Source organism: Indicator indicator, chromosome 2 (genome assembly GCF_027791375.1).
Source record: "Indicator indicator isolate 239-I01 chromosome 2, UM_Iind_1.1, whole genome shotgun sequence".
NCBI lineage: Eukaryota > Metazoa > Chordata > Aves > Piciformes > Indicatoridae > Indicator > Indicator indicator.
This window is the reverse complement of record NC_072011.1, coordinates 48,959,154-49,103,332: the sequence shown is the minus strand read 5'-3', so window position 1 is coordinate 49,103,332 and position 144,179 is coordinate 48,959,154. Positions and strand designations below refer to the sequence as shown.

Genomic DNA, 144,179 nt, shown 5'->3' with positions numbered 1-144,179 from the left:
GGTATTGTAGCCACCTTATTGCATGCTTCATTTGCCTTTGCATATCTAAACAATGTGTCTGAATGGGTACATATACCTTTGAAAGTGCAGGGTTCATATATAGATGCAAAAAAAAAAAATCCCAAACCAAAGACAACAACAAAAAAGCTACACCTATTTAAAGAGACTCCTTCAAGAGATGAAAATTAGATTCAACAAGAAAAACAGAACATTTGTTTGTCTCTCAAAACATTGTTATGACAATAGAACTACTTCAATATTGTGTTTGCATCTCTACATTACTTCTGATTTTTGTTTACTAAATTAAAAGTGTGCTTCTGGATTTTGGATACAATATGGCATCATGGACACATCTGATTTGGATACAATACAGCACTACGACCCAGCATTTCAAGGAATAGGAGTATGAGGGAATATTTGGTTAACGTTTATAGTCTTTTTCCCACAGGTAAAACCTGGGGCAACTCCAGTGGCCTCAGAGCTTTGAATCGCTTAATTTAATTTAGTATGTATTCAGCTAATGCTTTCTATGATTTCCTGGAACATTACAGTTTCAGCTGAAATCTGAGATGCTCAATCTTGGAGTCTACTCAGCACAAACACTACTGTTGCCACTACAGAAAGAAAGCAATACATCCAGAGGGTGTTACATATGGTGGAAAAGGAGACCTGCCTTCTTAAACTGGTTCTGTCCATCTACTGCTTACAGAGGAAATCTACCATGACTTAATTCTTGATACAGAGACCCTAGCTAAATTGTTGATAGTATGTAGGGTGAATAAGAGTGTAGATGTTACTACCTCTGAAGTCCCAGTCTCAGAGAGACTCCATTTTCATTTAATGAGTGTAAAATTATTTTTAGATGAGCTAAGCACACTAAAAAAGTAAAATTCTGGCCAGCGTACCACCATAGGTACTGGAAATCTATCCAGTTGTCTCAGTCCTAAATACTTTTCAATCTTTCTCTGACAAATATAGACCCAGAAAATTAAATCTGTTTCTTAGGGCACCAATGAGACTTTTGTGATTACATTCAATGCATTCAGAATTTCATTTAGGAAACAGAAGTATGAGATGAAAACCAAGGTATAATAGGTTTTGAGAAGCACTTTCGATAATGTAGTTTACGAGTTTGACATAAGAAAGGAAAGGCCTCAAAAGAGTCACTGAAATATGAAACAGATGACAGAATAATTGTGCTGGGTTAATCCCAGTCCAGGAGGGGTGGGCAGGAAGAAATCTGACCCCAGGTGGGCAGAGAGATCTGTCCCCCTCCCAGGAGGGGCCTGAGAGTAAAAGTTTACTCCCACTTCCTGTCCACAACCCTATTTAAGAGGGGTAATTTCCTGCCTCATTCTCTTGTTCCTGCCCTCGGCTCTACAACACTTTTCTGCTGTTGCTGCGAGCAACGTGGTCAATCCTGTTCCATGTGGTCCCAGACACCTAAAGGGCTGTATCCAAAGAGAATCCAGCTTCCATCTAGAGAATCCTTTGCCATCTGTGTCTGGTTTTATATATATTTTTATTTATTCCTTTTCCTTATACCTTTGTTACCTTTCTTTTGATTAAATATTGTGATGGTTTGAAACTGTCTTTTTAATTTTTCCTTGCAAAGTTCAGAACAGAGAAAGTGAAAGAATGTAAATAAGTCACTATTGGGTATAAGAAAGCAAAATAACGATTGTTCTAAACACTTCCATTGGATAGATAGAAATGTTTAAGAACTATTACCCAAAACAAAGTAGGCATTCGGCACATTCTGCGTTCGGCAGTGGGGGCAGTTGCTGGGCTGTCTGGCTGCTGTTTCTTCTTCTCTTCTGGCTGAAGATAACACACTGACCTTGGCAGCTAAGTTAACAACTTTCTGCTTAACTAACTCTGCTTCTCTGTCCAGGGGGGTCTGGGGGGGAAGCTCCTGGGAGAGGGAGGCCCCTTTGGGAGGGTCCCCTTGGGGGGAAGCAAAGGGAGATCGATTGTGCTTTTTCTGTTGATTATATATATTTATGAATGTTGTGAATTTTGTATATTTGTACATATTCATTGCATTTCATTGTAGATTTTAGACTCTGCTTGTAAATACAGCTTTTCATTTGCTTCCAGACTGGGCTAGCCTGGTTATTGTTGGTGGGGGGGGAATTTCAGCTCACACCGACACACTTTTTATTTTTGGCGCCCAACGTGGGGCTCGATTGCTTGTTTGATTTATTTCTGCTCAGATTAGGAAGCAAAATGAAGCTGTTTTGGATTCTGAGTCATTCTATTTCATCTATTATCAGTGTGATTGTTTACAGATGGGCCATTTCTTGCATGATAGACAAGATTGTGAGATATGTGGCATATAAGTCATTTCTTTGGGTTAAGAACAAGTTACTGAATGTTGGTGAATTCTGTTGTGGTCTTATTGGGCTAAGAAGCTATGGTAACTCAACTATGGATCTGCTAGCAGACACATATGAGTTTGTTACTCCTCTCACAACTACAGAGGGTTCTTGGTACCAGTGGTACCCTAGATATCTTGTGCTTGCCTTAATTTTGTTGCTTCTTGGAATAATCATATGGCTACTGATAGCACTGTATCAAGAAAGACATAAGGCTACTTGCTCTTCCAACTCTGCTGTGAATGTGAAAACCAAGCCAGTAAATTTGGTGGCCACTGTAACCAGAAAGCGTAAAGGAGCTGCAGGAGGAGATGCAGATGCTGCAGGAGATGGTGCAGATGGAGATGAGGGTCCTTCTACTCAGGGTCCCTCTGTTAAGAAAGATCCTTCTGATGAGGAAGAGAGGGTTAGCCTTAAAACTCTGGTAGACCTCTTGAGACCCCACATGGATGATGGAGATGTAGGTCAGGATGTAGACCCTGGTAGATTAGCAACTGCTGGTAGTGCCTCTGAACTCAAAGAAATTCAACGGAGGATTAAAATAGGATTATGGGGACAGCGACCTCAGGATGATGATGATGATGATGATGAGGATGACATACAGTCAGCTAATGCACCCAGACAGGAAATTAGACATGTGAGGAAGGATTATATCAGAGGAGATAATGAGCCAGTCCTGTCTTGGCTAGCCAGGTGTTTTGATATGGGAGCCCCAGCATTGGTGGTAGGTGACAAGTCAGCCTCTCAGTTGGGGATGCTCTCAAAGGATACAGGCATAGACAGGCACCTAGGCAAGTGCATTGGTAAAGTTTCTCTGTGGGCACGCCTCCTACTGGCAGTCTCGCTGAGGTACCCCAGCAGAGATGATTTACCATGGAACCCTAAGCCTTGGACCACAATAGCTGAGGGAATCAAGCGTCTGAGAGAGTTTGCTGTGAGAGAAGTAATGTATGGAGATCATAAGACTCTGAATCCTGATGAAATTCCTGTTGGAACAGGCCTTGCCAAAAAGCTCATTAAGCTTGCTCCTCCTAATTATGCTACTATTCTGGCAAGCAGGATTGTGGCAAGAAATTATGGTGGAGCACCTCCTACTGTTGGCCATTTCACTGACCAAATGAGGCAGTTGGAGGATAGTCTTGCACGTACTTCTTTGGTTTCAGCCATTGAAACTTTGTCTGGAGAAATGAAGAATTGCATGAAAGAGCTGAAGGAGGAACTTAAAACCTCCATATCCAACTTGATGAAGGGGGATGATTCTAATTCCTCTTCCTCCAGATGGATACAAGTTTCAGCTATCAGAAACAGACGTGCTCCAAGAAGGCCATTCCAGAATAGGTCAAACCAAAGCAGACAGCAGAGGCAATCACGTGGCAGTATCTGGATAACTCTGCGTGATCAGTTTGGTGAGAACATGAACAGATGGGATGGTCAACCAACTTCTGATCTTTTCAAGAGGTTACGGGAGCTGCAGAGGGGCAGATCCCGAGGTAGCAATACCAGGAGGGTAGCTGTCGCTTCCTCAGTTTCCCAGAACAACTCTGATAGCTCCAACAGTGATCCTAATTCTGGTGCTGGACATTGTGCCGGCTGTACATGTGGAGGTAATCCCCACCATTAGGGGTGCCCTGCCTTCCGCCAGGGGGAGGTAAGGGATAATGGAGATAACAGAATCTATTGGGATGTGTACATCCAGTGGCCTGGCACTTCAAAATTTCAGAAGTACAGGGCCTTGGTTGACACAGGAGCTCAGTGCACCATAATACCATCAAATTATCAAGGGGGAGAATCTATAACTATTCAGGGAGTCACTGGTGGATCTCAAGAGTTGTTTAAGATAGAGGTTGATATAAGTTTAACTGGGAAGCAGTGGAAGAAACATACTATTGTAACAGGTCCTAATGCACCTTGTATTTTGGGAATTGACTTTCTGAGAGAAGGGCGTTTTAAAGACCCTAAGGGTTACAAATGGGCTTTTGGAATAGCAACTGTAGAAACTGATGGAGGAAAATTGAAGTTGTCCATTAGACCTGAGCTTTCAGATGAATCTGCAGTTGTGGGACAACATGAGATAGAGGATGTAAAGCTGCCGGTTGCTTCTCAAACTGTGCATCACAGACAATACAGAACCAACCGTGACTCTTTGGTGCCCATTCAAAACTTGATTCGTCAGTTGGAGAGTCAGAAGGTCATCAGCAAAACTCATTCACCTTTCAACAGTCCAATCTGGCCTGTGAGAAAGCAGAATGGAGAGTGGCGTCTGACAGTTGATTTCCGTGCCTTGAATGAAGTAACTCCACCCATGAGTGCAGCTGTACCAGACATGATGGAACTCCAATATGAGCTGGAATCCAAGCAGGCCAAATGGTATGCTACCATAGACATTGCTAATGCTTTCTTCTCTATTCCCATAGCAGAGGAATGCAGGCCTCAGTTTGCTTTCACCTGGAGAGGCATTCAGTACACATTCAATTGTTTGCCCCAGGGGTGGATTCACAGTTCAACCATCTGCCATGCAGTGATCCATGATGCTTTGGAGAAAGGTGGAGCTCCAGAACACATTCAGTTCATCGATGACATCATCGTCTGGGGTGAGACTGCTGAAGAAGTCTTCGAGAAAGGTAACAAAATCCTTGACATTCTCTTGCAAGCTGGTTTCGCTATCAAGCGAGACAAGGTGAAAGGACCTGCCAGAGAAATCCAGTTTCTGGGAGTGCGGTGGCAAGATGGTCGCCGTCACATCCCAATGGATGTGATAAACAGAGTCTCCACCATGGCAAATCCCATCAACAAGAAAGAAACTCTGCGTTTCTTAGGCATAGTGGGATTTTGGAGACTGCACATTCCTGGATACAGTCAGATTGTGAAACCTCTCTATGATGTGACTCGAAAGAGAAACAGTTTCCAATGGGGTCCTGAGCAACAAGCAGCCTTTGACCAGATCAAGCGAGAGGTAGTCCAAGCGATGGGTCTGGGACCTGTCCGAACTGGTCCAGACATTAAGAACATTCTGTACACGGCCGCGAGTGACAATGGTCCAACCTGGTGCTTATGGCAAAGAGCTCCAGGGGAGACACGAGGACGTCCTCTTGGTTTCTGGGGTCGTGGCTACAGAGGCTCAGAGGCAAACTACACTCCAACAGAGAAAGAGATTTTAGCTGCTTATGAAGGAGTGAAAGCTGCTTCTGAAGTGATTGGAACTGAGTCACAACTTCTTCTAGCTCCTAGATTGCCAGTTCTGAATTGGATGTTCAAAGGCAAAGGTTCTTCACCACATCATGCAACAGATGCTACCTGGTCTAAGTGGATGGCTCTGATAACACAGCGAGCTCGAATAGGAAATCTCGAAAGGCCTGGTTTGGTGGAGGTGATCACAAACTGGCCAGAAGGCACAAGCTGTGCTAAACCTCCAGAGGAGAGAGTAACTCGTGCAGAGGAAGCTCCTCCTTACAGTGATCTGTCTGATGATGAAAAGAGATATGCTTTGTTCACAGACGGTTCCTGTCGTCTTGTTGGGAACAAGCGGAGATGGAAATCTGCAGTGTGGAGCCCAACGCGCAGAGTTGCAGAAGCGAGAGATGGAGAAGGAGAATCCAGTCAATTCGCAGAGGTAAAAGCTGTCCAGCTAGCTCTTAACGTAGCTGAACGTGAGAGATGGCCAAAGCTTTATCTCTACACCGACTCGTGGATGGTAGCCAATGCCTTGTGGGGTTGGCTGAAAAACTGGAAAAAGAATGGCTGGCAGAGGAAAGGAAAGCCGATCTGGGCTGCAGATCTGTGGCAAGACATTGCTGCTCGCATTGAGAGAATCCCAGTGAAAGTGAGACACATCGATGCTCACATTCCTAAGAGCAAAGCTACTGAAGAACAACAACACAACCATCAGGCAGATCTAGCTGCAAGAGTTTCCCAGGTGGACACAAACTCTGATCCTGATCCTGATCTTGACTGGAAACACCGAGGTGAGCTGTTCTTAGCTCGGTGGGCCCATGACTCGTCAGGACATCAAGGCAGAGATGCAACCTACCAATGGGCTCGTGACAGATCCATTGACATTTCCATGGATGCTATCACACAAGTCATCCATGACTGTGACATTTGTGCTGCTATTAAGCAGGCAAAGCGGATCAAGCCCTTGTGGTACGGTGACCGATGGTCCAAGTACAAGTATGGTGAAGCCTGGCAGATTGACTACATCACTCTACCTCATTCTCCATCTGGTAAGCAGTATGTGCTGACTATGGTAGAGGCAAGCACTGGATGGCTGGAAACTTATCCAGTTCCTCATGCAACTGCACGTAACACCATTCTTGGTCTGGAAAGACAAATCCTGTGGAGACACGGAACTCCAGAGAGGATTGAGTCAGACAACGGAACTCACTTCAAGAACAATCTTGTAAAAAACTGGGCCAAAGAGCACGGCATCGAGTGGATATTCCACATTCCCTACTATGCACCAGCTGCAGGGAAGATCGAACGCTACAACGGTTTGCTGAAAACCACTCTCAAAGCCATGGGGGGTGGATCTTTGAAAAACTGGGAGAAACATTTAGCACAAGCAACCTGGTTGGTGAATAGTAGAGGTTCAGTGAATCGCGCTGGACCTGCCCAATCAGATTTGTTGCGAAAGGAAGAAGGTGATAGAGTTCCTGTTATCAGAGAAAAGAATCTGTTAGGCAAAACTGTTTGGGTATTTTCTCCTTCAGGAGAGGCCAAACCTGTCCGAGGGGTGGTTTCTGCTGAAGGTCCTGGTCACACCTATTGGGTGATGCAAGAAAATGGTGAAATTCAGTGTATTCCACAAGGAAATCTAACTTTGGCTGAGAGAGGTTAAATTCAGAGTGTTGTGCAGACACAGCATCGCACCCAAGAGGAGAGTTCATGAGATCTACGGTGCACGAACCCTGAGAGCCCTGAGTCACCTGAGAGTCCCTGTTCCTTTCTTTGCTCCATCTGCGAGGAAACAAACTGTTTGCTGTTTTTCCTGTGATTTGACTCTTTTGAATCATCTACATCTGAGATAGCCGGAATGGACTATGGTCTTTATTCACCTATTGTTGTAGATATTATTTTAGATTAGATAAATGATAGTAGCAGCCAATGGAATTGTTTAGAAGGGGTGGACTGTGATGGTTTGAAACTGTCTTTTTAATTTTTCCTTGCAAAGTTCAGAACAGAGAAAGTGAAAGAATGTAAATAAGTCACTATTGGGTATAAGAAAGCAAAATAACGATTGTTCTAAACACTTCCATTGGATAGATAGAAATGTTTAAGAACTATTACCCAAAACAAAGTAGGCATTCGGCACATTCTGCGTTCGGCAGTGGGGGCAGTTGCTGGGCTGTCTGGCTGCTGTTTCTTCTTCTCTTCTGGCTGAAGATAACACACTGACCTTGGCAGCTAAGTTAACAACTTTCTGCTTAACTAACTCTGCTTCTCTGTCCAGGGGGGTCTGGGGGGGAAGCTCCTGGGAGAGGGAGGCCCCTTTGGGAGGGTCCCCTTGGGGGGAAGCAAAGGGAGATCGATTGTGCTTTTTCTGTTGATTATATATATTTATGAATGTTGTGAATTTTGTATATTTGTACATATTCATTGCATTTCATTGTAGATTTTAGACTCTGCTTGTAAATACAGCTTTTCATTTGCTTCCAGACTGGGCTAGCCTGGTTATTGTTGGTGGGGGGGGAATTTCAGCTCACACCGACACAAATATATATATATATTTTTTTTTTTTAGTTAAACTTACCTTTTCACTTCCAAATTGATGCAAGACTGTTTTTTCATTGGTTTACCTCTCTCTTCTTCTCCTGCCTAATTTTCTTTCCCTACTGGGAAAATAAGAGAGGGGAGGCAACCTAAATCTGTTCCATCGGGCTTTTGGGCTTTGGGAAAACTTGAAATACAACAATAATAAAGTGAGAGAAGAGGTGAACAAATGGAACACTGGCAGAAAAAGGAGGAGCAAGGCTTTAAAGTTATGGGACCACTCCAGAGTGGCACTCAAGGACTAAGATCAGAAACTGTTTTCTCATAGCTTAAATTCTGCCTTGGTTAACAGAGAATAAAATAGAATCATTTTCTGAGGCTTGATTATCACAGTCTAGAATCAGGCCAAGTTTCTTAATCCAAATTTGCTTCTCTGTATCCAGTGCAGAAGGAATGATGCATGAACAATATAATAAGTAGCAGATTGCGAGAGGTCAGGCCCAAGTCTGCTTGCATTATTACCTAATCTGCAGAAAACAAGACCTTTTTCCCCTCAGAAACATTATCATGTTATGAGTTATCTTCTTTGAATCATGCAGAAAATAACTTGGGAGTATAATTTTATTGGTATTGCTAGATGATCCAGCTATAATTTCACAGTATTTTCCTAAAGCAGCAGTTCAGTTAGCATTGGTTAATCTGGTACTAACTCAGTACTAACTTGGTATTAAATCAGAATTCTCCTATGTCTTATATAAAGATCATAGTGATTAAATTTTTTATATGGCTGAACACTTCTTGCCTTCATAAACATTAGAAATCATATATCATCTCCTTCTTCAGTGACAGGTGACGTGGCAAAGTCAATGAAGGAATGTCAAACTATATCAGTTATAAACCCGGTCAAGGTTCAAAGTTGATTGAAAGTTTCTAAGCCATCATAGTTATGTTGCTGAAAGCATTACCACAAAAAATGCCAGCAGTAGAAATACAGACAAATTCACCTGCTTATTCCAGATCTCATTAAATAAATTTAATGGCTAGAAGTCATAGAATCATAGAATGCTAGGACTTGGAAGGCACCTCCAGAGATCATTGAGTCCAATCTCTCTGCAAAGCAGAACTGCTTAGGGCAGCTCACATAAGAACACATTCAGGTGGGTTTTGAAGATCTCTAGAGATGCACGCTCCACAACCTCTCCGGTTAGCCTGTTCTAGTGCTCCATCACCCTCATAGTGAAAAAAAAAATATATATTCTCACTCTGAGATGAAATTTCCTGTGATTATGTCCATTGCCCTTCATCCTATCACTGGGTATCTATCATTGCAGAGAGACTGGACTCATCCTCCTGACAGCCACTCTTCAGATATCTGTAGACAGTCATATGCTCCCCTCTCAGCATTCTCTTCTCCAGACTAAACAGCCCCGGGTCTTTCAATTTTTCCTTGTAAGAGAGATGCTGGTAAGAAGAACTTCAGATTTCTAGGTGTTCTTCAGTCATGTAAAAATAATGTAACACTGCTTTTCTTTCTTTTTTTTTCTTTTTCTTTTTTTAAACTGACAATGTCCCAAGAAATATTTTTAATTTGACCGTGTTTTGAATGGGGCTTGGACCAGATGCCCTCCAGAGGTCTTTTCCAATCACGTGCTTTTCCATGATCCTCTGAGATGATTTCTGTTCAACATGATCTGTTTGCTGTTGACTTTACCATTTACGTCTTTTCAATCAGAAAACCCCGAGGGAATCCTGAGGCAATTTGCATGTACCAATAAAACAGAAAAAGCCTCAGCTGGAACAGGCATCAGGAGAGATTTTCAACATTTCTCTTGAAGTACAGGGTAGAAGATGATTTTTGTAGAATGTGTTTTGAGGGCATCTATTCACTGTAATAACTGAAGGTGTTGTAGATAAGAAAAATATTGGGTCTTGCTACCGGCCTAACAACACCTTTTCTCTTTAGGTTTGCATTCAGGAACTGTAATATGTTTATTCAATATTGCAACAGGAAAAAAGCTGTGTTGATGTCATGTACAAACATTCATTGATCATTCTGACAACCAAAAAAAACTTGTCCTCTTTGATGTGGAAATAATGGCTGTTGCATTTGTTACTAAATCATGATGTTGCTATTCCACAGACAGTCTTTTATTGCTCAGCTTTGGGTATTGTTTTTTTTATCCTTTTCCACTGGCACGTATTTCCACCTTTCTCCCTTCAGACGCCATTATGAAAATTCCTTTACAGAGAAGGGCAACGAAGATGGTGAGGACCCTGGAACACAAGCCCTATGAGGAGAGCCTGAGGGAGCTGGGGTTGCTTAGCCCAGAGAAGAGGAGGCTCAGGGGTGAGGGGAGGTTGTAGCCAGCTAAGGGTTGGTCTCTTCTCCCAGGCAACCAGCAGCAGAATGAGGGGACACAGTCTCAAGTTGTGCCAGGGGAGGTATAGGCTGGATATTAGGAGGAAGTTCTCCACAGAGAAAGTGATTTGCCATTGGAATGGGCTATCCAGGGAGGTGGTGGAATTGCTGTCCCTGGAAATGTTCAAGAAGAGATTGGATGAGGCACTTAGTGCCATGGTCTAGTTGGTTGGTGTGTTGAAGGGACCATATGCCCAGAATTATGCTCCCAAATACCAGCAAACTTGTCCCAACATGTTTTGGTAAGCCCTTCCTTTCCACCCTCCTTTCAGGAGAAGAGGATAAAGGCCCAGGCGCCAACCTGTCTCCTTAAGAGGTAAACAACTACATGCACCCATCGCATGGCATGCTCGTGCTCTTTCCATCTAAGGGCATAATTCTAGCTTCACCCTTTCTATAGGTTGAAGCAGGTTGTTGACAGGTGTGCCCATTTGGCCAGATCCAGCCTCGAGAAATCTATAAGTATTCCCCTCTTGTTTACCAACTTGCTCTCTCCTTTTGTTTTCTTTCACTATGTAAGCTCACGCTGCATAAGCTGTAAGTCTTCTCACTCTCACTGCAATATGGAAAGAAGCCAGCTCACGGAGCTGCTCGAGGAACCAGCAAATAGGATGATCCCTTTGCTTGAGCTACAGGAAGCCAGCGTCATAAGCCCAGTTGAGAGGACTGAGGACACCCCGAGAGTAAGCTTTAGCCCAGAAGGGGAGGGACTAGCCCAAGCCTGGCAGTCCAGCACAGCTACAGCCATAAGCAGCTAATCAGGCAGCTGTGCAACTTGCGTGACCCCCGCTGTTTGCGGGAGGTAAGAGGAGCTGCCCACTGTTGCTGCTCCACAGCCCTCTGCCATTAGGGTAATGCAACCCGGGATTTCCCGAGAAAGAGAGAGAGAGAGAGAAAGAAAAGGATAACTTCTCCTTTGAAATAAGCCAAAGACTGCATTGTAACCTTAAATGGGAGCAGCTACCAAGAGATTCGGCATTGTCAGCTCACTTCGAGCCGAGGGGGAAGCGCCACTTTACCACACCCCTTCCCACCGGAAACCATCACCTCAATCGCGAGGGCCAACCCTGATGGACCCCACTCCGTCGCATAGGACCACTCCCCTTGACTGGCCCTGCCGCGCTGACCCCCTGCTCAGGGAAACCACTGACTGGCGGAAAGCCTCGCCCCTCCGCAGCCACAGGAGGAGAAAGAAAGCCTTTCTCCACACACGGAGGAGGGAGGAGAAAGAAAGGCACCACCCAGGACCAGCCCCAGACAGACAGGCAGCAGTGAGCAGCCAGTGTAACCCAGCAACTTGCCTTGCTACAAAGAAGACACAATGTATCTTTTCATGTGTGCAGCATTTAGTAACATTCAATTCAAAGCGCCCGCATGTAGTCCTGTGATATTTCCAGATAGACTTGCCTCTTGATAACATAAATATCTCTATACATAGTTGCAGCCACCAAGCGTCTTGTCGAGTCTCCATCTAGTGGACAAGTCGTGGAACTGCATACTTCATTCCCTTAATTAGAAACTATTCTGTAAATATTCTAATTGGATCAAATTGTATATACTGAACCAGTTATGGACTATATTTTTACAACTGTGCATCAGAATCAATATATAAAGGTGATTAATTGATTAATAATTGTAATAATTACTGAGCTATATTTTCATAATTCATATTTCATAATTCATAAATTAATAATCATCTCCTCCAGCCCTAATCACCACTTTTTTCCCTATAAAATAGCAATATTGGCTATTTAAAAAATAATTTTAAAAAATCAGCCCAAACACAAACAGCTAAATTGGTGAGGGAAATTATTTACCTATTTAACGTTGCATTCCAGGTGCTACAGTATTTCTATTTCCATTGTCAAAGCTGAATTTCACAGCACTATATTGCTCCAGCAGTACACTAGCAGAGAAAGAAGATATACCAGACATCTCTCAGAGTGACACACAGGCCAGCTGTTTATGTAAATACTATTTAGAAACAAGAAAAACATAAGCAGGGAACTTCAATAATAGAATAGTTACCTACTTGGAAAGGATCTTTTTCTATCACACTCCCACACAGAATTTCATTGATTTTTGTGAGATTAATTGGATTCATCTAGGTTACAAGAACAGCTGCCTAAACTTCAGTTCTGCATTCAAAGCTGGTTATGTCTCTGCTTGGTTACGGTTACACATTTGTAATGTGTTTGAACAACACTGTTCTTCTTAGTTCTGAAAGGTTTCTTATAATGGATCCAAATTACTAATTCAAAGTTTTGTCAAAAGTCAACCACAGAAAACAGCCCATTCCATAACTATGCATTTTGCAGAGGCTTAGTTTGGAGAAAAACAAAACAAAACAAAACAAAACAAAACCAACAAAAAGTAACTAGAAATGAGGCTTTTCATTGCTTCTTTTACTTTGCTTATCCACCTCTTTTCCCTTAACTATATTTTCCATTGTTGATCCAAAACTTCACAACTACTGTGCAGAAAGATAATGATCAGCACACTGTCAGTTCGCATGTCTTGATTACTAGCAAATAAATTTTTTATGCCTAGGTTCCCAGAGTTCCAGGATTATATGAAAAATTTAACAAACTTTTTGAAGTGAATGGAGAGAGTGGAGAAGCTTGAGAACATGTCTTACTCATTTCCTCATGTTTCAGAGCACTGAATGATTTTTTTTTTAAATAATTTTTACTGAGCCTGGAGGAGTGTTTAGAAGTGTAAGTCCATCTTGTTTGTTTTTTTTTTCTCCTTACAGTTTGATTTCCTGTTTTTCATGCAAAAGAAATCAGGTATTTAACAGGCTACATGGTGGGTTCTATAATGCAGTAAACAGAACTCTCACAGTGTTATGGGCTGGAAAGGCCACTTTCACTGTCACTGAATATTTTTCTGAAGTAACAGCCCTGCTTGACTGGCTGATAGTGGACTTTGGAGAGTGATTCATTATGGGCTAGGACATGAGGCAGGCATAAAATGCTGCCCACTTCCATTAGCAGCACACAGGAATGTATGAGGAATACTTTGCTGCAGGAATAGCCAGGCCAAAACTCTTACAGTGCACCAGATTTTTAAAACCTTTCCCCTGACACAGGGGGCCAGGGTAGGAAGGGCTACCAGTGTTACTGAAAAACTTGTAATAAATCACAAATACCCGTAGCACACCCAGAAAATGTCTGTCACCAGCTCTGGAGATTTTACAGGTTCAGAGATTGCATTGTGTTGGTGTGGTGAAGGAACCATATGCCCCGAATTATGCCCCCAAATACTGGAAAACTTGTCCCAACACATTGGGACAAGTTCCCCTCTTCCACCCTCCTTTCCCGGAGTGGGGGACAAAGGCCCAGGCACCAGTCTGCCTTCTAAGGGGTAAACAACTATATGCACCCATCGCATGGCATGCTCATGCTTCTTCCAAGTATGGGCATAATTCTAGCTTCACGCTTTCTATAGGCTAAAGCAGGTTGTTGATATGAGTGCCCATTGGTAAAAATCCAGCCTCAAGGAACTTGTATTACCCCACTTGTAAACAAGTTCCTCTCTCCTTTTGCTCTCCAGAGCTTTGCACACTCTTGCTTTGCTCAAGCTTTGTAAGCTTGCAGTGCTTAAGCCATTTCCTGTAAGTCTTCTTACTCCCACATGAAAGCATACTAGCGGCCTCTGCAACACGGGGAAGAAGCCAGTACCCCAGGAAAGCCGCTGTGCCTCAGTTTGCCTGAGGAACCTGCAAAGGAGATCCCTTCGCTGAAGCTACAAAAGCCAGCATTGAAAGCCCAGTCCCAGCAGATTGGAAGAAGAGGACTGGAACCCCAAGGGTAAGATTTAACCCAGAGGGGAGAGACTAGCCTAAGCCCAACAGTCCAACATCTGCTACAGCTATATGCAGCAGACCTAGCAGCCACGACCTCATGTGTACTGGCTCGCATAAGCAGGAACCTCGCTCAGCCGCCCTGTATGACCCCGCCATTCGCGGGAGACAAATGGGGTCGCCCGCTTTGCTGCTCCGCAGCCATGTGTGGTCAGGGCAACATAAAATCAGGACTTCCCAAGATAAAGAGTCTTGTCCTCTCCTTGGAGTTTAAGCAAAGAACTGCCTCATAACCTTAAACAGGGAAGCAGTTGCTGATGAGATTTGGCATTGTCAGCTAGTTCAAGCTGAGCCAAGGGGAACCACTGCTCCAAGTAGCTGTGCCCCTTCCCCGAAGTCTGTAGCCCCGCCTTGGGGTGTGGGCCAACTCTGCAAGGATCAACCCTGTCTGGGAGTCGAACTGGCCCTGCCAGCTCCCAGCTGCCGAAGTTGCACCATGGGACCACCCTGCCAAGAGAAGCTGCTGATCGGTGGAAAGTCTCGCCCCTCCCGCAGAGGTGGGAGGAGAAGGAAAGTCACTGACCCCATCCAGAGGGAGCCTCCCCTGCTCAGAACGGACCAGCCCCAGGCCAGCCCCAGGCAGACAGCAAGCAGGCAGCAGCCAGCTAGCATAACCTAGTAGCTTACTTCACTACAAAGACATAGTGTATCCTTTCATGTGTGTAGTACTTGCTAACATTCTGTTCAAAGCACCCATGCCTAGCCGCATGACATTCTAGCTTGAATTGCCTCTTCATAGCAGTATAAATCTTACTCTGTATACAGTTAAAGCTGCCAAGTGTCTTGTCAAGTCTCCATCTGGTGGACAAGCAATGGAACTGCACCCTTCATTCTCTTACTTAGGAATTAATTCTGTAAATATTCTAATTGGGTCAAACTGTACATACTAAACCAGTTTTGGGATATATTTTCACAACTGTGCACTAGCATCTGTATATAAAATAGTGAGTAGTCAATTATTAACAATTTTAATAATTAATAAAATATTTATAATAATTCATATTTCATAATTCATAAATTAATAACCTCTTCACCACAGTTGGAAGGAACCCTCAAAGGTCATCTTGTTCAACTCTCTTCAGTGTGCACATACACCTTTAAGTAGATCAGGCTGCCCCAGGACACACTGGCTCTGATCTTGAATGTCATTTTGCCATGGTACTGATTTGTTTTCTTCTCCTTGAGGGCTGTCTTGTTATAAGAGACCCACCTGTGGCATGTTCAGCCACTGGTCTCCACAGCACCTCATCTGGAGGGTGGCCATTTCAGGGTGGCCCTGTCTATGCAGTGATTCTGGGGCTCCCTGCCATCAGAGCCGTTGCCAAACTAGGGCAGAAGGTTGTGGTGAGAGGTCATATTTCCAGCTGCCTTGTCTTTCTGTTTTGATGTACTGGTGTGCCCTACAACGCAGTCAACCTGGACTTTAGCAAAGCCTTTGACACCGTCTGCCACAACAAGCTCCTGGCAAAGCTGGCAGCATGTGACTTGGACAGATTCACTCTGAAATAAGTCAAGAACTGGCTGGAGGGCCAGGCCCAGAGAGTGGTGGTGAATGGTGCCACATCCAGCTGGCAGCCAGTCACTAGTGGTGTCCCCCAGGGACCAATGCTGGGCCCCATCCTGTTCAATATCTTTATTGATGATGTGGATGAAGGAATTGAGTCCACCATCAGTAAGTTTGCAGATGACACCAAGTTAGGAGCAGGTGTTGATCTGTGGAGGGTAGAAGGGCTCTGCAGAGGGACCTGGACAGGCTGGATGGGTGGGCTGAGGCCAATGGGATGGGATTTAATAAGGCTAAGTGCAGGGTTCTACTTTTTGGCCACAACAACCCCAAGCAGCGCTACAGGCTGGGGACAGAGTGGCTGGAGAGCAGCCAGACAGAAAGGGACCTGGGAGTGCTGGTTGATAGTAGGCTGAACATGATTCAGTAGTGTGCTCAGGTGTCCAGGAAGACCAATGGCATCCTGGCCTGTATCAAGAATAGTGTAGCCAGCAGGACAAAGGAGGTTATTCTTCCCCTGTACTCAGCACTGGTCAGGCCACACCTTGAATACTGTGTCCAGTTCTGGGCCCCTCAATTCAAGAGAGATGTTGATGTACTGGAACATGTCCAGAGAAGGGCAACAAAGCTGGTGAGGGGCCTGGACTGCAAACCCTATGAGAGCCTGAGGGAGCTGGGGTTGCTTAGCCTGGAGAAGAGGAGGCTCGGGGTGACCTCATTGCTGTTTACAAGTACCTGAAGGGAGGATGCAACCAGGTGGGGGCCAGTCTCTTCTCCCAGGCAACCAGCAGCAGAACGAGGGGACACAGTCTCAAGTTGTGCCAGGGGAGGTATAGGCTGGATATTAGGAGAAAGTTCTTCACAGAGAGAGTGATTTGTCATTGGAATAGGCTACCCAGGGAGGTGGTGGAGTTTCTGTCCCTGGAGATGTTCAAGAGAAGACTGGATGAGGCACTTAGTGCCATGGTCTAGTTGATTGGACAGGGTTGGGTGATAGGTTGGACTGGATGACCTTGGAAGTCTCTTCCAACCTGTTTGATTCTACAATTCTATTCATGCCAATGCAGCTTTGAGGCCTGCATCCAGGTGATAAGCTTCTAGATACTTCATCGGATGAAGAGTCCAGTAACACACAATTCTCACCAAGCCTGTATTACTTTCAGCAACAAAATGCTTTCAATTTGTGCATTAACAACACCTTTAGATGGTGTACCTGTAGCTATAACTGTCATGTGATTATTTCAGGATAGAGGAGCATAGGAGGCTGAAAATACAGCATACACTTCCGAAAATCACCAGCATTTCAGCAATAACGCAGCTAAAAAACTGTTTCTCAAAATTGTAACACTTGCTACTTTATTCTACTTTTAATTAGAAGTGGGTTTCAATATTTTAAAAATAAAATTAAAAGCTATACTGGGATAATCCAAGTTGGAAGGCATCTCAAACAAAAAGCATAATGAACTGCCTGAGGATTTAAATTTTTGTTTGCAGTTGCAATACTAAAAGTTTTATTTTTCCTAGTATATGTCTTTAAAATTCTCATTTTCTTGCAGTAAGATAGAAAGTAGATACATAGAAGCTTACAAAAAAAATCCACAAAATGGGTTTTTTTGTACCAGCAGGAATGTAGCCTGCATTGTGCAACTCAGCACTTTGCTAGGACAAGTCATTCCTTGCTTCCCAAACAAACTCTGCTGAACAGAAGCTGTCTTTAAATAAAGCTCCTGTATTTATGTGAAGAAATAATGCCCTATTATTCAGCCAAAAGTGATCTCCTTCACATCATCAATGGACATGGAAAACACAAGACATGAATTTTCAAAGGGGGAAATACTCCTACTGTGGCAGAACCATTACCACACCTTTGTTATCATTATGTGAAACAATTGATTTGGACACAATACTAACATATGGTGTGGAGAAAGATCTCCTGCACAGAAAAGAAGTAGTCTTAAAATAACAGTAGTTATTCATGTTTTTATATTTCTGGTAGAAAACTGTTTCCTGTGGTTGAAATAGGAACATTTAGGAACACTTAGAAATACAAAACATTATCAGTTTAGCTTGAAATATTTAACCTCCAGGATAATATCATGTCCTGAAAAAACAATTTCATGTAAGAAAAATATCTGAAGTCATGCTTTTACCAACAGAATCTTGGTGCGGACTACAAGTTATTGATATTGATACTGATATTTTAATTTTAAAGCAAGTTTTTTACACCATTTTTCCTATGTTTCAGACATGCCTTAAATTAAATTCCTTTCCCCCCCCACCTACAGTTTGGTTTAGAAGTCTATTCTTTCATATTTGTGATACAGAAGTCTCATGAAATCAAGCAATAAATGTGGTTTGTTTCACATAGCTAGGAAAACAGCTGAATACCTCTAGGAGAACTTAGCCTGATTCCTTCCCTCCAAGATTTCCATGTAAAGTGTTGGAAGTGGAGGAGATGCTAAGCAGCTTGGTAATCACTGTATTTTGCTCCCTTGAAGTTACCGTGTTTGCTCTTACACATCTATGAACAAAGGACAATTTATTGCTGAAGGTGATTTCCTGAGTACCTATTAATTAATTCATTTCTGTGCTATCATCTCAGATACTGACCAGGAAAGAATTTTTTTCTTTTCCTGATGTGGATTGTACATAGCCTATGTGCATCTTTGTTTCTTTCTTCTCAGACTTGTTTGTTTGTTTTTAATGAAATAAGCTACATATTTAATTTTAAAATAGAAATCCAAATTAATTATAACAAACTCAGTCTCAGTGACAAACATAGCATGCAGTCTTGAGTGTGGCTATCCAGATCTGTGTGTTTATTCTAATTGTTTTAGGGTTTTTTGCTGCTGAGATGTTATTGAAAAAAATTCCCTTTAGACATTTCTTTTAATGTATCATATAATGGATTAATAACTGCTCTCTAATTTTATTTCATTTAAATCCTCAAGTTTTAAACAAAAGTAGAGGAAGAATACACTGAAAAAATATCAATTTATCCATTGGCTTTTATTACAGAATTTCTTAATTAGTTTGGGATCCATGTGACCTAAAATGTTAGTTACTGGAAAACATTGACAGAAGTTCATGAAAGCCTTTCACTGTGATTCATTGTATGCAATGGGTCTAGACATCAAGACTGCTCCAACTGCATGGAGTAGTCTGCAATACACACAACTTGACACCTTCATTTAAAAACCCACTTGAAAGTAAGCAGTTCTCACTTAAATGATACCAGCACAATTCCACTGGAATCCGCAATATTCTGGTATAAAAAAGCACAAAACTAAAGCGCAACTCTTGAGCAGCTGCCGAAGTCAGCTTTAATTGGAAGGCACAGCAGTTCTTTCTCAGAGGCAGCTCTCTCGGACTGCACAGGTGTGTCACCAGCAGATGGGCTATGGGATGAGCAGTTGCTCCATCCACCATGAATGGGCACTATGAAATTTCCTGACTGGACCTCCCTCTGACAGCTGAGACAGAAGTTTCTCTCTAGAACTTATATCAGCATTGGAAGGAGTGAAGCTTCTCTCTTTTCTAGTCCTTTGAAGGTCCAAGAAAGCAAACTGAAACACACGAGGTACCCTATGAACATTAGGAAACATGTTTTCACTGTGAGGATGAACTGAGAAGTGATATAGGTTGCCCAGAGAGGTGGTGGATTCTCTTTCCCTGAAGATATTCAAAAGCCATCTGGACATGGTCCTAGGTTACAGGCTGCAGGCAGCCCTGCTTGAGCAGAGGTTTGGTCAGGATGTCCTCCAGAAGTCTTTTCCAACCTCAGCTCTTCTGTGATCCTGTGTCACTGGTTTCACAGAAATGAATCATTATTCATCTTTGAATCTCATCAAAATTCTGATTTTGAAACTTAGAAAGAGCCTATTGAGAACAAGGATCTATTCCATTCATTGCAAATTTTGTACCAACTGTCATGAGATTGTGTTACACTGTGCTCTCACATCCAGCTATTTTAAAGCCCTTGAGTATGTTTCTGTCATGCAGTCTACATGGTGATGATGACTTTTTTAACAGTATGCTGATGCATTCTTCAAGATGATTGTCACTGGAAATGCTTGATTTCTTTCTGCTTATCCAAGGAGATATATGATTTCAGGAAGCATGATTTTCACAACACTGTAACAACTTCGTTTTAGATAGAAATTAATGGTTTGCTAAAAAGGATTGCTTTCAAGGAGCTGGACGTTCAGTCCTCTTTCTGTTCACTGGAATCAGAGTTCCCTTATTTCCTCTTCCGTGAGCATAACAATAAATCGATGACATTGCACATAACAGTGCACAGTGAGTATCATGACTCAGATATTGCCAGTGGTCACCTGTTTCCTTCAGAAGTTTGAAGTTTACTGTTAGCAAGTGAGATTTTTCCTGTCATGCTTTTGGGAAGGAGTTTGTCCTAAAGACAAAACAATAAAAGGAATAGAGTGAGATCTTTATGTTCCTTTCTTCACCACGCACAGCATCACAACTATTCTTGATGAAACACATGAAAATGTTTTACCCATCTTCCTCATAATCCATTCTTATTCCCTACTAGAACATTCCTATAGAAGTATCTCTAACCCAGTTTTGAAGGGAGCAGAGATCATTACCTGCAGCTACAGTAGTTATTTTAAGTAACAATTGTGATTTATTCATGGCAAGAGTGTATCTTGAATAAGCACTCCACAAGGGAAGACAAAGCCCTTTCCTGCTGTCACCCTCAACTGTGTCAGTGTGAGCTGAAATTCCCACCCCACCCCCCACCAACAATGACCAGGCTAGCTCAGTCTGGAAGCAAATGAAAGCTGTATTTACAAGCAGAATCTACGATGAAATGCAACGAATATGTACAAATATACAAAATTCACAACATTTACAAATATATACAATCAACAGAAAAGCACAACCAATCTCCTTCTGCTTCCCCCCAAAGGGGACCTTTCCCACAGGGGCCTCTCTCCCAGGAGCTTCCCCCCCAGACCCCCATGGCAGAAAGCAGAGTTAGTTAAAGCAGAAAGTTGTTAACTTAGCTGCCAAGGTCAGTGTGTTATCTTCTGCCAGAAGAGAAGAAGAAACAGCAGCCAGACAGCCCAGCAACTGCCCTGACTGCAGAATGCAGAATGTCAACTTTGTTTTGAGTAATAGTTCTTAAACATTTCTATCTATCCAATGGAAGTGTTTAGAACAATCATTATTTTGCTTTCTCACACCCAATAGTCACTTATTTCCACTCTTTCACTTTTTCTGTTTTAAACTTTGCAAGGAAAAATTAAAAAAACAGTTTCAAACTATCACAGTCCACTCCTTCTAAACAATTCCATTGGCTGCTACTACTATTTATCCAATCTAAAATAATATCTACAACAATGAGTGAAAAAAGATCATAGTCCATTCTGGCTATCTCAGATGTAGATGGTTCAAAGGAGTCAAATCACAGGAAAAAACAGCAAACAGCTTGTTTCCTCACAGATGGAGCAGAGAAAGGAACAGGGACTCTCAGGTGACTCAGGGCTCGTAGGGTTCCTGCACCACAGATCTCATGAATTCTCCTCTTGGGTGTAATGTCGCATCTCTACAACACTCTGAATTTAACCTCTGTCAGCCAAAGTTAGATTTCTTTGTGGAATACACTGAATTTCACCATTTTCTTGCATCATCCAATAGGTGTGACCAGGACCTTCAGCAGAAACCACCCCTCAGACAGGTTTGGCCTCTCCTGAAGGAGAAATTACCCAAACAGTGTTGCAAAAGAGATTCTTTTCTCTAATAACAGGAACTCTATCACCTTCCTCCTTTCGCAACAAATCTGATTGGGCAGGTCCAGCTCGATTCACTGAACCTCTGCTATTCACCAACCAGGTTGCTTGTGCCAAATGCTTCTCCTAGTTTTTCAAAGATCCACCCACCATGGCTTTGAGAGTGGTTTTCAGCAAACCGTTGTAGCGTTCGATCTTCCCTGCAGCTGGTGCATAGTAGGGAATGTGGAATATCCACTCGATGTCGTGCTCTTTGGCCCAGGTGTTTACAAGATTGTTCTTGAAATGATTTCCATTGTCTGACTCAATCCTGTCTGGAGTTCCGTGTCTCCACAGGATTTGTCTTTCCAGACCAAGAATGGTGTTATGTGCAGTTGCATGAGGAACTGGATAAGTTTCCAGCCATCCAGTGCTTGCCTCTACCATAGTCAGCACATATTGCTTACCAGATCGAGAACAAGGTAGAGTGATGTAGTCAATCTGCCAGGCTTCACCATACTTGTAGTTGGACCATCGGTCACCGTACCACAAGGGCTTGATCCGCTCTTCCTCCTTAATAGGAGCACAAATGTCACAGTCATGGATGACTTGCGTGATAGCATCCATGGAAATGTCAATGGATCTGTCACGAGCCCATTGGTAGGTTGCATCTCTGCCTTGATGTCCTGACGAGTCATGGGCCCACCGAGCTAAGAACAGCTCACCTCGGTGTTTCCAGTCAAGATCAGGATCAGGATCAGAGTTTGTGTCCACTTGGGAAACTCTTGCAGCTAAATTTGCCTGATGGTTGTGTTGTTGTTCCTCAGTAGCTTTGCTCTTAGGAATGTGAACATCGATGTGCCTCACTTTCACTGGGATTCTCTCAATGCGAGCAGCAATGTCTTGCCACAGATCTGCAGCCCAGATAGGCTTTCCTTTTCTCTGCCAGCCATTCTTCTTCCGGTCTTTTAGCCAACCCCACAAGGCATTGGCTAACATCCATGAGTCAGTATAGAGATAAAGCTTTGGCCATCTCTCACGTTCAGCTACATTGAGAGCTAGCTGGACAGCTTTTACCTCTGCAAATTGACTGGATTCTCCTTCGTCATCTCTCGCTTCTGCAACTCAGAGTGTTGGACTCCACACTGCAGATTTCCATCTTTGCTTGTTCCCAACAAGACGACAGGAACCGTCTGTGAACAAAGCAGATCACTGTAAGGAGGAGCTTTCTCAGCATGAGTTACTCTCTTCTCTGGAGGTATTGCACAGCTTGTGCCTTCTGGCCAGTTTGTGATCACTTCCACCAAACCAGGCCTTTCAAGATTTCCCATTCGAGCTCGCTGTGTTATCAGAGCCATCCACTTAGACCAGGTAGCATCTGTTGCATGATGTGGTGAAGAACCTTTGCATTTGAACATCCAATTCAGAACTGGCAATCTAGGAGCTAGAAGAAGTTGTGACTCAGTTCCAATCACTTCAGAAGCAGCTTTCACTCCTTCATAAGCAGCTAAAATCTTTCTCTGTTGGGGTGCAGTTAGCTTCTGAGCCTCTGTAGCCATGACTCCAGAAACCAAGAGGACGTCCTCGTGTCTCCCCTGGAGCTCTTTGCCATAAGCACCAGGTTGGACCATTGTCACTCACGGCCATGTACAGAATGTTCTTAATTTCTGGACCAGTTCGGACAGGTCCCAGACCCATTGCTTGGACTACCTCTCACTTTATCTGGTCAAAGGCTGCTTGTTGCTCAGGACTCCAGTGGAAACTGTTTCTCTTTTGAGTCACATCATAGAGAGGTTTCACAATCTGACTATATCCAGGAATGTGCAGTCTCCAAAATCCCACTATGCCTAAGAAACGCAGAGTTTCTTTCTTATTAATAGGATTTGTCATGTTGGAGGCTCTGTTTATCACATCCATTGGAATGTGACGGTGACCATCTTGCCACCACACTCCCAGAAACTGGATTTCTCTGGCAGGTCCTTTCACCTTGTCTCGCTTGATAGCGAAACCAGCTTGCAAGAGAATGTCAATGATTTTGTTAGCTTTCTCAAAGACTTCTTCAGCAGTCTCACCCCAGACGATGATGTCATAGATGAACTGAATGTGTTCTGGAGCTCCACCTTTCTCCAAACATCATGGATCACTGCATGACAGGTGGTTGAACTGTGAATCCACCCCTGGGCCAAACGATTGAATGTGTACTGAATGCCTCTCCAGGTGAAGGCAAATTGAGGCATGCATTCCTCTGCTATGGGAATAGAGAAGAAAGCATTAGCAATGTCTATGGTAGCATACCATTTGGCCTCCTTGCATTCCAGCTCATATTGGAGTTCCATCATGTCTGGTACAGCTGCACTCATGGGTGGAGTTACTTCATTCAAGGCACGGAAATCAACTGTCAGACGCCACTCTCCATTCTGCTTTCTCACAGGCCAGATTGGACTGTTGAAAGGTGAATGAGTTTTGCTGATGACTTTCTGACTCTCCAACTGATGAATCAAGTTTTGAATGGGCACCAATGAGTCACGGTTGGTTCTGTATTGTCTGTGATGCACAGTTTGAGAAGCAACTTACAACTTCACATCCTCTGTCTCATGATGTCCCACAACTGCAGATTCATCTGAAAGCTCAGGTCTGATAGACAACTTCCAATTTTCCTCCATCAATTTCTACAGTTGCTATTCCAAAAGCCCATTTGTAACCTTTAGGGTCTTTAAAACACCCTTCTCTCAGAAAATCAATTCCCAAAATACAAGGTGCATTAGGACCTGTTACAATAGTATATTTCTTCCACTGCTTCCCAGTTAAACTTATGTCAACCTCCATCTTAAACAGCTCTTGAGATCCACCAGTGACTCCCTGAATAGTTATAGATTCTCCCCCTTGATAATTTGATGGTATTATGGTGCACTGAGCTCCTGTGTCAACCAAGGCCCTGTACTGAAATTTTGAAGTGCCAGGCCACTGGATGTACACATCCCAATAGATTCTGTTATCTCCATTATCCCTTACCTCCCCCTGGTGGAAGGCAGGGCACCCCTAATTGTGGGGATTACCTCCACATGTGCAGCTGGCACAATATCCAGCACCAGAATTAGAATCACTGTAGGAGCCATTGGCGTTGTTCTGGGAAACTGAGGAAGTGACAGCTACCCTTCTGGTATTGTTACCTCGGGATCTGCCACTCTGCAGCTCCCGTAACCTCTTGAAAAGATCAGAAGTTGGTTGACCATCCCATCTGTTCATGTTCTCTTAACTGTGATCTCCTGGACACTGTACTCAGAATCAGAACAGAATTCTGAATCTCTCTGAGCTTTTCTATGCTTCCTCTTACGTCTACGCAGGTTGCAAGAGCAAGTAACCTTATATCTTTCTTGATACAGTGCTACCAATAGCTATATGATTATTACAAGAAGAACTAGAATCAAGATTAGCATAAAAATCACTTTGGGATTCCACTGATTCACATAATCCTCTGCAAGAGGAATAGCAAACTCAAATGCTTCTACTGGCAGATTTATAGTTGAGTTACCATATGTCCCTAGCCCAATAAGACCACAACAGAAATCAACAACATTTAGCAACTTGTTCTTAACCCAAAGAAACGACTTATATGCCACATATCTCACAATCTTGTCTATCATGCAGGAAACGGCCCACCTGTAGACAATCACACTGATAACAGAGGAAATAAAATTACTCAGAATCCAAAAGAGCTTCATTTTGGTTCCTAATCTGAGCAGGAATAAATCATACAAGCAATCGAGCCCCGAGTTGGAGCGCCAAAAATAAAAATGCGTCAGTGTAAGCTGAAATTCCCCCCCCCCCGACAATGACCAGGCTAGCTCAGTCTGGAAGCAAATGAAAGCTGTATTTGCAAGCAGAACCTACAATCTACGACGAAATGCAATGAGTATGTACAAATATACAAAATTCACAACATTTACAAATATATACAATCAACAGAAAAGCACAACCAATCTCCTTCTGCTTCCCCCCAAAGGGGACCTTTCCCAAAGGGGCCTCTCTCCCAGGAGCTTCCCCCCCAGACCCCCATGGCAGAAAGCAGAGTTAGTTAAAGCAGAAAGTTGTTAACTTAGCTGCCAAGGTCAGTATGTGTTATCTTCTGCCAGAAGAGAAGAAGAAACAGCAGCCAGACAGCCCAGCAACTGCCCCCACTGCAGAATGCAGAATACCCACTTTGTTTTGAGTAATAGTTCTTAAACATTTCTATCTATCCAATGGAAGTGTTTAGAACAATCATTATTTTGCTTTCTCACACCCAATAGTGACTTATTTACACTCTTTCACTTTTTCTGTTTTAAACTTTGCAAGGAAAAAAATTAAAAAGACAGTTTCAAACCATCACACCAACTCTGGAAGCTCTGAACCAAAGCAAGCAGTCTGATACACTTTTATTTCTGGATCAGATGAAAAATGAGGTGAGCCTTGTCAGAAGAGCTGTCTCTTCATATGGAGGGCTACACACACAATTGCTAAAAGGTAAGGGCACAAAGAGAACATTCACTGTTAGTAACACTTATAATGGTAGCTGCATATGCAAACATGAGATACTGATTTTGTAATATAAAATACAAGAAAATATAAATCTGAATATGATTCAAACACAGGGAAAAATATCTTTTAATCACAATTCCTGGATTAAAACAAACCAAACCAAAAAACAAACAAACCAACCAACCAACCAAACCAAACAAAACAAAAAACCCAACAGAACAAAACACCATGAAAACTTTTAAGAACATGAGATCCCAGAGAAGAAAAAAAAAAAAAAAGCACTATTTTTTTCTACAGGAAGTGATAAACCAGAGAACTTTAATTTAATACATTGCATTCTTTGCTTTTGTGGAAATACTAAGACATGTTCCAGATTTTTGGCTACACCTGTCAAAAGGAACCTAAATCACAGTTACACAGCCTCATGTACCACTCTTTCATCACTGTCTGGTAGAGTCTGAAAATGCTGGATGAAAAAAAAAAAAAAAAAAAAAGTTGACAGCCCAGAAAGGTTTCAATTAGTTATTGGCAATAATTCTGAAGACAGGACATTTTGTGATGGAGATTCCACATTTTCATTTTGTCATGAAAAGGTACTACTCTGTTTTCTGATTCAGTAAACTATTTTAAGATAACTTGCTAGATGGAGGAATGCATTAAAACACAGCTTTGATCTAGTAAATAAGCCAAGAGCAAAAGTTAAAGTCATAAGAATTACAGTTGCTCCAAGTATCTAACTAAAAATACAGAATATAACACAGATAAAAAGTTAGCCAGTAAATTCTTGGTCCGATCTCCAGTTGCTGAATAGGAAACATATTGACATTGAAATTAAAAAAGGTGTATTGATTTACAACTGCTGAGAGTCAGCTGTGGGTCTGACATGAGACAAGTTTGATGGTATAAAATTAAGTCAGAGCTCTGTGCTAATGAAGCTATAGAGACAGGAGGGTTTTTAAGTAGCAAAATCCAGACTGATTGTACATTGTCTCTGACAAAGGATCTATCACACGAATCATTTGAAATTGGACTGTGGAATTATCTGTTGAAACCTGGTAGCTACTAATTCCTGCATTTTCTTAGCTATTTTTTGATGTGTGTTTATAAACAGAAGTCTTTCAAGGGGAAATATTCTTAGTATACTTTGATTATGGATAAATTAATGTGGGTTCTGGAGAAGCCCCATTCCCAGGTAACAGCTCATACTGAGTCTTTTTGGTCTATTTGTCCTTGACAAGTCCCTTATTGATATGAGGAAGCACACATTCCTGATCCCCACTGTAATCACTGGGAGTTTTGCCTTGATCAAAGCCTACAATTTTCATGTGAGCTGTGTTGGTTGGAGACAGTCTGGGAGAGACTTTTGTACATGCATTAAATAACGACTCAAACTCCAAATACACACAGACCAAAGCAGTTATCTGTTTGGGCTGTCCTTAGACATCTTTCTCTGGCAGGTGATTCTTTCCAACATCTCTCTCCTGTTTTTCACATCCAGAAAACATCCTTAATGTCTGTGACATAGCATTTTAAGGGTTGCATTGCACTGATATAAAAAAAGTGATGAGATGAGGAAAATGAGACCTTGCATAAAGGCAATTTCTAGTTGTCCTGCTACCAGTTCCATTAATGTAAAGTTCAAGCAAAACAGTTGCTGCTGCATCACCTCTGCTGCAGGGCAGCTCCTGCTGCAGGAATAACTCAGCTGTTGATGCAGTAGATACTGAATCATGGCTATTAGTCAAAAATATTTAGAAGAGCAAGCACTAAAGTCAGATTAGTTTCATACACTGGGCTTAAAATTGTGATGATTTAGCAGCAAGCATTCAGAATAATAAATGCAGTCTCTAAAAGAAACTATTTATGCCATTTCAGAATCTTAAAACACACATAGAAGATCTCTAAATGAGCCTGTATCAGTCTGAAATCTCCTGCTAGGCTTGCAGGCAGGGGTCAAATGTTAGGGCTGGGCTGGGCACTAAACAAGTGACAGATACTCTCTATTAGCCTCTCCCCTCTCCAAAAGGGGAAAGAAAGAGAGGCTTATGCATTGGAAAACTAAAACTGCTTTAATGAAAATACTAACAAGAAAATGAAATATATACAAATATATACAAAAGAAATATTGAACCCAACATCCCTGATGGCAATTTTGTCACCATCACTGCCAATGCTGTGTACCAAGGAAGTCCAAGGCTTCACTTAGCAGAATATGAGAACCGGATTCAGGAGCTGGATTCTGGAACTGGATTGAGGAGCTCATGGATTGGGATCAAAAGCAGAACAGCCAGCCACTGAAGAAGAGAGTGTGACCTTCAGCTTTATGCTGAATATGATGTATTTGGAATACTTTGATGGTCAATTTAGGGTCACCTGTCTGGTCTGCTCCTCCCTGCAGGTGCAGCCTTTCACTTTCTCCATCCCTGATGTGGCACAAAAGATTTAGCAGTGACCTTGATCTGCATGCCCATCCTTGGTGCTAACTATAAACACTGACCATTCTCACTACTAGAAGCACGCACTGTCTGTGAAAATATGTCATTAACTGCAGAAAGTGCAGTTACATATGTGAGAAGTATGATTCCTGCTAGATAAATAAGACACCAGGATGTGTAGTTATTTGCTATATGTTATGTTAGTTGAAACCATGTGTATTCAGGTTATGAGTTATCTGCTATATGTTGGAACCATATATGGCTATAAGTTAACTTGGCACCTAAAACTTGCAAGATGTTATGCAACAAGGACTAAACACGCGTGCGCAGGATAATGAGGTCAAATAGAGGACAACCAAGGAAGACTATTGACTTCATCCTACGACCACCAGGAAGGGAAGGAGAAGACCCTCAGAGTGTAACCACGGCTGCGCAAGGCACCAAAACTAATGGGAGGAGTCTTCTTGTAACTGAAACACCTTTTCCCAGAAGCTATTTGAATATGTACGTAACTTAAGGTATAAAGGAGCTACAAGTTGTTATGTGTGGTGTGTGCTGCAGGTAGAGCCAAGACTCACTGCTGCACCCAGTGCTGTTTTATTTGTTGTTATTACAAATGTATTTCTATCAAGTATTTTAATAAAATTTTATATTTGCTCAGTGAATTGGCTACAAATTTTTATAACACATAGAAGAGACTTAGCTAAAAACTAATCAGAACTAGTTCTGTTCTAACTCAAACCAGGACAGCAGGTAAGATGCTATAAGGCACAATTCCACTATTGGGTTATGGAATTGATGATGGTAAAGACTCTAAGCAGACCAATGGACAACACATGCATTTGAACACGGTTTGTTGTCTGTTTCTGTTTTCTGTTCTCTCACTGACAGCTAAGGTGATTACGTTCAGGAATAACATATACAGACTAAGAAAACTGCCAATCATATTAATGACCAGACACAAACAGAGAAAGGATTAACATATTCTAATCCAATTACTCCTGAAAGTCCAATACGCAATATGATGAAAAATGAACAGTTAGAATTTTCCATAAAGGATGCTCATCAATATAACCACAGCCAAATGTTAATCTGCTTCTCATTTGGTTAGAGTCATTATGTAGCCCTGTCTCTTAATCTAACTAATTCTCCTAAGGCTGACTATTTTATTTTTATAAGATCAATAAGATATTAAGTATTCTTGGGAGCTGCTCACAGGAGTTAATTATAGGGTTAGGAAATGGGAAAATGCAGGTATATGGCCTTCAGACTCTGGCATGAAGAAATACTCAATTATGATAAAAAACACACACACCAGCAAAACCAAAGAAGTTTGAAGATTTCAGGTCTCTGGAATTAAAAAATATTAAAAACTATTTATGAAAATGAGAACTACAGATAATCCATTTTGTTCAGTCAGTCTGTCTTCTTTCATGAGACATCAACAAATAATGAACATCTGGTAAGACGGGAATTCTGTGAGCTCAGCCTATTCTTTAACTTCACAGTATCAGTAACACATAGACAGATGACTAGGTCAGAGAGTAGAAGTATGTGCTACTTTCTCCACAGAATGACATGACAGCAAAACGACATTTGGACAGAATTATACTGTACCACTCAGGACACCTCTTTCAAAGTCACTTCATTTATTCTGGTAGGAAGCTCAGAATGCCATCATTCAGATTTCTCCATCCACTGTCATCAGATCAGATTCCTCTTTATTCGCTGCATTTAATATTTAATTGTTCCAATTTTAGCATTTTGTATGAGACCTCCACAAGCACTCAAGCAGACACCCTCACCCCAGCACTGAAAGTATGTAGACTGTAAGCTGTGTGGTGTTAACTCTGTCTGGCTTCACTTCAGACTGCATTTCATGTGGTGATGTCAGATGCCCCCTTTTCATCCCATGCGATATGATCATCATATCACAAACACGAGGCAGCCTCATCGGACTGGGGACCTCTGCAAGCCCTATGGCTATGCAGGTTTTTTATTAGAGGAGATCAGGAGGTTCCTGGAGACAGGGAAGCCTGAAGAGAGAGGGGAGACATGACACTATCTGGTATCTCGCATGTGTGCTTGAGAAGGCAACATGGCTAGGGGCATTGCCAGAGCAATCACAGGAGATTAAAAGCAGTGAAACTGGAATCAGTACTCAGACAGTGAATGCAAGGCAGCTAGATATCTCACTGCAACGCAACAAGCAGTAAGTGCAGAGATGGGCTGCAGAGTGCAGCAGCCTCAATGGTAGCCTGACAAAAACATTGGCAGTATTCAGGCAGGCTGGATGCTGAGGAAAAAGAAATAATAATACTTTTTTTGAAATCACCATCTCAGTCAAAATACAATGGTCTTCACCCAGCAGAAGATCATGCTCCTGATGCCATCCAAAATGGAGGTGGGAACCCAGAGAGAGCTCTCACAGAAGGATGTGATGATGCAGGTCACAGGCTGCAGGGAATGCTACAGCCTCTCCCTGGAAGCAGGGGGTTGTGTGCAGTGTGAGAAGGTAGGTGATCTGTTCGACCAAGCAGCAGAGTTGCAAAGTAATGTTGAAAGGCTGCAAGACAAAGTGAAAAGGCTTAGGAGCATTAGAGAGGGTGAAATGGAGGTAGACTGGTGGAGCCAGGTTCTGCCCTGCCTGCAATGGAAATGGGAACACCTGCCACATAGCACCAAGGAATGAAGGGCCCCTGTACTATCCCTGAGGCAGGTACATTGGGAGACACATGAAGAAAAAGAGAATCTTCTGCCCTCCTGTCATCAGGCTAGCAATAACAAAAAAGACGATGAAGGAAGGTGGAAGCAGGTTCCTGTTTGGAGATGCAGGCATTCCCCTTCCCTTCCTACACCCCCTGCTCAGGTACATTTACATAGTAGGTATGAGACTCTGGAGGTAGAGGGAAATGAAGAATGAGACAAGGATCCATCCAGTAAGCAACCCAGGGCTTGTCATTCACCTCCACACTTTAGGACTACTTCAATGAGGAAGAAAATGAGGGTAGTTGCAGTAGGTGACTCTTGGCCTTGCAGAACAGGTATGAGGCTCTGCAGGAGGAAGTGGTTGTGACCAAAGATGAGGGAAGGCCTGAAGTGCCACCAAGGCTGACTTGCCCCAGGATGGCCATCAAAACTGACCCTCAAGAGAAAAATCGACACGTCATTGTAGTAGGAGACTCTGCTGAGCAGAGTAGAAGGCCTGATATGCAGACTGAACCCACTCCATAGGGAGGTCTGCTGTCGTAGGTGCTTAGGTAAAGGACATCATAGGAAAACTTCCCACCTTTGTGAGGCCTTCAGATTATTACCCGCTTCTGTTTTTTCAGGTGGATAGTGATGATATGGCAACGAGAGGCTTACAAAGAGATTTCAGAGCCTTGGGGCAACTGGTAAAAGGATCAGGAGCTCAAGTTGTGTTCTCCTCCATCCCGCTAACATCAGTGATGGATGAAAGAATATATAGGAAGAGCCGACATGTCAATTCCTGGCTCCAGGACTGGTGCTGTTGACAGGGCTTTGGGTTTTACAATCACAGATCAGTATACAGGGCTCCAGAGCTGCAAGCAACAAATGGGTTGCACTTGGTCCAGAGGGGGATAAGGAATCTGGGTCAGGAGTTGGCAGGGCTCATTGATAGGGCTTTAAACTAGATTTGAAGGGGAAAGGGCATAATAATCTCATGACTGCCTGTGACACACAGTGGGGCAGCACAGCGGGGGCAGAGGGATGGAGTACTAGCAAGGGCTCTCAACTTGTTGCCCTGAGGCAAGCCAGGAACAGTGCACCAAGACACCCCAAGGGAATCAAGGGGGATTCTCTTAAGAAGGTGGCACAGCCAGCCCAGCTGAAGTGCCTCTATGCAAATGCATGCAGCTTGAACAATAAACAGGATGAATTAAGGGTCACCGTGCTGCTGGAAAGCCATGACATAGTGGCTATTACTGAAACTTGGTGGGATGATTTCCCTGACCGAAACATAGGGATAGACAGGTACAAGCTCTTTAGGAAGGACAGGCAGGAGAGAAGGAGAGGAGGAGGTGTTACCCTCTACATCAATGACCAGCTGGAATTGGCAGAGCTCCACCTGGGGAAGGGTGATGAGCTGTTTGAGAGCACACGGGTTAAGATTAAAGGGAAGACAGGGGAAGGTAATGTTACAGTAGGGGTCTGTTACTGGCCACCTGACCAGCAGAAACAAGCAGATGAGGCCCTACATAAGCAGACAGAAGTGGTTTCGTGTTCACAGGCTGTCGTGGTGAGGGGGATTAGGGATGGAGGATGACGGTTATTAATTATGACTTATGGAATATGAATTATGAAAATCATTATTATTAAAATTATTAGTAACTATTAATCACCTTATATATATTGATTCAGATGCACGGTTGTAACAATATAGTCCATAACTGGTTTAGTATTTACAATTATACCCAATTAGAGTATTTACAGTCAATTTCTAATTAAGGGAACGAAAGGGTGCAGTTCCACCGCTTGTCCACTAGATGGAGACTCGAAAAGATGCTTGCAGTTTGTAACTATGTACAGAGATATTTTTAATGTTATCACGAGGCAAGTTAAGCTGGAAATATCACGCAGCTACGCATGGGCACTTTGAATACAATGTTACAGAATATTGTACACATGGAAAGATACATTCTGTCTTTCTTTGTAGCAAGGCAAGTTGCTGGGTTATGCAGGCTGCTTGCTGCTGCTGGCTTTCTGCCCGGCGCTGCTCCCATCTTTCTCCCCCTTCCCCCCCCCCTCACCTCTGCGGATGGGGGTAAGGCTTTCTTTCTCCTCACGCAGTTGCAGGGAGGGGCGGCTTGCTTTCTACTTATCGATGGCTTCCCTTAGAAGGGTTGGAGCGGCTCCCTCAACGGAGGATCAGCCCGGCAGGGCGGGTCCAGAGGAGTGGTTCTCCGCACGGTTGTGATGGTTTGAAACTGTCTTTTTAATTTTTTCCTTGCAAAGTTCAAAACAGAGAAAAGTGAAAGATTGTAAATAAGTCACTATTGGGTGTAAGAAAGCAAAATAACGATTGTTCTAAACACTTCCATTGGATAGACAGAAATGTTTAAGAACTATTACCCAAAACAAAGTAAGCATTCTGCACATTCTGCGTTCGGCAGTGGGGGCAGTTGCTGGGCTGTCTGGCTGCTGTTTCTTCTTCTCTTCTGGCTGAAGATAACACGTACTGACCTTGGCAGCTAAGTTAACAACTTTCTGCTTAACTAACTCTGCTTCTCTGTCCAGGGGGGTCTGGGGGGGAAGCTCTTGGGAGAGAGAGAGGCCCCTTTGGGAGGGTCCCCTTGGGGGGAAGCAAAGGGAGATCGGTTGTGCTTTTCTGTTGATTGTATATATTTGTGAATGTTGTGAATTTTGTATATTTGTACATATTCATTGCATTTCATTGTAGATTTTAGACTCTGCTTGTAAATACAGCTTTTCATTTGCTTCCACACTGAGCTAGCCTGGTTATTGTCGGTGGGGGGGGGAATTTCAGCTCACACCAACACAGTGGTAGGGCCGGGTACTTTCGGGAGTCGGCCCTCGTGCTCAAAGTGGTGGTTCCCGGTAGGAGGGTTTCGGTGGAGGGTGCAGTGAAGTGACGTTTTCCCCCTTGGCACAGCTCGAAGTGAGCTGACTCTGCCGGATACCAGCGACTGCTTTCCATTAAGGTTATAATGCTGCAGTCTTTGCCTCTCACTTCAAAGGAGAGGCTATCTTTGCTCTCTCTTTCCCTCAGGGAAATCCCACGTGCTTTGCCCTGACAACTTAGGTCGTGGAGCAGCTACGGCTCCTTTTCTCTCCCACAAACGGTGGGGGCTACTCAAGATGCATTTCTGCTTTTTTGGCTGCTTATTGCTGCAGCAGATCTGGACTACCAGGCTTGGGCTAGTCCTTCTGCTTCTGGGTTAAAGCTTACCCTCTCTCAGGGCTTTTCCTCAGTCCTATCGAATATGTTTACGACGCTGGTATCTGCATCAGTGAAGGGATCATCCTGTTTGCTGATTCCTCGAGCAGCTCCGTGAGCTGGCTTCTGTCTGTATGCAGAGGCCTCTAGTGCCCTTGCATGTGGGATTGAGAAGACTTGGGGGTTGCGAGCTTCTGTGGCTCGGCCAAAGCGAGAGAAAGCAAAAGGAGTGAGCAAAGTAGTAAACAAATGGAGTAATACTTACAGATTCTCAAGGCTGTCCAAAAGGCTATCCCAAAAGGGACAAAAGAATGACACTCACACAAACGGATTGGAGAGTGATGGAAAGTTTAAATGGAAAAGCGATTGGTGAAACTACAGAAAACTACAAAGCATAGTGGCAAAAAACATCCCAAATCATACAGAGTCTCTTACATAATTCCCAGAGGCTTCCCAATCCTTCCCTCCTCCCAGCTGAGGGTATACCCAAAACCCCCAGGGCTCTTTCTTCCCCCCTCCCAGTGCTAGGCAAGTATGAGGCTGGCCAGGTCTGAGACTGCCCCCCACTCCTTTCTCCTCCTGGCATTAGGCCTAGATAGGCCTAAAAGGCCTGGAGATACTCCCCCACCGTTACCCGATAAGAGAGCATCTCCTACGTGGGCAGAGAGGGAAGAAAGAGGAAGAGAATGACTTTGCAGATGGCTCTATAGGGTGTAGGATTTATGGGTAGAAGTATGCCGTTTCCTGTGTCCACCCCTATTGGGTGGGCACCTGGGACACCAGAGGTGTATCTCATGTAGCAGTAGCAGGGGGCATCCAGCCTAAACTGCCACATGGAAGAACCAACACGAAAAGATGCTACACTGGACCTGATTCTCACTAACAGGGAAAGGGCTCAGGGATAGCCTTGGCTGCAGTATGACCACAATGCACTAGAATTTAAGATTCTTAGGGCATATAGGAGGATGTATTCCAAGCTTATGACCCTGGACTTTATGCATGCAGACTTTGATCACTTCAGGGATCTGCTGGCCAAAGTACTGTGGGACAAGGCTTTAAAAAGAAAGGGGGCCCAGGACAGCTGGTCCATGTTCAAGGATCATCTTCTCTGTGCCCAGGAGCAAAGTATACCAACAAAGAGGAAGGTAGGAAAGAATGTTAGGAGACCTGCCTGGATGAGTAAGGAGCTCCTAGGCACACTGTCATACAAAGAGAAGCTGTGCAAGTAGTGGAAGAAAGGACAGCTAGAAACGGGGGCATACAAGGAAGCTGTCCAAGCAGCAAGAGACCTAGCTAGAAAAGCTAAAGCTCAGTCAGAACTAAATGTAGCCCAGGAGATCAAGGGGAATAGCAGAAGTTTCTATAGGTATATTAATGGCAAAAGGAAGACTAGGAAAGGTGTGGGGCCTCTCAGAAGGGAAATGGGAGAATTGGTGACAAGTGATGTGGTTCTCAACAGCTTTTTTACCTCAGTCTTCACTGGCAAGCACTCCAGCCACAATCCCAAAATCACAGAAGATAATGTCAGGGGATGGAAGAAGGAACTGCTAATTTTAAGTGAATATCAGGTTTGTGACCCCCTGAGAGTGTACAAGTTCATGGGACCCAACAGAATACACATATGGATACTGAGGGAATTGGCAGACAAGGTCACTCAACTGCTCTCTATTATATTCCAAAAGTTGTGGCAGTCCAGGGAAGTCCCCACTGACTGGAAAAGGGGAAACAAGGGAAAGAAGGATGATCCAGGGAACTAAGGGCCAGTCAGTCTCACCTCTGTGCCCAGTGAGATCATGGAGCAGATCCTCCTGGAGGCACTGCTGAGGCAGAAGAATAACAAAGAGGTGATTTGGTACAACTAACACAGTTTCTCCAAGGGCAAATCCTGCCTGATAAACCTGGTGGTCTTCTATGACAAGAGGGGAGCAACCGATTTAGCTGGACTTGAGCAAAGTCTTTGACACCATCCCACACAACATCTTGATCTCCAAGCTGGTAAAATATGGGTTTGATGGATAGACTTGGTGGATAAAGAAGTGGCTTGTTGGCTGCACCCAAAGAGTGGCTATCAATGGGTCCATGTCCAAGTGGAGACCGGTGATCCTCAAGGATCAGTACTGGGACCAGTCTTGTTTAACATCTTTGTTGGTGACATGGACAGCGGCATTGAGTGCATCCTCAGCAAGTTCACTGATGACACCAGGCTGTGTAGTGAGGCAGACATGCTGAAGGGAAGGGATGCCATCCAGAGGGACCTTGACAGGCTGGAGAGGTGGGCCCACGAGAACCTCATGAGGTTCAATGAGACCAAGTGCAGGGTCCTGCATCTGGCTAGAGGCAATCCCAGGCACCGATATAGGCTGGGCAGTGACTGGATTGAGAGCAGCTGTGAAGAAAAGGACTTGGGGATGCTGGTGGATGACAAGCACAACATGAGCCATCAGTATACATTTGCAACCCAGAAAGCTAACTATACTCTGGGTTGCACCAAGAGAAGTGTGGCCAGCAGGTTGAGAGAGGTGATTCTCCCCCTCTACACTGCTCTTGTGAGACCCCACCTGGAGTACTGCGTCCAGTTCTGGAGCCCCTATTACAAGAAGGATACAGATATGCTGGAACATACCCAGAGAAGGGCCACAAGGATGATGAGAGGGCTGGAACATCTCTCCTATGAGGACAGGCTGAGACAGTTGGGACTGTTCATTTTCGAGAGGAGAAGGCTCTGAGGAGGCCTTATTATGACCCTCCAGTATCTGAAGGGGGCCTACAAGAAAGCTGGTTAGGGACTTTTTAGTGTGTCAAGTAGTGATAGAACTAGGGGGAATGGATCCAAGCTAGAGGAGGGTAGATTTAGATCAGATGTTAGGAAGAATTCCTTCACCATATGGAACAGGTTGCCCAGGGAGGTGGTGGAGGCCCCATCCCTGGAGGATTTTAAGGCCAGGCTGGACATGGCTCTGGGCAACCTGATCTAGTATGAGGTGTCCCTGCCCATGGCAGGGGGGGTTGGAACTATATGATCCTTGAGATCCCTTCCAACCCTGACAGTTCTGTGATTCTGTGATCATAGTATCATAGAATGGTTTGGGTTGGAAGGGACCTCCAAAGGTCATCTTATACAATGTCATCTTGTACAAAAAGCAGGGACATCCTCCATTAGATCAGGGACATCCTCCATTAGATCAGGTTGCCCAGAGACCTGTCGAGCCTCACCTTGAATATCTCCAAGGATGGGGCCTCCACTACCCCCCTGGGCAACCTGCTCCAGCGTTCCATTACCGTTATGGTAAAGAACTTTCTCCTAAGATCCAAACTGAATCTACTCTTCTCTAATTTAAAACCGTTGCCCCTCTTCCTATCACTACGAGCCTTTGTAAACAGTCCCTTTCCAGCCTTCTTGTATGCCCCGTTCAGGTACTGGAAGGCTGCTATTCGGTCTCCCTGGAGCCTTCTCCTCTCCATGCTGGACAATCCCAGCTGACTCAGGCTGTTTATTTTTTATCTTTGTTGTTGGGGTTTGTTGTGGTTTTTTGTTTTTTTTTGTTTGTTTGTTTGTTTGTTTGTTTTGTTTTTATATTTTTAAACTATTTGTAAGTAAATACATCTAGGTTTTGTGTATTTCATTTCTTGGAAACAAGTATTTAAGTGAGGCATGAATTAAAAGGGGGCAGGGGCTATAAGAAGGTATGTCACTTGAAACTTGTTTTACTGGAAGTTCACAGGACTCAAGCTCTGATGTGATTGTTTCCTTTTCACACTAAAAACGTGCTAGTACTTTTACTGCAAAGTGCCATAATGAACTGGTCTTCTATTTATTTTTTAAATTATTTTTATCATGCACACTAGATGGTGCTGAAGTTAAAAATGAGTGGCAACTTTGACAAACTTTTCATGAGATTAGCAAAATAAATGTTCTTCCTTTGCAGTACTTGTAATGAGAAATCAGGAAAGACTGCTTATTTACCCTACTCTGTTCCTGACTGCTCATCATCAGCCAGTTTGCTAAAACTGTATCTCATTGGCTTTGTTCATAATCACTACTGATTTTTAGTTGCATATTTATGAAACTTTTGCACTTAAATAACCCTGAGAGCTGAATGAACTATATCACTATAAGTACACAGCTACAAGCAACATGGAAATACATTTCACCAATCATCAGAAATTCAGTATGTGTGTTCATGACAGTACTGACTTGTGGAAATACTTGAAAATAGAATTATTTGATCATATTGGATCAACCTATTAGTTTATGGAAAAATCATCATGTTACTTGACGGTTCAAACAGAAAAACTGCCAAGTATGTCACTGACTTTTTTTAGCTGCAGTCTGAGTTTTGAGCAAATCAGGCTCTTCTCCAGGACAGAGAGAAAGGACTAAGTAATTCAGAGTCTGACACTGCTTAATCAGTGTCCAGTCTCGGCTGAAGACCGATAGACCCTTCTTAACTGGTAGTGAATGAACACCAAGTCGTCACAATCAGACACAGAGGAGAACACAGAACTGGTGAGGAGCAGATGCTGACAGCAATGCTAGATTGGTCACAGGCAAAGACACATGAAGATGTCAAATTAGTTGAAATACAGTGATGCTTGAATCTGGCTAATGACATTGCATTCATTAATTTGATATATTTTCTGCTTTTTCAATACCTTAATAACTCCTTGTGGAAAGTTATTTATTTCTGCAAGGTTAATAATTCCTTAGGTAAACCCAGAGGCTAACCTTGGCTGCAGATAGCTGTACAGCTGCAGATCTACCTGTACAGCTGAAGATGCTATTTACCTCAGCTGTTTGTTTTTCATGGCCATCAGAGGTTCTTTTCTACTCATTCACCACCCCCAACACCACACCCCCCCCTTCCCCCACCTTGTTAGTGGATTCACATGAATTCTCTTTCTTTTATTTCAGAAAATACCACATAGTTAAGCCTAGTTTTCAGGCTAACTTTGAACCAGAAAACAGAGTTCATACTATTTTCTCTGATGAGAGATGGTAGAACCCCTCAGCAGACTATTGGTAGCAAGCAGCTGTTCCTGGGTGACATCTTCAGTCAGCATGGCTCTTTGCAAAATGAACATCAACCCCAACAGCTTTAGACTAGCTCAGTTACCAGCTCCACTTTTGGAAAAATGATGACTAATTATGCCAGAATTGCAAATCAGTGGTCTACGGAAAAGGAGGTAGGAAGCAAATCTAATTGAATTTTACAGTACTTCACAAAAACCCTGAAATATTTGCACAAAAGCTGGAATCTTGATTCTTTTTATCCAACAACTGCTGCCCTGTCACAGTTCAGCATTAAAACACAAACTGCTCCAATCTGCTGGAAATAACAAAAGGCAAGAGAGTATCAAGAGCTATTTGCACAAAGAGAACTGTGCAATAAAGAAGTTCATAAAATCATGAGCAAAGTTCACCTTTATCCTCCACAAATAACATTTCAACTTTCCTCTGTGTGTTTAATAAAAAAAGCAATTTCATCACTTACAACCATCCTGTACCTTTCAGTGTATTATCCTATCTTTTTCTGCCATGAAGTGAAAACCATTTAAAAAGCTGTGAATAGAAATCACTGTGGATTTAAATGTGGGGTCACAGAAAGAGTGATTTGCCATTGGAGTGGGCTACCCAGGGAGGTGGTGGAGTGGATGAGGCACTTAGTGCCATGGTTTAGTGGATTAGATGGTGTTGGGTGATAGGTTGGACTTGATGATCTTTAAGGTCTTTTCCAACCTGGTTAATTCTGTGATTCTGTGACACCATTAGAAGCTAGTAACCCTCACCCACTCCTTGATTCAAAGAATCTTTTTTTTCCACACATCAGATAACCACACACCTCTTCTGTAAAAACTAGTGATGTGCTGTGCCCATCACCAAGAAACGCCTGTATCTACTAGTAGGTCTTGAGTATCCTTTTCTTTTTTTGTTAATATTATATATATTGCCACAAAGCTATAAGTCTAAATAGCATTTTTTAATAATTACATGTGTCAGTGTGAGCTGAAATTCCCTCCACACCAACAATAACCAGGCTAGCTCAGTCTGGAACCATCACATTACAGGAGGATACTAGCACTAAGCTAAAGAGCTTACAGTTTAGCCTACAATCCTACTTCAGGATTCTCCATTGCCTTCAAAAGGATTTGTATAGCTGCAGGACTTTGACAAGAAGGCCATTTCTTACAGAGATTAATTCTACCATTCTTATGGTGAGCAGGGGATTCTTCAAAAAAGGTTAAACTGACCTGCTCAGGTAGCAATTTCTTCATCTATGCAACTCCAGTTACCAGATTTGAACATGCCGACAACTCAATGGTTAAATGGGAAGTTTTTGGATAATCTGATTCTCTCACGGGCACGATGGAGAGTTAATGTGTAGAGTAAAGCCACTTATTCCATTGAGGATTTTACCCAGAAGACAACAGAAGGTCAGAGTACACTGTTGCAGACAGAACTTTGCTGGGTTGTCAATCTGAGTGTCTTTGACTTCGGTTATATGCACTGATGAGGTTACACACTGGTTTTAGAACAGAAGGTTGAAATCAAATCAACAAAATGAAAAGAATCAGATATTCTTAGATTAACTGATATTTAAAAATATGTGATGGTTTGAAACTGTCTTTTTAATTTTTCCTTGCAAAGTTCAAAACAGAGAAAGTGAAAGAATGTAAATAAGTCACTATTGGGTGTAAGAAAGCAAAATAACGATTGTTCTAAACACTTCCATTGGATAGATAGAAATGTTTAAGAACTATTACCCAAAACAAAGTAGGCATTCTGCACATTCTGCGTTCGGCAGTGGGGGCAGTTGCTGGGCTGTCTGGTTGCTGTTTCTTCTTCTCTTCTGGCTGAAGATAACACCTACTGACCTTGGCAGCTAAGTTAACAACTTTCTGCTCTAACTAAACTCTGCTTCTCTGTCCAGGGGGTCTGGGGGGGGAGCTCCTGGGAGAGGGAGGCCCCCTTTGGGAGGGTCCCCTTGGGGGGAAGCAAAGGGAGCTTGGTTGTGCTTTTCTATTGATTGTATATATTTGTAAGTGTTGTGAATTTTGTATATTTGTACATATTCATTGCATTTCATCTGCTTGTAAATACAGCTTTTCATTTGCTTCCAGACTGGGCTAGCCTGGTTATTGTCGGTGGGGGGGGAATTTCAGCTCACACCGACACACTTTTTATTTTTGGCGCTCCAACTCGGGGCTCGATTGCTTGTATGATTTATTCCTGCTCAGATTAGGAAGCAAAATGAAGCTGTTTTGGGTTCTGAGTCATTCTATTTTATCTATTATCAGTGTGATTGTCTACAGATGGGCCATTTCTTGCATGATAGACAAGATTGTGAGATATGTGGCATATAAGTCGTTTCTTTGGGTTAAGAACAAGTTACTGAATGCTGTTGAATTCTGTTGTGGTGTTATTGAGCTTAGAAGATATGGTAACTCAACTATGAATCTGCTAGCAGACACATTTGAGTTTGTTACTCCTCTTACAACTACAGAGGGTCTTTGGAACCAGTGGTACCCTAGATATCTTGTGCTAGCCTTAATTTTGTTGTTTCTTGGAATAATCATATGGCTGCTGATAGCACTGTGTCAAGAAAGACGTAAGGCTACTCACTCTTCCGACCTGCGTAGATGTAAGAGGAAACATAGAAAAGCTCAGAGAGGTTCGGAATTGGTTTCTGATTCTGATTACGGTGACCAGGAAATCACAGTTCAGGTTTGTGAGAAAGCTGCCGATAGTTTTGACTCAGAGCCAGCAGCAGTAGCTGCGGGACCTTTGCCAGAATCTGAGATAACAGACTCGGGTACACAGGCAGACATAGTTACACAGACAGACTCGTCGACACAGACAGACTCGATTACACAGGCAGAGAGGGGTACACGGGCAGAAAGGGGTACACAAACAGACACAGCTGCACAGAGAGAAATGGTTGTGCAGACAGACATGGTTACACAGAGAGAAATGGTTGTCCAGGCAGACATAGTTACACAGAGAGAAATGGTTGTGCAGACAGACATAGTTACACAGAGAGAAATGGTTGTGCAGACAGACATGGTTACACAGAGAGAAATGGTTGTCCAGGCAGACATAGTTACACAGAGAGAAATGGCTGCGCAGACAGACATAGCTGTGCAGGCAGACGCCATTAACGAGGCACAGTCTCCTCCTCCTCCCTCTGCTGCCCAGACGGACGCAGCAGTGTCTGCAGGATCTCAAAGCACACCTCCTGCCAACCCTGCACAGACTCCCTCTGCTCCTGCTAACCCTGCACAAAATTCCTCTACTCCCTCCAACTCTGCTGTGAATGTGAAAGCCAATCCAGTAAATTTGGTGGCCACTGTAAGCAGAAAGCGTAAAGGAGCTGCAGGAGGAGATGCAGATGCTGCAGGAGATGGTGCAGATGGACATGAGGGTCCTTCTACTCAGGGTCCCTCTGTTAAGAAAGATCCTTCTGGTGAGGAAGAGAAGGTTAGCCTTAAAACTCTGGCAGACCTCTTGAGACCCCACATGGATGATGGAGATGTAGACCCTGCTGAATTAGCAACTGCAGGCAGTGCCTCTGAACTCAAGGAAATTCAACGGAGGATTAAAATAGGATTATGGGGACAGCGACCTCAGGATGATGATGATGATGATGATGAGGATGACATACAGTCAGCTAATGCACCCAGACAGGAAATTAGACATGTGAGGAAGGATTACATCAGAGGAGATAACGAGCCAGTCCTGTCTTGGCTAGCCAGGTGTTTTGATATGGGAGCCCCAGCATTGGTGGTAGGCGACAAGTCGGCCTCTCAGTTGGGGATGCTCTCAAAGGATACAGGCATAGACAGGCATCTAGGCAAGTGCATTGGTAAAGTTTCTCTGTGGGCACGCCTCCTACTGGCAGTCTCGCTGAAGTACCCCAGCAGAGATGATTTACCATGGAACCCTAAGCCTTGGACCACAATAGATGAGGGAATCAAGCGTCTGAGAGAGTTTGCTGTGAGAGAAATAATATACGGAGATCATAAGACACTGAATCCTGATGAAATTCCTGTTGGAACAGGCCTTGCCAAAAAGCTCATTAAGCTTGCTCCTCCTAATTATGCTACTATTCTGGCAAGCAGGATTGTGGCAAGAAATTATGGTGGAGTGCCTCCCACTGTTGGCTATTTCACTGACCAAATGAGGCAGTTGGAGGATAGTCTTGCACGTACTTCTTTGGTTTCAGCCATTGAAACTTTGTCTGGAAAGATTGAGAATTGCATGAAAGAGCTGAAGGAGGAATTTAAAACCTCCATATCCAACTTGATGAAGGGGGATGATTCTGATTCCTCTTCCTCCAGATGGATACAAGTTTCAGCTGTCAGAAACAGACGTGCTCCAAGGAGGCCATTCCAGAACAGGTCAAACCAAAACAGACAGCAGAGGCAATCACGTGGCAGTATCTGGATAACTCTGCGTGATCAGTTTGGTGAGAACATGAACAGATGGGATGGTCAACCAACTTCTGATCTTTTCAAGAGGTTACGGGAGCTGCAGAGGGGCAGATCCCGAGGTAGCAATACCAGGAGGGTAGCTGTCGCTTCCTCAGTTTCCCAGAACAACTCTGATAGCTCCAACAGTGATCCTAATTCTGGTCCTGGATGTTGTGCCAGCTGTACATGTGGAGGTAATCCCCACCATTAGGGGTGCCCTGCCTTCCGCCAGGGGGAGGTAAGGGATAATGGAGATAACAGAATCTATTGGGATGTGTACATCCAGTGGCCTGGCACTTCAAAATTTCAGAAGTACAGGGCCTTGGTTGACACAGGAGCTCAGTGCACCATCATACCATCAAATTATCAAGGGGGAGAATCTATAACTATTCAGGGAGTCACTGGTGGATCTCAAGAGTTGTTTAAGATAGAGGTTGACATAAGTTTAACTGGGAAGCAGTGGAAGAAACATACTATTGTAACAAGTAAAAAGTGTGTCGGTGTGAGCTGAAATTCCCCCCCCCACCGACAATAACCAGGCTAGCCCAGTCTGGAAGCAAATGAAAAGCTGTATTTACAAGCAGATGAAATGCAATGAATATGTACAAATATACAAAATTCACAACACTTACAAATATATACAATCAATAGAAAAGCACAACCAAGCTCCCTTTGCTTCCCCCCAAGGGGACCCTCCCAAAGGGGGCCTCCCTCTCCCAGGAGCTCCCCCCCCAGACCCCCCTGGACAGAGAAGCAGAGTTTAGTTAGAGCAGAAAGTTGTTAACTTAGCTGCCAAGGTCAGTGTGTTATCTTCAGCCAGAAGAGAAGAAGAAACAGCAACCAGACAGCCCAGCAACTGCCCCCACTGCCGAACGCAGAATGTGCAGAATGCCTACTTTGTTTTGGGTAATAGTTCTTAAACATTTTTATCCATCCAATGGAAGTGTTTAGAACAATCGTTATTTTGCTTTCTTACACCCAATAGTGACTTATTTACATTCTTTCACTTTCTCTGTTTTGAACTTTGCAAGGAAAAATTAAAAAGACAGTTTCAAACCATCACAAAATAATAAGCAACTGCAATTTATTCTCATTAGTGCATCAAGGAAAGATGGAGAAAATCCAGAGCTAGGCAGTCACTTCATTTATATTGTTCTGTTGAAATCTTTTGAATTTAATGTTATAGATGAGCCCACAAGAAAATCTCTTTTAAAATTGTATTAGGAATAAAAGCAAGCAAACCGTGCGCTGGGCTGGGGGAGCAAATCAAAATGCTCGACCTCACAGCAGCCACTACAATAGCTTCTTCAATCTTATATAGCTACCTTATCTACATAAACAGGATTATGCTAAATAGAAGGCAGGGATATGATAATGAGTTCGTGGAATGGGTGGGATTTCCTTGGTCTATAGATGAAGTAAGAAGGCTCTTCCTCACAGTATCTGCTGAATAACCCCCACTCTTGAGAATGCACCGTTCCTCAGGTTTCTTCTCTGAAGTCAACACATTCCATACATTCCTGGATAGAACTGGTACAGCACTTTATCTCTAGTCTGGCTCCGTCTGGGCTTTTGATTTGTCTGGTTTAAAATTACACAGCTTTTTGTTCAAGTTCATGCTTGTCTTCAGGGTGATTACCTGCTATTGCCCTCATTGCAGCGTGTTGGGTTCCGAGCCAAACCACAGCAGCATTCTCTCTCTCTCTCTCTCCTTCACTTCCTCTGGTTTGGGATTTGTCTTTGGATTATCCCTGCCCTTTGGACTACAATTTGCAGCTCTGTGTATCTCTTCATTTAGCAAAAGTTTTGGTGACTAGAAGCTCAGCGGTTTGTGAGTAACTAAAGCTAATTTACTTGGTTATTTCTAAAGTTCACAGACTGTTTCTCTGTAGTTTAAGTCCACAGTGAGGCCGGGAAGGTCTGTCCTGCCCCACGAGGTGGTATAGCTGTTTGTTTTCGCAATATATGAGTTTCCAGTTTCTTCCTCTGTATTCCAAGCTTCTGACTTTTCTAGACTGTTATTCCATTGCTCATTAATGTCCTATTGTGTGTAATCAACCCATCATCGACTGGGCAAATGAACCTGAATCAAATTAACTCAGAAAAATAATTTTTGATATCTAATAAATCATATTCATATTTTATCATTTTTCTGGCTTATAGATGTGATCATAAATAATATCAACATCCCATCAGGCTGTGCAGCCATACAAGAATATCTGCACAGAATGGAGAGCTGGGTGCAGGCAAACCTCATGAAGTTTAATAAGGACAAGTGCAAGGTCTTGGGGAGAAATAACAACAGGCACCAGTACAGGTTGGGGGCTGCCCTGCTGGAAAGCAGCTCCACAAAGACCTTGGAGTGCTGATGGACAGCAAGTTCTCCATGGAACAACAATGTGCTCTTGTGGCCAAGAAAGCCAATGGGATCCTGGGATGCATTAGGAAAGGTGTGTCTAGCAGGTCTAAGGAAGTTCTTCTACCTCTTTACTCTGCCCTGGTGAGATCACACCTGGAATACTGTGTCCAGTTTGAGGCTCCCCAGTTCAAGAGAGACAGAGACCTGCTGGAGAGAATCCAACAGAGAGCCAAGAGGATGGTTAGGGGACTTGAGCATCTCCCCTAGGAAAAGAGACTGAGATCCCTGGGGCTATTTAATGTGGAGAAGAGAAGACTGAGAGGGGATCTCATCAATATGTAAAAATATCTGAGTGATGGGTGTTAAGTGGAGGGGACCAGGCTCTTTTCAGTGGTTCACAGTGATAAGGAACAATGGGTTCAAACTAGAACATAGAAGATTTCACCTCAACATGAGGAGAAACTTCTTTACAGTGAGGTTGATGGAGCACTGGAAAAGGCTGCCCAGGGGATTTGTGGAGTCTCCTTCTCTGGAGACTTTCAAAACCCACCTGGATGTGTTCCTGTGCGGACTACCCTAAGTGATCCTGCTCTGGCAGGGGGGTTGAACCTGATGATCTCTTGAGGTCCCTTCCGATCTCTGATATACTGTTATACTGTGATACTCTGATTATAAAGGTTTGGTATTCAGTTCAGAATATCTTCACAATATAGAATGGTTACAAATAGTTTGAGAAATAGTATTTGGAAAAGATAGATCCAAAAGCAGTAAATTAACCCACTAACAAAAGGCAGGAGATTCCAAGAGAATTTAGGAATATATCAATTACTCACTATGCTGCTGGCTGATCACAGGAATTCTTCCTCTTTTCTCTTTTTATTGGAAAATCCTCCTCTAAATTCTGCTGCTTCTTACAATCCACATATGTGGTGGGGAAAAAACCCAAAACATAAGAGACTCATGTTCTCTGCAGCTCATCTGTTTTATACAGCAAGCTAATTTTTGTCAGAATTGTCACCAGACAAAGGCTAGAACTGGTAACCATCAGTTCTCTGTTTAAACATGGTGAAATGTGCCCAAATCATGGCCAGACTTGACCCTGCACGAGGTCTGTGCCTGTCAGGACATGTGGCTTGGGGAAAGGGCCCATGTGAAATCCACCAATTCACAGGCCTGGGAGGTAGAGGTATCTCTTCCTCTGGCTCCCTTTATCTTAGCCTCACTCTTCACCTGCCCTTCCCATCTTTGCAAGGGTCAGAGAGGGGTGCACTGCCACACTCTACCCTGTTGACATTAGAGACAAAATTAGTTTTGGCCTCTTAGAGTGGTGGGCAACCACCTCTTGCCTCCAAAGTTAAAAGGGGTTGCAGTTTATAAGGTTTGTTTTATTCTCCTTGTGGATTTTCATTTTCAAATACAGAACATATGAGTTCCTTTAACCTAGGGCTCCATGTACAATGCATGCAATAAAACTGCTATAGATGAGACAATGAACATCACAATCACATACAACAATGTACTGACAACTCTACATAACCAGTGCAATCCTGTTGGAGCAAAAATTGCTCTGAGTCAAGTCCAGTAATAGGGCATCTGATGCTCTCAGTCCTTGGCCTGAAGTGACATCCGCAGGATACGCAAACAGAATTGCATACAGGACCACTCCTAGGGTAATGAGGGAACTGTCATAAGAGTTCGTAAAGCCTCTTTCCATCACTTTGCAACAGTCCTGGTTCACTGTAGAGGTCCAAGATCACTGGAAGCAGGCCAAAGAAATGCTAGATGCTTAGAGATGTCTGTCACTGCTCACAGGAAAGAGCTAGCCCAGAATTTCAAGCACCATTTAGACTCTCTGCTAAAAAGAGACCATATGGAAAAGGAAATTCGGGGCTAGGTGGTTCCCTTCAGATTTTAGGCCCCAATGTTTTGATGCAGGTTTCAATTGCTAAGAGAAAGTCTTTTTTTCCAGATGCTTAGAGACGTCTATAACTGCTGGCAGGAAAACGTTACTGTAGAATGTCAAGCATCATTTAGACTCTCCTATAAAAGAGACCAAATGGAAAAAGAAATCTGGGGCTAGATGGTTCCCTTCCAGTTTATACCCCGCAATGATTTGCTTTATCTCTCCATTGCACAGAAAGCATCTCTTCTCCACATGCTTAGAGATCACAGTAACTGCTGCCAGGAAAGAGCTAGCCCAGAATTTCAAGCCTCATTTAGACTCTCTGCTAAAAAGAAACCAAATGGAAAATGAACTTTGGGTCTAGCTGCTGCCCTTCAGATGTTAGACTCCAATGTTTTGATTTGTCTCTCTATTGCTCAGAAAGCATTTCTTGCCAGTCTTTAGAGATGGCTGTATGTGCCGAAAGGAAAGAGGTAGCTCGGAACTTCAAGCGCAATTTAGACTCTCTCATAAAAAGAGACGAAATGGAAAAAGAAATTTGGGGCTAGGTGGTTCCCTTCAGATGTTAGCATCCAATGTTTTGATTTGTCTCTCTATTACTCAGAAAGAGCATTTTGCCAGTGTTTAGAGATGGCTGTAAGTGAGACAGGAAAGAGCTAGCCCAGAATTTCAAGTGCCATTTAGACTGTCTCCTCAAAAGAGAACAAATGGAAAAAGAAATTTGGTGCTAGTTGCTTCCCTTCATGTGTTAGGCCCCAATGATTTTCTCTGTGCGGCTTGTAAAACAACTTTTTTCCAGATGCTTAGAGATGGCTGGAAGTGCTGACAGGAAAGAGCTAGCCCAGAATTTCAAGCTCCATTCAGACTCTCTCCTCCAAAGAGACCAAATGGAAAAAGAAATTTGGTGTATGGGCTTCCCTTCTTGTATTAGGCCCCAATGATTTTCTTTGTCTCTGTGCGTCTTCTAAAGCAACTTTTTCCCTGATGCTTAGAGATGGCTGGAAGTGCTGACAGGAAAGAGCTAGCCCAGAATTTCAAGCTCCATTTTGACTCTCTCCTCAAAAGACACCAAATAGAAAAAGAAATTTGGTGCTAGGTAGTTCCCTTCACATGTTAGCCCACAATGATTTTCTTTGTGCGGCTTGTAAAGCAACTTTTTCCCAGATGCTTAGAGATGGCTGGGAGTGCTGACAGGAAAGAGCTAGTCCAGAATTTCAAGCTCTGTTTAGACTCTCTCCTCAAATGAGAACAAATGGAAAAAGAAATTTGGTGCTAGGTGCTTCCTTTCATGTGTTAGCCCACAATGATTTTCTTTGTGTCTGTGCGGCTTGTAAAGCATCTTTTTTCCAGATGCTTAGAGATGGCTGGAAGTGCTGACAGGAAAGAGCTAGCCCAGAATTTGAAGCTACATTTAGACTCTCTCCTAAAAAGAGACCAAATGGAAAAAGAAATTTGGTGCTAGATCGTTTTCTGCATGCGTTAGGCTCCAATGTTTTGATTTGTCTCTCTGCGGCTCGTAAAGGAAATTTTTCCCAGATGCTTAGAGATGGATGTAAGTGCTGACAGGAAAGAGCTAGCCCAGAATTTCAAGCTCCATTTTGACTATCTCCTCAAAAGAGAACAAATGGAAAAAGAAATTTGGTGCTAGGGGCTTCCCTTCATGTGTTAGGCCCCAATGATTTTCTTTGTCTCTGTGCAGCTTGTAAAGCAAATTTTCCCCAGATGCTTAGAGATGGCTGGAAGTGCTGACAGGAAAGAGCTAGCCCAGAATTTCAAGCTCCGTTCAGACTCTCTCCTCCAAAGAGGCCAAATGGAAAAAGAAATTTGGTGCTAGGTGCTTCCCTTCACGTGTTAAGCCCCAATGATTTTCTTTGCCTCTGTGCTTCTTCTAAAGCAACTTTTTCCCAGATGATTAGAGATGGCTGTAAGTGCTGACAGGAAAGAGCTAGCCGAGAATTTCAAGCTCTGTGTAGACTCTCTCCTCAAAAGACACAAAATGGAAAGGGAAATTTGGTTCTAGGCGGTTCCCTTCATGTGTTAGCCCACAATGATTTTCTTTGCCTCTGTCGGCTTGTAAAGCAAATTTTTTCCAGATGCTTAGAGATGGCTGGGAGTGCTGACAGGAAAGAGCTAGCCCAGAATTTCAAACTCCATTTAGACTCTCTCCTCAAAAGAGACAAAATGGAAAAAGAAATTTGGTGCTAGGTGCTTCCCTTCATGTGTTAGGCCCCAATGATTTTCTTAGTCTCTGTGCGTCTTCTAAGCAACTTTTTCCCAGATGCTTAGAGATGGCTGGAAGTTCTGACAGGAAAGAGATAGCCCAGAATTTCAAGCTCCATTTAGATTCTCTCCTCAAAAGAGACCAAATGGAAAAAGAAATTTGGTGCTTGTTGCTTCCCTTCATGTGTTAGGCCCTAATGATTTTCTTTGCCTCTGTGCAGCTTTTAAAGCTACTTTTTCCCAGATGCTTAGAGCTGGCTGGAAGTGCTGACAGGAAAGAGCTAGCCCAGAATTTGAAGCTCCATTTAGATTCTCTCCTCAAAAGAGACCAAATGGAAAAAGAAATTTGGTGCTAGTTGCTTCCCTTCATGTGTTAGGCCCCAATGATTTTCTTTGCCTCTGTGCGGCTTTTAAAGCTACTTTTTCCCAGATGCTTAGAGCTGGCTGGAAGTGCTGACAGGAAAGAGCTAGCCCAGAATTTGAAGCTCCATTTAGATTCTCTCCTCAAAAGAGACCAAATGGAAAAAGAAATTTGGTGCTAGTTGCTTCCCTTCATGTGTTAGGCCCCAATGATTTTCTCTGTGCGGCTTGTAAAACAACTTTTTTCCAGATGCTTAGAGATGGCTGGAAGTGCTGACAGGAAAGAGCTAGTCCAGAATTTCAAGCTTTGTTTAGACTGTCTCCTCAAAAGAGACCAAATGGAAAAAGAAATTTGGTGCTAGATGGTTTTCTGCATGTGTTAGGCTCCAATGTTTTGATTTGTCTCTCTGCGGCTCGTAAAGCAACTTTTTCCCAGATGCTTAGAGATGGCTGGAAGTGCTGACAGGAAAGAGCTAGCCCAGAATTTCAAGCTCCATTCAGATTCTCTAATCAAAAGAGACTAAATGGTAAAGGTAATTTGGTGCTAGGTGGTTGTCTGCATGTGTTAGTCCCCAATGTTTTGCTTTCTCTGTGGCTTATATAAGCAACTTTTTCCCAGATGCTTTAGAGATGGCTGCAACTGCTGACAGAAAAGTGCTAGCCCAGAATTTCAATCTCCATTTAGACTCTCTCCTCCGAAGAGACCAAATGGAAAAAGAAATTTGGTGCTAGGTGCTTCCCTTCATGTGTTAGGGCCCAACGATTTTCTTTGTGTCTGTGCAGCTTAGAAAGCAACTAGCATCAGAGGATCTGGTGGAAGCTCCTGATAGCTAGAATATTGAGTTTTCCATTGACATTGTAGGAAATCAGTACTGGCACAGTATTTGATATTTGGAGAGCCAAGAGGGAGCAGCCATTAGATGGGCATTTCAGAATGTGGTGAGTCAGTTGGTTTTTTTGTGGATCTTGAGGTTTTGCTACCAGTGGGAGTTTCGATGCCTATACCTTCATGTCTTCATTCTGACTTGAATGTGATATATGATATCTGATCAGACTGGTATGAATCATGCATCTGTACACATACACAAAGATTAGCAGATTGCCAAAAATTTCAGCTTCTGTAACCAGCCAATATTGAGAACTTTTCATCTCCCGCTGCCCTTCCTCACCCAAGTAGCTTTAGGAAATCCCACTACAACCCTAAGAAAGTATTCAAAGCAACATATTCTATACATTTAGACTTTTACTTTCCCTTAACCGTAGAAATGTAACATTAAAATTCATGTTCCAGATAAAATGTTGGATCTTTTTGGATAAATTGCTGTACCTCAGCCAACTGATTTTTTCCCCTCAGCAATAATATGTTAACACTGATATCATGTTTACATAAGCTCTCTGATACAACACCGGTAATCTTCATGGGATTTGTTTATCTACAAATTAATACTGTTCTTTATCCAGAAATGGTTGAAATACTGCAGCAATTTTTGTAATCTTGGTATTGTGTATTTATGTCTGGTTATAAGCTTGTCTGTGAAAAGCATTTTCTTAGCAGTTGCATCATGAAGTACCATGTAATAGAATCTGTGATGGAATTCTTGATAGGAAATGGGATGTCCCACCCCTCAGCAATTAAATCTGGTCTGTTGACTTGTCTGCTTTTTATGGTATTAACCGTGGGCCACTGCACTGGCCACTGGGGGTTGGACTAGATGACTGTTGTGAATATTTTTACAATATTCATAAAAGAATATGTGATTTGTGTTAAGTGAAGAGTTAAGTCCAGTGAATTTCTTTTGGAAGATCGTAGAAAGCCGTTTTCAAGGTGGCTCAATTTGACCTCTTACCAGACAGACCATAGATAAAGACGGCCTTGTCTGGCTCTGCCTTGGAATGTGTGTGTCAGATAAGAATGTGGGAGGACCTTCAGCATTCTGTGATAAAGATTGTCTTACTCTCTGATCCTGTTTTTTCTCCCGAGAACTTCAGAACATTCTGGGGACTCATTGTCATAACCCTGCCTTCTATTTAACATATGCCTGTTTATGTAAATGAGATAGCTATATAAGAAGGAAAAAAAGCTATTGCCTTTGCTGTATTTTCATCCCCTTTTCTCAGCCCAGCATGTTGTTTTCCTTGTTTGCTTCTCTATTCCCAATAAAATTTTAAAATACATTTTTGGGTACTTTATTCACTACAATGACCTTTGGAGGTCCCTTCCAACCCAGACCATTCTATGATTCTATGATTCTATTATTCTATGTTGTCCTTGGCCCATATGGAATGTTATTGCTTTGCTCTACGCAGCATGATAAGGAATTGGTCAGCTAAGGAATCATGAACTCTACATGGGTCCAGCAGCTCCCCTCAGAACAGTGGCTGCAACAGCCAGGAATATCAAGGGGAATAACAAAAGTTTCTATAGGTATATTAATAGCAAAAGGAAGACATGAGCAAAATCTTTGACACTGTTCCACATAACACCCTGATCTCCAAGCTGGTAAAATATGGGTTTGATGGATGGACCACTTGATGCACTGGCTTGGCACACCCAAACAGTGGCTGTCAATAGGTCTATGTCCAAGTGGAGGCCAGTGACAAGTGGAGTCCCTCAGGCATCAGTTCTGGGACCAGTCTTGTTCAACCTCTTCATCAGCAATTTGGCATTGAGTGCACCCTCAGCAAGTTTGCTGATGACACCAAGTTGTGTGGTGCAGCAGACATGCTGGAGGGAAGGGGTGCCATCCAGAGGGACCTTGATAGGCTGGAGAGGTGGGCCCATGACAACCTTATGAGGTTCAACAAGACCAAATGCAGGGTTCTGCATCTGGTTTGGGGCAATCCCAGGCACTGATATAGACTGGGCAGTGACTGGCTTGAGAGCAGCCGTAAAGAAAAGGACTTGGGGGTGCTGGTAGATGAGAAGCTCAATATGAGCCACCAGTGTACACTTGCAGCCCAGAAAACTAACCATGTCCTGGGTTGCATCAAGAGAAGTGTGGCCAGAAAAGTCGAGGGAGGTGATTCTCCCCCTCTACTCTGCTCTGGTGAGACCCCACCTGGAGTACTGTCTCTAGTACTGGAGCCCCTATTACAAGAAAGATCTGGACTTGCTGGACTGTGTCCAAAGAAGGGCCACGAGGATGATCAGAGGGCTGGAGTTCCTCTCCTATAAAAACAGGCTGAGAGAGTTGAGGTTGTTCAGTTTGAAGAACAGAAGGCTGCAAGGAGACCTATTATTGTTGCCTTCTAATATCTTAGCGGGGCCTACAAAAAAGCTGGTGGGGGACTTTTTAGGATGTTGGGTAGTGATAGGACTAGGGGGAATGGATCCAAGATAGTGGTGGGTAGATTTGAATTAGACATTAGAAAGAAGTTTTTCACCATAAGTGATGTGAGACACTGGAACAGGTTATCCAGGGAGGTGGTAGAAGCCCCATCCTCGGAAGTTTTTAAGGTCAGGCTGTATGTGGCTCTGGGCAACCTATCTAGTGGAAAGTGCCCTGCCCATAGCAGAGGGGTTGGAACTAGATGATCCTTGAGGTCAGTTCCAACCCCGACAATTCTGTGATTCTGTGAAAAGACTTTAACTTATTCTAGGTAGTACCATATATATGATAAGTAATCCTGCTGCCTGAATCTGTTTTATTTCCTTTCATATAAGAATTATTGCTCTGTTTGTTTGCTCTAATTTTTTTTTAATTACTGATTGTAGATTTTGCTGAAACTTTAACTACTTTGGAGAAAAAAAAATCATTTTGGCACAACACTTGACTACACTTAAATCAGTGTAATGATTGTGTAAGACTATTCAAATTTCCAGGAATTCTGACTAGAAGATTATTAAGATAAGTAGTTTAAAACTTTTTTAACATCAAAGTCAATTGGCAGAGGAGCTAGGTATAAGGCTGCTTGCGTTTTGGATCCTGAGCAATGCAAAGAGCAACAGAGTCTTCTGTTCTCTTCCAGCAGTACCTGGGGAAAAAAAGAAATTATCGAATATATATGGTGAGGATCCACACACTGAAATCAACAGCTAAAACACTGATGCTACTGAAAAGTAGGGGAAAACAAGTGGGTTCTGTTCTGCTTACACTCGTTCTATTCCCATACTGGTATATTCTTTCATATTTCAGGGAATTATTCTTTACCATCACTAATACAAAACTTACATCATGACATGGTGGGGAAGAATGTATAGCTGCTTATGGGTGAACCAAGGGAGAAGATATCTATTCTGATCTCGGTGATGTGAGGATTGGAACAGAATCACCTCAGTAGTCTACAAATACTGTAGTATTTTTCCTACAGTCATCACTTTTGTATTAGCTGTTTCCATGCTAGCTGCAGAGATGGCCAAAGATCAATCAGTGTGCAGCAGTGATGCATATAATAGGAGGTGCCTGCTGTGCTGATCTAATAAACATCTTAATGCAATATGAACTGTGCTGGCCAATCTCTGAACCTGCATCATGTCATAATTTTGAAAACATCATAATTTTGAAAACATCATCATGTCATAATTTTGATTGGACTTCAGGACTGGGGATTAAGGTATGTGATTTTACAGAAGTGATGGAAGTAACAGTGAAGGAAGGAGGTTGCTGCATGTTGGAATTATAGATGCAGAGAACAGTTCTGTGCATAGATGAATAGTTTTAGCTGTTTTGAGTACTGAGCAAAAGGTGCAAATCTCATCACTACTATTTAGTCAATTTTTTTTTTCTGTAGCAAAGGCGGCCACTAAGCCTATGATCTGCTGCATTGCATTACCAGTGAGTATGTATAATCCTTCATCTTCTTCATGGTGGGCACTTTATCAGTTTATGCCAGTCTTTACAAGAGTTGGTGAGTACTTTCCCTTTCTGTGCTCTCTGGGAACTATTTTGAAAGTTGGTTTCCTTTATGTGTATCACCTGTCATGATTATGAAACAGCCATATGCATCCTACTCCAGGAAAGGAGCTGTGTTCTTAGTCTGAATCCTAAATCTTGCTGCACTGACGTTGATGAGGCCTGGTCTAAAGCTTAGAGGATCTGCTGTGATTGCCAATTGTGTATTCATGACATCTATTTTTATGCATGGTCTTTTGCATGCTGCTTTTTTTCTTGGTAGTTCTTATCTTTTTTATTATCCCCAGCTTTAATCATCAGAGGTGAACTAGAATGAATGTCTGGCTTTGTTTCCTCCTGAAGACACTTCTGCCCTGAGGAGACTATTGCAAATCCACACATAAACACATAGACACTGTGTTTCTGTATCAGCTGAAGCTCAGCATGGTGTGGACCCAATACACTGAATTTGTTGTTGGAAGTGGGGAAATCACACATTGAGCCACTCATCTCTACTCACGCAGACTGGGCACGGACAAGCAGGCTGTCATCAGCAGATAGAATCAGGTTTTTACCATCCATTGTAACAGTCGATGTGCCTTCCTGAAGGGAAAAAAACAGATAGCCAGCCTTTAATTTTCCATGGCAGAAAAAAAATGCTGCAGACAAGTATGACAATTTTTCTCACTGAAGGAGAAACAGGACTTCAAACCTGCTCTGTTTCATGAGGTCCAGCTGAATATTCAGCTGATCATCCCTGTTGTGATGGTTTGAAACTGTCTTTTTAATTTTTCCTTGCAAAGTTCAAAACAGAGAAAGTGAAAGAATGTAAATAAGTCACTATTGGGTGTAAGAAAGCAAAATAACGATTGTTCTAAACACTTCCATTGGATAGATAGAAATGTTTAAGAACTATTACCCAAAACAAAGTAGGCACTCTGCACATTCTGCGTTCGGCAGTGGGGGCAGTTGCTGGGCTGTCTGGCTGCTGTTTCTTCTTCTCTTCTGGCTGAAGATAACACGTACTGACCTTGGCAGCTAAGTTAACAACTTTCTGCTTAACTAACTGTGCTTCTCTGTCCAGGGGGGTCTGGGGGGGAAGCTCCTGGGAGAGGGAGGCCCCTTTGGGAGGGTCCCCTTGGGGGGAAGCAAAGGGAGATCGATTGTGCTTTTTCTGTTGATTGTATATATATTTGTGAATGTTGTGAATTTTGTATATTTGTACATATTCATTGCATTTCATTGTAGATTTTAGACTCTGCTTGTAAATACAGCTTTTCATTTGCTTCCAGACTGAGCTAGCCTGGTTATTGTTGGTGGGGGGGGAATTTCAGCTCACACCGACACACTTTTTATTTTTGGCGCTCCAACTCGGGGCTCGATTGCTTGTTTGATTTATTTCTGCTCAGATTAGGAAGCAAAATGAAGCTGTTTTGGATTTTGAGTAATTTTATTTCCTCTGTTATCAGTGTGATTGTTTACAGATGGGCTGTTTCCTGCATGATAGACAAGATTGTGAGATATGTGGCATATAAGTCGTTCCTTTGGGTTAAGAACAAGTTACTGAATGTTGGTGAATTCTGTTATGGTCTTATTGGGCTAAGAAGCTATGGTAACTCAACTATGGATCTGCTAGCAGACACATATGAGTTTGTTACTCCTCTTACAACTACAGAGGGTCTTTGGAACCAGTGGTACCTTAGATATCTAGTACTAGCCTTAATCTTAAATTTGTTGCTTCTTGGAATAATCATATGGCTACTGATAGCACTGTATCAAGAAAGACATAAGGCTACTTGCTCTTCCAACTCTGCTGTGAATGTGAAAACCAAGCCAGTAAATTTGGTTGCCACTGTAACCAGAAAGCGCAAAGGAGCTGCAGGAGGAGATGCAGATGCTGCAGGAGATGGTGCAGATGGAGATGAGGGTCCTTCTACTCAGGATCCCTCTGTTAAGAAAGATCCTTCTGATGAGGAAGAGAGGGTTAGCCTTAAAACTCTGGTAGACCTCTTGAGACCCCACATGGATGATGGAGATGTAGGTCAGGATGTAGACCCTGGTAGATTAGCAACTGCTGGTAGTGCCTCTGAACTCAAAGAAATTCAACGGAGGATTAAAATAGGATTATGGGGACAGCGACCTCAGGATGATGATGATGATGATGATGATGAGGATGACATACAGTCAGCTAATGCACCCAGACAGGAAATTAGACATGTGAGGAAGGATTACATCAGAGGAGATAATGAGCCAGTCCTGTCTTGGCTAGCCAGGTGTTTTGATATGGGAGCCCCAGCATTGGTGGTAGGCGACAAGTCGGCCTCTCAGTTGGGGATGCTTTCAAAGGATACAGGCATAGACAGGCACCTAGGCAAGTGCATTGGTAAAGTTTCTCTGTGGGCACGCCTCCTACTGGCAGTCTCGCTGAGGTACCCCAGCAGAGATGATTTACCATGGAACCCTAAGCCTTGGACCACAATAGCTGAGGGAATCAAGCGTCTGAGAGAGTTTGCTGTGAGAGAAGTAATGTATGGAGATCATAAGACTCTGAATCCTGATGAAATTCCTGTTGGAACAGGCCTTGCCAAAAAGCTCATTAAGCTTGCTCCTCCTAATTATGCTACTATTCTGGCAAGCAGGATTGTGGCAAGAAATTATGGTGGAGTGCCTCCCACTGTTGGCCATTTCACTGACCAAATGAGGCAATTGGAGGATAGTCTCGCACGTACTTCTTTGGTTTCAGCCATTGAAACTCTGTCTGGAAAGATGGAGAATTGCATGAAAGAGCTGAAGGAGGAACTTAAAACCTCCATATCCAACTTGATGAAGGGGGATGATTCTGATTCCTCTTCCTCCAGATGGATACAAGTTTCAGCTGTTAGGAACGGACGTGCTCCAAGAAGGCCATTCCAGAATAGGTCAAACCAAAACAGACAGCAGAGGCAATCACGTGGCAGTATCTGGATAACTCTGCGTGATCAGTTTGGTGAGAACATGAACAGATGGGATGGTCAACCAACTTCTGATCTTTTCAAGAGGTTACGGGAGCTGCAGAGGGGCAGATCCCGAGGTAGCAATACCAGGAGGGTAGCTGTCGCTTCCTCAGTTTCCCAGAACAACTCTGATAGCTCCAACAGTGATCCTAATTCTGGTGCTGGACGTTGTGCCAGCTGTACATGTGGATGTAATCCCCACCATTAGGGGTGCCCTGCCTTCCGCCAGGGGGAGGTAAGGGATAATGGAGATAACAGAATCTATTGGGATGTGTACATCCAGTGGCCTGGCACTTCAAAATTTCAGAAGTACAGGGCCTTGGTTGACACAGGAGCTCAGTGCACCATAATACCATCAAATTATCAAGGGGGAGAATCTATAACTATTCAGGGAGTCACTGGTGGATCTCAAGAGTTGTTTAAGATAGAGGTTGATATAAGTTTAACTGGGAAGCAGTGGAAGAAACATACTATTGTAACAGGTCCTAATGCACCTTGTATTTTGGGAATTGACTTTCTGAGAGAAGGGCGTTTTAAAGACCCTAAGGGTTACAAATGGGCTTTTGGAATAGCAACTGTAGAAACTGATGGAGGAAAATTGAAGTTGTCCATTAGACCTGAGCTTTCAGATGAATCTGCAGTTGTGGGACAACATGAGATAGAGGATGTAAAGCTGCCGGTTGCTTCTCAAACTGTGCATCACAGACAATACAGAACCAACCGTGACTCTTTGGTGCCCATTCAAAACTTGATTCGTCAGTTGGAGAGTCAGAAAGTCATCAGCAAAACTCATTCACCTTTCAACAGTCCAATCTGGCCTGTGAGAAAGCAGAATGGAGAGTGGCGTCTGACAGTTGATTTCCGTGCCTTGAATGAAGTAACTCCACCCATGAGTGCAGCTGTACCAGACATGATGGAACTCCAATATGAGCTGGAATCCAAGCAGGCCAAATGGTATGCTACCATAGACATTGCTAATGCTTTCTTCTCTATTCCCATAGCAGAGGAATGCAGGCCTCAGTTTGCTTTCACCTGGAGAGGCATTCAGTACACATTCAATCGTTTGCCCCAGGGGTGGATTCACAGTTCAACCATCTGCCATGCAGTGATCCATGATGCTTTGGAGAAAGGTGGAGCTCCAGAACACATTCAGTTCATCGATGACATCATTGTCTGGGGTGAGACTGCTGAAGAAGTCTTCGAGAAAGGTAATAAAATCCTTGACATTCTCTTGCAAGCTGATTTCGCTATCAAGCGAGACAAGGTGAAAGGACCTGCCAGAGAAATCCAGTTTCTGGGAGTGCGATGGCAAGATGGTCGCCGTCACATCCCAATGGATGTGATAAACAGAGTCTCCACCATGGCAAATCCCATCAACAAGAAAGAAACTCTGCGTTTCTTAGGCATAGTGGGATTTTGGAGACTGCACATTCCTGGATACAGTCAGATTGTGAAACCTCTCTATGATGTGACTCAAAAGAGAAACAGTTTCCAATGGGGTCCTGAGCAACAAGCAGCCTTTGACCAGATCAAGCGAGAGGTAGTCCAAGCGATGGGTCTGGGACCTGTCCGAACTGGTCCAGACATTAAGAACATTCTGTACACGGCTGCGAGTGACAATGGTCCAACCTGGTGCTTATGGCAAAAAGCTCCAGGGGAGACACGAGGACGTCCTCTTGGTTTCTGGGGTCGTGGCTACAGAGGCTCAGAGGCAAACTACACTCCAACAGAGAAAGAGATTTTAGCTGCTTATGAAGGAGTGAAAGCTGCTTCTGAAGTCATCGGAACTGAGTCACAACTTCTTCTAGCTCCTAGATTGCCAGTTCTGAATTGGATGTTCAAAGGCAAAGGTTCTTCACCACATCATGCAACAGATGCTACCTGGTCTAAGTGGATGGCTCTGATAACACAGAGAGCTCGAATGGGAAATCTCGAAAGGCCTGGTTTGGTGGAGGTGATCACAAACTGGCCAGAAGGCACAAGCTGTGCTAAACCTCCAGAGGAGAGAGTAGCTCGTGCTGAGGAAGCTCCTCCTTACAGTGATCTGTCTGATGATGAAAAGAGATATCCTTTGTTCACAGACGGTTCCTGTCGTCTTGTTGGGAACAAGCGGAGATGGAAATCTGCAGTGTGGAGTCCAACGCGCAGAGTTGCAGAAGCGAGAGATGGAGAAGGAGAATCCAGTCAATTCGCAGAGGTAAAAGCTGTCCAGCTAGCTCTTAACATAGCTGAACGTGAGAGATGGCCAAAGCTTTATCTCTACACTGACTCGTGGATGGTAGCCAATGCCTTGTGGGGTTGGCTGAAAGACTGGAAGAAGAATGGCTGGCAGAGGAAAGGAAAGCCAATCTGGGCTGCAGATCTGTGGCAAGACATTGCTGCTCGCATTGAGAGAATCCCAGTGAAAGTGAGACACATTGATGCTCACATTCCTAAGAGCAAAGCTACTGAAGAACAACAACACAACCATCAGGCAGATCTAGCTGCAAGAGTTTCCCAGGTGGACACAAACTCTGATCCTGATCCTGATCTTGACTGGAAACACCGAGGTGAGCTGTTCTTAGCTCGGTGGGCCCATGACTCGTCAGGACATCAAGGCAGAGATGCAACCTACCGATGGGCTCGTGACAGATCCATTGACATTTCCATGGATGCTATCACACAAGTCATCCATGATTGTGACATTTGTGCTGCTATTAAGCAGGCAAAGCGGATCAAGCCCTTGTGGTACGGTGACCGATGGTCTAAGTACAAGTATGGTGAAGCCTGGCAGATTGACTACATCACTCTACCTCGTTCTCGATCTGGTAAGCAGTATGTGCTGACTATGGTAGAGGCAAGCACTGGATGGCTGGAAACTTATCCAGTTCCTCATGCAACTGCACGTAACACCATTCTTGGCCTGGAGAGACAAATCCTGTGGAGACACGGAACTCCAGAGAGGATTGAGTCAGACAACGGAACTCATTTCAAGAATAATCTTGTAAAAAACTGGGCCAAAGAGCACGGCATCGAGTGGATATTCCACATTCCCTACTATGCACCAGCTGCAGGGAAGATCGAACGCTACAATGGTTTGCTGAAAACCACTCTCAAAGCCATGGGGGGTGGATCTTTGAAAAACTGGGAGAAACATTTAGCACAAGCAACCTGGTTGGTGAATAGTAGAGGTTCAGTGAATCGAGCTGGACCTGCCCAATCAGATTTGTTGCAAAAGGAAGAAGGTGATAGAGTTCCTGTTATCAGAGAAAAGAATCTGTTAGGCAAAACTGTTTGGGTATTTTCTCCCTCAGGAGAGGCCAAACCTGTCCGAGGGGTGGTTTCTGCTGAAGGTCCTGGTCACACCTATTGGGTGATGCAAGAAAATGGTGAAATTCAGTGTATTCCACAAAGAAATCTAACTTTGGCTGAGAGAGGTTAAATTCAGAGTGTTGCGCAGATACAGTATCGTGCCCAAGAGGAGAGTCCATGAGATCTACGGTGCACGAACCCTGAGAGCCCTGAGTCACCTGAGAGTCCCTGTTCCTTCCTTCGCTCCATCTGCGAGGAAACAAGCTGTTTGCTGTTTTTCCTGTGATTTGACTCTTTTGAATCATCTACATCTGAGATAGCCGGAATGGACTATGGTCTTTATTCAGATGTTGTTGTAGATATTATTTTAGATTAGATAAATGATAGTAGCAGCCAATGGAATTGTTTAGAAGGGGTGGACTGTGATGGTTTGAAACTGTCTTTTTAATTTTTCCTTGCAAAGTTCAGAACAGAGAAAGTGAAAGAATGTAAATAAGTCACTATTGGGTGTAAGAAAGCAAAATAACGATTGTTCTAAACACTTCCATTGGATAGATAGAAATGTTTAAGAACTATTACCCAAAACAAAGTAGGCACTCTGCACATTCTGCGTTCGGCAGTGGGGGCAGTTGCTGGGCTGTCTGGCTGCTGTTTCTTCTTCTCTTCTGGCTGAAGATAACACGTACTGACCTTGGCAGCTAAGTTAACAACTTTCTGCTTAACTAACTGTGCTTCTCTGTCCAGGGGGGTCTGGGGGGGAAGCTCCTGGGAGAGGGAGGCCCCTTTGGGAGGGTCCCCTTGGGGGGAAGCAAAGGGAGATCGATTGTGCTTTTTCTGTTGATTGTATATATATTTGTGAATGTTGTGAATTTTGTATATTTGTACATATTCATTGCATTTCATTGTAGATTTTAGACTCTGCTTGTAAATACAGCTTTTCATTTGCTTCCAGACTGAGCTAGCCTGGTTATTGTTGGTGGGGGGGGGGAATTTCAGCTCACACCGACACACCTGTCTGACACTATTAGCATCAATGAAAACATTCTTAATGGTTCATTGTTCTCCATCATAAAGCAGCAACCCATTGCCTGACTCTCAGGGGTATACAGCTACGAATTTAACCTAGCAGCTTGCAGGTCGGCACAGCTCTGGAAATTACAGAGATAACTTCCTGGAGTACTTCAAGTTCCTCTTCTACTTTTCTGATTCCTAGTACCTTTTGTAGTCCTGAAAAGCAGTTCACAAGTCAGCAGGTTACTGAGAGAAATTGCTATCCAGACTGGAATGGACTCATCAAGCAAAGGACTCTTGACAGCAACAAGGTTCTGATAGCAAAGCTGCTGTAAGCTTCAGTGTAAACAAATATCTTTCAAGATACTAGTCTTTAACTAGTATTTGATAGTCCCTATAAATTTCAACAGAACCAGGATGGCTAGAAATATCTATCTCTCAAGCTAGCCTGATATCTGCAAATGAAAACTAGCTTTTCTCTGTTTTTCCCTTGGGTTGCAAATGTTTCCTAAAAGCCAGTCGAATGAAGAGCATCTGGGTCACCTACCACTGTACTTTAGTGTAAACAAGTTACCAGATTTTTTTATTAGCTTATTGTATCTGATTTCAGTTTAACTTCAGTATGAGAACAAGTGCTGCAAGGTCAAAATAGTAATAGGGCGATGCTTTTTTATCACTTGGGGGCTTTCTGATGTACTTACAGGATGAACCCTATGTAGGGTATATTAAAATCTGAGCATGCCAGTATCTGCCCTCAGCATACAAGATGAGGAAAAGGAAAGGCTATTTTTATGGTGGCAGTAGTTTACAGTTATTTTTCATCATAGTTTAAAGCTGAAGGGTGATGCCTTTTGGTCTTCTCTATGAGAAGGACGGCAATCATTTGTTGGTGCCAGAAGGCTTTACTACTCTTCAGTCTGTTCTGAACTGAAACATAAACTTCTTAATTAAAAAGTGTGAATTTACACATACCAGCTGCCATATCCAGATATCTGAGTTCTTTTTACTTTTCTCAGTTGTTCCTGGTCCATAAACAACAACCTTTAAAAAAAGAGAAAAACAGGAAAGAAAAGTGATGGATTCATGCCAGTGACCAACGCGTATATATTCACCTTCCTACAGCATTTAAAACTTTCTATTTTTACAGAAAAATGTTCATAGAAGAGGATGTTATTTTTGCAGACATCAAAATTCACATTACATTTAGTATTCTCATATTGATTCTTACTGATAAAAAGGGAACTGATCATTCCTTATGCTCCTCTACATCCTCACTTATCTGTTCCTTCTGCCTCCTTCCACTCTCAGATTTGCATCTATATCCTTCCAGATTCTGTTCTTGGAAAAAGCACTTCCTCCTGATGAACTCTAAGCCCTGTCAAGAGCCTGTTGAAGGACAAAACATTCTTCAAAAAGCTATAGTGTGGGCCTTATTTTTAAGGGGACTTATTTGTCCCCTTAGTATTCTTTGGGCCAGTCCTACACTCCAAAAGTTTGTTGACAAATTATTGAATTCCTTAGTGAGATGGCTTTAAGGCTATGCCTTTAAAATTTCTTACAGATATCAAGCAGAAAAAGTAAAAGAATGTAAATAAATCACTATTGGGTGTAAGAAAGGAAAATAATGATTATTCTAAACAATTCCATTGGAGGGATAAATCCCTTAAGATTTGGTTTTCAAAACAATGTTCAGTTTCTGCTGCAACAGTCGAGCAGGGATTTTTCTGCATTTTTCTCTTCTTGCTTCCTTCACTGGGGAAGATAACAACCTGCATGCTGACCTTGGCAAGTTCAAACATAATCTCTGCTTCTTTTCTCTCTTTTGTCCCTTTGGACAGGGTGGGGACGGAAAGCAGAGAGCCAGCTTTCCTGGTGTGATGGTTTGAAACTGTCCTTTTAATTTTTCCTTGCAAAGTTCAGAACAGAGAAAGTGAAAGAGTGTAAATAAATCACTATTGGGTGTAAGAAAGCAAAATAACAATTGTTCTAAACACTTCCATTGGATAGATAGAAATGTTTAAGAATTATTACCCAAAACAAGGTGGGGCACTCTGCACATTGTGTGTTCTGCAGTGGGGGCAGTTGCTGGGCTGTCTGGCTGCTGTTTCTTCTTCTCTTCTGGCTGAAGATAACGCGTACTGACCTTGGCAGCTAAGTTAACAACTTTCTGCTTAACTAACTCTGCTTCTCTGTCCAGGGGGGTCTGGGGGGAAGCTCCTGGGAGAGAGAGAGGTCCCTTTGGGAGGGTCCCCTTTGGGGGGAAGCAAAGGGAGATTGGTTGTGCTTTTCTGTTGATTGTATATATTTGTAAATGTTGTGAATTTTGTATATTTGTACATATTCATTGCATTTCTCTGCTTGTAAATACAGCCTTCATTTGCTTCCAGACTGAGCTAGCCTGGTTATTGTCGGTGGGGGGGGGGAATTTCAGCTCACACCGACACACTTTTTATTTTTGGCGCCCAACATGGGGCTCTATTGCTTGTATGATTTATTCCTGCTTAGATTAGGAAGCAAAATGAAGCTGTTTTGGATTTTGAGTAATTTTATTTCATCTGTTATCGGTGTGATTGTCTACAGATGGGCCGTTTCTTGCATGATAGACAAGATTGTGAGATATGTGGCATATAAGTCATTTCTTTGGGTTAAGAACAAGTTACTAAATATGGTTGATTTCTGTTCTGGTCTTACCGGGTTAAGAAGATATGGTAACTCAACTATGAATCTGCTAGCAGACACATTTGAGTTTGTTACTCCTCTTACAACTACAGAGGGTCTTTGGAACCAGTGGTACCCTAGATATCTTGTGCTAGTCTTAATTTTGTTGCTTCTTGGAATAATCATATGGCTGCTGATAGCACTGTGTCAAGAAAGACGTAAGGCTACTTGCTCTTCCGGCCTGCATAGATGTAAGAGGAAATACAGAAAAGCTCAGAGAGGTTCGGAATTGGTTTCTGATTCTGATTACGGTGACCAGGAAATCACAGTTCAGGTTTGTGAGAAAGCTGCTGATAGTTTTGACTCAGAGCCAGCAGCAGTAGCTGTGGGACCTTTGCCAGAATCTGAGATAACAGACTCGGGTACACAGGCAGACACAGTTACACAGACAGACTCGGCGACACAGACAGACTCGATTACACAGGCAGACAGGGGTACACGGGCAGACAGGGGTACACAAACAGACACAGTTACACAGAGAGAAATGGTTGCACAGACAGACATAGTTACACAGAGACAAATGGTTGCGCAGACAGACATAGCTGTGCAGGCAGACGCCATTAACGAGGCACAGTCTCCTCCTCCTCCCTCTGCTGCCCAGACGGACGCAGCAGTGGCTGCAGGATCTCAAAGCACATCTCCTGCCAACCCTGCACAGACTCCCTCTGCTCCTGCTAACCCTGCACAAAATTCCTCTACTCCTTCTAACTCCGCTGTGAATGTGAAAGCTCAACCAGTGAATTTGGTGGCCACTATCACCAGACAGCGCAAAGGAGCTGCAGGAGGAGATGCAGATGCTGCAGGAGATGGTGCAGATGGACATGAGGGTCCTTCTACTCAGGGTCCCTCTGTTAAGAAAGATCCTTCTGGTGAGGAAGAGAAGGTTAGCCTTAAAACTCTGGCAGACCTCTTGAGACCCCACATGGATGATGAAGATGTAGACCCTGCTAAATTAGCAACTGCTGACAGTGCCTCTGAACTCAAGAAAATTCAACGGATGATTACAATAGGATTATGGGGACAGCGACCACAGGATGATGATGAGGAGGAGGAGGAGGATGACATACAGTCAGCTAATGCACCCAGACAGGAAATTAGACATGTGAGGAAGGATTACATCAGAGGAGATAACGAGCCAGTCCTGTCTTGGCTAGCCAGGTGTTTTGATATGGGAGCCTCGGCATTGGTGGTAGGTGACAAGTCGGCCTCTCAGTTGGGGATGCTTTCAAAGGATACAGGCATAGACAGGCACCTAGGCAAGTGCATTGGTAAAGCTTCTCTGTGGGCACGCCTCTTACTGGCAGTCTCGCTGAGGTACCCCAGCAGAGATGATTTACCATGGAACCCTAAGCCTTGGACCACAATAGATGAGGGAATCAAGCATCTCAGAGAATTTGCTGTGAGAGAAATAATGTATGGAGATCATAAGACTCTGAATCCTGATGAAATTCCTGTTGGAACAGGCCTTGCCAAAAAGCTCATTAAACTTGCTCCTCCTAATTATGCTACTATTCTGGCAAGCAGAATTGTGGCAAGAAATTATGGTGGAGTGCCTCCTACTGTTGGCCATTTCACTGACCAAATGAGGCAATTGGAGGATAGTCTCGCACGTACTTCTTTGGTTTCAGCCATTGAAACTCTGTCTGGAGAAATGAAGAATTGCATGAAAGAGCTGAAGGAGGAACTTAAAACCTCCATATCCAACTTGATGAAGGGGGATGATTCTGATTCCTCTTCCTCCAGATGGATACAAGTTTCAGCTGTCAGAAACAGACATGCTCCAAGAAGGCCATTCCAGAATAGGTCAAACCAAAACAGACAGCAGAGGCAATCACGTGGCAGTATCTGGATAACTCTGCATGATCAGTTTGGTGAGAACATGAACAGATGGGATGGTCAACCAACTTCTGATCTTTTCAAGAGGTTACGGGAGCTGCAGATCCCGAGGTAGCAATACCAGAAGGGTAGCTGTCACTTCCTCAGTTTCCCAGAACAACTCTGATAGCTCCAACAATGATCCTAATTCTGATGCTGAACGTTGTGACAGCTGTACATGTGGAGGTAATCCCCACCATTAGGGGTGCCCTGCCTTCCGCCAGGGGGAGGTAAGGGATAATGGAGATAGGTAATCCCCACCATTAGGGGTGCCCTGCCTTCCGCCAAGGGGAGGTAAGGGATAATGGAGATAACAGAATCTATTGGGATGTGTACATCCAGTGGCCTGGCACTTCAAAATTTCAGAAGTACAGGACCTTGGTTGACACAGGAGCTCAGTGCACCATAATACCATCAAATTATCAAGGGGGAGAATCTATAACTATTCAGGGAGTCACTGGTGGATCTCAAGAGTTGTTTAAGATAGAGGTTGATATAAGTTTAACTGGGAAGCAGTGGAAGAAACATACTATTGCAACAGGACATAATGCACCTTGTATTTTGGGAATTGATTTTCTGAGAGAAGGGCGTTTTAAAGACCCTAAGGGTTACAAATGGGCTTTTGGAATAGCAACTGTAGAAATTGATGGAGGAAAATTGAAGTTGTCTATTAGACCTGAGCTTTCAGATGAATCTGCAGTTGTGGGACAACATGAGATAGAGGATGTAAAGCTGCCGGTTGCTTCTCAAACTGTGCATCACAGACAGTACAGAACTAACCGTGACTCTTTGGTGCCCATTCAAAACTTGATTCATCAGTTGGAGAAGGTCATCAGCAAAACTCATTCACCTTTCAACAGTCCAATCTGGCCTGTGAGAAAGCAGAATGGAGAGTGGCGTCTGACAGTTGATTTCCGTGCCTTGAATGAAGTAACTCCACCCATGAGTGCAGCTGTACCAGACATGATGGAGCTCCAATATGAGCTGGAATCCAAGCAGGCCAAATGGTATGCTACCATAGACATTGCTAATGCTTTCTTCTCTATTCCCATAGCAGAGGAATGCAGGCCTCAGTTTGTTTTCACCTGGAGAGGCATTCAGTACACATTCAATCGTTTGCCCCAGGGGTGGATTCACAGTTCAACCATCTGTCATGCAGTGCTCCATGATGCTTTGGAGAAAGGTGGAGCTCCAGAACACATTCAGTTCATTGATGACATCATCATCTGGGGTGAGACTACTGAAGAGGTCTTCAAGAAAGGTAACAAAATCCTTGACATTCTCTTGCAAGCTGGTTTCGCTATCAAGCGAGACAAGGTGAAAGGACCTGCCAGAGAAATCCAGTTTCTGGGAGTGCGGTGGCAAGATGGTCACCGTCACATCCCAATGGATGTGATAAACAGAATCCCCACCATGGCAAATCCCATCAACAAGAAAGAAACTCTGCGTTTCTTAGGCATAGTGGGATTTTGGAGACTGCACATTCCTGGATACAGTCAGATTGTGAAACCTCTATATGATGTGACTCAAAAGAGAAACAGTTTCCAATGGGGTCCTGAGCAACAAGCAGCCTTTGAACAGATAAAGTGAGGGGTAGTCCAAGCGATGGGTCTGGGACCTGTCCGAACTGGTCCAGACATTAAGAACATTCTGTACACAGCCGCGAGTGACAATGGTCCAACCTGGTGCTTATGGCAAAGAGCTCCAGGGGAGACACGAGGACGTCCTCTTGGTTTCTGGGGTCGTGGCTACAGAGGCTCAGAGGCAAACTACACTCCAACAGAGAAAGAGATTTTAGCTGCTTATGAAGGAGTGAAAGCTGCTTCTGAAGTGATTGGAACTGAGTCACAACTTCTTCTAGCTCCTAGATTGCCAGTTCTGAATTGGATGTTCAAAGGCAAAGGTTCTTCACCACATCATGCAACAGATGCTACCTGGTCTAAGTGGATGGCTCTGATAACACAGAGAGCTCGAATGGGAAATCTCGAAAGGCCTGATTTGGTGGAGGTGATCACAAACTGGTCAGAAGGCACAAGCTGTGCAAAACCTCCAGAGGAGAGAGTAACTCGCACTGAGGAAGCTTCTCCTTACAGTGATCTGTCTGATGATGAAAAGAGATATGCATTGTTCACAGATGGTTCCTATCATCTTGTTGGAAACAAGCAAAGGTGGAAATCTGCAGTGTGGAGTCCAACACGCAGAGTTGCAGAAGGAAGAGATGGAGAAGGAGAATGCAGTCAGTTCGCAGAGGTAAAAGCTGTCCAGCTAGCTCTTAATGTAGCTGAACTTGAGAGATTGCCAAAGCTTTATCTCTACACCGACTCATGGATTGTAGCCAATGCCTTGTGGGGTTGGCTGAAAGACTGGAAGAAGAATGGCTGGCAGAGGAAAGGAAAGCCTATCTGGGCTGCAGATCTGTGGCAAGACATTGCTGCTCGCATTGAGAGAATCCCAGTGAAAGTGAGACACATCGATGCTCACATTCCTAAGAGCAAAGCTACTGAGGAACAACAACACAACCATCAGGCAGATCTAGCTGCAAGAGTTTCCCAGGTGGACACAAGCTCTGATCTTGATCCTGATATTGACTGGAAACACCGAGGTGAGCTGTTCTTAGCTCGGTGGGCCCATGACTCGTTAGGACATCAAGGCAGAAATGCAACCTACCGATGGGCTCGTGACAGATCCATTGACATTTCCATGGATGCTATCACAGAAGTCACATCCATGACTGTGACATTTGTGCTGCTATTAAGCAGGCAAAGCGGATCAAGCCCTTGTGGTACGGTGACCGATGGTCCAAGTGCAAGTATGGTGAAGCCTGGCAGATTGACTACATCACTCTACCTCGTTCTCGATCTGGTAAGCAGTATGTGCTGACTATGGTAGAGGCAAGTACTGGATGGCTGGAAACTTATCCAGTTCCTCATGCAACTGCACGTAACACCATTCTTGGTCTGGAAAGACAAATCCTGTGGAGACATGGAACTCCAGACAGGATTGAGTCAGACAATGGAAATCATTTCAAGAACAATCTTGTGAAAAACTGGGCCAAAGAGCACGACATCGAGTGGATATTCCACATTCCCTACTATGCACCAGCTGCAGGGAAGATCGAACGCTACAACGGTTTGCTGAAAACCACTCTCAAAGCCATGGGGGTGGATCTTTGAAAAACTGGGAGAAACATTTAGCACAAGCAACCTGGTTGGTGAATAGTAGAGATTCAGTGAATCGAGCTGGACCTGCCCAATCAGATTTGTTGCGCAAGGAGGAAGGTGATAGAGTTCCTGTTATTAGAGAAAAGAATCTCTTAGGCAAAACTGTTTGGGTATTTTCTCCTTCAGGAGAGGCCAAACCTGTCCGAGGGGTGGTTTCTGCTGAAGGTCCTGGTCACACCTATTGGGTAATGCAAGAAAATGGTGAAATTCAGTGTATTCCACAAAGAAATCTAACTTTGGCTGAGAAAGGTTAAATTCAGTGTTGTGCAGATACAGCATCGCACCCAAGAGGAGTCCATGAGATCTACAGTGCACGAACCCTGAGAGCCCTGAGTCACCTGAGAGTCCCTGTTCCTTTCTCCACTCCATCTGTGAGGAAACAATCTGTTTGCTGTTTTTCCTGTGATTTGACTCTTTTGAATCATCTACATTTGAGATAGCCGGAATGGACTATGGTCTTTATTCACCTATTGTTGTAGATATTATTTTAGATTAGATAAATGGTAGTAGCAGCCAATGGAATTGTTTAGAAGGGGTGGACTGTGATGGTTTGAAACTGTCTTTTTAATTTTTTCCTTGCAAAGTTCAGAACAGAGAAAGTGAAAGAGTGTAAATAAATCACTATTGGGTGTAAGAAAGCAAAGTAACGATTGTTCTAAACACTTCCATTGGATAGATAGAAATGTTTAAGAACTATTACCCAAAACAAGGTGGGGCACTCTGCACATTGTGTGTTCTGCAGTGGGGGCAGTTGCTGGGCTGTCTGGCTGCTGTTTCTTCTTCTCTTCTGGCTGAAGATAACGCGTACTGACCTTGGCAGCTAAGTTAACAACTTTCTGCTTAACTAACTCTGCTTCTCTGTCCAGGGGGGTCTGGGGGGAAGCTGCTGGGAGAGAGAGAGGTCCCTTTGGGAGGGTCCTCCTTAGGGGAAGCAAAGGGAGATCGGTTGTGCTTTTCTGTTGATTGTATATATTTGTAAATGTTGTGAATTTTGTATATTTGTACATATTCATTGCATTTCTCTGCTTGTAAATACAGCCTTCATTTGCTTCCAGACTGGGCTAGCCTGGTTATTGTCGGTGGCAGGGGGGGGGGGAATTTCAGCTCACACCGACACATCTGGCTTTGGCCAGGAAGATTTTGTGCTATTTTTTGTTAATTGTAAATATCTGCAAATATTGTAAATACTGTATATTTGTATATATTCATTGCATTCCATTGTAGACTGCAGTTTTGCTTGGTAAAATACAGCTCCATTTGCTTCCAAACTGAGCTAGTCTGTGAAGTTAATGTTGGGGGAAATTCCAATCCACCACACTCAGAATTTGACTCCAAAGTAACCCAGGAAAAGAATGTCTTGTACATTATTGCGCAGATAGCAAATCGTGACAGCTTCATTTGCACCCAAACTAGACTGGTTTGACTGAACTGAGAAGCACCATGATTTAGCACAGACCAGGCTCTTTGGTGCTGTCTAGTTTTCCTTGTTTCATCTTTATGTGTATTGGGAGGAAAACGTAGTTACTTACTCAGATTAGACTTGGCACCGATAATGCTGTTCAAACATGTAGGGAAGCTGAACATGCTTGTGAGTAGTATTTGCATCATGCTGCTGTTTCTGAGTTGGGGAATGTGCGGTGGGGTTAGCAGGATAGAAAGAGTGATTTGTTTTAATCCCAAAGGAAATGAATAGAAATAAGGTTCAGGTTGATTCTGTGAACAGTAGTAGCTAAGCTAGGAATCTCCTGCACTAAGATAGTCAAATCAGTGGATGAAAGGCACTTCTGAAGTGTAGGGTAGGCTAAGACTAAGTTGTTCTGTAGCAATGTATAACTTCCTCTACTGATTACATATTATTTCCGGGCTTGCATTCATTCAGTCTGAACAGTGGTCACCTATTATCCGTACCTTTGAAAATATCCAAATATCCCTCTTTTCTTTCAGAGAAATTAGACCTCCCTACCTCTGTTTCAAAGTTATCTCCAAATATTCTCAAGGATTTCTTCTGTTTTATTTCACTGCGATGATCATTTAACCACTCTTGGAAGGAAAACGGTTCCGTAGCAGGAGTGGAATTAAGTGGGAAAGGTGTTTCTTTCAGGAGTTCATCTGTAAGCAAGGCAGAGGACTATCAGTGATTCTTGCTTCCCTTGATCTTTGCAAACATTTTACTGTTGTTTACAGCTTGAAGGGTTCATCTTGCAGATATTAGCTATTCAGTTGTAATGGCAAACAGTGTTATGGTCATCATCAGGACTTCTTACCTGAGGTTGCATGATGCATATATTGTTTGTGTAACTTTATGGAGTTGCTTCTTTGAAACTTTTGTCAGACCTGTTGTGTATCAGTGCTTGTTAAAAACGCATCCAAACAATATGCAATAGTATACTAAGTTCTTGCTGGGATATTCTTCATTCTCTTTCTGACCAGCTTTGCATTGGTAAAGTCTGGTGTAGTGTCTGTGATCCTTTGCTGAGTCACTCTTTACATATCCCTACATAAGTGGAATTAGGCTCATAGAACCCACTTACTCTACATCTTTCACTTAATTAGTACTGGCTTTTATGACTTTTCTCCCCTATGTGTTTTTAAGTACACTGACCAGAGTGGAGCAAACCAGTTATCACAACCCTGAATTCAATAAAATGCATTTTCTGTGATGTTCCTGATGTTGTATCTGTATTTAATTTTCAATAATTCTCCTTCATAACTGGTTTGATTTAAAATAGGTGGAAGACTGAATGCAGTTTCAACATAGCTGGTAAAAGTCAAGATGGGTGCTGTGTGCCCTGGTATATGAAATTAGCTTTTGTTATTTACCAGCTCACAGTGAAGTACAGAGACAGCACAGTAATCCTAAGTGACCCTTTGTAGTTTGTTCTGAGATGCAACGAGGGAACGTCCATAGAGTAATTTCCAATAACAATGTCCACTCCTAGATAGCTGTCTCCTAGATGCATTAATGTAACTTGCAACCAGATCTTAGTCTATATACTAGTAATAGAGTAGATTTCTCAAAAGTATTAGTTTATTCATTATGCAATGTTCTTGTTCTTTTTTTAAACCTGTATTTCGCTGCTCTGCAGTGTTTTTAATGTATCATTTTAGCTTTTTCATGGAAGGCCATGTATGCATTCTTTGAACAGTATGTGAGAAGATCAGTGCAACCAAGTGTACCGAAAAAGCTACTGCTGTTTAACTGGTCTTAATAAGTGCAGACAATCTGGATGGATGCCAGTTCTTTTATTGTAGAAAAATGGTTTGCCATTCAAATTGCTTTTTATGTCATTATAATAAATTAATAGAAGTCATGAACATTTTTCTGCAAATTTTTTGTCTTAGTAGTGCCTATTTCAGGAAATACTGAAAGCAATCTGAAGAAATATGCAGCAAATGTAGAATTTCTTTTGTTGTTGTTTGAAAGCTTATTGCCTTTGAGTCTTTCTTTTTTCAAAATGAAAAAAGAAACAAGCATCATACTTTTATAATGTTTAACTCAAATACTTAACATGCTTTACTTGAAAAGCAGACTCCTTCACAGGAATTAAGAAACACCAGAAGGAAAAAGAAAACTTTTACATTGGATTTGTTCTAATCTGAGCCAGAAAACATTAACAACATCTAATCTGAAGATTCTATATTTTATTGTTTGATAGCACAAAAAACGTAGCGTTAAGGTCATTGGTGATTTGTTTTCACACTGCAATATGTCTGCTATTTTTTCTTTCTTAATTTTCACAGGTTAATCACACTTGCTTTGGAGGTAATTAGGAATACTTACATATTTTGTCCACAAATTATGGATATGCTGCATTATGCTATAACTGTATTGGAGGGTTGATTTTTGGGTTGGGCAAGATACAAAACAAAGGTCTAAAATATTATGATATATGTTTAAAGAGTAGGGGAGTAGAATGACATTTTATCAAAAGACACTCAGTGAACAAAAAAAACACCACTAAATCCAAGCAAAAAAACCCAAACACCCCTCCCCCAACCACCACCAACTAAAATTAAAAAATCCCCAAACAAACAACAAAACAACCAAACTGCAAGAAATCTATTTTAGAACCTTGTAGGGTAAGAGACACATGCCAAAAAGCCATGGGTATCTTCTCAGCTCAAAGAGATACGTCTCAGCAGGTTAAGAATACCAGTATCAAGATAACAAGTAAGTTCAGATTTCAAGTGCTAAAGAATGGATAGCAAAAAGTTGAGTCTCGAGTGGCAGCAGTTTTAGGCAAGCAGAAATGAGAATGCTCCCTAAGAGCTGCAAGGAATTCAGGCTACAAAAAAGTCAAAGTACTTTTGTGTTCTGACCAAGAAGCAACAAAATCTAACAATGAAAAGTAACTATTCACAGACTGACAGATTGAATTGGGTTGGAAGGGACCCTCAAAGGTTATATTGTCCAACCCTCCTGCAGTGAGGAGGGACACCCCCAACTGTGCCCAGGGCCACATCAAGTCTGATCTTGAATGGGTCCAGGGATGTACCTCAACCACATCCCTGGGTAACACCTATTCCAGTATTTTACCACTCTCATTGTAAAGTGCTGCTTCTTTATGTCCAACCTAAATCTAACCTGATACACTTTAAAACCATTGTCCCCCTGTCTTATCTCTGCAAGCCCTTCTAAACGGTCCTTCCCCAGCCTTCCTGTAGGTCCCCTTCTGACATTGAAATATAGTTGTTAAGAAGGCTAGAGCCTTCTTTCCAGGCTGAACAGCCCTCTGAACATCTTTGCAGCCCTCCTCTGGACCAGCTCCAGCAGGTCCACAGCTCTTCATTTAACCTTGATACTTCTCCCCTGCACAATGCTGAAAGCTGCAGGTGACCTTGAAAAGCTGCTTGTGAACTTGACCTAATGAGCTGTGATGAGGATCCAATATTCTGTGATCCCACACATGAATTGAAGCTTGCTGCTTGTAAAGGAACTGAGTGTTTCTTACCAGGCCAATGGCTTATATTCAGATACTGTTCCACCAATATCTCAGGAAATGTAAACTCGTGTCTTTCCAGAATTTTTATGTTCTAATAATACTGTGAGAAAAGCAGACAACATGTTTAATAATGATAAAGGTAAAAATATACCAGCAAAATGCAAAAAGATGGCAGTTCTAAGCTTGTATCTCCAAGACATGTATCACTAAGTGGAATATCAAATCTAATACTTACTTACATGTTCAGGAGATCCATTTAAATAGCTCAATAGTAGAGTCCATTTTTGTACTATCAAATATTCATACCACAGCTATGTGTTTATGGGTTTTATAGCTCCTTTCAGCTTTAAATTAGAATGTGATATCATGTTAAGCTGAAAACCACATCATGTTCACTTAATGAGTTTGAAAATATTAATAAAATAATGGGTTTTAGAGGAAGTCGATTTCAGTTAAATAATAGAGACTGTACTGAGCCTGAGAATAGGAATCTGCAAAAGTGGAGAGTCACAGTATTGTTTCAGTTGGAAAAGACCGGTTGCAAAAATCTGGTGAGCACTGACTTGTCCGGACATGTTTGCCGTGTCCTCGCCTTGTGGTAAACAAGAATCACATGCCAAGCTCGCGGGATGCTTATGTTTGTGCTTATGCACCTTCCATGTTTGGTCAAATTCTACCTTATAGGTTAATTACCCTGTTACTTTCTGTGCCATTGGCCAACATTCATTCTCAGACATTGTTAAATACAAGCCAAGTTGTAACCATCTTGCCTTGCCTTGCTACCCAGAAAGCCTTGTTTACCCAGAGAAGGTAAGCCTTGTTTCACCCAGAGAAGCCAAGAGCCCTTCACAAAAGCTGACCCAAAACCATGGTCAGCCTCAGCTCATTGTAAGAGTCCCATTGGCAAGCAAGAAGCCACCTTGCCATGCAGAAAGGGACAAAGTCCAGGTGAGCCAAGCGCCCAGGGAAGAACTGTGCCTGCAGCAAGCGTGAAGCTGCAGCCTTGTGAGTAATAAGCCTCTCCCAGAGCATCAGTGTCTGCTTGGAAACCTGCACCGAGAGGAAAAACTGCTGTGCCCAAACTGAGCCGGCAAAGCAGGATACCGCCTGAGCCAAGATGCCCATGCTGCCTGCAAGTCAGGAACCTCCATGCAGAGTGCCAGAGCCCCGAGGAACTGCTTGCCTGTGAGTGCCTGAACAGCCCTTTTCAGCTACCATGTCTCAGTAGAACTGCCACAACCCGTGAACAGACATGGCATCCTGCAGGAAGGAGCCACTGACAAAGCCTGAGCTGCAGCGGAGGGCTGTCCCATGACCCTAGTGCTAGGAAAAGCTGAAAGCCGCTACGGCCCAAGCTGTGAAAAGCCATTTCACTGTTCCCTTTCCCCCCTCTGCATGGCCACTCTGGGGGAAACTGCTTCCCCCACCATGCTATGCAAACTGTGCTATGCTAGCACAACCACACCAGGATCAGCACACTTGGACCCTGTTTGCCCAAACTGATAGACCATATTGGTTGCCGAGCTGCAAACCCAAGCCATCCAAAACCCAATAAAGAGAGCTGTCTCCCCACATCGAAGTAGGAACTGCTCTGGAGACCAGCCATGGCTGAGCTGAGCTCCACAAGCCCCTGGCAGCAACCACTTTTCTTCTACAAAGCCTGCAACAGGGAAGCAAGCTGCAAATGCTCTGGAAACTTACTCTGGCAAAGAAAGTTTTACTCCAGCACCACCACCATGTGGCCAGTGCCATTTTGCTTTGTTTAAAGCCCATATGTGCTGGGTTTACTGTAATCTTTGGATTACAAATGCAGCATCCTGGTAAACACCGGAGATATAATTGTGAGTAAATTGTCTTATTTCTACAAAGTCTCTTTAAAAGATTCTCTTGCCATCCGCCTTGCTTAGCAGCATAGAATTCCCTTGTGGGTAATCTGGCATTTTGCCAGAGTCTCTTTCCTTGTTTGAATTACTGGCTTGCATTTTCTGTTTTTGCTAATATTGTTTAAATTGTTGCCTGTACCCTTTTGTGAGGATCACTAACCACGACCATATGTTCGTACCTGTAAATACTGTAAATAAGTTTCAGCAAAACATTTATATTAATAAATAATAATTAATATTTTATTAATATATCTGTCACATTAATAATTCCTAACTGTAACAAGCTACTGCTGTGTTTTCTTATATTCTGAGTTTTTCCTCAGTTTTATTTAATTTCTCTTTAAAAAGGCATTAGTTCAGGCTTATACAGAGATGAACCTGAGAGTGTTTCAGAGTGCACTTTTAAACTGATGGGATTCTAGATTTTCAGAAGATAACCAGCAAGTAGAACCTAAAACCCATCCCTGTACATAGACCAGATCAAACCTTGTTAAAATATGTCTTGAGTAAAACATCATGAGAAACTTGTAGTACCTTGTTACAAGTGTCATGCTGATTGTTGAAACCTCCTTCTTAAGGAAAAGAATTGCTTCTGACAGAATAAACCCAAAGTATTATTTCTCTGTCAGTTGGATATACCTCCAGAGGGAACATAATGACAAATTACTCATATCTCAATCAAAGTTGATTTTTTAGAGGTTTTTTTTTAAATAAGCTAGAAAATAAAAGTTGCTAACTTTTAAAAATAAAAGTTAAAAGTTAAAAGTTAAATAAAAAGTTAAATAAAAGTTAAATAAAAAGTTAAAAGTTAAACAAAAGTTGCTAACTCCTGTAACTAAAAATCTCGGGTATTTTCTTCACGGATAAGAGTTTGCAGGAATGCAATGAGGAAGGGTAACACCCCTGTAGAATTAAATCTGGCAAGGGATGCCATGGACAAAAAGAAGGGCTTCTTCAGGTGCATCAGTAGCAAGAGGATGGTTAGAGAAAATGTGGGCCCACTGCTGAATGAGGTGGGTACCCTGGTGATGGAGGGTACAAAGAAGGCAGAGTTACTGAATGCCTTCTTTGCTTCATTCTTTTTTGCTAAATTCAGCCTTCAGGAATCCAGACTCTCTTCCATAGTGCCCAGCAACAGCATAAGGTATCATTGTCACAAACTGGATTACAGAAAGTTCCATCCAAACACAAGGAAAAAATTATTTACTCTGAGGGTGACAGAGCACTGGAACAGACTGCCCAGAGAGGTTGTGGAGTTTCCTTCTCTGAAGATTAATTTTAAAAACCCATTTGGAGGTGATCCTGTCCACCTTGCTCTAGGTGAACCTACCTAATGGGAGGGTTGGACCAGATCAAAGAATCACAGTTACAGGGGCTGGAAGGGATATCTGGAAATCATCTAGTCCAACAACCCTGCTCTCTAAGATCTCCAGAGGTCCCTTCTAGCTCCTACTATTCTGTGATTCTGGAATCACTGAGACTTTGATCTTCTTACTCTCCATGAAAATTGAAAATTTGAAAAACGGAATTTGTCCCCAGGGTGAAAACCTGCCATGAAATTTTGTGGATCGCTTTTTGCGTATAGCAAGAATTAAGTCAAAAACACTTCAAATATTTGTTGCCTTCACTTGTTGCAAGCAAGTTATTTTGCTAAGAGCTAAAGATACTCATTTGCCTTGAATGGATTCTCCTCTGTCTCTCTTGAACTGGGGAGCCCAAAACTGGACACAGTATTCCAGGTGTGGTCTCACCAGGGCAGAGTAGAGAGGTAGAAGAGCTTCCCTTGACCTGTTGGATACACCTTTCTTGATACATCCCAGGATCCTATTGGCTGTCTCGGCCACAAGAGCACATTGTTGTTCCATGGAGAACTTGCAGCACTCCAAGGTCTTTCTCTGGGGAGCTGTTTACCAGCATGGCAGCCCCGAACCTGTACTGGTGTGAAGGAATTGATTTAGGGACCAGAACCCCAGACACTGTCTTACTCATAGAAGGAGATGCTTTAACCCTGATGGGCAGCAAACCCTGGGAACAGAGTGCAGCTAGAAAGGAAAACATAGATAAGTTGACTCCCAGTAGTCACTGTGACCTAGGGAGTTATGCAAGGACCTGATAACAAGAACAAAGCAAAACTTAGGACAGAATTATGGAATCCCTTTATCTCTTGCTTGACGTTTGCTTAAGCCTTCTGAAAAATATATGCGTTCGTGTGATACTTTCTCTCTGTAGCCAATCATGAATTTACAACTGTAGTATGAACATACCAATGACCAATTACAAGCTGCCTTCTGATGTTATGTTAACCTATATAAAGTAAAAGCTTTGTACAATAAATTGACACTTGGCTTGCATCAGGCCTCATCCCGTCTCTCGCATTGCAGCATAATGGTGACCCTCAATGTGATGAGGAGATAACCACTACACTGTGGCCTGCTGCGATGTCCCACAGAACTTTAAGTGAGCTGCTGAAAGGAGCAACATATCACCCCTCCAGGAAGTGAGGTGAGCTGTGGGAAACTGAAATGGGGAATCAAGAGTTGTCCCCAGAGAGAAACGTATATGAACTAATTAATGCACTCCTTAAAAAGCATGGCAAAGTTATTTCTGGCCATGATCTTGGAGTAGCACTGAAGTGGGTGCAAGAAAAAATCCCCACAGTTACAGCACGGAGAGCGGTATGGGGCAGCGGGAGGAGACGGCCCCTGGCTGGGCCATCACGAGTCTCAGAGCGGCGGTGCCAGCCACAGCAGGGAGCTAAGCGGCGACCCCCGCGCTGGCTCTGGCTTGTCCCGTGAAGGAGGTGGCGGCTGCGACTCCCATCGCTCTCGTCTATCAGCAGCAGCAATAGCATTTACAGACCTTGATTCTTTAAAGAAATGTCACAGTTTTTTCATCAAGAAATTAGTGAAAAAGCAACCTTGGAGATGAAGGCAGTGCTCATGCAGTCAGAACCTTCACTTCAAAGCTGGAAAATCTGCACATTTCTGAAGATAACAGCGTGTGAACAATGAAAAGAAAAAAAGAAAAAAGTGTCTTCTCTATTGCCGTTTGCCTCACTCCCCCCCTCCCCCCCTTCCTTCTCCCTCCTTATCTCCCTCCCTTGTTTCACTCCCTGTTGAAGTTCTGCAGAAACCTGTGTTCTGATTTTAAAGTAACAGTGTTAAGTTTTGTTAAGAAAGGTATTTCACCATTTCATGAATGCAACTGATATCTATGTATTGCTTTTATCATTACTTCTGATTGTAAGGGATTTGAGCTTATAAGTTTTTAGTGATTATGTTAAAGTATTTTTCCTAATCAACAAGCATACACACCGTATAAGTGCTACTGGTTTTATGAGTTTATAGGTTAAGGTTTCTTTTTTTCCTTTTTTCTGGTTCGAACCTCTCTTCTTTTTGAGTGTGCCGGCAATTTCAAAAAGAGCTCTACATACATATGGTAAATAAGTTTTCATTTTGAAAAGCGCGCTTTACATAATATAACATCTTTTTTGTTGTTTTCTTTCACATTACTTTGATGATTTAATTTTCACATAGTTCTTTAAGTTTTTAGGTCTTTTTTGGTATTAGCAGTTTATTAAGACTTTATTTTAGGAACGTTATATAATGTTGTTTTGGTCTTTGTGTTTATAAAGGTTTTAAGATAAGGATTATATTCCTGATGCCAGCATGGCAGAACACCAGACTCAAAGGATGGGACAAACAGCAGTGCCCGTGAAGCTGACAATCAGCTGACCACTGAGTCTGACCTCAGCACCTATTTAACTGAGATCAGAAGCATTGATCTGAAGTTGATCACAGAAGTGTGCCCCAAGGAAACTTTTCATTTAGGACTGAATGTCTCAATGCCTTAATGTCATGTAATTAGGGAATATGTTTATGTAGATTTATATGTTAACTCACCAGAATGTTATAGTTAAACAGTGGTTACCCAGGAATAGACAAATAGTCCAGCCTACCTATCTGGTAAAATTAATTCATTCTTGCAATTGTGGGGTTTCGCTCATGTTCCCTGTATTCCTTATTCTGTCACACAGTACACTGAAGTGACTTTTGCAAAAAATAAAGAGGGGGAATGGTAGGGGCCTGTTCAGAGGCCTGGTTAAACATATGTCTTACATTTTAAAATTTAAATTTTTTGCAGCTTCCTAATGATTCCCAGGAAACCCCAATGACACGTCATTTTATTTTTTTAACTACCACCAGCACATTAATAACCTCGGGTGGAGGATATGCTTGTGTCTAAACAGGTTTTGGACCATATTGGGTCCCAGTGCTTTCATCATCCTTTGGATGCTGACTGCAGCAGCAGCCTTGCAGATCTCAAAGCAACCACAGCAAAAGGTGTGGATCACGCTTGCCAAGGCCATAGGACGAGACATGCTGTGCCTCTCCGTATCAATGCCTGCCAATCCCTTCAGCACCTGTCTGGTGGGCATATCAGTGAATGGGTAAAAGGCCATCACTGAAAAAATTGAACCACTGAACTTGAAAAGATCATTCTACATGTGCTTCCTGGCACACTTAAAAGCTTTCATAGTTTTGGGTGTAAAGGATTTGAAAAGACAAATCTGACTAGCCTCAAGAGATAAGTATGTTAGGATTGGTAAGAATGCATTACTGTGTTGTGTTTAATTCTACATCAGACAAGGCCACAGATATTCAGGATGTTACTCCAGCAGGGAAGAGGTACAGAAATTATACTGCATGGTGCAATCGAACTGAATTCATAGAAGTGAAGAGACATTCCCATCCTCATTATCTGCCTGCAGGTGTTTTCCTTATTTGTGGGGATAGAGCCTGGCCAGCTCTGCCCTCACAAATCAGAGGAGGACTTTACAGTCTCGGTCATTTAACCATTTCTGGCTGACTTTGTAGTCTTGCTAAAACAATAATTTATGCTTTTGTTGTTTTTCTTTTTTCATTGCTTTTTTTACCTTGTATATTGCAATGTTTACAAGGCTTAATTAGTTGATCACTCAATAGAATCCTTATCATTCAACAGGGAGGGGGAAATGAAGGAATTGATTTAGGGACCAGAACCCCAGACACTGTCTTACTCATAGAAGGAGATGCTTTAACCCTGATGGGCAGCAAACCCTGGGAACAGAGTGCAGCTAGAAAGGAAAACATAGATAAGTTGACTCCCAGTAGTCACCGTGACCTAGGGAGTTATGCAGGGACCTGATAACAAGAACAAAGCAAAACTTAGGACAGAATTATGGAATCACTTTATCTCTTGCTTGACGTTTGCTTAAGCCTTCTGAAAAATATATGCGTTTGTGTGATACTTTCTCTCTGTAGCCAATCATGAATTTACAACTGTAGTATGGGCATACCAAAGACCAATTACAAGCTGCCTTCTGATGTTATGTTAACCTATATAAAGAAAAAGCTTTGTATAATAAATTGACACTTGGCTTGCATCAGGCCTCGTCCCATCTCTCGCATCGCAGCACTGGTGCCTGTTGTTATTTCTCCCCAGATGTAGAACCCTGCACTTGTCCTTATTAAACATCATGAGGTTTGCCTGCACCCAGCTCTCCAGCCTGTCCAGGTCATGTTGGATGGCTGCACAGCCTGATGTCAGTCAACCCCCCCAATTTTGTATCATCAGGAACTTGCTGAGGGTGCACTCATCCAGGTCGTTGATAAAGATATTGAACAAAACTGGACCCAGTACTGATTCCTGGGGGACACCACTTGCCACAGACCTCCAAGTTGACTCTGTGCCATTGATGACAACCCTCTGAACTCTGTTGTGGAGCCAGTTTGCAATCCACCTCACTGACCAACCATCTATGCCACATCTCCAGAGCTTTTCTATGAGGATGTTATGGGAGACTGTATCAAAAGCTTTACTGAAGTCAAGATATATGACTTCCACTGCTCTTCCCTCACCTACCTACTTCGTCATAACTTCATAGAAGGCTATCAGATTAGTTATAAGTATTAGTGTAAGTATTAGTATATGTAGTATTATAAGTATTAGTTATAAGTATATAAGTAGTTATAGAATATGTAGAATCAATTAAGAAAATCTCATTCTGCAGAGTCAGAAATGAGATTTTGTTAGTATAAGGCTTGGATGGCATGCAAGGATGGGGATATGGAGTTTGCACACTGTACAGTTACCTGATAGGCCTCTACGATACCATCACATGAACAACCAAAATGCTGCCAATAATCATTTGTATGGGTTTTATTTGTGGTTGGGGTAAACAAAGGAATTACTTCCCGAAGGGTCTTTGATTTACAGAACCAGAAAGAAAAACAGAAATTCAATAATTTTATGTGGAGGGATTCATTGCTGTTCAGTCAGATAGAACACTTTTTCTAATTCTGAAATTCATTTGCATTACCTGGATTTGGGTTTCCAGTTCGGTACTGTCTTGAATTGAAAAACCTGGAATAATAAACATTTCAATACCAGTAAAAAGTCATGTTCATGTCCCATAGCTTAATAAAGACTAGGCAGTAACACCAGCCATTAATCTTTGTGTTGACAATGGATACACCCGATCCTCAATGACTATCATCACATGTATTCAGTAGGGCTATACCTATTTAACTGACATAGGGTTTGTCTGAAAGTCCTCCTTTAGGAATTATGTAACAAATCGATTAGTTAATTGATGACATTTACACATTTCCTAGAAAACAGTTCTCTACCAAATTTGCCACAGTCCTGACCATTAATAATATTGATTAGAAGTAGTTAGATTAAAGCAAGAGTGAAAGAAGCCCTAAGGCAATTTAGTGTTTTACCCAGTTAACCTAGCATAAATTCGGTGTTATTTTTTCATTGAATTCTTCTTGCACTTTGCAGCAGTGTGGTTTTACTTGTTAAGAAAGTATGTTCCAGAGAGGAGCAAGGAACTTTTGATTTTCTTTTTTTTTAATTAATCTGATTTAATGACTTTGGGATGTACAAAGACATGATTAAAAATTTGTAGAGTAGCAATTAGCTTTTAAGAACTCTGTAAAATGCAGCATAAACAAAAAAAAAAAATCACTATGTGAATCACAGACTAATAAAAGATCTCCTGGATCATTTTAAGCATTCTTTTAAAATATACACAGAAAAAACCTTACTCTTGAATTATTGGAATAAGTTGAGTGCTGAGATCTTCACAGTGAAACCATTTTTCAAAGAGGACATTAGTTGATTCTCCAACATAGTATCTGAAAAAGTAAAAGCACTAATCAATCATTTTATTAACTTACTGATCAGGCAGTTTCATTCTTCTTCAGAAAATGGATACTCAATGTTGTCTAAGTGTGCTATTTTAAAGCCTGGTGTACTTTTTTCTGAAGAATGGTTATTTAGGGAAGTTTCTATTTCTCTAGTTATCTGACTTGGTGGATGAGGTGCTCAAACTTCTGTGGAGGGCCTTGTTATTGTGCTGATCAGCCACAGATAAATCATCAAATTCCTTTAGCAAATTTTACAGATTTAATAATTTGATTGGGACCATAGTCTCTTTGGATGTAATTGTAACAAAAATAACTGACCCATAATGCCATTTCCAGTAACTGTTTCCATGCAGCTAGCACATAAATGGTCATATTTAAGAGAGTCAACTTGTTTATTGCCCAAAGTTGGAATGAAAAAAAAACAAGGTGGCTTATGGACTTGGTTGCAAAAGAAGATGGTTGTCAGCTGCAGAGATCTGGGATATGTTGTTTAGCTCACCTGTCTGAAGAGAACTTGTGCTTCACTTGCATTATTTTATGCCTTAACAAATAAATAAATTGTGCTGAGATCAACAGGTTAAGGTAGCTGTAATCTGTGCAATGGCAAAGACAGCATTTACCTATATATTTAAAAAAGACTGCATGGACTGGAAATTGATGCTCCAATACATTGGATCATATTGCCTGTATGTCCTCTGGGTTAAAATCACTGGAATCTGTTTGAAGAGGGAGACAAGGCATATATAATTATTCTGCGCATATTTTTGTGTTCATGTCTGTATTCTGCATCTATCTAAATATTTTCTGGAAACTTTAAGAGCTCCTCAGCTGCTTAAGTTTTGGAAAACACAGGGTACTCAGAAGAAAATAGCATTATTAATGCCTCCAATATAGAAAAAGCACTACTATGAGCACAAATTTGGAACACAGTCTACAGAGATGTCCTGAAGGGACAGAAGCCTCAAAAATGCCCTGAACCAGACAATTGAGCAGAAGCCAGGAGGTCTGTTTTTTCACGAGATTGACCATATTGCCCAGGCTTGTCTGAACATGCCCTGCAGTCCAAGTGGGCCAGATGTGTGTGTGCCTTTTGCCACGTTTGAAGAAAAATGATTCTATAGGTTAAAGTATCAGGTTTCTCCCTCTTAATCTTTCTTGTCACTGGCCATCATTGTCTCGGGAAATCTGTAAATACTAGCCCAAAGAGTGAGTGCCTTGCTTTGCCTTGTCCAAGATTTGGGAGAAGTCACAACCCTTTACCCTGCAAGCCTGAGAAGTCAAGCCTTGATTGTCTTGAAATTTGGAATCTGAGCTGTGCTTCAGTTTACCCAGAAGGACTGCAAGCGCCCCTCACAGTAACGCATTGTAAAGCCCAGGAGCAGACAGATGTGTCTTGCCGGGCTGACAGACAAACCCTGGAAGAGCCAAGTCCCTGGGACAATTTTGTTTTATTGGAAGAAGCAACAAGAATCACTGTGAAGATTGCAGCTGGAAGAACCTCTCCAAAACAGGCAAAGCTACAAAGGTGACAAGCTCTGCAAGCCTCAGCAACAACCAGTTTTCTAGAAAGCCTTGAGAGATAAACCCTGTCTGTGCTACAGCAACAAGTTGCAGAAGCCCACAGAAAGTAAAACTGTATTCCTGCAGCTTTCATGTGTTTGATGTCATTTTGGTTTTGTTTAAATCCCCGTGCATGCCACGTGGTACCATGATCTGTAGATTATAAATGTTGCAACTGAATGTACTGGACTAAAGTGATTTCCAGTGAGTAATCTATAAAATTTGATTTTTATAAGTATCTATTAAAAGGTCTGTTGCCCTAGAGAATTCTAGAGTTCCCCCCCTTGTGGACAAAGCCGGCATGCTGCCGAAGTTGTTCTTTTTTTCTTTACAGATTAAATTTTTGTTTCTTGTTTCTGTTTTTTTGCTAATACTGTTTAAATTGTTACATGTTCCTGCTGGTGAGGTATCCGTTCCACAACTGAATAGTTCAAACCAGTAAATAGGTTTTATTAATATTTTTCATGGGATTTTTTAAATTAAGTTACTAATATTTTTATTAATCCTCCAGCCTATTAAATATTAATAATAATAACCAGACATTCATAACAAGTGAAGAGCGATGTTACAAATGTCATGGATGGGAAGAGTCTTGCATCTGGAAATAAGTTTGCACCTTAACAGGTTGTTGTAGTGTGGTGGGCTGAAATTCCCCTCCCACATTGACAACATCAGACTAGCTCAGTTCAGAAGCAAATGAAGCTGTATTTACAGACAAGAACTACAGTCTACAATGGAATGTAAAGACTATGTACAAAGTGTGCCAGTTTAGGCTGGGTGCCCCCTGCCACTGCTGCATGAGATACACCTCTGGTGTCCCAGGTACCTGCCCATTAGGGGTGGACACAGGAAACGGCGTATTTCTACCAATAAATCCTGCGCCTTATAAAGCCATCTGCAGAGTCATCCTCTTCCTCTTTCTTCCCTCTCTGCTCCCATGGGAGATGTCCTCTGTTATCGGGTAATGCCGGGGGGGTATCTCAGGCCTCATAGGCCTGACTAGGCCTAATGCCAGGAGGAGAATGGAGTGGGGGAAGGGGGAGCAGTCTCAGACCTGGCCAGCCTGAGACTTGCCTAGCAGTGGGGGGGGGGGGGGGGGGGGAAGGAAGTGCCCTGAGGGATTGGGTAGACCCTCAGGTGGGAGGAGGGAAGGATTGGGAAACCTCTGGGTACTGTGTGGGGGACTCTGTATGCTTTGGGATGTTCTTTTCCACTATGCTTTGTAGTTTGTAGGTTTTTTTTCTGTATTTTCACCAATCGCTTTTCCACTTAAACTTTCCATCACTCTCCAATCCGTTTGCGTGTGTCATTCTTTTGTCCTTTTCGGGGCAAGAGATGTTCTGGCTGGCCTCAAACCAGCACAGATTTTTGGTAGCAGAGGATGGTTCCTGCGGAACTCTTCAAATTGGTTTGGAGAAGTGCAGGGGGTGGAAAAGTTAAAATGGTATCTGGGCGTTGTTGTTGTATTTGGTGGCTGGGCTCAAGGCTTTGTGCTGGCGCGATCGTGTGAGCGTTTTATGGGTTCCGAGGGGACACCCTGGTGCATAGCGGTGGTGCAGAATCCCGTCTGCCCTTCCAAGCGGCAGCGGTGATTTTGTAGCCATTTGCTTCAGGGGGAAAGCTTAAGAATGCGGTGCCTGTCTCTTTCCTTTCTGTTCCCTGCAGCGCCAGCGGCAAGCAGAGCGGCGCGGAGCCAAGGAAGGGGGAGGGACAGTCGGAAGCAGACCAGGGTCGGCTTGTCCCACGGCGGTGTGGGGCTGGCCGCAGCGGGAGGTGAGCGATGGCTCCCATAATCAAGAAGGCGAGCGGTGGCTCCAGTTCAAAAGCTGCTTCCGAGGGCCTAGGGAGCGAGCGTAGCTTTGGCTGGTGTGCTGGTTTGGGGCCAGACAGATCGTCTCTTGCCCCGAAAGGGACAAAAGAATGAGACTCACACAAATGGATTGGAGAGTGATGGAAAGTTTAAATGGAAAAGCAATTGGTGAAGCTACAGAGAACTACAAACCACAAAGCATAGTGACAAAGAGTATCCCAAAGCGTACAGAACCCCTCACAGTATTCCCAAAGCTTCCCAATCCTTCCTTTCTTCCCACCTGAGGGTAAACCCAAACCCTCCAGGGCTCTTTCTTCCGCCTCCCGCTGCTAGGCACGTCTCAGCCTGGCCAGGTCTGAGACTGCCCCCCCTCCATTCTCCTCCTGGCATTAGGCCTAGACAGGCCTAAGAGGCCTTGAGGATACTCCCCCGGCATTATAGGGTGCAGGACTTATGGGTAGAAATACGTCGTTTCCTGTGTCCACCCCTCTGGGTGGGCACCCAGGACACCAGAGGTGTATCTCATGCAGCAGTGGCAGGGGGCACCCAGCCTAAACTGCCACAGCTGGAAAAGCCGTTTTTGTGGCTCGAGGGGTGGCGGCGGTTTGGATCTGTACCGCGGCTGCAGAGGTGACGGCGGCTCTCGCTGTTATCTCTCCCCTGATTCTCGGACGCGTTCCGAAAATGGCACCTAAGCACCTGGCTCCGCCTCTCTTCTCAGCTGGCTGCAGTGCAGCCACGCCCTCTCCTGGGGAGGGCTGTGTAGCCGGATGCCTCCATGCCTCGGCATGCGTACGCTCAGGGGGAGCGGTGTGCCTGTTTAACTTGGCTAATGTTTCTGCTGTGATTTGCCTTCTTAGACTCACAAATTCTGTATGACCATAAGAAAAGCTTAGTCCTGCTTCCACTAGAATACAAAGGAAGCCTCTTATTTCTTTGAAGATGTTATTCATGTAAGGCAATAAAAGCTAAGCAGAGGTATGTACAATGTAGAGGGTTTAGAATTAAGAAAACTTAGTTTTGTTTCCAACTTTCTGTATACTTACCAAGAAAGCTCTTAACCTTTTTGCTTTCAGTGCTTACAAAGGAGATGGTGTTCTCCTTGTTAGAATTTATTTTTTAAAGTATTTTTTAATTTGTGTTGTTACAGAGCTCTGAGATTCTAAACTTTAAGGCAGTAATAGCAGGCAATACATAAGTAGAAAGCTGTAAGCACGTGTTCCTTGTTTAACTAAATCAAATGCTAAATGAGATCTCTGCTTATGTGTTTATAGATAAATAGATGTATGGATAAAAATACTATAAAATTGCCAGGGTGAATCTGATAAATTATCAGGAAAGTAAAATATTATATTGACACGATACAGTAACTTGTACTATGAATTGTAACAGGTTAGCCAACAGTTTATACTTCACCTGAGCCCATCAATTTCTGTCTTTAATCTTTCTCTCTCAATCACAAGACCAACTGTGTCTGCGTATCTTTGAGGGGAATGAGGTATCCGAGCAGGGAGGAGGAACATCTGTTCAAAGAAATAGGAAAGCATCAGTATCAGAGAGTGCTTTTTCTTGTCCTTTCCCGGCCCCCCAGCTCACTACTACTGCTAATTGTCCCACTTTCCCCTATCTTTTGTTGATCCTCTGATGATCCTTTGCAGCTGGCACCTACTTTGGAACTAATAGCCAAGCAGACACTGTTTCTTGCTTCCTCAGTGCATGATTAGTGTTGATTCAGCAATCAGCAGTGCCTTCATGGCAGTCAGATGCTCTCCTGTTGGTTTGATCATCATTGCTGGACACAATTGAAATGAAAATCTAACCAGTTACTTATCTGGAATTTGTAAATTTACTCCAGTTTCTCAGTAGCAGAAATGTAAATAAAGAGCAACCTTTTTGTCAGCTCAAGAAAATGTCTGAAGTAATCAGCTGCAAGTATCCCTCAAACACATTGAGCACTGTAGAGAAATGGCTAGAAGATAAAAGGCCATGAGCTGCACAATCCATGCTAACTAACTATAAACAGGATGACATGTCCTTGAGAAGCTGATAAGAGAAAGCTTGGCAAAGGAATAAACAGGAGATGAAGCCAGGTGTTAAAGCTGCAAGGCAGAAAAACATTGCCGATATCATATTCCAATCAGCATACAGTAATGGGCGCGTGAACAATGTATTTTAGCCAATAGCGAGCTAATGTTATTCACGTGGACAGCACATAATACTATAAAAGCCTGTGTCTTACAATAATAAATGAGCAAGATCCTGAACTCATATTGGGTCTGTGTCTTGACTCTGGCTGAGTGGGATTTTAACTCATATTGAGTCCGTGTCCTGACTCTGGTCAATCTCCTACATTTGGCGCCCGAACAGCGCCACAGCCCAGCCCGCCCGGCCTGGCCCCGGCACGGCCTCACTGCCAGCCTCCGGTGGCCGCAGTCCAGCCGAAGGCAGGGCAGCACCACCCCACCACCGCTGCCACGGGCAAGGGACCCGGGGGCCGCCTGAGCCGAGAGAACTGCACCGCGGCCCGCCCCTGAGGTGTGCGGACCCCGCCAGAAAAGCCCTCCAGCCTCTATCATAGGAATCCACCTCAGCCTGGACCTGTACTTCGACACCTATTAAGGTGAGCCACCAGGAATATAATGGGACAGAATCTAACAAAGGAAAAGGATTTAGTCATTGGAATTTGGAAAACGCTCCTAAAGCGTAGAGGTGTAAAAGCTAGTGACTATGATTTAAGGAGGCTGCTTTTATGGGGTAAGCAGCAGTGAACTGAATCCTTTCACAGTTCCGCCTTTAGTGTTGCTGCTGGCAGAAGCTGGCTAATTATTTATGGGATACCTTAATGAAAGGAGATAAAGAAGTTGTAGATATGGCTACTACCTGGTGAATGCTTAATGAAACGCTAAAAGACACCAAGCGAGAGCAAGATAAAAAGGAAGCGACATTTAAAACGGAGCTAAAAGAAAAGGGAATTGAGCTGGGGATGGGGGAGATAACCGCCCCCTTTGCCCCTTGCTGCCCAGCTGCTCCGTCAGCGCCAGAGGAAAAGGGCACTGGAAAGTAGAAAATCCTTTTCCTAATGAGCAGCTTAAAATCCCTATGAAGTGGAAAAGTCCCTGAGACTTTGTTCAATTGTCATTGAACACCCTAACGATCCTCAACAGCAGCAGTAATTTTCCTCCCCTACCTTCTGATAGTGAGGAAGAGGGTGAGAAGGAGATCTCACCCCGGGCTGTGAGGTCACAAAAGACTGTGGGGGGAGGAGAATGTCGACTTTTACCTCCCTGTGGTCTAACTGTAACCCCTCCACCACCATCGAGACTTTGGCAGCTGGTTCATCAGAAAGCTGCTTCAGAGGGTGATTTGGAAGTACCACATACGATCACCACTCCAGTGTGTCGTGAAGGCATCACATGCCCAGAATTATGCCCCCTGATACCAGCTAACTTGTCTTAACATATTCTGGGAAGTCCCCTCTTCCGCCCTCCTTTCCGGAGGGGAAGACAAAAGGTTCAGGCGCCAGCCTGTCTCCTAAGGGAATAAACAACTGCAGGCACCCATCTCAATGGGATGCCTATGCTCTGTCCATCTAAAGGCATAATTCTAGCTTCACCTTTCTATACGTGGAAGCAGGTTGTTGGCAAGTGTGCCCATTGGCTAAGTCCAGCCTTGAGTGTCTATAAAGATTACTCCATTTTGGTGCCACGTTGCTCTCTCCTTTGCTTTCACTCATCATGCAACTCACGATTGAGTAAGCTATAAGCCTACCCATGCAAGCATACTCGGAAGCCTCTGCGAACATGGAAGCCAGCCCACAGAGTGTGCATCAAGGACCCGCAAAGGATGACCCCGTCACCAGAAGCGATGTAGACCCAGTCGAAAAGGACTGAGGGAAGCCCCCAAAGAGGGTAAGATGTAACCCAAAGGGGGAAGGACTAGCCCAAGCCTGGCTGTCCAGAAATGCTGCAAGCTAATTAAGCAGCCAAATAAGCAGAAACGCATCTTGCGTGGCCCCCGCAGACCACGGGAGTGAAAGGAGCCGCCCCCTGTGGCCGCTCCGCAGCCCGTATCAGGGCGAAACACCCGGGATTTTCCCCGAGGGAAAAGAGAGAACAAAGATTAGCCTCTCCATTGAAGTCAAGGCAATGATTGTACCATTATAATTTAAATGGAAGCAGTCGCCAAGAGAAGCGGCAGTCAGCTCACCTCGAGCCGAGCTGAAGGGGGGAAGCATCGCGTCACCGCACACCCCACCGGAGACCTGCCTACAGGAAAACTGTCCTCGATCGTAGGGTTGAGCACCGAAAAGACCTGGCCCTCCTGAGCCGTCCTCCGGTCAGGGAGCCGCACCCCTCCCCAAAGACCGTGGGAGGACAATGCCAACCTTGCCCCCCCCACAGAGCCGGGAGGGGGAAAGAAAGCGCCGCCCGAACGGGGCCAACCTCGGGCAGAAGCAGATACCCAGCGAGCCCGCGTGATCCGGCAATTTGTCTCGCTGCATGTATCTTTCATGTGTATAACGTTTAGTAACGTTCTATTCAAAGCACCCGCACATAGCCACGTGATATTTCCAGTTTAACCTGCCTTGTGATAACGTTATAAATATCTCTTACATAGCTAGCAGCCATAAGCGCTTTGTCGAGTCTCCATCTAGTGGACAAGTGGTGGAACTGCACCCTTTCGTTCCCTTAATTAGAAATTGACTGCAAATATTATAATTGGGTATAATTGTAAATACTAAATCAGTTATGGTCTATATTATTACAACCGTGCATCTGAATCAATATATATAAACTAATTAATCAAATATTAATAATAAACAATAGTTTCATAACTCATATTTTCATAATTCATAATTAATGATCATCATCCTCCATCCAATATTCACCTTCTCCATGACACAGTGCAGATGCATTCCCTTATGAGTGTTTCTGATGACTGTAGTGAGCCCATGGCTTTCCCTGTGGAAAAAGCAGCTCCAGGGACTGGTCAGCAGTATAACCATCAAGTTTGGGGCTCAGAAGTCGTGCAGGACTTGCACGCAAGAAAGTAAACTGTTTAGAGATATTGTTAAAGAGCAGGGGAAAAGCATGGCTCGGGAGCAGAAATCTGTCCTAGAGGCCTTTCAGAAACTCTTTAAGCAACATGAAAAGTCTATTGGTACCTCTGCTCTTCAGCGGATGCTCTTTTCAGCAACCAAGCACCACCTTTCTAACACTAGAAGGATAGGTTATGACCCAGGAATCCGGGATAAGATCAGAGATAAGTTTTTGGACTGTGCTAAGAAGGAAGATAAGATCAGAGAGATTAAAGCAGTGCCCGACACTGAGGTTGCCTTGGAGAAGCAAGTGGAAAACATTGATTGCCAAAGAGTTTTGTGTGCCTTGGGAAATCCTGCTGTGAACGAGGTGCTAACAGCTTGCATGCATAAACATCCAGAGACTTTGGCAGTGGAAGATTTTGTAGCTTCTCCCCCCAGCCTTTGAATTTTCAAACTGCATGGACATCAGTGTGGAGTGGAGGAAGGAGAATGCCCCTGATTGGGCCATTAGAAGCCTCAGAGCCGCGATGCCAGCCTGCCCTTAGGCTTGAATCCAGGAACACTGCAGGGGCAGCGGCAGCGCGATGGCAGAGGAATGGCCGCTCGCTATCGTCACCCTGTGGCCTCGGTCAACATCGCCGTAATCAAGTACTGGGGCAAGCGGGACTGCAAGTAGCTCCAGAAAAAGTGCATTGATCAGCACCTTGGAAATATCTTGGGTGTTCTATTAATGACAGCATCATTGCCCCCCAGAAGACTATGTTTAAGACTGAGTTAAAAACTCTTGCTGATGTCCAGACCCTTATGGGAGATTTGCAGTGGATCAGATTTAGAGCCACTGCGACCCCTACTCAAAGGCTCTGAAGCAGCGAGCAGAGCAGAGCAGTAACCAAGAGGAGCCAGGCTGGGAAGAGGATGAAGAGGAGTTCTTGGGGATGTCACCCCTGCCTTGTGCAAACATCAAATTTCCAGAAGTAGCAGAGAACGAATCTGCCCCTGCAGACCCGGAGGGAAGCTACCCCACTGTTCCCAAGAGACCCTCAGAGGAGAGCTGGGCTGTCCTCCCTCCGGAGCCAGCCCCCAGCAGAGGGGAGCCCCTCTGAGAGCAGTGAGAGCATCTCCCTTGTGACTCAGATTGCAAACCCTGCCAAAGCCCTCAGAATCTGCTCATCCTTCTGCACCTGTACGGCAGTCAGCAGCATCCTCAAAGCCAGCAGAGCTACAGAGCTCAAAGAGGTGGAGAGCAGAGCCCAGGACAGGACAGAGACTCTGAAAGAGGAAGAACCAATGGATCTCCGAGTCTTTGAGCTGAACTCAGATAGTGGGAAGTCCACCCCCTCCAACAATGGCAAGAAAGGAACAATTCTAACAGCTGGTAGTTTTGTAACTGACTTTTTCCAAACCTTTTACAGACTTGCAGCTAACAGCAATTAAAGGAATTCTACAGAGTGGAAAAAAAAAAAGTGCCTTCATCCCTCCCTCCCTTCCCCCCCTCCCTCCCTTCTCCCTCCTTTCCCCCTCCTTTCCCCCCTCCTTTCCCCCCTCCTTCCTTCTCCCTCCTTCCTCCTCCCTCCTTATCTCACTCCCTTGTCTTGCAGATGTTGAACGTCTGCAGAAAGCTACATTCTAAGTTTAAAGTAACAGTGTTAAGTTTTCTTAAGAAAGGTATCTCGCCATTTTATGTCAACTTGATATATATATTGTTTTTATCATTATTTCAGATTGTAAGGGATTTGGGAAATGTATTATTTTAGTGTTTGCAACTGTTGCATTTTTTACAATAAGCATGATGATTATTGACTACCCAAAAAACAAATCTGGTACTTGTAATAAGGTATGTTAAATGCTATAAATAATGATGACTGCTTATAAGTCTTTAGATATTGTGTTAAAATATTTTTCCTAATCAATAACCATAACACCGTGTAAGTGGTACTGGGTTTATGAGTTTATAGGTTAAGGTTTTTCTTTTCTTTTTTCTGGTTCGAACCTTCCTTTTTTTGAGTCTTCCGGCAAATTTCGAAAGAGCTCTATATATATGGTAAATAAGTTTTCATTTTGAAAAGCATGCATTATCTAATATATTGTCTTTGTTTGTCTTGTTTTCTTGTACATTACATTGATGGTTTAATTCTCACATAGTTTTTTAAGTTTTTAGGACCTTTTTTGGTATTAGTATGACTTAGGAGTTTATTTTAGGAACATTATAGAGTGTTGTTTTGAGTTTTGTGTTTATAAAGATTTTAAGATAAGGATTATAAGAATATCAAAAGCGACAAAAATTCTTTTCCCCTTTTTTGATACAGAGGTTTACCCTAGGGAAAAGTCAAGGCTAGGAAAGGGATTCATCTTTTCCCACCTACAGGTTTTCCTGATGCCAGCATGGCAAAGCCCAGCGCAAGACTCAAAGATGGGACAAACAGCAGTGCCCGTGAAGCTGACAATCAGCTGACCACTGAGTCTGAACACAGTGCTTGTTTAACTGAGATCAGAAGCTTCGATCTGAAGCTGATCACACGTGTGTCCCCCGAGGAAACTTCTCATTCGGGACTGAATGCCTCAATGCCTTAATGTCACGTAATTAGGGAATATGTTTATGTGCGTTTATATGTTAAGTCACCAAAATGGTATAGTTAAACGATGCTTACCCAGGAACAGACAAATGGCCCAGCCTACGTATCTGGTAAAGTTAATTCGTTATTGCAATTGTGGGGTATCACTCATGTTCCCATTATTCCCCATTCCCCTACATGGCACACTGAAGCAACTTTTGCAAAAACAAAGAGGGGGAATGGCAGGAGATTCTCCAGAGGCCCGGTTAAGCAAAACTATGTATGTTTTAAACCTTTTGCAGTTCTCGAATGATTCCCAGGAAACACCAATGATACATCACTTCAATTCGTTGACCACCACCTTTGTAGTGCCATCAGGTGTCAAAGTAAAAGTTCGGGATCTAGAAACAGGTCAGTGGTCTGATCCCTGTGAATTAATAACCTGGGGTGGAGGATATGCTTGTGTCTCAACAGGTTTTGGACCACATAGGATCCCAGCAAGATGGGTCTGACCGATGCCTTCATCATCCTTTGGATGCTGACTGCAACAGCGGCCTTTCAGATCCCAAAGTAGCTACAACACATCAAATTTAGGAAGACTAGCTTGCTGGGTAGTCAAACAAGCGAACGCCACTAATGAGCTCACAGACATGGGTGTGATGAATTTGAAGGATTGTGTTTTATGGATCTGCAAGATCACTTTAAATCTATTCACAAAGATATTCAGCAATGGATTGCCCACTCCCAAAAGGTAAAACAGGACGTCGGTCTATTTGGATTAGATGCTCTAGGCAATTGGCTGGGCCTGAGCGGTTGGCTGAAAGGGTTAGTGCAGACTGGACTCTTAATATTAGCAACAGTGTTAATTGGTTTGCTATGTCTTAGTTGTGCTTTGTCATGTATAAAACGCTTATTATTTTGCATTACCAAGTTGGCTTGGCTTGTGCGAAAAGGAGACAGGGGAATTGTAGAGAAATGGCTAGAAGATAAAAGGCCATGAGCTGCACAATCCAAGCTAACTAACTATAAACAGGATGACATGTCCTTGAGAGGCTGATAAGAGAAAGCTTTGCAAAGCAGTAAACAGGAGATGAAGCCAGGTGTTGAAGCTGCAAGGCAGAAAAACATTGCCGATATCATATTCCAATCAGCATACAGTAACGGGCGTGTGAACGATGTATTTTAGCCAATAGCGAGCTCATGTTATTCACGTGGACAGCACATAATACTATAAAAGCCTGTGTCTTATAATAATAAATGAGCAAGATTCTGAACTCATATTGGGGTCTGTGTCTTGACTCTGGCTGAGCAGGACTTTAACTCATATTGAGTCCGTATTCTGACTCTGGTCAATCTCCTATAGAGCACCTGTGATTTTTCCAGAAAAAAAAAACAAATATGAAGGGCTACTTACTCATTAAATTGACAAAGTGAATAGACAACATTTGGCTGGCAGAAGTCTGTTACTGAAGTTTGGGCATAAAGTTTTTCTAGAAGTCATCTGACTATGTATGAAGGTGGTAAGCTTGTGCTGTTCTTCAGTGCTACAAATGGCTCTGCCAATTTGGGGCAAGTCATTACAATTTCTCTGTCTGCAAAACAGAGTTAATGATGGTGTCTCACCAGGACTAGTGTCAGCCTTCCAACTAAGGGTGTTGTGTGCTCCTTTTCATTAATACCTCTAGTACATGCCAAGATTTTAGCTGGATGTACCTCTTCAGTGTGAAGTGTATTACCAGAATCTAACTGACTATACATTTCAAAACACAGGTCTATTTCTTCATTGAAAATGTCATAATACTTCTAATTACATCAAGGTAGTGGGTCTAACACATATGACTTCCATTTTAGAGGCCTGTCCCACTAGATCTAGTAATCCTTTCAAAGACTGAGTGCAGTTCAAACTTCTGACAATAGTAATGAATGACAGTTTTAGCACATCCAATAACTTGTAGTAACATTAAGTGAAATACCTAGTCTTGCTTTAGCAAGTCCGACTATGCGGGGGAGTGCACTCCTAACCCGCCTTTGCTTCCCCCTCCCCCCCCCCCTTATGGATTTTGAATGGGGAAAGCATAATGGCATGAAAAGAGACCTTTTCCTACCTCAGGGTGGGGTGTCCGCACACATAGCTTACCCCCATGCCATGAGTTTCCCACACTGTGGATGGCATGCTGGAATCCTATAGGCTGAGTAATTTCCACTCAGTATTTATGGCTTTTGGACACAATTGTCTAGAGAGGTAATAAATGGGGTGATCTAAAAGCACAAGGGAGCTTTCCTGTGATTTCTGCTACCTGGACCCTGTTTCCTCTGTGCCAGACAAGCTGCTGCTGTGCCTGCCATAAACTGTCATTTCCTGCTTGCATGCAGCGAATGTGCTATAGGCTGGGAGCACACCTTTTGCTGCAAACTTGCAGCACCCTTGTGGGTCAGACAGCTGCAGTACTTGCAGAAGCCATCTTCTCAGGAAATTTAAACACAGAGAAAAAAGGAAAAAATATAAGACTGCAATTTGGCAAGAAAGTGACTCTGGGACTGTCTCTGGTGGACTCAGCTGAGTGGTGCTTTATTTTGGTTTGTTTTCGGGGCTTCTTATGGGCAGGAGGACTCAGAGAGCAGGGAGGACTGGCAGAGTCATAATTTCATGTGCCTGCTTGGGAGGGTGATGTAGCTGGGGGTGTTGCTGGGGAGTAAACATGGGAAATTTAAATGCAGAGAAAACAGGAAAAAAAGGTGAGACTGCAATTCGGCGAGAGAGCTAGCTCTCTCACTGGAAGGCAGCAAGCAGCACATGATGGGTCAGGTGGCAGAGTGCAGAAGCCTCAGTGGTAGCCTGAGTAAAACACAAATAGCAGTCAGGCAGGATAAAAAAAAAATACTTTTCACCATCTCAGTCAAGATGTAATGTTCTTCACCTGGCAGAAGAAGATCATGCTGCTCATGCCAGCCAAAATGGAGGTGGGAACTCTCACAGAAGGATGCAATGATGAAGGTCACTGACTGCAGTGAATGCCTGAGTCTATCTTCGGTAGGAAGGAATTGTGCACGCTTTGAGCAGGTGGATTTTCTACTCAGCCATGCAGCACAGCTACAAAACTGAGGTTGAAAGATTGAAAGATGAAGTTCATAGGCTTAGGAGCTTTAGGGAAGGTGAGGACGACATTGACTGGTGGAGCCAGGCTCTGACTGCCCTGAAGAAGAGTCAGGAACACCCATTAAAAAATATTAAGGGTCAAGTAGCCCCTGTAGCCTTCCTCCACCAGACTGAATGCAGTAACTTAAGGGAAAAGAGGGAGTGGAGGCAAACAAATTCCTACCTTGCCCACCTCCCTCCACCTCTTCAACAGGGGGCAGTGGCAACAAGTTCCTGCATGGTGTAGCAGGCATGTTGCCTCAGTTATTCCCTTAACCCCCAAGGTGCCCTTGTAGAACAGTTATGACACTCTGCAAGTGCAGCCAGATAATGAGGAAGATGAATCATCTGTCTTGGAAGTATTCCCAAGATTAAGGAAGCCCAAACCCAGCATACAAACATCTTCTATCAAAGAAAAGAGTCATTGTTTTATGTGACTCCCTTCTGAAGGGAACAGAAAGCCCAATATGAGACCTCACCCACTTCAAAGGGAAGTCTGATGTCTCCCTAGGACCTGAGTTCAAGATGTGGTAAGAAAGCTCCCTACCCTTGTACAGACCACAGATTATTACCCATTATTAATCTTTTGGATAGGCAATGACAACCTTGAAAAAAGAAAACTGAGGGCTGTCAAGAGAGACTTCAGGGTCTTGGGTCAAGGGAGTGGGAGCACAGGTAGTGTTCTCTTCTATCCCCCAGTTGCAGGACCAATGATGTAAATTCAGAGCCCCAGACCCCTGAGGCTACAGAGAAAGACATGATAAAAGGGGAGGTTTCCTTGGTTGATGAGGACTGGGTTAGAGAACAGTTAAGTAAATTGAACATCCATAAATCCATGTGTCCTGATGGCATGCACCCATGGGTGATGAGGAAGCTGGTAGAGGTCATTGCCAGACCACTCTCCACTGTCTTTGGGAAGTCATGGCAGACAGGAGAGGTGCCTGGGGACTGCAGGAAGGCAAATGTTACTCCAATCTTCAAAAAGGATAAGAAGGAGAACCCAGGTAACTACAGACTGGTCAGCCTCACCTTCATCCCCAGAAAGGTGATGGAGCAACTTATCCTTGGCTCTGTCTTTAGGCATATCATAGAATCATAGAATTGTTAGGATTGGAAGGCACCTCAAGGATCATCCAGTTCCAACCCCCCTGCCATGGGCAGGGACACCCCACACTAGAGTAGGTTGCCCAGAGCCACATCCAGCCTGGCCTTAAAAACCTCCTGGGATGGGCCTCCCATTACTTCCCTGGGCAATCTGTTCCAGTGTCTCACCACCCTCATGGTGAAGAATTTCTTCCTAACATCCAATCTGAATCTACCCACTTCTATTTTTGCTCCATTCCCCCTAGTCCTATCACTACCTGACACCCTAAAAAGTCCCTCCCCAGCTTTCTTGAAGGCTCCCTTAAGATACTGGAAGGCCACAATAAGGTCTCGGAGCCTTCTTGTCTCCAGACTGAATAGCCCCAACTCTTTCAGTCTGTCCTCATAGGAGAGGTGCTCCAGCCCTCTGATCAACCTTGTGGCCCTTCTCTGGACACATTCCAGCATGTCCATATCCCTCTTTTAATAGGGGCTCCAGAACTGGACACAGTACTCCATGTGGGGTCTCACCAGAGCAGAGTAGAGGGGGAGAATCACATCCCTTGACTTGCTGGCTATGCTTCTCTTGACGCAGCCCAGGATTTGATTTGCTTTCTGGGCTTTCAACTGCTGGCACATGTTGAGCTTCTTGTCCACCAGCACACACAAGTCTTGTTCTTCAGGGCTGTTCTCAAGCCAGTCACTGCCCAGCCTATAGTGGTGCTTGGGATTGTTCTGCATTTGGTCTTGTTGAACCTCAGGAGGTTGTCATGGGCCCACCTCTTCAGCCTGTCAAGGTCCTCTGGATGCCATCCCTTCCCTCCAGAGTGTCTGCTGCACCACACAGCTTGGTGTCATCAGCAAACTTGCTGAGAGTGCACTCAATGCCACTGTCCATGTTGCCAACAAAGATGTTGAACAAGACTGGTCCCAGCACTGATCCATGGGGGCCTTCACTTGTCACTGGCCTTCACTTGGACATGGACCCATTGACAGCCACTCTTTGGGTGTGGCCATCAAGCCAATTCTTTATCCACTAAATGGTCCATCCATCAAACCCAGACTTTACCATCCTGGAGACCAAGATGTCGTGCGGGACAGCATCAAAGGCTTTGTTCGGGTCCAGGAAAATGACATCAGTTGCTCGGCCTTCATCTGTTAATGTTGTGACCTTGTCATAGGAGGCCACCAGGTTTGTCAGGCAGGATTTGCCCTTGGTGAAGCTGTGCTGATTGTACCCAGTCACCTCTTCATTATTCTTCTGTCTCAGCACTGCCTCCAGGAGGATCTGCTCCCTGATCCTACGGGGCACAGAGGTGAGACTGACTGGTCTATAGTTCCCTGGGTCATCCTTCTTTCCTTTTGTGAAAATGGGAGTTATGTTTCCCCTTTTCCAGTCAGTGTGGACTTCCCCGGCCTGCCATGACTTTTGGAATATAACAGAGAGCAGTTTAGCAATGTCATCCGCCAGTTCCTTCAGCACCCGTGGGTGTATCTCATCAGATCCCATGGACTTGAACAATTTCAGGTTCTTCAGATGGTCATGAACATGATCTTCACTCACAATGGGCAACTCCTTCTTCCAGTCCCTGCCATTATCTTCCATAATTCTGGGAGTGTGGCTGGAGCCCTTGCCAGTGAAGACTGAGGTAAAGAAGTGTGGTGAAGGCACCCTATGCCCAGAATTATGACCCCAAATGCCAGCAAACTTGTCCAAACATGTTTTGGTAAGTCCCCCCTTTCCACCCTCCTTTCTGGAGTGGCGGACAAAAGCCCAGGTGCCAACCTGTCTCCTTAAGGGGTAAACAACCGCATGTACCCATTGCATGGCATGCTCATGATCCTTCCATCTAAGGGCATAATTCTAGCTTCAGCCTTTTTATAGGCTAAAGCAGGTTGTTGACAAGTGTGCCTATTGGCCAGATCCAGCCTCGAAAAATCTATAAGTATTACCTCACTTGTTTACCAACTTGCCCTCTCCTTTTGCTTTCTCTCGCTTTGCTCGAGCTACATAAGCTCACAGCACCCCTAAGTCTTCTCACTCCCTGAGATGCTCAAGGAACCAGCAAAGGAGATCTCTTCGCTGAAGCTATGAAAGCCCACATTGTAAGCTCAATCACATCTCAACGAGGACTGGAACCCTGAGGGTAAGTTCTAGCCCGGAGTGGGGGGGACTAGCCCAAGCCCGGCAGTCCAACATCTGCTGCAGCTATAAGCAGCTGACCAAGGAGCAACGCATCTTGCATGACGCCCGCTGTTTGCAGGAGATAAGCAGAGCTACCATTACCGCTCCACAGCCCTGTGCCATCAGGGTAATGTAACCCGGGATTTCCTAAGAAAGAGAGACACCCTCTCCTTTGAGTTCAAGCCGAGGACTGCATTGTAAACTTCAATGGGAAGCAGTCACTGAGATCAACATTGTCAGCTCCATTGCAAGCCAAGAGTGAAGCACCACTCCACTGCACCCCTTCCCCAAAGCCCGTCTCCAGGATCGGAGACAGCCAACCCTGCCTACCAGGAGCCGTCATCCTGACCACGAGGGCCGACCCCGAAGGACCTGGCCCCACCACGCAGGACCACTTCCCATCACTGGCCCTGCCAGCCCCCTAACCGCCACAAGTTGCCCGTGAGACCACCCTGCCAAAGGAAGCCGCTGATTGGCAGAAAATCTCGCCTCTCTCACTGAGGCGGGAGGAGAAAAAAAGTCACTGTCCGGAGAAAAGCCCCCCTGTGGTCTGCCAGTGACTCAGCCACAGCCTCAGCCCCAGGAGCCTTCCCCCGCCCAATCCCAGGCCAGCCCCGGGCAGGCAGCAGTGAGCAGCCAGCATAACCCAACAACTTGCTTCGCTACAAAGACACAGTGTTTCCTTTCATGTGTGCAACACTCGCTAACATTCATTTCAAAGCACCCACGCCTAGCCGTGTGATATTCCAGCTTGAATTGCCTCTTGATAGCATTGTAAATTTCTGTGCATATAGTTGCAGCTGCCAAGTGTCTAGTTGAGTCGTCATCTGGTGGACAAGCAGCGGAACTGCACCCTTAGTCCTCTTAAATTAGAAATTAATTTGGTAAATATTCTAATCGGGTCAAATAATGTATACTAAACCAGTTACGGAATATGTTTTCACAACAGTGCACTAGAATCAATATAAAAGTGATTAACTGGTTATTAATATTTTTAATAATAAAATATTTTTCATAATTCATATTTCATAATTCATAAATTAATAACCTTTTCACAACAATAAGTCATTGAGAACCTCAGCCTTCTCCATGTCACTTGTCACCAGCTCACCTGTTTCCTTTCTGAGGGGGCCCACACCTTCTCTAGTCTTCTTTTTACCATTAATACACCCATAGACATTTTTAATGTTCCCCTTGATCTCTCTGGCTAGATTTAATTCAAACTGAGCTTTAGCTTTTCTACCAGCTTCCTTATATGCCCCCCCCATTCTGGCTGCACTTTCTTCCACTCCTTGTACAATTTCTTTTTGTGTGACAGTGCGTCCAGGAGCAACTTGCTCAGCCAGGCAGGTCTTCTAGCATTCTTTCCTGCTTTCCTCTTTGTGGGGATACTTTGCTCCTGGGCACAGAGAAGGTGGCCCTTGAATACTGACCAGCTGTCCTGGGCCCCTTTTCCCTCTAAGGCTTTGTTCCATGGTACTTTGGCCAGCAGATCCCTGAAGTGATCAAAGTCTGCATACCTAAAGTCCAGGGTTGTAAGCTTGGGATATGTCCTCCAAGTTGCCCTGAGGATCTTAAATTCTATTGCATCATGGCCGCTGCATCCAAGGTTATCCCTGAACCTCACATTGGTCACCAGCCCTTCTCTATTGGTGAGAACAAGGTTCAGCATAGCACTGTAGTGAAGGCATCATATGCCCAGAATTATGCCCCCAGATACCATCAGACTTGTCCCAATATGTGTTGGTAAGTCCCCCCTTCCACCCTCCTTTCAGGAGAGGACGACAAAGGCCCAGGTGCCAACCTGTCTCCTTACGGGTAAACAGCTGCATGCACCCATCGCATGGCATGCTCATGCTCTTTCCATCTAAGGGCATAATTCTAGCTTCACCCTTTCTACAGGTCGAAGCAGGTTGTTGACAAGTGTACCCATTGGCCAGACTCAGACTTGAGAAATCTATAAGTACTACTCCGTTTGTTTACTACTTTGCTCTCTCCTTTTGCTTTCTCTCACTTTGGCCGAGCTACGAAAGCACGCAACCCCGAAGTCTTCTCACTCCCACATGCAAGTGTACTAGAAGCCTCTGCAGTATGGAAAGAAGCCAGCTCACTGAGCTGCTCAAGGAACCAGCAAACAGGATGATCCCTTCACTGAGCTACAGAGAAAGTCGGCGTTGTAAGCCTAGTTGAAAGGACTGAGGAAGCCCCGAGAGAGGGTAAGCTTTAGCCCAGAAGGGGAGGGACTAGCCCCAAGCCTGGCAGTCCAGAACTGCTGCAAGCCATAAGCAGCCATAAGCAGAAATGCATCTTGTGTAGACCCTGCCATTTGCGGGAGAGAGATAGAGAAGCTGCCTAGTGTCGCCGCTCCACAACCCTGTGGCATCAGGGTAAAGCACCCAGGATTTTCCCCGAGAAAGAGAGAGAGAGAAAATATCCTCTCCATTGAGATCAAGCCAAGATTGCTGCTTTGTAACCTTAATGGGAGCAGTAACGAAGATTGAGCATCATCAGCCTGAGCCAAGCTGAGGGGGAAGTGCCGCTCTACTGTACCCCTCCCCTGAAATCCATCTCCGAGATCGGAGATGACCGGCCCCGCCTACCGGGAACCGTCACCTGCCCATGACGGCAGGAGAAGGAAAGCCTCGCCCCTCCGCGGCTGCAGGAGGAGAAAGAAAGTCTGGCCCCCACCTGTGGAGGCAAGGGGAGAAAGAAGGGCACCGCCCAGTGGGACCAGACCTGGGCAGATAAGCAGCGAGCAGCTGGCATAACCTAGCAACTTGCCTCGCTACAAAGAAAGACAGAATGTATCTTTCCATGTGTGCAACATTCAGTAACATTCTATTCAAAGTGCCCGCGCGTAGCTGCGTGATATTTCTAGCTTAACTTGCCTAGTGATAACATTATAAATATCTCTGTACATAGTTGCAAGCCACCAAGCACCTTGTTGAGTCTCCATCTAGTGGACAAGCAGCGGAACTGCACCTTTCATTCCCTTAATTAGAAACTAATCTGTAAATATTATAATTTGGTATAATTGTAAATACTAAACCAGTTATGGACTATATTTTTACAACCGTGCATTTGAATCAATGTATATATATGGTGATTAATATTCATATTTTTAATAATAGATAATAATTTTCATAATTCATATTTCATAATTAATAAATAATAACCATCATCCTCCATTCCTAATCACCACACTCCTTCACTGCTCTCCAACAGGTCAGTCCCCAGTCTATACTAATACATAGTGCAGTTATTTCCCAAGTGCAAGACTCTACACTTGCCCTTGTAGAACTTCATTAAATTTCTCCCTGCCCAACTCTCCAGCGGTCGCTTTGAAATGAATGTTACTGAATGTTGCACACATGGAAAGATACATTCTGTCTTTCTTTGCGGCAAGACAAGTTGCTGGTTTATGCTGGCTGCTCGCTGCTTGTCTGCCTGGGGCTGGTCCATCCGGGCAGTGCCTTTCTTTCTCTTCCCACCTCCGTGGGTGGGGTGAGGCTTTCTTTCTTCTCCCACAGCCACGGGGAGGGGTGGTTTGCTTTCTTCTCCCGCAGTCGCAGGCAGGTGACTTTCCCGATAGGCGGGGTTGGTCGTCTCCGATCCCAGAAACGGGTTTCGGGGGAGGGGTGCGGTGAAGCAGTGCTTCCCCCCTCGGCTGGAAGTGAGCTGACTATGCCGAATCTCTCAGTGACTGCTCCCATTTAAGGTGACACTGCAGTCTTTGACTTGCTCTCAAAGGAGAGCATGTTTTCTCTCTCTCTTTCTCTTGGGAAACCCTGGGTGCTTTGTCCTGATGGCACAGGGCTACAGAGTGGCGACCGTGGGTGGCTCCTTTATATCTCCTGCAGATCTGGACTGTCAGGCTTGGCTAGTCCCTCCCCTTCTGGGCTAATGCTTACCCTCTCGGGGTGTTTTCCTCAGTCCTCTCGACTGGGCTTACAACGCTGGCTTTCTGTAGCTTAGCAAAGGGATCATCCTTTGCTGGTTCCTCAAGCAGCTCAATGGGCTGGCTTCTTTCCGTATTGCAGAGGCTTCTAGTATGCATGCATGTGGGAGTGAGAAGCTTATGCAGCGTGAGCTTACGTAACGAGTGAAAGCAAAAGGAAAGTAAGGTAGTAAACAAATGGAGAATACTTATAGATTTCTCGAGGCTGGATCTGGCCAATGGGCACATTTGTCAACAACCTGCTTCAACCTATAGAAAGGGTGAAGCTATAATTATGCCCTTAGATGGAAAGAGCATGAGCATGCCATGCGATGGGTGCATGTAGCTGTTTACTCCTTAGGAGACAGGTTGGTGCCTGGGCCTTTGTCGTCCTCTCCTGAAAGGAGGGTGGAAGGGTGTCATGGAGAAGGGGATTAGGGATGGAGGATGGTGATTATTAATTATGAATTATGAAAATATGAATTATGAAAATTATTATTTATTATTGTTATGAATATTCAATTAATAATTTTACATATATTGATTTGGATACACGGTTGTAATAATACAGACCATAACTGATATCCTATTTACAATTATACCCAATTATAATATTTACAGTCAATTTCTAATTAAGGCAATGAAAGGGTGCAGTTCTGCTGCTTGTCCACTAGATGGAGACTCAACAAGACGCTTGCAGCTGCTAGCTATGATGCTAGCTATAGAGATATTTATAATGTTATCACAAGGCAAGTTAAGCTGGAAATATCACGCAGCTACGCGTGGGCACTTTGAATAAAAGGTTGCTGAATGTTATACACATGAAAGATACATTCTGTCTTTCTTTGTAGCGAGGCAAGAGAACCCAGCGCGTGGCTGAGAGGAGAGGAGGCAGCGGCGACCAGCTCAGCTCTGGGCACTTGTTTTGGCTTTTCTTTCCTGTCTTTTCAGGTGAAAAGGGGTTACCCGCTCGGGAACTCCTGAAGAGGGGAGGAGGGGCAGCAGCCTCGGATTGCCTAGGTGCCTGAGCACAGTTATGTAGCAGGGGGAGGGGTTGCCATGGAAACCGCACGACAACCAAACAGAAGCCAGCATGTGGCTGCAAGGAGAGGAGGCAGTGGTGACCAGCTCAGCTAGCCTTCTCACTGACGGGAGGAAAAAAAAACAAAAAAGGGGGTAGTGAGGGTGGTTACTGAAAGATGGTTACTACCAGAGCAAAGGCTCGTAGAAAAACGGTGGGCAGCCAAACAGAGGCCATACACAAGAATGCAGGTGTTCAGGCAGGTGCCTGCAGTGAGTGCTGGAGCCTGGCACTTAATACGGTGGATGTCAGGAACAACACCTCTGTTAGGTGTGAGCAGATCGAGGATCTGATGAACATGGTGGCCGAACTAAAAGAAGAGGTGGAAAGGCTAAGAACTATAAGAGACAGTGTAAGGGAAATTGACTATTCCCATAATCTAACCTCTACAAAATCAGAACGGGGGTAACTCTTAGCGGAGCAGGGAGTTTGATACCCTCCTATCAGCAAGCCTCTCAGCCTCCATGCAGTAACCCATGTGAGCAGGGCCAATGGGAACAGGTCTCTGCCAGAAGGAGGAAATGCAAACAGAGCAAGCGTGCTACTTTAAGCAGCACAGTGCCTACAGTGCACTTACAGAATAGGTATGAGGCTCTGCAGGAGAAACAGGTTGTAGGTAAGGATGAGGACTCAAGAAGGTCAGAAGCTGCACCAATGACAGGTTGCCACAGTCCAGCCATCAAAACTAATCCTGTAAAGAAACCTCGTAGGGTCATCATTATAGGAGACTCCCTACTGAAGGGAGCAGAGGGGCCAATATGCAGACCAAACCCACTTCATAGAGAGGTCTGCTGCCTCCCTGGTGCCCAGGTAAGGAACTTTGTAGGTAAAGTTCCCAACCTTGTGAGTCCTTCAGACTACTACCCATTTCTGGTCTTTCAGGTGGGTAGTGACGATGTATCAATGAGAGGCTCACAATCAGTTAAAAGAGATTTCAGAACCTTAGGGCAACTGCTAAAGGGATCAGGAGCTCAAGTTGTGTTCTCCTCTATCCCTCTAACGTCAGTGATGAACAAGGGAATATATAGGAAGAGCCAAGAGGTCAATTCATGGCTCTGGGACTGGTGTCATCGACAGGGCTTTGGGTTCTATAATCACAGCTCTGTTTACAAGGCACCAGAACTGCAAACAACAAATGGGATGCACTTGCCCTAGAGGGGGAAAAGGATCCTGGGGCAGGAATTGGCAGGGCTCATTGATAGGGCTTTAAACTAGATTTGAAGGGGGAAGGGGTTCACAGTCTTCTGCTGGCCATTGACAAACCGAGGGGCAGCTCACCAGAGGCAGAGGGATGGAGAGCTAGTGAGGGCTCTCAATTTGCTGCCCTGAGGCAAGCCACGAATGATGCACCAGGACACTCTGTGGAAATCAAGGGGAATTGGCACAAGAGGAGGACAGGGCCAGCCCAGCTGAAGTGTCTCTATGCAAATGCACGCAGCTTGGGCAACAAACAGGATGAATTAAGGGACACTGTGCTGCTGGGATGTCATGACATAGTGGCTATTACTGAAACTTGGTGGGATGATATGCATGACTGTAATGTAGGGATAGATGGGTACAAGCTTTTTAGGAAGGATAGGCAGGGAAGGAGAAGAGGAGGTGTTGCCCTCTATGTCAGTGACCAGCTGGAATCAGTGGAGCTCCACCTGGGGAGGATGAAGAGCTGGTTGAGAGTGTATGGGTTAAAATTAAAGGCAAGACAGGGGAAGGATATGTATAAAGAACTGGCTTGATGGCCGCACCCAAAGAGTGGCTGTCAATGGGACCATGTCCCAGTGGAGGCCAGTGACAAGTGGAGTCCCTCAGGGATCAGTCCTGGGACCAGGCTTGTTCAACATCTTTGTTGGTGACATGGACAGAGGCATTGAGTGCACCCTCAGCAAATTTGCTGATGACACCAAGCTGTGTGGTGCAGCAGACACTCTGGAGGGAAGGGATGCCATCCAGAGGGACCTGGACAGGCTGGAGAGGTGGGCACAAGCCAACCTCATGAGGTTCAAGAAGACAAAGTGCAAGGTCCTGCATCTGGGTCGAGGAAATCCCAAGCACAAATACAGGCTGGGCAGTGACTGGCTAGAAAACAGCCTTGAGGAGAGGGACTTGGGGGTGCTGGTGGACGAGAATCTCAACATGAGCTGTCAATGTGCACTTGCAGCCCAGAAAGCTAACCAGATCCTGGGCTGCATCAAGAGAATCATAGCCAGCAGGTCAAGGGAGGTGATTCTCCCCCTCTACTCAGCTCTGGAGAGACCCCACATGGAGTACTGTGTCCAGTTCTGGAGCCCCTATTACAAGAGGGATATGGACATGCTGGAATGTGTCCAGAGAAGGGCCATGAGGATGATCAGAGGGCTGGAGCACCTCTCCTATGAGGACAGACTGAAAGAGTTGGGGCTGTTCAGTCTGGAGAAGAGAAGGCTCCAAGGTGACCTTATTGTGGCCTTTCAATATCTGAAGGGGGCCTACAAGAAAGCTGGGGAGGGACTTTTTAGGATATCAGGTAGTGATAGGACTAGGGGGAATGGAATAAAGCTGGAAGTGGGGAGATTCAGGCTGGAAATGAGGAAGAAGTTCTTCACCATGAGATTGGTGAGAGCCTGGAATGGGTTGTCCAGGGAGGTGGTTGGGCTCTATCCCTGGAGGTGTTTAAGGCCAGGCTGGATGAGGCTCTGGCCAGCCTGATCTAGTGTGAGATCTCCCTGCCCATGTCAGGGGGGTTGGAACTAGATGATCCTTGTGATCCCTTCCAACCCTGACTGATTCTGTGATTCTATGATTCTATGATTCTACAATTCTATAAGTTGCTAGGTTATGCCAGCTGCTAGCCTCTTATCTGCCCGGGTCTGGTCCTCCTGGGCGGAACCCTTCTTTCTCCCTCCTGGCTCTGGGTGGGGGGGCAAGGTTTGCTTACTCTTCCCATGGTCTGCGGGAAGGGGCGGTTGGCTTCTTTGTCCTCCCGCAGTCTGCGGGGGTGGAGTGGCTTCCCTGACTGAAGGATTGGCTCAGCAGGGCCAGGTCCTTTTGGTGGTCAGCCCTCGCGACCACCAATGGTTCCTGTAGGTGGGTTTCAGTGGGGGTGCAGTGAAGTGATGCTTCTGCCTTGGCTCGGCTCGAGGTGAGCTGACACTGCCGAATATCAGCGACTGCTTTCCATTTAAATTACACTGCTTTCCATTTAAATTACATTATTGCAGTCGTTGCCTTTGACTTCAATGGAGAGGCTATCTTTTGCTCTCTCTTTCCCTCAGGGAAATCCTGGGTGCTTTGCCATGGTACGGGCTGCGGAGCGGCTACAGCGGGTGTCTCCCTTTCTCTCCCGCGGATGGTGGGGGCTACGCAAGATGCGTTTCTGCTTATTTGGCTGCTTATGGCTGCTTAATTAGCTTGCAGCATTTCTGGACTGCCAGGCTTGGGCTACTCTTTCCCCTTTATGGGTTTTAGCTTACCCTCTCTCAGGGCTTCCTCAGTCCTTTCGACTGGGCTTGATTTCACCCTCTCTCAGGCGTATGACGCTGATGTTCTATCAGCGAAGGGGTCATCCTTTGTGGGTCCTCGAGGCAAGCTCGGTGGGCTGGCTTCCATGTTCGCAGAGGCTTCCAGCTTGCTTGTGTGTGAGAAGACTTACAGTTTATGCATTGCGAGTTGCATAATGAGTGAAAGTAAAAGGAGAGAGCAAAGTAGCAGACAAATGAAGCAATACTTATAGATTCCTGAGGCTGGAGCTAGCCAATGGGCACACTTGCCAACAACCTGCTTCCACCTATAGAAAATGTGAAGCTAGAATTATGTCCTTAGATGGCAAGAGCATAGGCATGCCATTGAGATGGGCGCCTGCAGTCGTTTACCCCTTAGGAGACAGGCTGACGCCTGAGCCTTTTGTCCTCCTCTCCTGAAAGGAGGGTGGAAAAGGGGACTTACCAGAACATATTGGGACAAGTTACATGGTATCTGGGGGCATAATTCTGGGCATGTGATGCCTTCACTACAAAGGGGGGACTTAACAAAACATGTTGGGACAAGTTTGCTGGTATTCGGGGGCATAATTCTGGGCATGTGGTGACTTCACCACAAGGAGAAATGGACCTGGAGGTTCTGGTGAATGGAAGGTTGACAACGAGCCAGCAGCGTGCTCTTGTGGCCAAGAGGGCCAACACCATTCTGAGGTGTATTAGAAGGGGTGTTGTTAGTAGATCGAAAAGTTCTCCTCTCCCTCTACTCTGCTCTGCTGAGGATGCATCTAGAATATTGTGTCCAGTTCTGGGCCCTTCAGTTCACAAGGGGCAGGGAGCCACTAGATAGAGTCCAGAGCCACAAAAATGATTAAAGGAGTTGAACATCTTCCTTATGAGGAGAGACTGAGCTAGGGCTATTTAGTTCAGAGAGGAGGAGTCTGAGGGGTGTAAAGCATGAGTGCCAAGAAGATAGAGTCAGGTTCTTCTTGGTGATGCCCAGTGACAGGACAAAGAACAATGGGTGGAAGTTGAGGCATAAGAAGTTCCATATGTACATGAGGAAGAGTTTTTTCACTGTGAGGGTGATGGAACAGTGGAACAGGCTGGCCAAGGGGATAGTGGAGTCTCCCTCTCTGGAGATAGTCAAGCCCTGTCTGGATGTGTTCCACTGTGATCTGATATAGGTGATCCTGCTCTGCTGGGGGGGGTGGACTAGATGATCTTTTGAGGTCCCTTCCAGCCCCTAACATTCTATGACTCTCTTTGTTTCATGCAATCCACATGTGGATTATAAATTTGTAGTTCTGGAGGATGTTTCCCAGACCACCAAAATCACGAGACATTTTCCATCCTCACAGTGCCAATTTTGCAAGTAAATTCGGCTCTTTCGGCTTTGCTTTCCTAGACTTTTCTGGGATTCCACCTGTTGCTTTGTGGTGGGGAAAAGCTGTGTTGTGACTTGTCCTGTCCAACTTTCTGAACTCTCTAAATTGTTTGTCATTATTAATAATTTCCAGTTGTGAGCAATATTCCCAACCAAATACGCAGAATCTGTAAATAAATTCCCAAATTTTGTATATATTTTGGTGTGAGATTTTCTTGGATTAATAAAAAATGGTATTTTTATAATTTTTGCCTCAAATATTAATTATTAATATTAATAAACATAACACTACTATAAGGGAAAGCAACTGAGTGCAGCTGGATAAATTTTATCCATAAATTGCTCTTTTAAAGATGTTCTTTTATTGTGATAGTTGTGAACTTTTAGCTGTGAGGCCTAAAGAACCCTGAAAACCTCTTAATTTTCTGAGTTCTTACCAGTCTGCTTATTGGCATGTTTGGGTGAGTGGGTGTAAATAAAAGAGTGATGCACTTGAATTCACATGGCAGACTCCATGACATGCAGGGAAAGAACCCTCAGTATATTTCTGACTGTCTCAATGAATACCCTAAACATTCAGAGAGACTTTTATCTGTTATTGAAGTAATGAAATGTTGTTGTTTGCTGTTCATTCCACAGAATTTACTATACTGCATTCCAGATTTTCTTTTTTTTCCTTTTCCATCTTGATGCCAAATTTGCCCATCAGGAATAAATTGTTGTATAACTACTTTGCAAAATATTCATTTAACATACCTATGTAAAACTAGAACAGAAAAACAACTGTTTTACCTCCCCTTCTCGGATGACAATGTCTTTTGGTTTCCCATTTTCAATTATCTTCAAACACATATTTCCTTTAATCTGGTAAAAAAGCTGAAGGAATAGGAAAAACAAACAAAACAAACAAACAAATATTAAGGCCACTACTCCAAAACTCCAATGAACTTCACATTCTGCATATACAGGATACATGTATACTTTCATACACCCAATTCATACATCCAATCTGTAATTGCAAATATTGACAGGGGTTTTTTTCTAACAATTGTCTTGGGTTAAAAGGGAGCAAGACAGGCTAACTCCTGATGGATTATCACTCAGGCCATTAGTCATGTGGTACTGATAATGCTGAAATTGAAAGATCTTTTCTGAAATGTTGAGCTTTGGAGTCTTATTGTCCTTCTAACTACTAAGGGAGCTATTACTGAACACAGGCACAGGACATGTAGATGAGGGAGAGGACAACAGAGGCTGAGTTTTATTCTGCTTGTGACAATGCAGCTAAGTAAACTTTCTGGTAATGAAAGACTGGAAAAGGGCCATCCAGTTCAGTAGCTGAGCGTCACAGTCATAAGAAAAGATTCTGAACACTAAAATTTGAATTAATAGGGCAGGAGGAATGAGGTGAGCTACACATTGTCAATAAAACTGTTTTTCTGACTGAATTTAAATAGTACCTTTCACTGTAAATTATGGTCTGTTCTTCACAAGGTTTTTTTTTTTTTAATACCTAAGTGCTTCAGTCATCTATAAATCATCTGATGTAACTATGATTAATACAAGTAGCAGTAATTACTGAATCTACTGCTGTACTTACATTATACATTGAACTTTTAGCAAGAAAACTGTCAACTGTTTAATATCTCAGTGAGTTACAATTCATGCTCATTTTGCAGGACAGTTTGGCAATACAGCAACGTACTGTCTTTTTGCCCCCCTCTTCCCCCTCTCCTTTTTTTCCCAATTATTAATTCTGATGAAGCTTTGTCTTCTGGTCAAATCTAAACTTTTCCTACCTTCTGGAAAAATCCAGGCTTTTACCTTGTTTCCTGCTTACTATATTGCATCTTCCACTGAGAAGTCATTCTTTACCCAAAGCATAACATTTTTTTCATAACTTTGTCAAACATATAATTAAAACTGCAGTTACACCTACAAAAACGAAAATGAAAGCCTCTTAAGACAGAGTTTGGTTTACTTTTACTTAAAGTTTCTTTACTGCAGAAGAATTACACCCTCCTGCCTTAGTCTGCTTCATCCTTCTTGAACATGCTTCAAACCTGACAGTATTGTGTAAATCTGCAATGAAAGGCAGCACTGACCACTGCTGAAACATTGCCAAGTCTGGAAAGGTGCATTTTGCTCAGCTATGAAGATGCATGCAAAAATTAAACCAGGCATTTCTGGAGACAATAGGTGGAGATGCAGAGAGGTGAAAGTTCACTTTTCCCGTTAGTGGAAACACTGAAGCTACTTGTCTTGATAAAGATTCATTTCAACATAGTGGAACAGGTAGATACTGCCTTAAAAAGAATGCTGTCAATCCCACCATAGTAATGTGGTGAGAACTGTAATGCTTCTTCATTCAGGTGTGTGTATCCTAGCAATTAAAGAAGTGTGATGGTTTGAAACTATCTTTTAAATTTTTCTTTGCAAAGTTCAAGCAGAGAAAGTGAAAGAGTGTAAATAAGTCACTATTAGGTGTAAGAAAGCAAAATAATGATTGTTCTAAACATTTCCATTGGATAGATAGAAATGTTTAAGAACTACTTCTCAAAACCAAGTCTGCAGTCTGCAGTCGGGGCAACTTGATGAGCTGTCTAGCTGCTGTTTCTTCTTCTCTTCTGGCTGAATATAACACACTGACCTTAGCGAGCTAAGTTAACAACTTCTCTGCTTTAGCTAACACTTCTTTCTGTCCAGGGGGGTCTGGGAGGGAGGCCCCTGGGAGAGAGGCCCCTTTGGGAAAGGTTCCCTTTGGGTAGAAGCAAAGGGAGCTTGGTTGTGCTTTTCTGTTGATTGTATATATTTGTAAATGTTGTGAATTTTGTATATTTGTACATATTCATTGCATTTCATTGTAGATTGTAGATTTTGCTTGTAAATACAGCTTTCATTCACTTCCAGACTGAGCTAGCCTGGTTATTGTCGGTGTGGGGGGGAATTTCAGCTCACACTGACACAAGAAGGAAGTACACAGATGGGAAACAATACAGTTTTTCAAATAGGCTTGTATAAGCCAATTAAAAAACAAAAAAACAACCAACATTTTTATGTACAGCAATCTATGTAGTTTAATTTAGAACGACCTTTGATATCAAACTTTACTAGATGTCCAGCACTTTGTGAGGGTTTTTGTAGCTGAGAGTTTATTTACAGTCTTCTAAAGATACCTACAATTTGCAATGTACTTTGAGTATTGACTGCTTTGGCAATGCTCAGCCACTTTTGGGATTAGGCTCTGACTGGGCATATCCTGGCTTGTATTGCTTGTCAGACTACTAAATACTAAACTAATGTGTTAGTTAGTTAAGCAGAAAGTTGTTAACTTAGCTGCCAAGGTCAGTGTGTTATCTTCAGCCAGAAGAGAAGAAGAAACAGCAGCCAGACAGCCCAGCAACTGCCCCCACTGCCGAACGCAGAATGTGCCGAATGCCTACTTTGTTTTGGGTAATAGTTCTTAAACATTTCTATCTATCCAATGGAAGTGTTTAGAACAATCGTTATTTTGCTTTCTTACACCCAATAGTGACTTATTTACATTCTTTCACTTTCTCTGTACTGAACTTTGCAAGGAAAAATTAAAAAGACAGTTTCAAACCATCACAGTCCACCCCTTCTAAACAATTCCATTGGCTGCTACTATCATTTATCTAATCTAAAATAATATCTACAACACTAGGTGAATAAAGACCATAGTCCATTCCGGCTATCTCAGATGTAGATGATTCAAAAGAGTCAAATCACAGGAAAAACAGCAAACAGCTTGTTTCCTCGCAGATGGAGCGAAGGAAGGAACAGGGACTCTCAGGTGACTCAGGGCTCTCAGGGTTTGTGCACCGTAGATCTCATGAACTCTCCTCTTGGGCGCGATGCTGTATCTGCGCAACACTCTGAATTTAACCTCTCTCAGCCAAAGTTAGATTTCTTTGTGGAATACACTGAATTTCACCATTTTCTTGCATCACCCAATAGGTGTGACCAGGACCTTCAGCAGAAACCACCCCTCGGACAGGTTTGGCCTCTCCTGAAGGAGAAAATACCCAAACAGTTTTGCCTAACAGATTCTTTTCTCTGATAACAGGAACTCTATCACCTTCTTCCTTTCGCAACAAATCTGATTGGGCAGGTCCAGCTCGATTCACTGAACCTCTGCTATTCACCAACCAGGTTGCTTGTGCTAAATGTTTCTCCCAGTTTTTCAAAGATCCACCCCCCATGGCTTTGAGAGTGGTTTTCAGCAAACCGTTGTAGCGTTCGATCTTCCCTGCAGCTGGTGCATAGTAGGGAATGTGGAATATCCACTCGATGCCGTGCTCTTTGGCCCAGTTTTTTACAAGATTGTTCTTGAAGTGAGTTCCATTGTCCGACTCAATCCTCTCTGGAGTTCCGTGTCTCCACAGGATTTGTCTTTCCAGACCAAGAATGGTGTTACGTGCAGTTGCATGAGGAACTGGATAAGTTTCCAGCCATCCAGTGCTCGCCTCTACCATAGTCAGCACATACTGCTTACCAGATCGAGAATGAGGCAGAGTGATGTAGTCAATCTGCCAGGCTTCACCATACTTGTACTTGGACCATCGGTCACCGTACCACAAGGGCTTGATCCGCTTTGCCTGCTTAATAGCAGCACAAATGTCACAGTCATGGATGACTTGTGTGATAGCATCCATGGAAATGTCAATGGATCTGTCACGAGCCCATCGGTAGGTTGCATCTCTGCCTTGATGTCCTGACGAGTCATGGGCCCACCGAGCTAAGAACAGCTCACCTCGGTGTTTCCAGTCAAGATCAGGATCAGGATCAGAGTTTGTGTCCACCTGGGAAACTCTTGCAGCTAGATCTGCCTGATGGTTGTGTTGTTGTTCCTCTGTAGCTTTGCTCTTAGGAATGTGAGCATCGATGTGTCTCACTTTCACTGGGATTCTCTCAATGCGAGCAGCAATGTCTTGCCACAGATCTGCAGCCCAGATAGGCTTTCCTTTCCTCTGCCAGCCATTCTTCTTCCAGTCTTTCAGCCAACCCCACAAGGCATTGGCTACCATCCACGAGTCGGTGTAGAGATAAAGCTTTGGCCATCTCTCACGTTCAGCTATGTTAAGAGCTAGCTGGACAGCTTTTACCTCTGCAAATTGACTGGATTCTCCTTCTCCATCTCTCGCTTCTGCAACTCTGCGCGTTGGACTCCACACTGCAGATTTCCACCTCCGCTTGTTCCCAACAAGATGACAGGAACCGTCTGTGAACAAAGCATATCTCTTTTCATCATCAGACAGATCACTGTAAGGAGGAGCTTCCTCAGCACGAGCTACTCTCTCCTCTGGAGGTTTAGCACAGCTTGTGCCTTCTGGCCAGTTTGTGATCACCTCCACCAAACCAGGCCTTTCGAGATTTCCCATTCGAGCTCTCTGTGTTATCAGAGCCATCCACTTAGACCAGGTAGCATCTGTTGCATGATGTGGTGAAGAACCTTTGCCTTTGAACATCCAATTCAGAACCGGCAATCTAGGAGCTAGAAGAAGTTGTGACTCAGTTCCGATGACTTCAGAAGCAGCTTTCACTCCTTCATAAGCAGCTAAAATCTCTTTCTCTGTTGGAGTGTAGTTTGCCTCTGAGCCTCTGTAGCCACGACCCCAGAAACCAAGAGGACGTCCTCGTGTCTCCCCTGGAGCTCTTTGCCATAAGCACCAGGTTGGACCATTGTCACTCGCAGCTGTGTACAGAATGTTCTTAATGTCTGGACCAGTTCGGACAGGTCCCAGACCCATTGCTTGGACTACCTCTCGCTTGATCTGGTCAAAGGCTGCTTGTTGCTCAGGACCCCATTGGAAACTGTTTCTCTTTCGAGTCACATCATAGAGAGGTTTCACAATCTGACTATATCCAGGAATGTGCAGTCTCCAAAATCCCACTATGCCTAAGAAACGCAGAGTTTCTTTCTTGTTGATGGGATTTGCCATGGTGGAGACTCTGTTTATCACATCCATTGGGATGTGACGGCGACCATCTTGACACCGCACTCCCAGAAACTGGATTTCTCTGGCAGGTCCTTTCACCTTGTCTCGCTTGATAGCGAAACCAGCTTGCAAGAGAATGTCAAGGATTTTGTTACCTTTCTCGAAGACTTCTTCAGCAGTCTCACCCCAGACGATGATGTCATCGATGAACTGAATGTGTTCTGGAGCTCCACCTTTCTCCAAAGCATCATGGATCACTGCATGGCAGATGGTTGAACTGTGAATCCACCCCTGGGCCAAACAATTGAATGTGTACTGAATGCCTCTCCAGGTGAAAGCAAACTGAGGCCTGCATTCCTCTGCTATGGGAATCGAGAAGAAAGCATTAGCAATGTCTATGGTAGCATACCATTTGGCCTGCTTGGATTCCAGCTCATATTGGAGTTCCATCATGTCTGGTACAGCTGCACTCATGGGTGGAGTTACTTCATTCAAGGCACGGAAATCAACTGTCAGACGCCACTCTCCATTCTGCTTTCTCACAGGCCAGATTGGACTGTTGAAAGGTGAATGAGTTTTGCTGATGACCTTCTGACTCTCCAACTGACGAATCAAGTTTTGGATGGGCACCAAAGAGTCACGGTTGGTTCTGTATTGTCTGTGATGCACAGTTTGAGAAGCAACCGGCAGCTTTACATCCTCTATCTCATGTTGTCCCACAACTGCAGATTCATCTGAAAGCTCAGGTCTAATGGACAACTTCAATTTTCCTCCATCAATTTCTACAGTTGCTATTCCAAAAGCCCATTTGTAACCCTTAGGGTCTTTAAAACGCCCTTCTCTCAGAAAGTCAATTCCCAAAATACAAGGTGCATTAGGACCTGTTACAATAGTATGTTTCTTCCACTGCTTCCCAGTTAAACTTATGTCAACCTCTATCTTAAACAACTCTTGAGATCCACCAGTGACTCCCTGAATAGTTATAGATTCTCCCCCTTGATAATTTGATGGTATGATGGTGCACTGAGCTCCTGTGTCAACCAAGGCCCTGTACTTCTGAAATTTTGAAGTGCCAGGCCACTGGATGTACACATCCCAATAGATTCTGTTATCTCCATTATCCCTTACCTCCCCCTGGCGGAAGGCAGGGCACCCCTAATGGTGGGGATTACCTCCACATGTACAGCCGGCACAATGTCCAGCACCAGAATTAGGATCACTGTTGGAGCTATCAGAGTTGTTCTGGGAAACTGAGGAAGCGACAGCTACCCTCCTGGTATTGCTACCTCGGGATCTGCCCCTCTGCAGCTCCCGTAACCTCTTGAAAAGATCAGAAGTTGGTTGACCATCCCATCTGTTCATGTTCTCACCAAACTGATCACGCAGAGTTATCCAGATACTGCCACGTGATTGCCTCTGCTGTCTGTTTCGGTTTGACCTATTCTGGAATGGCCTTCTTGGAGCACGTCTGTTCCTAACAGCTGAAACTTGTATCCATCTGGAGGAAGAGGAATCAGAATCATCCCCCTTCATCAAGTTGGATATGGAGGTTTTAAGTTCCTCCTTCAGCTCTTTCATGCAATTCTTCATTTCTCCAGACAAAGTTTCAATGGCTGAAACCAAAGAAGTACGTGCGAGACTATCCTCCAATTGCCTCATCTGGTCAGTGAAATGGCCAACAGTAGGAGGTGCTCCACCATCATTTCTTGCCACAATCCTGCTTGCCAGAATAGTGGCATAATTAGGAGGAGCAAGCTTAATGAGCTTTTTGGCAAGGCCTGTTCCAACAGGAATTTCATCAGGATTCAGAGTCTTATGATCTCCATACATTACTTCTCTCACAGCAAACTCTCTCAGACGCTTGATTCCCTCAGCTATTGTGGTCCAAGGCTTAGGGTTCCATGGTAAATCATCTCTGCTGGGGTACCTCAGCGAGACTGCCAGTAGGAGGCGTGCCCACAGAGAAACTTTACCAATGCACTTGCCTAGATGCCTGTCTATGCCTGTATCCTTTGAGAGCATCCCCAACTGAGAGGCCGACTTGTCGCCTACCACCAATGCTGGGGCTCCCATATCAAAACACCTGGCTAGCCAAGACAGGACTGGCTCATTATCTCCTCTGATGTAATCCTTCCTCACATGTCTAATTTCCTGTCTGGGTGCATTAGCTGACTGTATGTCATCCTCATCATCATCATCATCATCATCATCATCATCCTGAGGTCGCTGTCCCCATAATCCTATTTTAATCCTCCGTTGAATTTCTTTGAGTTCAGAGGCACTACCAGCAGTTGCTAATCTACCAGGGTCTACATCCTGACCTACATTTCCATCATCCATGTGGGGTCTCAAGAGGTCTACCAGAGTTTTAAGGCTAACCCTCTCTTCCTCATCAGAAGGATCTTTCTTAACAGAGGGACCCTGAGTAGAAGGACCCTCATCTCCATCTGCACCATCTCCTGCAGCATCTGCATCTCCTTTACGCTTTCTGGTTACAGTGGCCACCAAATTTACTGGCTTGGTTTTCACATTCACAGCAGAGTTGGAAGAGCAAGTAGCCTTATGTCTTTCTTGACACAGTGCTATCAGTAGCCATATGATTATTCCAAGAAGCAACAAATTTAAGATTAAGGCTAGTACAAGATATCTAGGGTACCACTGGTTCCAAGGACCCTCTGTAGTTCTAAGAGGAGTAACAAACTCATATGTGTCTGCTAGCAGATCCATAGTTGAGTTACCATAGCTTCTTAGCCCAATAAGACCATAACAGAATTCACCAACATTCAGTAACTTGTTCTTAACCCAAAGAAACGACTTATATGCCACATATCTCACAATCTTGTCTATCATGCAGGAAACAGCCCATCTGTAAACAATCACACTGATAACAGAGGAAATAAAATTACTCAAAATCCAAAACAGCTTCATTTTGCTTCCTAATCTGAGCAGAAATAAATCAAACAAGCAATCGAGCCCCGAGTTGGAGCGCCAAAAATAAAAAGTGTGTCGGTGTGAGCTGAAATTCCCCCCCCACCAACAATAACCAGGCTAGCTCAGTCTGGAAGCAAATGAAAAGCTGTATTTACAAGCAGATGAAATGCAATGAATATGTACAAATATACAAAATTCACAACATTCACAAATATATACAATCAACAGAAAAGCACAACCGATCTCCCTTTGCTTCCCCCCAAGGGGACCCTCCCAAAGGGGCCTCTCTCTCCCAGGAGCTTCCCCCCCAGACCCCCCTGGACAGAGAAGCAGAGTTAGTTAAGCAGAAAGTTGTTAACTTAGCTGCCAAGGTCAGTGTGTTATCTTCAGCCAGAAGAGAAGAAGAAACAGCAGCCAGACAGCCCAGCAACTGCCCCCACTGCCGAACGCAGAATGTGCTAATAATAACTAAACTAATTTCAGCTCACACCGACACAACTAATTTGCAGAGCAAATCAAATTCTGATGTGGAAGTAAAGCCCGGGTGTTCTCCAGCCTTCAGTGGTGACTGATCTATTTGAGAACAGAGAAACAATTTTCTCTGTCTCTCATCACAAGATTTTTCAGTCTGGAAGGCAAACAGATGAGGAAAGTAAAGAAAACTATGTTGTGGGGGGTTGAAATTTTCATTTGGTTTGGTTTTTTGTTTGTTTGGGTTTTTTCCTTCTGTTCATTTACATGTGAAACCCGAATGCTAGCCAAAACTCATCCCAACACTTTTATGCAGCAAACTTATTTCTGGAGATATAATCTCTGTTTGATTCAAAAGGGTCATTCCTTTGTAACAGGACCTTTGTTTCTTTTAAAAATATTAAAAGAGTTTTCATGGTATGTATATGACAACAGATTTTAAAAATCATTATTATAACATAGTGATAAAAGCATGCCAAAGACCGTGAACAGTTTCTCTCTTGTAAGCTGCAGATTGATTTAGTCCCTTACAAAACGTGCCCAATGAAAAACAATGTCTCAGGTATGAGGCAATACTTCTGTGCAGAAGGATGGCAAATAAGTAGTGCACGGAAAATGAATGCGTGAACAATCCTATATTTAACTTTTTTTTTTCAAACCAACACTTCTTTGCTATCAGAATAATTCTAGTAGAATAGCATCATCTTAAAGTTATGTAAAGGACCTGTGGGGTTTTCCATTCATGATTTCGCTTTATAACGGTATGCCTAGTCTTTCAAATTAGCACTCAAAACTATAAAAGACCTTTTGCCTGCCAAAATATTGAGCTGAAAACAGGTTGCTTTGTTGGTTGGTTTTGTTATGTTACGTTTTTTATGTGCTAGTATATTCTCTGTCTCTCAATTCTTCTCCAGTGAAAAAAAATGGATCTCAATTAGATCACAGGAAAGCACAAATATGTCAGCTATGGTAAAATGCAAGCTATGACTACACTGCACCTCCATAAAAACAAACATAGGAACATCCTGAAAATTAAAAACATATGAGGTAAGTTATATTAATCTTTCATTTTGACAGAAGGGAAGGAGGAGATAAACTAAAAAAAAAAAAAAAATCAAACAGACAGGAACAGGTTGGGGATCAAGGATAATCCAGTATGAAATGGGAGATTCAGGGACAGGCAACACAATTTTAAAAAAAAAAGTAACAACAAAACCAAAACAAAACAGACACCCCCCCAAACCCAATACATTTAATACAGCAGTGCAAGCTATTGTACCAGCTAAACTTCAGCTTGTTTTCGTGTGTTCTTCTCTTAGTGTGTAGCTCTAATGTATTCTTCAGAGAAAGAAAATAATTGTATAAAACCAAAAAGGTGAAGTTACAGGAAAAAAAGTTGGAATCATTAACTTCCATATGTACCTTTATTTTATGCTTTGGCAAACCTTTATGTCATTAACCTTAATAACAAAATTCAGCCACTCTTTTTTTTTTTTTTAATCTAACATATAATACATCTAACATATAATACTTAGCAATATATCGTAACAGCAGTGTACAGGGCTTTTTCAGCAGTTATATTATAGATGTGACTGCTCCTTTCCCAGGGATGCAATCACATTGACAAAACAACATTTTGCTTTCTCACCCAAGTATCTCTGGAATTTCCTTTTCACAGAATCACACAATACATCTAGTTGGAAGAGACCTCAAAGATCATCCAGTCCAACCCAGACTGAACAACCCCAGTTCCCACTTGGGTGAGGGGCCCAGAACTGAACAAAATGCTGAAAGTGTGGCCTCTTGAGGGATGATCTCCTCCCTATTCCTGCTGTCCACAGTGTTTCTAATACAAGCCAGGATGCCATTTCTTGGCCACTGGGGCACACTGCTGACTCACGTTCAGTTGACTGTCAGCCAATACTGTACCTTTCCATGAGGTTGTTGTGACCTAGGTGGAGGACCTGGAACTTTGGCCTTGTTGAACTTCATAAAATTAGCCTTGACCCACTGATATAACCTGTCCAGATCCTGTTGTAAAACTTCCCTGCCCTCCAGCAGATCGACACAGCCACCCAGCTGGGTGTCATCTGTAAACTGTAGTTTCCTGTTGGAAATTAATTATAGCAAACAGGATCTGATCTCATGTACCTGTTTCAAAGGAAACACACAGATGGTGTATGGTTCTTGTTAATGATTCTGTTTAAGTCTTTGAATAGATCTAATAAATGGTGCTGAGCGCATTGATAATCTGTAGCTGTAGCTTCAAAAGTAGCTGCATTTTCATCATTATAGATTAATTAAATCAGCAAAACATAAACAGTCTACAGGTTACCTCTTCTCCTTCTTCAATATGATAATCCTTCCTTTCATTTGGCCCTCCAACAAACATCACATTTAATTGATGGTGATGCCTAGAAAAGAAAGTGAGATTTTGAAAGTAACTGCACTCATGATACTCCTTATTTTATGTAAGTGGGTTTTAATTCTTTAGGGACAGTGAGTCAACGAAACAATGCTGAGTGACAAGCAACATCCAGAATGAGAACTCAGAAAACCTCTCTGCATCTCTCCACTCTACCACTGCTCTGCCTGGTGACATGAGGCCAGCTACCTCCCTCCTGGTGTTTCAGTGCCTCCAGCTATGAAGAGAGGACAACAATAGTTACCAACTGTAGAAAGAGCTTTGAACTGTAAAGATATCGAATGCTACATAAGAGGAACAACAAGAAAAGGTCTTTTCAACCTGAGCTGATTAGATCAGGATTCTGTAAAGGTAAAACACTTTTAAAGGTTAATAAAGGTTAAAATTAACTTCCTCCCCAGTGGTATAATTACCAGCTAACTTCTATCTATGCTCATTTTGCAGTAGGGAATAGTAAAGCAGAAATAACAAGTAACAGATCATTTGGTCAAATAGAAGTCTAAAGAATTAAATTAATTACAATTCTTAAACTGACTGTATTCACCATAGGAAGCTATAGACATTATAGCACTTGCCTTCATGCCTGTATCCTAAAATAAGGAATCAAAATCAGAACCGTTTGTACCATGCAGGTTTAGTATTTGTTTCCAAGAATGCACTGTAATACTTGCATATTCCTGAACACAAGGAGGGGTAGGAAGACCAAGCCAGTAACAATACAGCTACAAATTATTGAAATAAATTAAAATCAACCCCGGAGAATGAAATAAGAGTAAGGCAATCTATGGGTATTTTGTAACCTGCTGTAAAGATGGGTTGTTGGGTTTTTTTCAGAAACACATACAGCTTCATTAACAGTTCAATAACTAAATTAAACGTCTCTAAAAGTCAGTGTTGCTTAACTTTTTGTTTGACAAATCTACCATTAATTTTGTTACTCTAGGCTTTTAGCTGGGTTTTACATAATAAACAGGCTATTATGAGTTAGTCATTCCTATCACTAAAAATTACATAATGACATCATCAAAAATTTCCAGCTATAAAATATTAGCAGGAACTTCAATAGGTTTGTTTGCTATATAAAGTTGTGTGATAAATATAGTTTCATTGTTAAGAAGAAAAATCGTAAGAAAGGAAAGCATTTTCAGTTAAGGCTATCAAAATGCAATTAAGGGTATCCTCAAGTGAAAAATACATGACTGCACTGTTTTTAGAATGAGGTGCTAATCAATGACCTATTAAGATTTACATACTGTTGTATTTTTTTTCTTAACAACATTAAGAAAATGGTACCAGCAGGTAACCTTTTAAAAATATCTCAAGACTATGAAGAATCAGATGGTCCACGACCCACACTTAGGTCTCCTTATGGGAAGTATCATATTTTGCATTTAAAGAAGGGCTTTACAAGTGCCATAACTATCCTGTAAAAATCAGCTAAGGTCGAGGGTTATGATTTTGCACTAATTGCTCATTGTTGAGGTTAAAAAGCATTTAAACTTGCAAGACAGTCTCATTAAAATACATCTAATAAACTTGCAGCACTTACGCTGTATTACCTTTCTTGACTCTGGTAAAACAAAACAGGTGGTGATTCTGGAAGTGAAGTTTTGTTTTGAAATCCTCAATAGGAACTTAAAACTTTTGATCCTCTCAAGTGTATGGAATGCTGCTGAATAAAAACTTGAAAGCCATCAATTTAGACACCAAAAGTCCTTGAAAGACCTACATTTTAACCATTTTTTCTCCCTTAAAACATAGGATCAAAAGTTACTTTTTAAAAATTTATTAGTCACTTTTTGGAAAATCCTGAAAACATTTAGGTAGCACCAGAAGCAGGTGGCTTTCCTTCTTCATAAACTGAAGCTACACTGGAAAAATTAGTGAGTTGGTTTTTTTTTGTTTTGTTTTAATCTATGCAATTTTTATCACAAAAAAACATTCAATGTTTTGCTGTGACTTCCTGAAACGTTTATGGGGAAGACCTCTGATAGATGTCATGTTCCAAGCTTATTTCAGGATTACACAAAAGTGGTGGTAGTTATTAGAGAACAGTGTAGTGATGATAAAAAGGTTAATGTTACTGGTGAGGAAAGAAAAACACGAACATTCCATATATGTAAAATCCTAAATTCTTAACACCATCATTGGCAAACTATAGCAATTGATATGCTTTATGAAATGCTTCCTAAAAACATTTTGAAAATTAATGAAATGAAAACATTAATGAGATACTTTCCTTATTCTCTCCCATTTGACTCTATTGTAGTGATGCAAGTTTCCTAACTTCTCAGATAAACATGCAACTGTAGTTACACAGAGACATCTCAGTAAAGATGTGCCGTTTACCTGATCTTTGTCTTTCAACCATTAATTTGAAAAGTAACCCTTGCACCTATGAATTATTATCACTGCTACAGTACTGCCCATTCAGCTTTTGATTAGAGGTAGAAGTTTAGGATAGAGCAAGAGGCATAGTTTTTTATGCCTTTTAAATTATTGAAATTGTAAAGCAAGATTATATTTTTAAAATTAAAAGCAAGAACAATGCTTTTTATTTGCTTTATAAATCCTGGGTTTGTGTCACTCTTTAGAGAGAAATGTTTCATATGAAAGCCTTTATAGAATCACAGAATTTTTTCAGTTGGAAAAGACCTTTAAGCTTTAGACAAAATTCATTGTCCTCAACTTTATGGAGAAAATAAATCCTTGCTAATCTTTTGACTAGAAGGAACTACACACTGGACTATTTACACTGGAATTTGTTCATGAAGTCTGACACTCAGAGTATACATTCTTTACAACTGCATAAGGCCCATACTGTTGTTTGTTTGTTTGTTTGTTTGTTTTTTAATCTGTCTCATTCAGAATACAGATCATAGCTTTAAAGCTGCCTCTTCAGTCTCCCTGCCCTGCCTGGACAGGTTTGGAAACGCCCTGGAAACCTGCTTCTTCAGTGCCCCTGCCCTTCCTTTCCTTTCCTCCTTATCTTTCAGTGATATGTCCCAACAGTTTTAATTTGTCCTGCAGCTTCAGCTCATCTGCAAAGTTGGAATGGCTGTCAGCAGCTCTAGCATGTTCCATGTTCCAGGTTGTAATTTGGTAGCACTAACCTGCCAGCTAAATCTTATTATTTGTGGATGTCATCTCCTCTGATTTCTGTGAATTTATTGTCACAGGGATTGAAACAAATTCCCTTAACTCAGTCTAATTGCCTACAAGAGAGATGTATCTTACATTCAAGTCGATCTTTACAGTCTTTGATGAGTTCTTGCAAAACAGATTTCACTCACTTTCTGTTCTTCAAAACAGCAGTCGGACTGGCTGCTGTCTAAGAGCAACTACAGTTCCTTACTAATATTTACCATATATGCATTTTATGAGCTTCCTCTTATAATTAGGAATATAACAACTGGGTAAAAAAAAAATCTTCATTTACTTACATAAGCTTATTGCACACAGGTGGCAAAAAGGAAGTTTTGTTTTCTTCTATCCATTTTCCTACATTTACAAGAAGCTTCATGGTCCCCCAGCTGTGAAACTCTTGACAGAGATTCTAGATTTTGTGGAGTGCTCTTTCTGTGTGCAAACTGCATGTGATTCGATCCCCAGAGCTCAGGGGATTGATTGGTAGAAAAGGTGACTTCAGGATTTGGTGTCAAAGGGGACAGGTCCATCAGCCAAAGGTTACTTTGTGAAGAGTACTAATCTTCCAGCAGCTTAGCTAATAATTGACCAGTGTTTATAAATACGTATTTTCATATTGCAGAGTTATTCTGTCCACAGATTTCTTTTTCCTCTCTGCTGCTGTATGTTACCTCTCTACAAAAAAAATGCCTTGTTAGATAGACAGCTAACTGAGAGTTAGAAAAATGGGCAAGACTTGGGTATCCATACCTGTGGTAGTTACAGGCTGTACCTTGAAAATTTTCCACAGATCTTGAACAGAAAGTGGTAGAATGTAAATAAATTACCATTGGATGTAAAAAGAAAAGAATAAATTCTAAATAATCCCATAGGACAGATATCTAGTTAAGTTTTGTACACTAACTCACACTCTTTTTGGCTTCCTTGCTCTGGCAGAAAAAGCAACGCTCAAACAGGTATGGCCTGTGCGTTCAAAGTATTGATGATCAATGTGTCCTGAAATTCACATTAATTCTCACAGCTAGCTGGGTTCTTCATCAATGCATGAGACAAGTGATCCACCACTAAGAATTCATTACATTTCATATTTAGATTGTAGTTTTGCTTGTAAATAGAGCTTCATTTGTTTTCTAAGTGGCAATTTTGTGTTGGGGGTAGTTTCAACCCACTACAATATGCCTCAGGTCTAGTATAGAAACAGATTTCAAATTTAAATGCAAGTAGAGAGCAGTTGCTCAAAGTTCAGTTACCTATAATATATTTAAAGTATTTTTGTACAGAGATAACTATATACAGACATTTCAGACTTAGTAATAGAGATCCATTTTCTTTTCATCACCTCCCCTCAACCTTTTTAAGCTGAATGTTTGGAGATGTATGTTTGAAAATACTAGGATTCTCTTCTGCCAAAGAACAAAGATAACTCTTTCATTTGTAAGACCAAAAGTATATGTTCATAAGCATTCATTATAATATGATCCACTCTTTGCCAGTGTTGTATAAGGGCTTGCTGGAGAGCGGAACCTGATTCTGTGATGCCCTCTGAGAAACAGCAGCACGTTGTCATCAAAAAAAATGAAGTTCACTTATAAAATTGATCATTAGTATGAAACAGAGGTTATTATCATGAGGTAGCATTTTCTGCAATCTTCTGAAAATAAAAGGATTTGAAAAATGCAGCTAATGGTCTCTTCATGCATACAACAGGTACAAGGGAACATTGCTTGCTTTTTTGTTTCTTTTTGGTTTGGTTTTCTTTTTAATTTGTTTCTGGGGAGTATTTTTTGTTGGCTGGGTTTTTTGTCTGTTTGTGGGGTTTTTTTGTGTTTTTTGGTTGGTTGGTTGGTTGGTGTTCTTTTGGGTTTTTTTTGAGGAGGAGGGCTAAGAAATAGTTTCAATGGCCTGGAAGTACTTGGCCATGAAATCTGTTTTTTGTGAAGTGTATTGGAGAGGCAAGGATAAAAGCCAGTGTTGCAGTCTCTGTGAGACTCAAATAAATACATACATCTTGCGGTCTGACTGGGGCCTGGATTCTTCTTACTACTCTCCTTTGCAGTGACTCTTGACATCCATCAGCTCCTGTCCTAGCAGCTGAGATTTCTGCTCTCATTTTCAGCTCAGATCCTTCCCTTTATGCAAAAGGTAAGGACCCCGTTTGTCAGCTTCTGGTGTCAGGGAAGTGCAAGACTACTGAAGCACAAAACTGCTACACAAAAATAATCCATTGTTTGGACTGAGGATGGCTCGTTTCCGGAGTACGGAGCTGTGGAGGCCGCTTCAGCTGACAGCAATGTCCAGAGAACAGCGGGAAGGCAGGTGGCTCTAGCGATCTACTCGCCATCTGCAGCCACACTGAACCCGCTCCGGGACCTGCGCAGGGCCGGCCCCGGGCACCGCTCCTGTCCCGACCCGCGCGGCAGGGCCCGCCCGCTTGGCAGAGTGGGCAGGACTCTCCGTGCTGCCGTTGTCTAGCGCGCCTCTTGCCATTGTGGTGGCAGGCTGCCCGTCAGGGAGACGCGGGTGGGAGGGCTTTTCTCGGGTACTGCGGAAGCTCTCCCTTCTCCCACGCGAAGCTCTCCCCAAGCTCCTTTCCGGCTTCCCCGCGCTGCTGTTCATAGCTGTTAAGGAGGAAAACGCAGCCTTGATAGGGTTTCGCGGCGGCTCAGGGCCGCTGCTGCTCTGCGTTGGGGACTTACAAGTATCAGGGAGGACGGGCGAGCCCTTGATAAAGCATTCGGGAGGGCTGAGCGTCAGGGCTCCAGTGGCGCAATCGGTTAGCGCGCGGTACTTATACAGCAGTACTAAAGCCGAGCAATGCCGAGGTTGTGAGTTCGAGCCTCACCTGGAGCATCGAGCTTTTTGGAAGGAAAGGGAGCTTTTTTGAGACTTGGCTGAGCTCCGAAGGGAGAAAGACAGAAAAAAAGTAAAGTTCGCGGGCAGGTTAGGCATTTGTGGGGTCCACGAGTGAGCCCACCGTCTGCCTCAACATGCAGGTGATAGCTGCTGTGTCCCAAAATGGTGGGGGCAGCTCCTGGTTGCAGGTGGCAGTGTTTGTGGGAGTGATGCAGGGAGATGCAGTGATGCAGAAGGGGTGGAGGGTATATATTAAAATTTGCATGTGTGTTTGGTTACAGGGATATGTGCTCACATATCAGCACAAGCTGGGTGTGTTCAGAGCAACTTGTCAGTGTGCCAGAATGAACATTGCTTGTAACAGCTGCTTGAGTGAACTTGCAGGAAATAAAAGTTATTTTATACTGTGTCACTTAATACAGACTGCAAGTAAATAAAAATATACTACAACTGAAAGGTAACAAAATTAACCCCCTTTATCTCCTTCAGCAGTGACAGTCTTTGTTTTTGTAGCACTTTACAAATATGTGCAAGTAGCAGGAAGGAAAATAATTCAAATAATTTCAAATTTCACAATTTGAGGTGTCGAGGGCATGGGAAAAGGGCAGCTTCCTGAAAGAGAGGACTGGGGGACCCTGCCTGAATGGTTAGGCCTGGATCTTGAGAACCTGCCTCTGTGTTAACATCTAGTCTGCTACATGCACAGTGCAATTTATATCAAAAAGTTCACCAAGACCCTCAAGCTCATGCAGCCAAAGGTGCCTTTATTGCCCAAATTTGTGCAGTAGTGTTTGTTCTGCAGGCTTTAACTCACTGAAGTGCCTCTATAAGGTTTTCAATTGCCGTTTCTTCCATATCCTAGTTATCACTTTGTTCCATCTGAATTTTGCTTTAACGTCATTGATTTCAGTGATGGCACTGTCATCCCTTAAGTGTGTGGTGTATCAATATAAGGAATTATAAATCAACAAGAGAAATCTATAATGTTATCGGAGGGTAAATAAAATTCATCCTTTGCTTGCACTGAGTTTTTCATTTTCTCCATACAGGAGCACCACATCCCAGTGCTGCAGAGTACAAACTGTACAGGGGAACGTTTACAGAGGTGCTGGAAATACTAAAATATTAAAGTGCTACTTTTAGGAAACTGGAAATAAAACAAAAAAACCTAGCAGAAGAGGGATTCCATTCCCAGGGCCACAGGTGGTGGCTCCTGCATTCCCTCACCAAGGAGGAGCTGCTAGTTTTGCAATTTGGGTCTTGCTTTGGTGTGCTTGGGGGTGATGGTGCAATTTTTACCACATAAGAGGTGCATGAAGCTAATGCTGTTCATTGTGTGCACAGCTTTATTGTGACTTGCCTCTGTGGTGCCAGAGAGCAGCCAGGTCAGTGAGAGCTGCACGGTGCTATGGCCTTCCTCACAAGATCTGCTTCATTCCTTTTACTCTCACTCCAATATGATTTTTGTCTTTCCTTTGAAAAAAAAAAATAAAAGGGAAAAAACCAAAATCACCATGTGAGGTGACGCTTGCATTCCTGCAGCAGAGGCCTTACCTCCTGATTGACACCTATGACACCTGAAGGAAACATGTTCTGCTATGGGAATTTCACACTGAAAATCATGATAAATCAGGACAATTTATGAGGATTTAGAAGAAATTCCTGTAGAAGTAAGGGATGTTATTTATTATAATTTTTGATGGGTTCAAGTGTGGAGTGTCCCTGGCTGTCACTTGCAACTTTTCCCTGAAAATTCTGTGTCTTACAGGCATATGAAAAGAAACACTAAAGTGTTTTGGTTTGGGTTTTTTTTTTACCCTCTTCTGTTTTGGCAGTGATTTGTTTATATATAAACATGTATGTATATTGATACATGTACATGTACAAACATCTTTACACCGTTATGGGAGAGGTCCTAATGTCTGTGTGAGAGTGCTATAACCTTTTCTAAATCTTTGCAATACACAGTTAATTTATTTAGGAAACTGAGTGATGCAAAGTGCCAGCTATACTAATGTGATATTGAAAGAAGTAATCCCTCCACCCCCCTTCCACCTCTTCACAGAATTACAGAATCACAGAATGTTAGAGGTTGGAAGAGACCTCAAAAGATCCTCTAGTCCAATGCCCCTGCCAGAGCAGGATCACCTAAAAGTAGGTCACACAGGAACACATCCAGGTGAGTTTTGAATGTTTCCATTCAAACGGCCTGCCTGTTGCAGTGTTCTATCACCCTCACAGTGAAAAGGTTTTTCCGTATGTTTATACTTTGAAAAACAATTGGCAGTCACTGCCCAGTTCATCACTGTCCTTGTGGGCAGTGGCCAGGGAAGCATTGGCATCATCTTGGGAACAGTTGGTGAGAGGCATGGACAGGCCATAGGTGCTCCTGGAAGTGAGTCTTCTGTACTGCATGAGTTACCTATAGGCCTGCCTCTTTTAGCCTATGCCATGTTCTTAATTTCTCTGTTAATTTGCCTGGTGTAGATGGCGTGCCTGCAAGCCTGTATCTCCCTAACTCCTCTGAAATTTTCCCAGGGTCTATTTTAAGAAGATCCCTCTTCTTAAAAACTTTATTGGTCTTTATTTAATGTTGAGTATGGACTCTGCACAGTCTACAGATTTATTCTGGTTGCTGAGATCCCACTGACCATGGAAAGAAAGAGGACTGTAATAAAGACACAAAGAAACTTTACATGTGTGTTGCCTCATCTTGGAGAGTTAGTAGCAATCAGATTAGGGACTGGGCTTTGTGTTTATCCCTCTGTGATCTTTCTCAAACAGAGAGTCCCACTGGAATGGGAGATGCAAGATCTAGGAGATGAAAAGACAGGCTCATGTGGGGTAGCCCTTCTTGACATTTATGTCTAGAAGTGGCAACTTTTCTTTCTGGTATGTTAGTACAGGTTTGGTGTTTGTGTGTTTGCTTAACTGAAGTTTATTTGGATGTATTGGTCTGGAACTTTCTATAATATTGGGTTTTCCTATAAAAGCCTATGATAAAAGACCTCAGCCATCTAATTGTTTTGAAACTGAAGGTAATAAATATTTCTAGTGTTAACTTTACAAATGGTAGCTAACCAAAACAGTCTGCTTTTCATAACTTTTCCAGTAGATGGCACTGTGGTCCCACAAATCAAAAGAGAAAGGCATTATTCACAGACATCCTAAAAGTAGAAATCGCTTGCCAAATGCTCCATCGTGTACAACAACGAACAATATGCAAAAGTTGCTTATAAAACAATGTCCACTAAGAGGTATAGATGATGGTTTGTTTGTATGTTTTAGATTCTCTACCACCACCACCTTGTATATAACATCTTGAGGACCTTTCTGAAATTAAAAAGTCTTTATTAGTTGTATTTGGAGTGACAGAGGTAAGCGAGGTGTGTATCATGTTTTTTTCACTATCATGTCAAAATGCCAGCATAGCAGGTTCGACATAGATTCTCTTGAACAATTCCTTGTAAAGAATAGCTGGAGTTAGAGTGTTTTGTGTTGCCTGAAGTCCAGATGGCTGCTTCTCACTAAGGGTACCAATGCTATGGAGGTATTAGGCTTGGAAGCAGCTGCTGGGAGGAGGGGAAAAAAACTAGGTGAGGGTAGGGAGGGGAAAAGTCAGGTGGTCACATTGGAAACTTACTTGAAAGCCTGAAAAATTAAGGGGATAGTTAGGCTAATACAGGCCGACAGAAGAAATGAAAAGAATTTTAAAAGCAATAGAAAAGCAAACTCACAAAGAGAAAGAATTCATGCATTGCACCCTGAAACTGGGGAAGGGGACGGTTTAAGGAGGGAATGAGAACAACAGAGAAAAAGTAGGGAGGCAAAGAAAATTATCAGAGAATAGGGGGAGCAGCAGGGAGGACATAGATAAGAACCTTTAACAACAACAACAAAAACGGTTTGTCTGGCTATAGCTATGTGAATGTACTGCCTAGCGCAATGAAAACCAAACGAGTGTCAGCCAGTCAAGCCAACCTAAGACAGAGTTGCGGTAGAAAGCAAATTGGCCTGTACATTTTGCTCAAGCAAAGAGTGATCTCAAGGGGCAGGTTTTTGCTCTTTGTGTGTTTTGAGTGGTTACTCTAGTGTGGCAATGTAAGAGACCCCTTGGTCTCTCTAGGGATTGAAGCTGATGTTGGGAGAGCTAGAGAGCTCAGCTTGCTGGCTTAGAAAAGAAAGGAAATGGACAATCAGTACTGGATTTTTGTGCCCATTTAATTTTATTGCTTATGCAGAGTTTGCTGTGTTAGGCTCTGCTTTGGGGGTGGAAAAAGTCTCCTGGTTTCTTCAAACAATTTTGGTGCAGCCTAAATATTTGAAACCTTGGAAAAGTCTCAAAATGCTGCGAAACAATCTAAACCAGACCCAGAGAAAGAACAAGCTGGGGAAGTGACTGAAATGGCAGGGGACAGTCAGAGTCTGTAATTAAAAGTTTTATGCCCATCTCACTTAGGATTTAGGGGAATTTTGTAGGAAACTCATGCTGGATTTGAGGGTGCTTTTGGCCAAAGTCAGTGGTGGGTGTCTTTAATAAAGCGCCTAGATCCAGGGTTGCTCTGTTGCATGCTCAAGACCACTCTGACTCTCTACCAACCTTACTCCTGCTCTACATTCCCCCTCATGGGTGGGCCAGCCTCAGTAAATAGAGAGGGGCCTTGAAGCTGGCACCATTTTAGGGAAGGCAGGAAGCACTCATTCAGATGCTTCCCTCCATATTCACATTTCCCTATATTCCTGCCCACCTCCTGAGGGGCTCAACTTGTTTCCTGCTTCAGTCGAGTGCTCCAAGGGTTTCACACTGAAATGTGAGGGACATGCCAGTTACCTTGTGTACTATGTTCCTGTAAATCTGTGTCCAGCAGCAGGAGGTGCTGCACTTCCAGGAGCAGCTCAGGAGGGGCTACATGGACATGATAGTAGCAGCTCAGGCCAAATCCTTTGTTGGATCCAACCCTAACACCTAAGAAGTACTTGTTCCTTCTTGAGACTTGCAGAATCAGTTAAATGTGGCAGCTGTATCCCATTGAAATCAATGCTAGTAAAAAATGCCTACATTCAGATGTATTGAGATTTATAGATGTCAATACATACATATTAAGGCCATATAGATTTAAGGCCCTAATAGCTTTGAAAATTTGAGTGCTTATACTGAAATGTTTGCAAGGTTTATAGTAGTCTACATCTTTTTAAAATACAGATATGAGTGATGAGTGTATCTGATTGTGTCTGTCATTCTCATTTAGCTATTCTGTGACCACAATGTAACCTAGCCAAAAAAAAAAAAAAAGTACCACTTTGGTATGTTTGGTAAGGTTGCGTTGTTATTTCTTATGTTCTTAATAGATAATATCTTTGAAAATCCTCTTTCTTTTTTTTTTTTTTTCTCCCTGGTGTTGGAGGCTTCTGTTTCATGGGGGGTACTGTAAGTGCTATAGTGTGTCTTCATGTTTGAAGACAAATTTATTAATAGAGAGTCAGGGTATTTGCACTATTTTCTTCAGGTTCTTAATAGCTGTAGTCCTTTGACTGGATTCTTACAACACTTGAACAAATTCTCAGAGCTGTTAAAGGATGTCTGCCTGCTGTTCCTTCTGGTCTGCCTGCTTTTAAGTATTTGGATATTGTAAAGAATATCTAGCAAACAGGCCTCTTACTGCAAATTTAATATTTGTAAAGTATTCTTGCAGAAGTAGTGTCTGTCACCCACCACAACCTCTGAAAGTAAAAGCCAAACTAGTAAGAAATCAAGATTGAGGTGACTTCTTGAAATGTAGTATTAATGTATAATATGAATGGCTACATTTTCACTCATGTCAGTGAATTTGCTTCATGTTCCATAAGAGGATAACGACTGACTGAAAGTAATGGGAAACTTATGTCTGGCTGAAAGGAAACCAGGACATTCATGGGGCTTTAAAGTAATATTCAATATGCGTGGGTTTTGGCATGATTCAGCAGTAAATACTAGTTGAAAACAGAAGCATGGATTATAGGGTAAATAATTCAGGCCAAAGACAGGCCTTCTGCTTATGCATACATAGTAAAGAAAATGGAAATAGAACCACAAAATACAATTGCTGGGAAGAACAGCATGTTGTGATTTAGAGTGAGCCAGGTTGCACTTTTACCTCTTCCAAAGGGGCAAAAGAAAATCACTCACACAAAGGATTGGATAGGATTGGAAAGTTTAAATGGAAAGGGTATTCACAACTATATACAACAGTACAAAGCATACAAAATACAAAAAAATCCATAGTCTGGGTTCAACACAGAAGCTCATTAAGGCAAAGCTTCACACAAACCTCCCTTTAAACCAGGCTAACAAACCCAAGCTTTTAGGTCCCCTCCCTACCAAGGCTCTCTACCTTGCCTACCACACCATTGTGATGCAGCACAGATTCTGCTTGGCAACTCCAGGCCCCAGTTAGACTCCTCCACACCGAATTGGCAGCATTGCCAAAGCTGACACCAGGCCTCACTCCTTCGCCAAGAGAGGTAAGAGCCTTCCCAGGAGGAGAGAGGGAGGGAAAAGGGAAGAAAATTGATTTTGCAGCCAGATTTATAGGGATGCAGGACTTAAGGGTATGAAATACATCAAGTCCACCTCCTAGACACTCTGGCCTCTCTGGAGGTCTGGAACTTTGTGGTTCTTAAAGGCACCCACAGCCTCAAACTGCCACACAGCAGAAGTTTGGAACATTTCACTCCTGAAACTGTGGAAACAGTCCTCTTGGATGACATCTGAAATCAGGACAGAATTATCTTCTTTGTATGTATGTATACTGCGCATTGATCAGTAAATCATGTGAACAGTGCTGTGCTTGGCAGGCATCATTTTAGAGGGGACATTCTGTTCAGTGGCCACTGGATTGGAGGATATAATCAGCATAACACTCCTTTGGTAGGTGATCTAATACACATGAAGGTTTTTTTGGTTTTGAATGACTCTAGAGGTAGAGAATCCACCACCTCTCTGGCAGCCCATTCCAGTGCTCCACCATCCTCAAAGAAGTTCCTCCTCATATTTAGATGGAACTTCCTATGTTTGAGTTTGTGCTCATTACATCTTGTCCTGTCACTGGGCATCACTGAAGATAGGCCCCATCCTCCTGACACCTAGCCTTTGAGTATTTATAAGCCTTGATAAGATTTCCTTCCTCAGTCTTTTCTAGGCTTAAAAAGCCCCAAATCTTTCAGTCTTTCTTTATAAGAAGGATGTTTTAGTTCCCTAATGATCTTTGTAGCTCTCTGTTGTACTCTCTCCAGTAGTTCTGTCTCTCTTGATCCAGGGAGCCAAGAACTGGACACAGTACTCCAGGTGAGGCCTCACCAGGGCACAGTAGAGGAGGAGCAGAATGCTCTTCAACTTGCCCCATTCTTCTTGGTGCACCCCAGGATGCCATTTACCTTCTTGGTCTTAAGGTCATGTCACTGGGTCATGGTCACTCTTTGGTCCACCAGGCCTCCCAGGTCTTTTTCCACAGAGCTGCTTTCCAGCTTTCCAGGTCAGCCCCTAACCTGTACTGATACTTGGGGTTATTCCTTCCCAGGTGCAGTATACTGCACCTACCCTGGTTGTATTTCTAGTTTTCTCTGGAAGTCGATACATGTAATGATGGAGTGAAAATTCCTGTTGCTTACTCCATTAAATAACTGCTGCACAATATAAGAAGGTGGGGCTTAAGGGTCAATTTGAAAAGTAACTTAGAACAGAAGTTTCCAGTAACAACTGTGGTTTGGATACAGTTGAAATAAATTCAATTGTACTTGCAATAGCTAAGTAATATCTTAGGGTAGATCTGAACAGTGCACCTTGGAGATGTATCCTGAAAGAAAATTATAACTGGTACAAAATGGGGAAAAAACCTGGTAGTGATTACAAGCTACAAAAGTGCTGGTTTTATCTGTCCCACTCAATAAATAGTCTTGAAGGGGTATTAGGAGGATTAGTACTAGCAACGTCTAGTCATCTGGCTTGGCTTCTGTGGGAGGTTTTAAAAAACAAAGAACAAAACAAAACAAAGAAAAATGCACCGAAAACAAAGCAAAAAACACTGTTAGTGGAACTGTATCCATTGAAATTACAGGAAAACTTGATCCTGCATTTTAATGTTTTAGTTCCTTGTGTGCTGTACATCCTGCACTTGAGTCTCATGTTATCATTTTGTTAGGGCAGATGTTTTCTTCATGGATCACCAATGGACCATGAAGTTCTAGTTAGTGGTCAGTTCAAGTCTACCCATGCTGATTGCTGCAAGAAATCTTGAGGTAACTTCAGACCTACAAATCTTAGTCCTGTAGCATTTGATGTCTGCAACTTTGTGTTGCCCATTGCACTATAACAAGACACAAAAAAAAAAAAAAAAAAAAAAAAAAAAAAAAAAAGCTGTTGATGTCTCTATTTCATGCCTAATCAGACCTACTGTCTTTATTGTTTCCTTGGCTTGGAATTGTAAACATGGCTAATGATCTGGAAAAAATGCTCCTTTGATCATTGCTTACTGATCAGGTATTTATGAGCTACTCTGAATAAAGGAGTCTTTGCCGTAGCTTAGTGTTGCTGTGACTGTGTTTCCTATGTTTTCTGTTTGTGTCTTATTTTACTGATAAACTCTTTTCATCTTCTGTCATTGTTAAATAATGCTATGTTCACAAATTATCAATTTAAGTGCAAAATGTCAGCTTACTACATACAATTTTTTGGACTGACTCCTGGTTTTTTGCCTAAAATTTGACTGTCTTCATCCTATAAGAAAATGAAGCTAAGGATGAGTGGGTTTTGCCTTCTTTTGGTGGCATTGTTAGAATAAAGATTGCCTTAAAATACATAATTTATAGTATTTCTTGGCATGTGATTCATACCGCAATTAAACTGACGTATCAGTGGAGCACTTAGGAGTTTATGCTTGGAATTAAGTCAGTAAAATGCTTCTGGAATCTGCTGTTAATTTCCTTTTATCAATGTAAATGGTGCAGCATGAATTTATCATAATTATTGTGTAGCTGCACCAAATTAAATGATGTGGTTGAGGATAAATTTTTCTAATGGAGAAACAAGAGATGGTAAGAGGGGTAGGCTGTGTAACATTCATCATTTGATGAGTTTGTTTGTCCTCCTGTATATAGAAGAGACTGATTTCTTCTGTTCAGTGTTCCACATTAGTTTGCTTACAGCCTTTTCAAAGTGATTATCAATTAGCATTCTAATACAGTAATGTTATATTATAATTCTGTTCTTGTTTACTTCAGTGCCAGGCAGAGACAAATCAGGCTTGTACTGTCAAGCATCTGTGTCTGGTAAAGCCATGCATGACTAAACTTGGTACAGTGGCTCACATCCTTGGCTTGTTTACACCGATAGAAATTGAAGTCTATGTTCACTCAACTGAGTTTCTTCAGATTTATACTGGTGAAATGTATGTATGAGATATCTACTGTGTAATTTAAATATTTTGCTAGGAGGAACTCTTTAGTGTCATTTATCTGAGAAACACCCATCAAACACTATAGGCCAGGGCATCAATGTCAGACTGTCATGGGTAAAAATTGTGCAAGACAGACCAAACTATGTGAGCTTTGTAAATGTGCCTAAATGTAGATACTGCAGCTAATCTAGGTAAAAGTGAAAACAATGTTGTGGCCTTTCACATGAATTCCCTTTTTTTTTTTCTTTAGTGGCTTTTGCTAACCACTTGGGTTTGGCCCATGGATGAAAAACATTGTCTCTTGGCAAAATTATTCTGTGACCAGATGCAAGAAAATATAAATCAATTAAAAACACAAGTTTTCCAACAAGTCTCAACCCTTGTTTACATCATTGGTAACTGGAACAACAGCCCAAGCTGCTGGAGATGATGATGTCCACCCTGATATGCAGCTTTAATTTCTGCATAGACAGAGAAACCCATGGGCTTGGATGCTCTATTCCAGAGTTGTCACTATGCATGAAACATTGCTTTTGGTACCTGCTGCTTCTGGGGAACCAAAGTTATGGTGCTTTGTTATACTTAACACATGGAAATGTGGGTTATTGCCAAGTGTGGGATGGCCATCTCATTAGAGGGAAGTAGAGCTACTTATGGGTGTCCTTGTATCTGTAAGCACAAATGCTTCATCAAAAAAAAAAAATCGTTACTCTTTTTCAAATTGATCAGATTAAATAGGTGTAAAGAGCTTTGAACGTTCAAAAGCCTGTAACTTCTGTAACTTATATTTGGAAATTATAATTAGAAGATTAAGACAACTGGTATTCAGCAGATGGCAGCATTGCATTGTGTAATTTCATTTTTCCAGGAGTGGTTTGCAGCTCTGCTCCTTAGACTGATAGGAGGCTGCTAGCTAAAAAGTAACCCAAAACCTCTTCTAAAATGTTTTGAAATAGAGATCTTAGTAGCTTATAATATTTGGTTATTGTTTGAGATTTGGATCTTTCGTATGGAAAATACCACTGCTGCATAGGGAAATACTGTACTGAAAAGCAATGTGATTGTACCTAAATCTTTTCTGTTAACTCTTTAAGTAATTGTTTTGAAACAGTGGAAGACTGTTTGATAGGAGTGTTCTTATTTGTAAAAATATTAGCAAATCACTTAAAGATGCAAGACTTTGAACTGGAACCACATGTGTAGATCTGCATATGACTCCCTGAGTATTATGTCTTTAAAACTGCAAACCACTCCCACTTCCTTTTTTGGAAAAAAATTTGCTGACTTTTCTAGTCCTGTTTGTACTACACCTTTTAAACAACAGACAGCCTGATCATTTGAGTCCATAACTAGGCAGATGTACATTAAAAGTTATCAACTGTTTGACAGCATTCTGAGGTTCAGATGCAATAGTTAATTTTTGCCTGTGAGAACTTGAGAATGTTGCATCATATACAAAACACATGCTTGATTATACATTTATTCTGGTCAACTTCTAGCAATTATGGCAATACTGGAGAGGTTTTCCCTGCCTGCCCCACATTCCCCACTGATTTGTAGGAGTTCCAGCAGGACAGTGGAGGAAATGAAAACTGTTCCTGTTATTAAAGGAAAGGAGTGAGTTCAAGACCTTGTCAGGAAAAACCCTCTTCTCCGTCTTTTAGTTCTACATAGACATCTGTCTGTGATGTACTGCACACTACTATGTACATAATCCTAAATTGTGTAAGTTGTTTCATTTGTCATGTGTTCTCTTTGGGAGAATATAAGACCATTCTTAGGTTTGACATAAGATGCGTTCGAGAGTACTGCATTCCAACCAGCAGCACTGATGGAGATATCAACACAAAACACAGGGCAATAATGAATAGAAACAAAGTCCAGCACTGTAACATTTAGAAAGGTTAAAAACCATGCTCTGCTTGCAGGTTATGCCCCTGCAGCTGTTAGGTAGTAACAAGTATATTGACTACATTAGTGGGCTCTTTGGGTAGCCTACCTACTTCAGAACTTGGTTTTTCAGTGAATGAAGAAAACTTCATCCTTTCTTTCTTTTTTGTTTTCCTAGAGGACAAAATAATAGTAGAAGTAAAAGCAAAGTTCAGACGTTGGGTTACACTCTAGTACAGTTCTGCCTCTCCATCATCAGTAAATTTGCAGATGACACCAAGCTGGGAGCAGGTGTTGATCTGTTAGAAGGTAGAAGGGCTCTGCAGAGGGACCTTGACCATCTAGACAGATGGGCAGAGTCCAACAGCATGGCATTCAACAAGTCCAAGTGCCGGGTGCTGCACTTCGGCCACAACAACCCCATGCAGAGCTACAGGCTGGGGTCAGAGTGGCTGGAGAGCAGCCAGGTGGAAAGGGACCTGGGGGTACTGGTTGACAGCTGGCTGAACATAAGCCAGCAGTGTGCCCAGGTGGCCAAGACAGCCAATGGCATCCTGGCCTGCATCAGGCATAGTTTGGCAAGCAGGAGCAGTGCTGTGTACCCCTGTACACAGCACTGGTTAGGCCATACCTTGAGTACTGTGTCCAGTTCGGGGCCCCTCAGTTTAGGAAAGATGTTGAATTGCTGGAGCATGTCCAGAGAAGGGCAACGAGGCTGGGGAGAGGCCCTGAGCACAAGCCCTATGAGAGGCTGAGGAAGCTGGGACTGTTTAGCCTGGAGAAGAGAAGGCTCAGGGGAGACCTCATTGCTGTCTATAACTACCTGAAGGGAGGTTGTAGTCAGGAGGGGTTTGGTCTCTTCTCCCAGGCAATCAGCACCAGAACAAGAGGACATAGTCTCAAGCTGCACCAGGGGAGGTTTAGGCTGGAGGTGAGGAGAAAGTTCTTCACAGAGAGAGTGGTTGGCCATTGGAATGTGCTGCCCAGGGAGGTGGTGGAGTCACCATCCCTGGAGGTGTTAAGAGGGGATTGGACGTGGCACTTGGTGCCATGGTTTAGATAGGCATGAGGTGTAGGGTGACAGGTTGGACTCGATGATCCTTGAGGTCTCTTCCAACCTTCTTGATTCTTGATTCTTGATTCTCTTGTCATGCAAGTGAAGGACTATGAAAATTTGGAATTATTCTGGTTTTTGCAGTCACAGAAGGATACTGTGGGTGCCAGACTCTTTTGCTGGGATGAACAAATATTTTTTCAGCTATATGCTGCCAGGATGTGACTATCTCCATTTTTGGGGGAGAAATTAAGTATATGCAAACTTTACTTGAACGGGAGAAGTTCAGGAATATCAGCAGTGTGGCAATTGGTGTTTTGAATTGAGAGGTCTCCTTGTACTAGCAATGTCCTCAGAACATGGTCTGTTGTTCAGAATAGTCTAATGCATGAGTGGCTTTGTGTTTGCTTTTTTTTTTCTCTCTCAAACTGCATAAAGATATTAGTGAACAAAAGTTGTGTTGTTACACAGTACAAATTGTGATAAGGGACTTTTTGGCCTACCTGGACTCCCACTGCAGCTTGAGCAGAGCAACAAGAATTGGAATTAATTGCCTGTCTTCATAACAGTTAAATGGAACTTGCATAAGCCTGTTTAAAACAAAACACAAAAGAAATAAACAAAATGTTTGGTTAATATTACTGGAGGTACACTCTTAAATGCAAAAAACGGGCAATAAAAACAACCAACTGAAAAAACCCCACAAGCCATAGAGGGAAGGTCTCAATTTGAGAGACTTGTTTTCCAACTCTTGGTACTGTCTTCCCTTGCTGTGCTGGAATGAGCAGTTCTAGGGAGTGCAACTGCTTTTGGTGTCTTCTGCTGCTGTGGTTTAGTCTGGAAGAATGTTTTCCTTTTACAGCATTTTATATCAAGAAAATTGCACTGCTATAACAAAGAGGTTTAGTGGTGTCTTACTTCCTGGTGTCACTTCAGTAACACTGTAAATGGTTTCCCAAATTTGAGATAAAATCTTAAAGGGGAAGGTAATCCTCCTTATCTATAATATGCACTTAACTGTGCTTCTTCAGGATTGAATCACACCGTTGCTTCTGATCTGTTTGAATGTTTTCATATTTTAATGAAATATACTTAATTTTCTGACTCTAGTCTTCTGAAAGATTGTAAACTGCTTAAATAATCTGCCTTATCTTTGAGATACTGAGCAACACATAATGTGAAAAGGAGTGGAATGTATGGATATCTAGCAGTTCCCCAGGCTCCTGTTGCAGTTGACTTGGTTGATGTCATTAAGGACTGATGCCAATGATTTCAGATGACACTGATCATACCATGTGGGGAGTTCCAGGGCTGTGACTGTGAAACACTCAGCATTTAGAATCATAGGCAGTCATTTAGAATTGTTTAGGTTGGAAGGGACCTTCAAAGGTCATTTAGTCCAATCCCCTCTGCAGTAAGCAGGGACTTCTTCCACTACATCAGGTTGCTCAGAGCCTTGTCATGCCTGACCTTGATGAGGCCTCAACTATCTCTCTGGGCAACCTGTTCAAGTGTTCCAGAACCCTCATGGTAAAGAACTTCCACCTAACAACCTGTCTAGATCTATTCCCTAATTTAAAACCATTGTCCTATCACTACAGACCCTTGTAAACAGTCCCTCTCCAGCCTTCTTGTTGGTCCTCCTCAGGTACTGGAATGCTATTAGGTCTTCCCAAAACCTTCTCCTCTCCAGGCTGAATGACCCCATCTCCCTCAGCCTGTCCTCATAAGAGAAGTGTTCCCGTCCCCTGATCATTTTTGTGACCCTCCTCTGGACCTGCTCCAGCAGATTCATGTCCCTCCTGTGTTGAAGGCTCCAGAGCTAGATGCAGTACTCCAGGTGAGGTCTGACCAGAGCAAAGTAGTAGAATCACCTCTGTTGATCTGCTGGCCTAGGATGTGATTTGCCTTATGGACTTGAAGTGCACACTGTTGTCTCATGTCCAGCTTCTCATTCACCAGAACCCCCAAGTCCTTTTCTGCAGGGCTGCTGTCAATTTCATCATCCCCCAGTGAGTATTGCTATCTAGGACTGCCCTGACCTAT

General features: G+C 43.2%; 1 protein-coding gene, 1 non-coding gene and 1 pseudogene across 2 annotated transcripts; 1 reads left to right on the top strand and 2 right to left on the bottom strand.

Moving 5' to 3' along the window:
- Nucleotides 1–54,683: 54,683 nt before the first annotated feature.
- HAAO (3-hydroxyanthranilate 3,4-dioxygenase) lies at nt 54,684–127,281 on the bottom strand. Its single transcript, XM_054396550.1, has 10 exons — nt 127,202–127,281; nt 123,669–123,747; nt 112,764–112,847; nt 89,537–89,643; nt 84,649–84,738; nt 83,916–83,959; nt 72,692–72,837; nt 63,887–63,955; nt 56,140–56,222; nt 54,684–54,762 (listed from the first exon to the last, which is right to left on the bottom strand). The coding sequence occupies exons 1-10, from the start codon at nt 127,279–127,281 to the stop codon at nt 54,684–54,686; spliced, it is 861 nt and encodes a 286-aa protein (XP_054252525.1).
- A 566-nt stretch (nt 127,282–127,847) lies between these two features.
- Nucleotides 127,848–127,978, bottom strand: LOC128980798 (5.8S ribosomal RNA; annotated as a pseudogene).
- Nucleotides 127,979–129,660: 1,682 nt separating this feature from the next.
- On the top strand, nt 129,661–129,755 carry TRNAI-UAU (transfer RNA isoleucine (anticodon UAU)). The gene is made up of 2 exons: nt 129,661–129,698; nt 129,720–129,755. It is a non-coding gene; the product is annotated as a tRNA-Ile (tRNA).
- The last annotated feature ends 14,424 nt before the right edge of the window (nt 129,756–144,179 follow it).

Excerpts from the sequence above, each read along its gene's own strand:
- HAAO (XM_054396550.1), bottom strand. The coding sequence starts at position 127,281 with ATGAAGCTTCTTGTAAATGTAGGAAAATGGATAGAAGAAAACAAAACT. Across the intron at positions 123,748-127,201 it reads CCTGTGTGCAATAAGCTTAT|GCATCACCATCAATTAAATG; the intron begins GTAAGTAAATGA and ends TTTCTTTTCTAG. Across the intron at positions 72,838-83,915 it reads AACTGGAAACCCAAATCCAG|ATGAACTCCTGAAAGAAACA; the intron begins GTAATGCAAATG and ends CCTTGCTTACAG.